Raw genomic sequence first — 135,573 nt, 5'->3', positions numbered from 1 at the left:
CCTCCCAGCAGCACCCCTCCCCCACAAGGAACAGGAAATGCACACAGTGTGGGGGCCCGGGGGCGTGGGTCCTCGCCTGCAGAGCCTCGCTTGGGCAGGGCCCAGCATGAGGGCAGGTGACCGGGTGTTTCCTGCACACACCCCCCCCCCCCCCCGCCAGGGACAGGCTCCCCCCCAACACACCCTGCCCAGGTGGGTGGCCTCCCCACAGCCCCAGCGAGAATGCAGACCTACTTTTGCAGAAGTGCTGCCAAACCCAGATTTGTCTGTACAAGTGTCTCTATTTAAATATTGGCAGCAAACTTAAGCTTTTGAGAATATTGTACAGGACAAAGTGAGACCCACAGCGAGAGGCAACTTTACTGACAGAATGGGATCATCTCAGCCTTCTACTCCCGCTGCGTGGTGTCCCGGCAGGGATGGGACGTCCCGGGGCGGACGTGGGGTCTTCCTGGGTCTCCGCCGTCCCAGCGCTGCATGCCCTTAAGTGCTTCTGGGACCCTTTCTATAGAACGGATTCTTGGAGAGAAACGGCTAGGTTGAAATTAAATGTTGCCCGTTGACCCGGTGGTTTGACTTCCTGTGATTTCTGGGGTTCCACACAAGGGTCTCTGTGGCCTGGAAGCAGGCGGGGGGGGGGGTTTCACCCACCGTCAGTGGCAGAGACCCACGGTGGGCCTGGACACAGAGGGCGAAGCGAAGCCTCTGCCCAATGCCCCTCATGAGTCTAGGGTCATGGCCACCGAGCGGGCAGCACAGCAACGGGGAGGGGTCTGAGGCTGGACCTCTGCAGCGTCTGCATCGCTCTTGCTAAGAGTCTGTGATGTCTTACATTCGGTCCCTCTGGACAACCCTGTCTCCGGGGAGATGCCCGGCCTCCTCTCAGGGACTTCGGCTCTTGCGCGTGCGGGCCACGAGGCACGCTGGCACACGCACCTCACCAGAGGCTTCTGCGAGCCCGTGCTCTTCTCGAAGCCGCTGCGGGCGCCTCCTCCTAGCGAACCGCGACAGCCGGTATGGGACGCTCGGCTCGGGGTGTGGTGTGTTGGCAGAATTCTGCGAGTGTTAATGTTTCTACTCCTTGCTGGCACATTTTACATTCGAAAGTGTGTGAGAGACAGACCGAGGGGGCCAGCCTGTGGCCGTGCATCCCTGAGAACGGCCTGGATTGCTCCGCCAAGGAGGAGGGTGTCTAAGGGGCTACACTCCCACCTGGGCCCAGAGCTGCAGAATGGCTTGGCAAACATTGGTGTTTGGTTCTGTGTGTTTTGTCACGGACTCTGTCAGCCCCGTCCCTTTGTGACCTTCCCTGGGTTCAAACTTTAAGTGTAGGGACATGATCCCTAAGGAAGGACCTGTATGCCTTAGGAATGCTGTCGGCTGCTGGGAGCCAAAAACCTGGCTTAATTATGGCTTCCAGTGATTCGTGTTTGCTCCCACAAGCAGCACATGGAGGTGGGAGGATCCAGAGCTGGCCAGCACATCGGGACCGGGCTGCTCCGCCTCTCTTCCCGCCTTCCCTCCCCGCCAACAGCCTTGTCTCCTCATTGTCACAGGACAGCTGCTGCAGTGCCGGCCATCACACTCTTACACCACTGTGTTCACAGTTATGCTGGCACTGACCTTCCCAGGAAGGGAAGGTCCTGCTAACATCAGACTTCTCTTTCCCTGTCATTGGCCAGAACTGGGCCACATGCCCGGCACAAAACCGATTACCAGCAAAATGGCACAGGATAGCGGTGCTTGGCTTGGCCCACTCATGGGCTGTACTCTGGGCTGGGGAGGGGCTGCCGTTCTAGCTTTTCAGCTGGTCTTAACAGGGAATTTGAACTGAGGGGTCATCTCGGACCCAGGGCCAGAGGGCCAGGGAGACCCCTGGTGTGTGCAGGACGCCCGTGAGTTGGGCCATCCAGGCCCCCACCCCACGCAGCTGCTCCCCCCGACTCCTGCACAGGCAGAGCAGATCCTGGCCGACTTCCAGCTGCAGGAGGCTGACCTGAAGAAGGTGATGCGGCGGATGCAGAAGGAGATGGCGCGGGGCCTGCGGCTGGAGACCCACGAGGAGGCCAGCGTGAAGATGCTGCCCACCTACGTGCGCTCCACCCCGGAGGGCTCAGGTATGCTGTCCCGGGCGGGCAGGGAGGGGCCCCACACGGCAGCCAGAAGCTGCTCAGCTGGGGACAGCCAGCCCCAGGCCCCAGCAGGGAGAGGCCCCCCCAGGTCCTTGCTTATGGCTAGGACTATCCCCAGAGACCCCAGACAGGTCCTCCCCACGTCGGCCCCAACACAGGCTGGTTCTCACCCCGAGCTCCGCCAGCCCAGCCCTGGGGTCTTCACCCCGGCCTCAAGAAAATGGGCCGTTTGCATCTCACAATAAGAAACTCGTTCTTCAGGGTGGTGGGGGGATCCCCCCAGCCCAATCCTGAGTCTGGGCCATTTCACTAGGTCTTCACTTGGGACCTGGGCTTGGGATGGCTTCGGTCCAAGGCAGGGAATTCCCATGGAGTTCCCCAGTTCACCTCTGACCATTTCCCCAGTAGACCTGGGGCTCCCCAGATGCCAGCGTCAGCAGCCCCCTTGTCCAGCTCCTCATCTCCCCCACTCCCTCCTCTCCTTCTCTCCCCGGTCTTGGGGTCCTGCCGGGCAGGGCCCCAAGGCTGATGCACTTCTCCCTGTGCCTGCAGAAGTCGGGGACTTCCTCTCCCTGGACCTGGGCGGTACCAACTTCAGGGTGATGTTGGTGAAGGTGGGGGAGGGCGAGGAGGGGCAGTGGAGTGTGACGACCAAACACCAGATGTACTCCATCCCCGAGGACGCCATGACCGGCACTGCTGAGATGGTGAGCCGCTGCGCCGGGGGCCGTGGGGCCGGATCAAGTCTGCCCAGGATCTCCGGGCTCGCTCGTCCTGGCGGGAGGGCCCACCTGTCTGCCAGGGCTGGGGCACCTGTGGGCAGGAGAGCCAGCCAGCCTCAGAGGGCCCAGGGAGGCCGGTGAGAGGCCTACCTGGACGGGCACCAGGCATGGCCCCAGCAGGTCACCTCCTGCCCAGTTTCCCAGAAGGATCACAGGTGTGACAGGGCAGCTGAGAGCACACACTGGTCCAAGCAGCACACAGCCCATGCATTCTGCCTTCTCCCTGTGTGTCCCTCCCTCACCTGCCACCAGCAGAGACACCGCGTGGGGTGACTGTAGTCATGATGTCTGCCCAGGCGGGAATGCTACCCTGCCCGTGGGGCGGGCTCAGGATAGGGTACAGAAGTACAAGGAGCCCTCAGAGGAGGTGGGGGGAGGCAGAGCCCATCCCCTGGGGGCCGGGGTTTCAAGGCAGGAGTCCCGTGGCAGCCTGGTCCTCGCCACCCCCTGCATGCCGCTGGACTGGCCAGGAATCAAGGCAGCAGGGATGGTGTGAATGCCTCACAGGGCCCCCGCACCCAGCAGGGAGCTCGGCCGACGAGCGGGGCACTCAGCAACAGCCAGTTCTGTGGCCAGGCCCACACGAGCAGGGTAGGGGCTGGTCCCCGGCAGCGCCGGGCGAGCGGCAGCCAGGACACCTGGAGGCAGCGAAGGACACTCTGGGTGGCAGAGGCAGAAATCCGAGTGCTGGCCACGGCTGTGCCTCTATCCGAAGCGTGTGGCTGGACGCCATGGGGTCCAGTGGGAGGCACGGGCTGACAGCGCCCAGCTGGGCTGGGGACCAGGCCTGTCCTGGTGTCACGCTGTCCCCGCGGCAGCAGCATTTGGGACAGAGGACACAGGAGCCAAGGGAAGGCTCGGAGGCCGTGCTCTCCTGCGGCCCGCGGCGGGGCGCTGCGGCTGACGGCCAGCTTGCCGTGTGTCTTCCAGCTCTTCGACTACATCTCCGAGTGCATCTCCGACTTCCTGGACAAGCATCAGATGAAGCACAAGAAACTGCCCTTGGGCTTCACCTTCTCCTTCCCCGTGAGGCATGAAGACATCGACAAGGTGGGGCCGGTCGGGGGGTAGACGCGTTCCCCAGGGAGACGCCCCGGGAACTGCCTGTGCCTTCAAACGCAGCCCCGTGTTGGGAAAGAGCCTTGGGTGCAACCCGTGGCTCTGTCACTCGCCTTTTGTGAGACTCTGGGAAATGGAGATACGGCTGATTCTGTTTGCCCGAAGCCCTCAGAGCCCCGTGAGGCCGGCAGGATTATCGCCCCGTCGCAGATCAGGGACAGGCTAGTGAGCGGGAGGAGACTGCTGGCTGGCAGCCAGATGCCAGCACAGACATGTGACGCAGGCCACTAGTGGAGGCAGGACTGTGCGGGGGCCGCGGCTGCACCTGCCACAGTCACACACACACACGCACACCCTAGACATATACACACGTGCATCATCCGTGCACACGGACACACAGAAGTCAGCCACACACGCACCCGTATGCACACACGGGTCAGTCACATATACACTTCTACACATGTCTGTTCTACACGTGAGGATACATGCATGCACGGTGTGCATTATACACGTATGTGCACACGGCAATTCTACACGTAAGGATACATGCATGCATGTGTGTGCATTATACATGCGTGTGCACATGGCAATTCTACATGTGTGAGGATACATGCGTGCACGTGTGTGCATTATACACACGTGTGCACACGGCAATTCTACATGTGTGTGCATTATACACGTATGTGCACACGGCAACTCTACGTGTGTGAGGATACATGCATGCACGTGTGTGCATTATACACGCATGTGCACACGGCAATTCTACATGTGTGAGGATACATGCATGCACGTGTGCATTATACACGCGTGTGCACATGGCAATTCTACACGTGTGTAAGGATACATGCATGCACGTGTGCATTATACACATGTGCACATGGCAATTCTACACGTGTGTACATTATACACGTATGTGCACATGGCAATTCTATGTGTGTGAGGATACATGCACGTGTGTGCATTATACACGCGTGTGCACACGGCAATTCTACACGTGTGAGGATACATGCATGCACGTGTGCCTTATACACGTGCATGCACACGGCAATTCTACACGCGTGTGCACACGGCAATTCTACACGTGTGTGAGGATACATGCATGCACGTGTGTGCCTTATACACGTGCGTGCACACGGCAATTCTACACGTGTGTGAGGACACATGCACGCACGTGTGTGCATTATACATGCATGTGCACACGGCAATTCTACACGTGTGTGCACACGGCAATTCTACACGTGTGTGAGGATACATGCACGCACGTGTGTGCATTATACATGCATGTGCACACGGCAATTTTACACATCTGTACAGGATACGTGCATATATGTGTGTGCCTTATACACATGTATGTGTACACACATCAATTCTGTGTGTGTGTGTAAGGATACATTCATACATACGTGTGTGCATTATACACATGTACACACATCGCTTCTACACACATACAGAGTATAAATTACACACACATCTGTACACATCAGTCATAAATACACACAAAACACCTACGACCTCTCAGAGAGAGAGCCAGTGCAGTGCTCCTTGGTTCTCCAAGCCCGGGCCCCCCAGCGCACGAAGGGCAGGGACAGGACGGCCGCTCTGGGGCCCGGGGAGACCGTCCAGGAAGGGGTGAGGCCACTGTTGCTTACCCTCTTCCAGCTGGGTGTACTGCAGGGGAGGAGGCCCAACGTGAAACAGGTTGCTTTCCTCCGGACCCCATCCTTGCTCTGGGTGGTGCCGCCGGGCTTTCCATTAGAAACACTCTCACTTGGGCTGGAGGCCGGCCCTGCAGAATTAGAAGTAGTCATAGAGAGTCGTCCCCAAGCCATGGTCTGCTGAGTGGGATGCCTTCACCCTGCCCCCAGCATTCGTCAGCAGCCACAGGCCCGCCCTCCTCTTCCCTCAGGGCATCCTCCTCAACTGGACCAAGGGCTTCAAGGCCTCCGGAGCAGAAGGGAACAACATCGTGGGGCTCCTCCGTGACGCCATCAAACGGAGAGGGGTGAGGCACCCCCTGACTGCCCAGGGAGCCCCCCTCCTCTCTGGACACGAAGCCAGGGACGGCCTCCTGGGCGTCCCTCCCCGGGCGGCACGAAGCGCAGAGCGGCCCGAGCCGAGACCCCAGCCCCATCCCTGTTGCCTCTGTGCCTCTTGGCAGGACTTTGAAATGGACGTGGTAGCGATGGTGAACGACACGGTGGCCACAATGATCTCCTGCTACTATGAAGACCGCCGGTGTGAGGTTGGCATGATTGTGGGTAAGGATTCACACCCTGCTCTATCCGGGGGCCTCGGCAGCACAGAGCCTCTGCCTGCCTTTGTCTCTGGCCCTGAGACGTGAGGGCCAAAAGTCCTGGGCCACGGGTGATGGCCAGAGCAGGGCCCCTGTGCCAGGCGACAGGGTGTGGGGCAGTCTTGGGGAGATGCAGGGGCGTCCTGAATGCAGCTAGCATATCCCAACACTCACAAGTCCCTGCATCAGACGGCGCACGGGCTACAGATCTGCCTGGCCCATCGGGATTTAATTACATCCCCTTATCTGGTAAATTGACCAAACTGGACAGACTTGTCCCCGTGGAAGAGCATAAGCACAGGTGGCACGATCCTCTCCTGCACGGTCCTCCTGTCCCTGCACGAAGGCCAGGAAGGGAGCGACACTGGCCCAGCGGACCTCGAGCCTTTCTAGAAGCTCCTGAGGGTCAGGAGTGTGTACTGAGCATGGGTCCTGTCTGGGCAGTCACCTCCTGGGCATGCAAGCATGGTGTCTGGGCTCTGGCTCCCCAGAAAGTCAGTGGCAAAGTTGTTGGCTTCGCGGGGCCCCTCAGAGCCAGCCCTGAGGGGTTGTCTGCACTCACAAACCTGTCTCCAACAGCATGTCCACATCCTCAGCTGCCGCCTGACCTCGCTCCATCCTCCTCTCATTGCTCACATCTCCTCCTTCCATGTTCGACTTTCAGATGGAAAGCCGGCCCTGAGTCCCCCGCCTAAACAGGAGGGGCAGGACCCTGCTCTCCCGGCTGTCCCCTTCAGAGCTGCGTAGGGCAGATGAGTCAGGGCACGGCTCTCCAAGATGCCCTGTCTTGGTGTCTGAGCTCTGCAGCCCCTGCCTCGGGCATATCCCTGCTGGAGCAGAGATGGCCGAGGGTGGCCTGGTCCCACACCTGTCCTGCAAACACTCTGCTCAGTGCTTAAAAACATCTTTATGATAATGACCAAGATCCAGAAATTGAGAGGATGCACATCAAAATCTGGATTTCTGGGGGTTTTTTTTCCACACACACACACCAAAAAAATGGGAAGGCCCCATTCCTGCTGGGCAGGTCCACTGGCCAGCATTAGAGTTGACGTCCCCAGTGGTGTTAAGGGCATGCTACCCATGCCGTCACGCTCAGAAACCATTTTGAAACTTCATCATTTCTCAGCAAAGGACACCACGTTTTCACTTTGCAAGGGACTCTGCTAATTACAAATTCCATAGCAGTCCCAGGGACCCAGGCTGTGCCTTACTCACCTCTGGCTGCCCCCAAACCAGGGCCCAGGACAGAGACGCTCAAGCACATGTACGTAAAGTGCTAAAAAACAAGGATGGTGGGTAACCAAGATAAAACCACACACATCTCTAATTGGCAAAGCACTTTGACACGTTTCACTCCGTCCTCCCAAGTATCCAGGGAATAAGGTGTTACCAGCCCCTACTGGGGACGAGAAACAGCCCAGAGAGATGGGCTCATGGATGCGAGGTCACACAGCAAACCCAGGTCTTTTAGCCCCTGGGAGAGTCGCCTTGCCCACGTCGCCAGGCCAGGCAGTGGTGGCTGTGGCAGCAGGAAGCTGGGAAGCTAGGGCCATGGGGGGCCTCCTGCCTGGAGAGGCGGGTTCCCGGGACTGCAGCCCCTGCCCCACCCCACCCCCGCCCCAGCGGGGCCTGACCCGTGGCCCCCACAGGCACAGGCTGCAATGCTTGCTACATGGAAGAGATGCAGAACGTGGAGCTCGTGGACGGGGACGAGGGCCGCATGTGCGTCAACACTGAGTGGGGCGCCTTCGGGGACTCGGGTGAGCTGGACGAGTTCCTGCTGGAGTACGACCGCGTGGTGGACGAGAACTCCCTGAACCCCGGCCAGCAGCTGTAAGGACCTTGCCCGCTGCCGCCCCCCACCCCCACCCTACTCAGGCAGGCAGATAATGGGCTTGTTTTTAAACAACTCTGGGGAAAAGCAAACTGACAATGCTTTTGCAAGCTCCTCCCTCCTTGCGCTCACTCGCCCCCTGTGAACCCGGAACCGTGAGAGACATGAAGGTTTAGTCCCCAAAAAGAGGGTCTGTGGATACATAAGCCGGGATCACCCCCCCTTCCGGCAGGTGACCACTGCATAGGGAGGCTCGGAGACCCCCGAGCAGCGTTCAGCGGGGTCAGCCCAGAGTTCCCCGGAGGAGACATCTGTCCACGGTCGCAGAACGCACAGTAGTGTTCCTCGCGGAATGCTGCCGTGTGGCTTGAACAGCGTGAGCCCCAGCCCGCACAGAGCTCGTCCCGAGTCACGGCTATCCTAATTCACCGCTAGCTGCCGGGCGCGTGTCATCCCTTCACCAGCTCCTAAACCTCCGCTAGGTCGGGGGGACTCAGTGCACTTGGAGATGAAAACGCACAGGCTCACATACGTGAAACACGCGAGTGCCAGCTCGGCGGAGCCCCGCAGCCCAGGGCCCCAGGCAGGGCCCCAGTCCCTCTGGCCTGCGCTTCCCAACCATCCGGGGCCATGAGAGCAGCTCCCATCACGCGGCTGCGGGAGGACGCAGTGGGCTCAGCGCAGGGCCCTCGTGACGACGGTCGCGCAGCCCGCACCGACGCCCCGCAGCAGGGCAGGGTGCGGTCCTGAGGCCCCAGAGCGCTTCCTCAGCCTAAAATCCTGGTTGATAAATGAGGGGACCGGCACGAACCCGAGTGTGCAAGCGGGGTGTCACCGTGCCCCACCTGGCCTCCTCGTGGCCGCGCGTGGGGACCTCCATGACGGGGATGACCCGGCCGCCCTCTGCGCAGGTACGAGAAGCTCATCGGCGGCAAGTACATGGGCGAGCTGGTGCGGCTCGTGCTGCTGAAACTCGTGGACGAAAACCTGCTTTTCCGCGGGGAGGCGTCGGAACAGCTGCGCACGCGCGGCGCCTTCGAGACGCGCTTCGTGTCGCAGGTGGAGAGGTGCGCTGGGCGCGCCGGGCGAGGGGCGGTGTCTAGGGGGCCGGCGCGGGGGGCGGGGGGCGCGCTCAGGGGAGGAGCCGTGTGCACGGGGAGGGGTCTGCGGCGCGGACGCAGGGGCGTGGGCGGGGCGTGGGCGGGGCGTGGGCGGGGCGTGGGCGGGGCGTGGGCGGGGCCCCGGGCGGGGGTCCGGAGCGAGGGTCCGGGGCGGCGCGTGGCCCGCCGGGGAGCCCGCAGCCTGGCAGTTGACGCAGCCCACGCGTCCCCTCCGTGGCTCCCCACCGCCGTGGACATCGCCTCACTTCACGCGACAGCCCCGAGGCGCGCCGGTGTCGCCCACATTAGAGCGGAGAGCCTGGGCTTAGAGAGAGGCGCGATGACCAGCTAACTGCTGGTCCCTGGCGGAATCGGACCCGCTCCCCTCCGGAGCCCGAGCCCCAAGCGCTTTGTCTGGGTGAGGTGGGCAGGGGGAGGGGAAGAGGCCGCCGCCGTCGGGGTCGGGCTTGCGCGGGGGCCGAGCGACCCTCCAACGACGTCCTCCCTCCCCCGGCCGCCCCCGCCCCGCAGCGACTCGGGCGACCGCAAGCAGATCTACAACATCCTGAGCACCCTGGGGCTGAGGCCCTCGGCCACCGACTGCGACATCGTGCGCCGCGCCTGCGAGAGCGTGTCCACGCGCGCCGCGCACATGTGCGCCGCGGGGCTGGCGGGCGTCATTAACCGCATGCGCGAGAGCCGCAGCGAGGACGTGATGCGCATCACCGTGGGCGTGGACGGCTCCGTGTACAAGCTGCACCCCAGGTGAGCCCACGTGGTCGGCCGCCCTCCCCGTCGGGCCCGGGGGCCCGTCGTGGGTGCGCGTCCGAGGTCCCCAAGGGTTAGCCCCTCGTCCCCTCTGGGCCCCCAGACGAGGAGGAGGAGGGAGGGCCCCCCGGGCTTCCTCCTCTCGCTGCGGGGCGGGGGTGAGGCGGTCTGGGAGTGCAGGGAGGACGGACGGCAGCCCGCTTCCCCTGCGCAGCTTCAAGGAGAGGTTCCACGCCAGCGTGCGCAGGCTCACGCCCAGCTGCGAGATCACCTTCATCGAGTCGGAGGAGGGCAGCGGCCGGGGCGCGGCCCTGATCTCGGCGGTGGCCTGCAAGAAGGCCTGCATGCTGGGCCAGTGACAGCGGAGGACACCAGGCAAGGAGGCGGCAGTGGCTCGCTGGACCTGGGCCCCAGGGGACTCGCTCCCCACAGGTGCCCCCAGCCTCACCCAGGAAAGAGGTCTCTCTTTGTAAGGACCCTGGATGTCTCCCATCCCCACTGCCACCCCGAAAGATGGGGAAAGGCCCGCGGGGGATTTGGGGCCCCCTCGGCAGACCTCTTCTCTCAGAGGTTGGTGGGACAGCCCAGGGCCCTGACTGGGTTGGGGGCTGAGGTGAGCAGGCATGGAGACCCCCAAAGCCCCTCACCTGTCGGACTGCAGTCAAGGACCCAGAAGGGAGCTGCTCACTCAGGACTCGGCTGCGTTTCGCACCGTCTCCTCTTGGAGCTTTCAGCTTGACTCACCCTCTCCGGGCCCTGCTCTGGGAGGGGGCTGTGCTCTGGAACCTGCTCCTGCCTGGGAACTCAACCCACTGGGGAGGCAGCCCCGCTGACCTGGCCAGCCCTACATCGGGGTTGCACAGGGGGCCAGAGGCTGCCAGTCACCCAGGCCTGGCTGTTTTCTTGCCTGGTGGGGACTGGGAGATGCCACAGCGGAGACTGCTTGTACCCTGAGGCCTGGAGTTGGTAGCCTTTCTGCTCTCCTGCCACCATCCATGAGTGGTTTGTGGTTCTGGGGTGGACCCTCCCAGGTGGTGCAAGACACAGAGCCCCCAGAGCCCCTGCCTGCCCAGAGGGACCCAGGATGGGGAGGACCTCCCCCTCCCACCCCCAGGCAGACCTGGGAGCACCTCCGTGGGGGAGGCCTCAGCTCCCACAGGGCTGGCCTAGAAAGAGACGTCAGCACTCAGCACCCAAGGGACCACCCAGGCCTCTCTCTTCTCACCAGATCTCTGTGTGCCACACCAACCTCTCATGCCCAACCTGGGACTGGGTGGTTTTTTAAGTAAACATTTTAAAAGTTTAGAACACGGCGTTGACGAGTGTTCTTTGATCTCTGTGCATAAGGGCCGTGGGACGATATGGCGACATGGTCACAGGCACACACATGCTTTGCAAGCCTGGGTGTCTCGGAATTCGCCATCCCCTCCGGCCACCTGTGCCAGGGAGTGTGAAGGGACACTCAGGCTGTAGGAATAGAGGTGGCATCGGCGGGAGGGTGGTCAACGCACCGGCTCGCCCCGGCCCCCGGCTGGCCGAATGTGGGATGTGCGTGTGGACCCGCGGGCTCTGATTGCCCCCGGGAGTGCCTGGGAAGGAGTTGGGGGCCGGGGTGCTGCTCTGGGAAGTGCAACAGGCGCCCTGGAGCCACTTGGGTTGTGACAGTGACGGGCGGGGGAGAGGGATACACGAAGTCACGTGATTGCTGAGGTCCTTCCAGATGCTTCTGGGTGACGAGCCTACTCTGAGTTAGCCAAGCCGAGGGCCTGGCGCCATCTCTCAGCTGCGCCCCGTTACACGTCCACACGTCTGTAGAGTTAGAACGTATGCTTGCTCTTCAGTGAGAGGAACTACCCAACAAATTCGGACTGACTGTTATCTCATTCAGAACTTAACCCAGAGCCACGGGTCTGAGATGTTCCCTCGTTTTTCCGGGTGTCTCCTGTGGGATGGGGTCAGATCTTTTTAGTTCTCTTGAATCTAAATTATGCATTAGAACGTTGTGCGAGCATCCGGTTACTTCATCCGCAGTACTCGTGTTTCGGCGCTCGTGTTGGATCCCGTTTTGACGTAAACTAATTCCTAGTCTTTCTTTTCCTTGCAGTTCAGAGGATCCTATTGATTTTTTAAGTTCTCTCTGTGGGTGGGTTATACATTTCATGAATTTCATTTCAGGAGAGTAAAGGAGGTATTGTTCTTGTTACACGAGGGACATTGGGTCTCATGCACCACGCAAACTCCGGCTCTACCAGCTGGCCTCTGCATTTGTTCCCCACCCCCCCAGGGGCAGGGGGCAGCTGTGCAGAGCCAGGTTCTGGGGGAGGGAGGGTGGGCAGCCAGTGGGTCCTCTTCTCTGCTCCGGGTTCCAAGAGGGCAGGCAGTGGGCCCACGACGTTAGTTCTAGAAGGCCCCCAGCCCTTCTCCGGGCCCTAAAGGAGCAGGCAAGCCTGCAGCCCGGGCAGAACCGAGAGTGTCTGGCCCCTGGCTGCACAGCAGCCTCACACGGAGGGCTCGTGACCACTTCCATGGGGGTCCAGGGGTTCCTTGGGGTCCAGGTTGGGCACTGTGCTCCAAAAGCCTCACACACAGGTTCTGTTTGGGGCCACGACTAGCTCAGGGCTGCCTTCTGCTCCTCTGTCAGAGGCCAGGGCCACCGTCCACCCAAACCTCTGGGAATCCCTGGGGGTCTCAGGCCAGAGACCATCTTCAGAACCACCCACTGCCCTTCCCAAGCCCAGCAGAGGCCCCAGGCCAGCCCTCCGAACGCCGTCCTCTTGGACTGGGCGGGTTCTGGGCTGGACCTGCAGGAGGGACGGTCAGATGGGGGTCATAGGGGAGACTTCTCATTCGGGGGGCTACCTCATTCAGCACCCAGAGTGGCGAGAGCTGTGAGGCTGTGAGCTCTGCCCTTGGGAGCCGTGGCTGCTGGATGGGTGGACGCCCGGATGTTAGACATCAGGGGGCCTGAAGGTCACCAGGAACGTGGCTGGAATCTGCCTGGGGCCCTGTCCTCCCCCAGCCCAGGCAGGGCTGCCAAGTTTGGGCCTGTCCTCTCTTCCTGTCCTTATTTGGCATGCAGGTGATAAGGCTGAAACATAAAAGGGGCTGGGGGCCCCTTGCAGCAACCCGGCCGCCATAGAGAGAGGATGGTGAGTGCCCGGTGGGGAAGCCAGAGGCCAGCAGGGTCCCAGGTGCTGTCCCGTGGGCTGGGGGAAGAGAGCCAGGGACTTCTGTGCTTGCATTGGGCCTGGAGAGCTAGTCTCCAGAGGTAGGAAGAGGACCCTGACCTAGGCTCTCCTGGGAATGCTCAGGGGGTGTGCATGGGAAGGGGGGAGTCTTTGGGGAGCCGGGCAGAGGACCTCTCCCCACCGACAATGTTGCAGGCCAGCAGGAAGGCGGGGACCCGGGGCAAGGCCGCGGCCACCAAGCAGGCCCAGCGAGGCTCTTCCAATGTGTTCTCCATGTTCGAGCAAGCCCAGATCCAGGAGTTCAAGGAAGTGAGTGCCCCACCCCCAGTGGCCTGGGACCGGTCCCGGCATCCCACCCCGCATACACCCCCTCTGCTCTGTAGTCAGTGGTCCTGGCCCCTGTCCTTGCTCTGCCGTCTGCCCTCCAGGACCCCTCCCCACCTCCGGCCTTCCCTGGGGTGGGGGCTGTTCCCACTTGGAGGCTGTGCTCCCCACTTCGCAGGCCTTCAGCTGCATCGACCAAAACCGGGATGGCATTATCTGCAAGTCAGACCTTCGGGAGACCTACTCCCAGCTCGGTGAGTGCTTCTGCCTTCCCCCTGCTCATGGGGCCTGCTCACACCAGGGGAGCCGCTGTGGCTCAGCTAGCTGGTGGGAGGCCCACTGAGAATGCACAGCCCCCCCCCACCAGGCAGCGCCCGCCTTCCCCCTTCCCGACTCACACCTCCCTCCCCATCGGTCCCCGTGCACACACACCCCTCCCCCACTGGTCACAGCTCCCCATCACTTCACACTTCTCCACCCCCTACGGCCCAGAAGGAGGGGAGGCCGGCCTGGGCCCCCCAGGCCCCATGTCCATGGCGTGCCCCACCCCCAACCAGGGAAGGTGAGCGTCCCAGAAGAGGAGCTGGATGCCATGCTGCAGGAGGGAAAGGGTCCCATCAACTTCACCGTCTTTCTCACGCTCTTTGGGGAGAAGCTGAACGGTCAGCCTGGGCTGGATTGGGTCCCCCCAGCCTGGAATCTGACTGAGCCCCACCCAGACCTCAACTGGACACTCCCTGGCACTAGTCCACCCAGAGCCTGTGGGGTTCTCCCCTCCCTCCCAGACCCATGGGCACCGGTCACCCCGACTTCCGACTCAGCCTCCCTCCCAAATCCCAAATCCCAAATCCCAGTCTCCTGGCCAGGCCTGCCCACAAGGACAGCTGGTCTTGGCCTCCCTGAGCCCCAAGGGACGCTTTGTATCAGGAAACACCCTCCCACCTCTTCTGGGACGTGGCGGGCCCCCTGCACCCTCGGGTCCTCCTGGGTGGGCACGGCTGCTCACCTGGCTCCCCCGGGTTCCCAGGGACAGACCCGGAGGAAGCCATCCTGAGCGCCTTCCGCATGTTCGACCCCAGCGGCAAGGGTGTGGTGAACAAGGATGAGTACGTGTGAGCAGCGGGAAGGGGCACCACGCAGAAACCGCGGGGGGCCCTTGGTGAGGGCGGCCGCCTGGGCCAGGGGAGCCTTCACCGCCCCCCGCATCGGGCCACCCCTCGGCTCTCCCCAGGTTCAAGCAGCTTCTCCTGACCCAGGCAGACAAGTTCTCTCTGGCTGAGGTGAGGACTCCCGACTCCTTCGACACCCTCCCCACCCTTCACAGGGCCCTTGCCCCGCAGGGCACTGGGCAGGCCTTGGTGACCCACCACCCTCGTGGGCTCGGAGCACGGCTGTGTGGGACCACCTCCGTCGAGCCCCAGAGGGTGAAGGGCATGGAGTCAGAAGGGAGGAGGGTGTGCCAGGCTGCGAGCTGTGTGTGCAAAGGCCCAGGGATGAGAGAGTGCACCTCCCGCATTTGGAAGAGGCTCTGTGCGTGCAGGGTCAGGGCAGCGCAGAGAGGAGATGGAGGCACCCCGTGGCTGAGGTGGGCCCTCCGACCCACAGCCCCCTTCAGACCCCCACCCTCCACCCCCGTTTCCCTCGCCTGCCCAGAGGCAGACAACAGAAACACGGTAACTCTGAGTTTGGGGTTTGGGGCTGGGAGTCAGGGGACAGGGTGAGGGGTCACAGGTCTCCCTCAGGCACGGCCACTGGCCACCCCAGGCCTCCCTGGCCGGCTGCCTGTTACCATGCCCCCCCCACCCAGGTGGAGCAGATGTTCGCCCTGACGCCCATGGACCTGGCAGGGGACATCGACTACAAGTCTCTGTGCTACATCATCACCCACGGGGACGAGAAGGAGGAGTGAGCTTGGTGCGGCTGCGACTCGGGGCCGGCCTGTGCCGACACAGCAATAAATGTTTCCCAGTCACACCTGCGTGGTGGCCTGTCTGTGACAGATGGGGTGGGGCCAGCAGGGGGATCAGAGGGACCCAGCCCCTCGCCGGCTCAGCTCAGTCCACCCCAGACTGCTGCACGACGATGGGCCGGCGTGTGCCCGGTTCACGGATGAGGACACATCTCTAGGAGAGGGACTGGTGGGCCCTGTGCCCTGCATCCGCTCTGCACTGGTGGGCCTCCCTGCACCTGTGTGTGTGCGCGTGTGTGTGGAACCCACCTGAAAACACACACTTCACTTCACTTCGGAAATGCAAACAAGGTGCATCCACACCAGAGCGCATGCAGACTTCCAAAGGAAATAGGAACAGGCCTCCTGTGGGTGGGGGGGCAGTAAAAGGCTGGAGAGAGGGGGTGTCCTTCTCCGGAAAGGACTGTTGGTGTCCCATCCCCCACCTCATCTGCAGAAAGCAGTGGCTGGAGGGGGGACACGGCTTCATCTTGGGAACTGGAGGGTAGTAGGGGGATATCCTATCTGGAGGAGGAGGGGGAGGAGGGAGAGAGAGAGGCAGCCCCTTGCACGAAGTCAGACCTCCCCTCCCGCAAGCCTGGCTGCAGCTCCCCCAGCTGGGAGGTTGGAAGAGATGAGGAGCTGAGCACATTCCTTCCTCGAAGGCAAGCAAGACGAAAGGCATTTTCGCCTGGAGAGGTGTTCGGTGTTCGTTTTTATCTGGGACTTGGCAATTTTAATTACCACGTTGAGACTTGAGATTTAAAGTTCTAGCACTTTCTTGTACTTATTCGTGATCACGACGATCCTGGAGCTGCCTGAGCAGGGATGGGGGTGGGGGGCGGGAATCACAACCAGGCCGGCCTACGGCCTACGGTCCTTGATATGCGCACGAGTTCTGCTTGCTCAACAAACTGATTTCAAGAAGTAAGGGCTGGGGCGCCTGGGTGGCTCAGTCGGTTGGGCGTCTGCCTTCGGCTCAGGTCATGGTCTCGGGGTCCTGGGATCGAGCCCTGCGTTGGGCTCTCCGCTCGGCAGGGAGTCTGCTTCTCCCTCTCCCTCTGCCTCTATGCTCTCTCTCTCTCTCTTTCTCTCTCTCTCTCGCGTGCGCGCGCACTCACTCTCTCAAATAAATAAATAAAATCTTAAACAAAAAAAGTAAGGGGTAATACCGTAATTTAAGCCTCTGCAGAGAAGCGTTGTGAAAGACGCAGTGGACCACAAAGATCGCAGGTGTCTTCCAAACGGTGCGCAGCAGAGCCCCCGGCTGGTTCTGCGGGGCCTCTAGGTGACCAACAGCAAGGCCACGGGCTCCTGTCCCTAAACATGTGACCACACGTGGTCCCCCCTCCTCTGCAGAGGAAGCCAGCTTTGTACCCGTTAGGAGAGCAAGTTCCTTCCAGCATTCCGGAACTGTTCCCTCGACCCTGAACACACGGGTTTGAACTACAGAGGGCCACTTACCTGCGGATTTCTTCCCGATAAATATAAGACAGCATGACATTTCCTCCTCTTTACGATGTTCTTGACATTTTATTTTCTCGGGCTTACTTTACTGCAAGAACACTGCACACAATGCACACAACACACAGAATATGTGTTACCTGATCACTCATGTTATCGGCAAGGCTTCCAGTCACCAGCAGGCTGTTAGTACTAAGCTTTTTGGGGGGAGGGTCAAAAGTTGTAAGTGGATTTTCAACTGTGGGGGGTGGGCTGGTGCCCCTCACCCCTGCGTTGTTCAAGGGTGAGCTGTCTATGCATCTGCTCTTTGAATCCTCCTCGGAACCAGCTGTGACATGTTATTGGTCCCCTCGTGAACTAATGAGTACATAAAATCTGTTTTGTTTTGTTTTTTACGATTTTATTATTTGGAAGAGATAGCAAGAGCAGAGGGAGAAGCAGACTCCCCGCCAAGCAGGGAGCCTGCTCAAGCCAGCCCAAAGGAAGCCCATTCTGTTTGTGCAGGCTTGCATCTACATGTTCTGCTGAAACGAGGGAAGGTTTTGTTTCCAGAGAGCAGAGACCATACAAACGTGCTCACAGAGGGCCAGGCCTCAAAGTGCTACCTTACTGGACACAACACCCGAGGTGCTGGACACACCCCTGAGCTGGGAGACTCGGGGTCTGTAGCCACCTGTGCTTCCCCGAGGGGCATCCAAATCCCCGACTTCCTGTTTTCCTAGGAGCCCTGGAAGCCTCGCTGCTGTGAGGACCCCCCCCCACCCAGGCAAGGCAGTGGGGCTCCTGGTCCTGCGGTGCCCTCGCCTCACTTCGCCCACAGCCCACTCAGGGGAGGTGTCCCAGCCTCTTGCCTTCACTGGGACCATGTCCAGAATCTCCCAGGGCTCTCTGGGAGAACTTCCAACAGCTCCGGCCCCTTCCTCCTCCTTTGCCAGGGGCTCACATTCGAGGGGCTGCAAGAGAAACACCGTCCCATCTCCCCCAACACTCTGCAGGGCCTAGATGCAAAGGCTGACGTCCCCAGCAGCAGCTCAGACCTCACGGGGGGGCTGGCTGGAAATGCAGGCTCTCGAGCGACGCCCCCCTCCCCAAACGCTTTTGTTCAGGAAGGCCCTGGAGCCCCCTCACCTGGGCTCTGAGTCGTGGCAGGCAGGGATGCCCGCACAGGCAAATGCACATGAGAAATAAGACAAAGTTAATACTCCCAGGTGCAGAAAAAGGAAACAGATTTTCTCCTCCCTTTTCTTAGCACATTCTCTTTAGAAAACATGTAAGTTCTTTCCCTACCTCTTTTTGCGTCCATCTCTTTGACAGCTAAAGAAGCCTCTGGCCAGTTGTACAACCCAGTTAGATCCCTCTCCCTGCCTCCTCCCCCTGCCTCCCTGGAACATGGCTGGCACGTGATCCCCACGGCCGTGGGGACCCCCGCCGACCCGGGACAGCTGGGGGCACTGCGCCACACCTGGATCTCCCGTTCATCTCTAACATAAAGAGAAACTCGCTTCTGTATGACCGGAGCCCTGTGATTGGGGGTTTCTTGTACTTACAGCAGAGCCTGGTCCCAACCAATGCGGTCTGACCACCACCCCCCCACCTCACAGATAAACCGAGGCACCACATGGTTGAGTGACTTATCCACGGCCACACAGAGCCAGGTGGGTGTGGGTGCCCCTCTCGCGGAGCCTCAACCAGCCTACCGACGCACTGGGTCCCCAGGGGTTGAAAACGAAGACATCCGAATGACTCAGCTCTTGACAGCACCCAGCATGCCCTCCCAGCCTCCTCGCAGGCCAGAGTAGGTCCCTGTGACACCAGTTCTAGTTCAGGACCACGGGGCATGGCCACGGGGCAGGGGCCACCGCCACCCTGGATTTCATGTTTCTGACCAGATGCACAGATGGAGGGACGTGCAGATGTACCAGGGGATGGGCTGGCGGCCCAGACTGTCTTGGGGTGCTGTCTGCTCAGCGGACCCGACCATTTCCTAGCACAAAGGGGCGGAGAGGCAAGGCCAGAGACAAAGGTGCTGGTCTCAAGAGCCTCCAGGTGGCAGGTCCCCTGGAAGCCACAGGCAGCGTCCACACGCCACCCGAGGGAAGTCACACGGTAGTTACAGGGTCCGGCGAGTCAAGTTTCTGTGGATCTGCTCCAATCGGAAGGCCCAGCCTGTGTCTGCCCAGGAACCCAGGCTGGCTGGGGGCTTGTCGGCCTCGAGCAGCCTGGTGGTTCCACCCTCACATCTGGGAAGCCAGAGGCCACCACACTGAGACCAAACCCAGGATAAAAGCTCACGTGAGGGACAGGCATGGCCCTCAACCCTCCCAGCTGAGGCTGGACACTTGGGACAGGGACCCCAGTCCCATGGCCACGTGCACGCTCGGGCAAGAAGAGACGGGGGCTGCCTGCACGCCGTGAGAAATGAGAAACTGTCATAGTCAGGAAGACATGGGGTGGCTTGTTACACGCAAAAGATGAGCGACACACCAGTTTATGCTATATCCTGAAGACAGACAGACATCACCCAACCTTGTGAAGTAGTAACCCCAAACTGAGTTTCTTCTATTCATTTTGACCTTCCATTGTAGGAATTGAGGCCAGCTCCAACCGGGTCACCACTCACGGACACCCCAGACCCCTGTGGGTTTTGATCAGAGACTTACTGGGACCAGGGCCTCTGAGGGAGGGCCCAGGCTAGAGGGGGCTAGGCCAGAAGGTGCTAGAACAGTCCCGATGGCAGCCAGGGCCATGGCGCCTGAGCCTCCCTCCAGCCTCTGGCCTCCCTGGCTTCAGGCCCCAATACAGGCATCTCCTCCCCAGGAAGCCATCTCCCGAGTCAGGTCTGGGCCGCTCGGCACCCAGGGCATGCCCGGCCCAGCCTGACGCAGGTCAGCCTGGCTTCCCAAGAGCGACGTGGGGACAGGGATGTGTCCACCTCTAGCACCACACCTGGCACGCGGCAGGTGCTCGGGGGGGATATGTAGTGAATGAACAGGGTGGCATTATGAATCTCTAGACTTCTGGAAGCTGAGACCAGGAGCCTTTGTAGACTCTGTGGGTCCACAGAGCCTGCTGCCCGAGGCGGTCTGCGCCCTGTTTCCCTGGGCCCTGCCCCTTAGGGGGTGGCTGCAGGGAGGAGAGACGCCCTGCCAACTCCTCTCCCCTCCGCCCCCATCCCACTGCGCCGTTCCTGCCTGTCACCCCGCCCCAGGGGTCTGGAACAGCCTCTGAGCTCCCGCCTGCTGCCGCCCTCCTCACCATCTGGGGACCAGCCCCACAGAGCTGTGCTGCTGACACAGCCACACTGCCCCAAAATAGAACTTTGTCACCCCGGCCTGCCCTGCTTTGCGTCAGCAACACCTCCACCATCCCTCTCCCCGGGGCCCCTCCTCACTCCCCTGCTTCCTCCTCCTCCCTTCCTGCGCCCCTCTCCCCAGTGCAGCCCAGCTGCTGCCCTGTCCCGCTGGCCCCTGCCAGGGCTTACTGGTCTGGACCACCTCGAGTTCCTGCACCCACAGCCCCCTTTGCTGGGGCCCGCTCAGGAGATGGGGACCCTGCGCTGGGCCACAGGTGACTGGACGGTGGTGGCCATTGCTCCCAGAGGGACACAGAGACCTCCTCCCAATCCTGACTTTTAACTTGCTCGGAGAAACCACTCTCCAAATTGGGAGTGAATCTCTCTCTGTCCTTGGTGACACAGGACTTATGCTCTCAGGGCCCAGCCCCACGGCTGTAAAGCAGCCCCTCAGAGCACCAAACCGGTCCAAGTAGTGGGGGTCTCCAACCAATCTCAACAGGTTCCCGCCTCTGAACCTATTCCTTTTGAGAGGTACTCACTCTTTTCTCCTCAATCCCTCTGCCCCTACTCGTTTACGGGGTTGAGATTCCCTAGAGAAGTATCGTGCCAGAATTTCTTTCTCCCCGAAGGGGAAGATAATTCTAGAATCTGACAGCAGCGATCAAAATAGCCAACCAGCGGAATTAAATGACCCTCTGATGTCTTTTGTTTGCTCTGTCTCTGGCGGGACCACAGCTGAGTCTGGTGACACCAATCATTTATTCCTGTTGGATCAGCTACCACCCTCTTTCTGGGCAAAATCCTCAACTGCTATTGATAAAATGCACAGTGCACCTCCCAACAAGATTTAGATAGATCCCTCAAAACCTCTCCTTAGAATTAATCAATGCCATATAAATAAAGAAGCCCTTTGGGGCATCCAGCCCAGGATACAGAATTTTGAGGCTCAGGGCCTCACAATCCCCTGTACTAGTCACAGCCCTACTTTACCTGGGAGGGAACCCAATGGCCAGGACCTCTGAGCAGTAAGTAAAGTCATTACCCCTCAGGACCGTGTTGTTCCTAACTCCCACGCGTTCCCACTGAAAGCAAAGTTTCCACATAATTGACCTAGGGGGTGCATGGTTTAGTACTCCAGGCAACAAGTTTCCATGGCGATTGACCTATGGGGTGCATGGTTAGTACTCCACTCGGTAAGGACAGCCAGTGTCTTTCTGCCTTCACTTGGGAAGAACAGCAGGATAGCTGGGCAGTCATGCCCCAGGGTGACACGGAGGGTCCTTCAAAGGCTGATTCGGATGACGCACAGTTTCCCGCAGCCTCGACTTGGTTACAATGTGTAGATGACTTGCTCTTCTGCTCCCTGCTTGGACCTCTTCACAGGAAGGCAGCCTCCCCCCGTCAAAACTTTTGGCCTGAAAGGGACCTACAGTCTCCAAAGAAAAAGTGTAGTTTGTTCAAACTCGGTTTTGATGCCTAGAGCATCTGATCCTGAAACAAGGACATCTGGATCCAGATGAAACCCTTCACAGCTGCTTAATGTTGAATCCCTGTGACAACTGACAGAAAACTCCTCCAACCAAGGCGGGTGCTTAAGGATTTGCTGGTGGTTCTTATTTAAAGGATGAAAACGGTCAGGATCGTGCTCGTGTGCTACTGCAACCTCTTCCCGAAGTCACGGAGAAGAACCGTTGGCTACTCCAGCCCGGCATTCTCACCTGAGCTTGCGCCTTGGCCAAGCGCGAGGCTGCAGACATTTATACTGATGGCTGGCATGCCTCTGGGATGGCTCAGGACTTTGGAACGTTACGGAAGCTTCAAGGCGTCCTTACCTCCAATGGGATAAGATTAAAAATGGTTCCTCTGGGGGAGCCTGGTGGCTCAGTCGGTTGAGGGTCTGACTCTTGATCTCAGCTCAGGTTTTGATCTCAGGGTTGTGAGTTCAAGCCCTGCGTCGGGGGGCTTGGGGGGGAGAAAAAAGGCTCCTGTGTCCAAAGCTTATTAGCTACCACACTTCTGCTGCTCTGGCTGACATTAAGGTTCCCGGGCGTCCCAGACTCGACTCCCTGGAGGCTGGAGTAAACCACCCCACTGATATTTCTGCCAAAAACACTGCTCTCAAGCCAAATCTCTGTTGCGGTCCAAAGAGACATCCTCCCAAATGATAATTTGGAAAAACTGACAAGAGAGGCCCAACAACTGGTCCCAAGAAAGGAAAAACAATATTGGAAATCTAATAATTTTGGGATCCATAAAGAGAGAACTCTGGTTTAGGCCAAATAACAATCTGGCCCTACCAGAAACTCTACAATTCCCACTACTTACCACTGTACATGCATTAAACCATTGGCCTACTGACAAAATGGTAGCATTCATGAACCGACATCGGTGTGCAAATATGAATAAGGCCACAAGTGCCTTCCTCGTTTGTCCCAGCTGCCCGAAGTATAAATCCAGAGAAACCAGTTCATACGAATGAGCCTCATACAGCTTTCCCATCCCATGGATATCAATATGTTTTAGTCACGTTTCCTTTGCTTTCTCGCTGGACCAAAGCTTCCTCTTCTAGATAGGCCAACACCTCTTCTGTGGTTAAAATTCTGTTAGAGGGGCACCTGGGTGGCTCAGTCGTTAAGCGTCTGCCTTCGGCTCAGGTCATAATCCCGGAGTGCCGGGATCGAGCCCCACATCGGGCTCCCTGCTCAGCCAGGAGCCTGCTTCTCCCTCTCCCTCTGCCCTGCTTGTGTTCCCTCTCTAGCTGTCTCTCTCTGTGTGTCAAATAAATAAAATCTTTAAAAAATAAAATAAAATAAATAAAATTCTGTTAGAAAAGATTATCCCCAACCTAGGGAGCCCCTGTCACACTTTCTGGTTATCTGGGAACCACGGGCAAGCCCGAGCAGTCTGACTGGCTCTACACTACTTCCCCTGCGCATACTGGGCTCAGTCCTCAGGGTTAATCAAATGCGCTAACAGCACTGTTAGGTCTCAAGTGGCAAAACTCGTAAAGACCTTCCAAATACCTTGGCCTCATAAAGCATGGCTGTGGGTCTCTACATCTCGGGTCCACCCCCTTGGGAGCTCACAGATTCTCACACTTCGAGGCAGTCACGGGGCGTCCAGTACACACTTACACACCTCCTCTGACCCACAGTTGATAAAAAAGGAGATATGTTTAATATGGTAAAGGCCTAACTACTCCGATTAAAATAGTCCTGCTTTGGGGGAGCACTGTTCACAGTGCGTCCCTGGGACACAGTGACCTGGAGCATCACACCTTGCAACCTGGAGATTTTGTTTGTTGGAAGAGACACCTCTAGAAAGACTCTTCAACCTCCCTGGAAAGACCCTTATCAGGATCTGCTACCCAACCTTGTGTGGACACACTCCAGGGGACAGACCCTTGGATTCAGGGGATGTATCGAAAGAAAGCACCCTGCACGCCATCTGGTGCAGAAACCTTGGAGGCCAGAAGGCGGTGGGCTGATACATTCATGTGCTAAAAGAAAAAAAAAAACTGTCAGTTGAGAATCTTACCTCTGGAAAACTGTCCTTCAAAAATGAGGGGAAAATGAAGACATTCCTAGATAAACAAAAGCTGAGAGTTCATCACTAGGTCTTCCCTGCAAGAGATGCTCAAGGAAGTCCTTTGGGTAGAAAATGAAAGGACACTGGACAGTAACTCAAAGCCAAAGGAAGAAATAAATTTCCAGTAAAGGTAAAAATACATGGACAATTATAAAAGCTAGTGTGAAATAACAGAGAATATATATGTTGGTTTCTGCCCCTGACTGCTGACACAGAGCTCCTAAAACCCTTGTAATTTCCTGGGTGAAAGGAATGTCTTTTGTTCTAATAAGGGGATTCTGAGTGGGCTCCTAGATGGCTTTAGGGGGAGGGCTGGTCACCAGAAAGATCAAGCCGTGATTAGGAGCATGGAGTGTTCAGCCCTGCCCACTCCCACCCTCTGAGAAGGGGAGTGGGGCTAGAGAGTGAGCTAATGATTGATCATGACTACGGGATAAAGTCACCATAAAAATCCCTAACATATGGGGTTGGGAGAGCTTTGAGGTCAATGAGTATATTCACGTACCAGGAGGGGGACACAGGCCCACTTCACAACTTCTAGCTCCTGAGGCTCATGATCTTTCCTGACTTCATTCTATATATCTCTTCATTTGGCTGTTCATCTGTCTCCTTTGCCATATTCTTTTGGATGATAAAATGGTAAACTTAAGTGTTTCCCTGAGTTCTATGAGCCATTCTAGCAAATTATGAAACCCAAGGTTCAGGGTTGCGGGAACTCTGATTTATAGCTCTTTGGTCAGAAGTAAAGGTTATAGCTGGAACTTGAGATTGGCAGCTGAGGTGGGGGCGGTCTTGTGGGTCTGAGCCCTTCCTTGTGAGATCTGACAGTAACCCCAGGTAGATGATGTCAGAATTGAAGTGCCTTATGGGACACTCAGCTGGTGTCACAGAGAATTGCTTAATGTGTGGAAAAGCCACACATCTTATGTCAGAAGTATTGTGAATGTGGGATAAAGGAGAAACACAGAGGAGTGTGTCCTTCCAGCTCAGCTAGTCTTACTATAACCTTGGTTTGTAATTCCACCAAATGGTTCAGAAATCCATCAAGTGGGATTTATTTCTGAAATGCAAGAATAGTTGGATATATGAAAATCAATCACTGTAATACACCACATTAACAGAAAAAAAAAAAAGACCACAATTGATGCAGAAAAAGTATTTGACAAAATTCAACATCCTTTCATGTGAAGAAAAAAAAACCACAGTCAACAAACTAAGAGTAGAAGAAAAGTACCTTGGATACTAAAATACAGATATGGAAAACCCATAGCCAACATCAAATTCAATGGTAAAAGACTTAAAGCTTTTCCTCTAAAATCAAGAAGATGAAGATGCCTGCTTTCACCAACATAGTACTGGAAATCCTAGCCAGAGCAAGTAGGCAAGAAAAGGAAATAAAAGGCTTCCAAATTGGAAAGGAAGAAATAAAATGCTCTTCTTGCATATTACATGATCTTATATGTAGAAAACCCTAATAATTCCACTAAACACACACACACACACACGAGAATTAATAAATGAATTCAGCATAGTAGGTTGCAAGATACACAAAAAATCAACATACAAAAATCAGGTGCATTTCTATACACTAACAATAAACAATCTGAAAATGAAAATTTAAAAATCCATTTACATAGCATCAAAAAGAATAAAATACTTAGGAATTAGCATAACCAAGGATGCAAAACACTTGTGCACTGAAAACGAAAATGCATTGCTGAACACAATAGAGGCTCTCTCAGCCTCAGCACCATCTTCTTGAAAACCTCCACGCCATGCCAGCCAAGTGGAGGAAGAGGCAAACGCTCAGTATGAGAAGAAAAAGAAGAAAGAGGAGGCCGAGGTCCAAGTAAACTGCTAGCTTGTGCACCCATGGAAGCCACAGGAGTGGAAACAAGGAAAGCCAGAGGCCAGGGACGCTGGTACCAATCAGTGGACCGCACGCCTACTTTCTAGAGCTTGAGTCAATGAATCTAGAACATCCATCACCATCTGACTGCAATGACCACCTTTCAGAGGCCCACCTTGTTCATACCAAAACAGTCCCTTTTGGTCCTTTGCCCTGGACCTGTGACTTTCAGGACTAAATCTGTTTTCATTTGGGGCCGAATGTAACACGTGTACAATAAATCATCTCTTCTGCTGTCGCAGCTGAAGGAAAAAAGCAACAACTAAAGACATTCCTGGAAAGACATTCCATGTTCATGGACTGGAAGATTTAATATTGTTAAGGTGTCAGTACTACTCAAAGTGATCTACAGATTAAATGCAATCCCTATCAAAACCCTAATGATATTTTTTTGCAGAAATGGAAAAAAATCCTTCCTAAGATTTACATGGAATCTCAAGGGACCCCGAATCCTAAAAAAGAACAAAGTGGGAAGACTGGACTCACACTTTCTGATTTCAAAATCTACAACAAAGCTGCAATCATCAAAACAGTGTGGTACTGGCATAAAGACAGACAAACAGGCCAGTGTAACAGACAGCCCTTATATAAATACACTTTTGCACGTGTGGTCAAATGATTTTTTGACAAGGATGTCAAGACTATTCAATGAGAAAAGGACAGTCTTTCCAAAACATGGCATTGGGAAAACTGGATATCTACATGCAAAAAAAATGAGGTTAAACCCTTACACCTAAGGCCATATACAAAAATTAATCCTACAGGGATCAAAGACCTACACCTAAGAGCTACAACTATAAAACTCTGAGAAGAAGAAACCACAAGGGGCAAACTTTACGACATTGGATTTGGCAGTGACTTTTTGGATATGACACCAAAGGCACAGGAGGCCAAAAAAGAACAGAGTATGATTGGATTTCATCAAAATGAAAACTGTGTGCATGACAGGACAGGGTCAACAGAGTAAAATGCAACCCATGGAATGGAAGAAAACATCTGCAAATTACGTATCTGACAAGGGATTGATACCTGGAATATATAAAGCACTCCTAGAATTAAAAAAACAAAAACATAACCCAATTAAAACATGGGCACAGAACTTGAATGAGAATTTCTTCAAAGATACACAGATGGCCAACAAGCACATGAAAAGATGTCCAACATCACTAATTACCAGGGAAATGAAAATAAAAACCAACTGAGGCGGCACCTCACACCCATTAGGACGGCTACTATCAAAAAACCAGAGGAGACCAAGTGTTGGAGAGGATGTGGAGAAACTGAAAGCCTTCTGCACTGTTGGTGGGAATGTTACACGGTGCAGCTGCTGTGGGCAAGTGTGGCCGCTCCTCAGAAAATTAACCACGGACTTACCATTTGCCCCACAATTCCACTTCTAGGTATATACCCCAAAGATCTGAAACCGAGGCCTCGACACCCACATTCAAAGCAGCATTATTCATGATAGCTTCAAGATGGAAACAAGCTAAACCTCCATTGATGGACTGAAGAGATGAACAGATGTGGTACGTATGAACAATGAGGTATTATTGGCTCCTAAAAAAGAAGTAAGTTCTGACACATGGTCCAATATGGATGTACCTTGAAGATATTAAGTGAAATAAACCAGATACAAAGAAACAAATACTGTATGATTCCACTTCTGCGAGGTACCTGAACAGACAAATGCATAGAGACAGAAGGAAGACTGGAACTGACAGGGGCTGGGAGAGGAGCGGGGGGAGGCAGGGTAACAGGTGCAGAGCTTCAGCGTGGAAAGATGGAAGAGACGGTGGGGAGGGCTGCACAACACCCCGTGCACTGAGTGCCACCAAGCTGTACACTTCATGATGGTTCAAATGGTACGTCTTATGTCATACAGATTTTACCACGATAAAGAAAAACACATCAGTGAGCATCACGAAAGGCCTTCTCGCTGCGACTCGGGGCCACCCCGCCCTGGCTCTCCGTGGAAGCGCCCTTATTCTAAGGAGCCCAACCCCGTAAAGCCTAAGGCCTGCCGGGAGCCCTGGGCCCTTCCGTCATCCACACATTTAAGAGCATCTTCGGTTTCACGTGGAGAGAACCAATCGGGGCTCGTCTCCTGCCGTGCGGAGTCAGCACCTGCGGGTGGCGGGCAGCAGGACCGCAGGACGGGAAGGGCTGCAGGCCGGCCCTGCATGGTCGCAACAGCACGTTCCCCGGAACGCTGCGCGGACGCCCCACACGCCTGTCCTCCGTCCAGGGCGCAGCGGCGGCGGCGGGTGGCGAGCGGGGGACCCCGGCACACACGCACCCCGGACAGACGGCGAGGTCCCTGCGCTCCGCCCGGCCCCGGGGCCCCCCGCCGCCTGCCCCGTCCTCATGGGGCTGCGGGAGCCTGAGGCGCCCCCGGCCGCCAAGCTCTCGGCTGCCACCGACGTCACGACCCCCGTCGTCGTGGAGACGAGGCCCAGCACCGGAAGCGGCGCGCGCGAAATGACGCGCCGCGCGTGCGACAGGCCCCCGGCTGCGAGGGCGAGCGAGCTCCACGGCTAGGGCGCCCGGGCTCGGCTCGGGGCTCGGGGCCTCAGAGCCTGTGCGGGAGAGGGCACTCCGCAGCGGGGGCGGCGCGGGACGGAGGATGAGGGAGGCCCCGGCGGAGGCTGGGCCACACCCCGTCCGCTTCCCTAACACTAACCCTACTCCTAGGCGCCGCTCCGCCGTCCGGGACCCCAGTCCCGGGCCCTGCCCTCCGCGGGCTGACCTCAGGCACGCGCCTCGACACATGCAAGCCCGCGAGTCCGGGAAACCCGGGGCGCGTCCAGAGGCGGGGCGCTCGCGGATTGGCTGGAGGCGGAGGTGGGCGGGGTGTGTCGCGCGGGAGGCGGGGCGCGGAGGTGGGCGGGGCGGGGCGCGCAGATTGGCGGGATTCAGTGAGAGGAGGTGGGCGGGGCGATGCGCGCGGATTGGCGGGAGGAGGGGCGCGTCGGCGGGCGGGCCCCGCGGTGATGGACGGAACGGGCAGCTCGTCGATTGGTCGAAGGCGGTGATGGGCGGGCACGGGCGAGAGGCGGAGCGCGGGGGTGGGCGGGGCGGCGCGCGTGGATTGGCGGGAGGCGGAGGGAGACCGGCGGCGCGCAGCTCGGTGGCTGAGGTCCTGCGTCCCGGGACCCGCGTGGCGGCGGCGGCGCCAGGGCTGGGGCTCCGGTGTCCGCGCGTGGCGGCGGGCTGGGCGGCGTCTCGCAGGCTCCCTGCTGCACGCGCCGAGCCGAAGCCAGAGCGCGGGCCGGGGTCGGCGGGGCTCCTTCCGGGGCCGCGGCCCGGCTCCGCACGTTCGGGCCGGAAGTTAGTTCAGGTTCCGCCGTGGCCCAGAGCCGTGCGGCGGAACCAGGGTACAAGCGCCTGGCAGCCGCGCTGAAAAGGTACACGGAAGAGGAGAGACTGTGAGCCGTGCACTGTCGACCGTCCGGTGGCGGCCCGGGCCGCTGCAGTCCGGGAGCTCGTGTCCCAGTCACCGGGGGCGGACCGTAAACTCACAATAGGTTCCTAGTGAATGCCACGAAAATCAGAATGGGAGACGTAGGAGCGCCAGGGGAGGGCTGACAGTGAGGTGTGAGCAAAGAGCGGGGAATGGGGAGCCAGCGAGTCTGCAGCGTGCGGGCAGGAGCCCGGGAGAAGAGCTGGGGCAGATCTCAGGCCGTTGTAGGGACTCGGGGTTTCCGTCACGGAAATGGGGAGCCTTTTCAGCAGAGGGGTGACTGGGGTAGATTTTGTTTCATTTTTATTTAAAATAAGCGTATTATTTTCTGGTAGCTTATGTAAGGCTGGCCTCGTACCTGAGATGGGGCAGGTGCTGGGGGCAGATGGCATGTGGGATTTGAGAGCCAGGTAGTTGTCCAGGTAGAGGTGTGAGGCAGGCAACGGATGCATGGTTCGGAGAGGGTTTAGGCGAGCCTCAGGTGAGAGCAGCGTTTCCCAGCTTTCCTTGCCTCCGTCTTTGGAGGAGCATGACACGGTGACCCGTTGGGATCCAGCAGCGGTGATGTGCTGTCTGAACCATGTCTGGGGTGGGCTGCAGCTGTGCCGTCCTCCTCCCACGCCGGTAGGTGCAGGGGAGACACGGCGGGAAAGCCGTGGGCTGGGCAGGGGCTGCAGGGCTACATCTGTGTTTTCACAGTGACCGCCTCCTCCTGGCCCGAGCGCAGGGGTCTGCACACGTGTAGCACAGCCATGTTTTCGGAGCAGGCTGCCCAGAGGGCCCACACTCTCCTCTCCCCACCATCAGCCAGCAATGCCACCTTTGCCCGTGTGCCCGTGTCCACCTACACCAACTCCTCCCAGCCCTTCAGGCTCGGGGAGCGCAGCTTCAGCCGGCAGTACGCCCACATTTATGCTACCCGCCTCCTCCAAATGAGGCCCTTCCTGGTGAGCCGGGCCAAGCAGCACTGGGGTAAGTGATGTGTTCCGGGAAGTGCTTCCTCCCCACCAGCCCAGAAGGGACTGGGGGGGGGGGGGGCGTTAGAAATGTCATATGAGCGACCAGGCACAGCTGGAACCTTCTTTGGTTTACCCCATTTCCCGGTTATCTTGGGAAAGTCAACCTCTGTGCCTCAGCTTCTTCAGGTAGTTACGAGGGTTAAATTAAGGAACAGGTGGCTTTAAGGGGAGGTTTAGTTCAGAGGCTGGGTTGGGGTGGGGCTTCGTTCTGGTGGGAGCAGTGATCATCTCTCTGGTGTAGGGATGTTCCCTGCCTGGAGTGCAGGTTACGTGCTTGTTTGCCCACGTGTGGCCATCCTGTGTCTCAGTGCGGCAGGCCAGGTACCCGGCACTGGGAGCCCAGGTCCGTGAAGACGTGCCTCCCCCCTCAGGGGGGCTCCCTGTGTGTCTGCTGCCCCTCTGCGCCCACCGTGCTGATTGGGCGTGAATCTCCTGTCCCGTGGGCTCTTCTGTCTTTCCTAACCCAGGGGCCTGGGCAGGGCGCATCTTCTTTCTTCCCCACTTGGTCCGCGACCTGTCCTGCAGTGACATTATTCCTAGTGGCGAACAGCTTCAGCTTTCGGGCGGGGCCGCATTCCTCAGTCTTACCGTGGATCAGAGTGGCTTTCCAGGCGGCTTTCAGTTCATCTGAAATGTTTACGGGTGGGACTGTGTCCTAGCCATCCATCCCTGGCCTTCGTGGTCCCAGCTCCGGTCTCTGCTGCGGGGAGCAGTGGCGCTCAGGCCCGTCCCACCGAGCCGACGGGATCGACTCTGGTTTCGTTACGAGCAACAAGGAGAACTAGACCATCAGATCTGTTAGGGATGTCTCGGGTCCCTAGTGCTGTTCGTGTGTCCTCCGCCATGTAATGGGGTCTCCTTCCTGTGGCTCCCAGTGGCCTTGCCTCGCTTTCCTGGAGGCCCTTGGGGACCCCTCCTCGGGCCCCGTGTTACTGCCTCCGTTTCGGTCCTTTACGCAGCACCCGCTCTGGTGCGGGTTTCTCCTGCTGACTGACGTCTGCGCAGTGACAGAAACACAGCCCTCGGTCTGCGCGCAGACGGCTCAGGAGGTCAGAAGGTGGCCCCGAATGAATGCAGCCTCGGCTGGGCGGCGGGCGGCGGATGCTGGCCTCTCCCGGAACGCCTGCGAGGGGATGCCCCGCGTGGCCGGGCTTTCCGACCAGAGTTCAGCCTTGGGACCGTGTGTCTCTCTCTTGAGCTTCCTGAACACGCGAAGCCCTTTCTTGCTGGCATTCCCTTCGCCTGGCACGCTCTTTCCCCGTCTTCCCTCATGACCGCAGCTTCAATGTCACGCGCTTCGAGAGGCCACGTCAGCCACCGGGGCTTCCTCCTACCTTCTGCCTCGGCTCCCACGTGTCTGTGGCACTTGTCACAGTGGCTGACCCCTTGTTGACTGCTGTCGTCTCTCTCCCTCTGGGTCGTAAGCTTGGTGAGGGGGAGGATGGGCCGTGCTGCTTACTCGATGCTGGTGCCTGGCCCGATGTCCGCTCGCCGTCCAGCTGGACAGATGTCCTGCCCTCGACACAGGGACGTTTGGTTCTGCCTGGTGCTTGGGTGCGCACGGTAGATCCCAGCTGTGCAACCTTGGGCGTGCCGCTTAACCTCTCTGCGCCTCTGCTGCCCCAGCATGTGGGGGGGCAGTAGCGTCTACCCTGCGTGTGGGCAGGCGCGGATGAGTCTCACGGCCAGTGCTCGGCACAGACCCCAGGGGTTGAGAGGGGCTCAGCAGACAGGCTCTGGAGTCTGCTGTTTCCCTGGGTGTCTGGCATTTCTCCCTGCTGCTGGCGCCCTCCTTATCTCGTTTTGAACTACTAGCCTCCACTTCCCAGGGTGTGTATCTGTGGAATGTTCTCGGTTATTCCAGGGCAGAAGGGGCAGCTGGGCTCTGGAAGGGGCTGGTCCTGCGGCCCCATCATCCCATCAGGTCCTGGCAGCATTTTTCCCAGGCTCCGGCTCTTTACTGACAAACCCACAGGCCTTCTGGGACTTGTGCTCGTTCCTCCGGCCTGCCTGGGTGAGCCCTGCACCCCGCGCCACTCTCCGGTTTTCAGGGCAGGTGCTTCTTTCTAAGAGTGAGTGTTGCGATTTAGGTGTAAGTGACATAATACTCCGTATCGGTCTCCCGGTTGTTCTTTGTTGTCAGAGACGATAAAGTCACAAACCGAGCAGCTTAATGCGCCGGAACCGTGTTCTCTGTCCGTTCTGGAGACCAGAGGTCTGAATGCAGGTGTCGGCCGGCCGGGAGCACGTTTTCCTCGGCTCTCCCAGGTTCTGGCGGCTGCCCGCGCCCCTGTCTCTGCGTGTCTGCCTTTCTTACAAGGACCTGGGATGCAAGGGCCCGGCCACATCCCTCTATCCTCCTGGGGCTGAGTCTGCTCGAGTCGGGGGGGGGTCCCTGTACTTGATGTTCTCCTTCCCCCCCGGAGGCCCGGCCCGTGGGCTGCGGTGCGCGGGGAGGCCTGTGCCCTGTCCCAGGGTGGGAGGGGAGGCCGCTGGGTCCCTGAGCTCGTGCCCGTTATGCCCAGGTGATGGAGTCCAGGTAAAGAAGCTGTGTGAGCTGCAGCCTGGGGAGAAGTGCTGTGTGGTGGGGACCCTCTTCAAGGCCATGCCGCTCCAGCCCTCCATCCTCCGGGAGATCAGCGAAGAGGTGAGGCCGGCACGCTGCCTTGGGGGCACCGATGGGACCACCAGCCGTATGCCCAGGGAATCAGAGCTGGGCCTCTGTCCCCGGGGGGCTGGGGGCTGCAGTGCCATCTTGCTGATGGGGCCTGGGAGCCTTAGGACCCAGCCTCCGGCCCCAAGACTCCCCCCAGTCTCTGTCTCCCAGCACAACCTGGTCCCCCAGCCTCCTCGGAGCAAGTACATCCACCCCGAGGACGAGCTGATCTTGGAAGACGAATTGCAGCGCATCAAACTGGAAGGCAGCCTTGACGCATCCAAGCTGGTCACAGGTGGGGGGGCGGCCCGCGCCTGGAGATGCTGCTGCTTCCCTACATCCCCAGAGCGTGGGTGCAGGGTCGGGCAGCATGTGAGGCCCAGGGAGGCAGGAAGCAAACCCCCGGCCCCGAGTCCTAAGTGAGGCAGAAGAGAACTGGCTGGTTGTGCTTTGGGGGTGCCTGAAAGGAGGTGGCCTCCCTCCTGCAGCCTGACACTGTCGCTCCCCAGGGACAGTGCTGGCCGTGCTCGGCTCCGTGAGAGACAGCGGGAAGTTCCTGGTGGAGGCCCACTGCTTTGCAGGGCTGGCTGCTCAGAAGCCCGCGCCCCCTCTTGACACGGACAGGTGAGGAGCAGGCGCTCGGGGGCCTGGCCAGCGGCCCGGGGGAGTCACAGTGGCTGGGCTCCATGCCCCTGCTCACCTGTGACCAGGGCAGAGCTCCGCCAGTGGCCGGGTGGGGCGGCGGGGAGACACCTGCTTGCTCGGCACCCAGGAGGACCCCGACTTCTCCTGCAGGTTTGTGCTGCTGGTGTCTGGTCTGGGCCTGGGTGGAGGCGGGGGCGAGAGCCTGCTGGGCACCCAGCTGCTGGTGGACGTGGTGACAGGGCAGCTGGGGGACGAGGGGGAGCAGTGCAGCGCCGCCCACGTGTCCCGGGTCATCCTCGCCGGGAACCTCCTGAGCTACAACACCCAGAGCAGAGATTCCATCAACAAGGTACGGCCCCCACCCGCCCGCGCGCCCTCTTTCAAGCCCGTCCTTCCCCAGGGAGAGGCGGGGTCTCGAGTGTCTGGTGGCCGGTGCCCCGCAGTGCTGCTGGGGTCTCGGCTCCGGCCCTGCTTTCTGAGGGCGGCGGGGGCCTGTGGCACAGAACTCCTACCATCCCCGAGCAGTGGGGCTCCGCTCTCTGCCGTCCGGCCGGGGCTCAAAGTGTCCCTTTGCTCTGAGCCTGTCTTGGGGCCTGACAGCCTACGGACTTCTATCCCCAGGCCAAGTACTTAACCAAGAAAACCCAGGCAGCCAGCGTGGAGGCGGTCAAAATGCTGGATGAGATCCTCCTGCAGCTGAGCGTGAGCGAGCTGGGGGCTGGCCGACGATGAGCTTGGAGTCTGCCAAGCGGCAGCGGGCACCGGAAGGCGGGCCAGGGAACGGGAGGAAGGGGGATCTGGAGGGCACCGGGCCCTGCAAGCTCCCCTGCCCCTGTGCCCTCCAGGCGTCGGTACCCGTGGACGTGATGCCAGGCGAATTTGACCCAAGCAACTACACGCTCCCCCAGCAACCCCTGCACCCTTGCATGTTCCCACTGGCCGCCGCCTACTCCACCCTCCAGCTGGTCACCAATCCCTACCAAGCCACCATCGATGGAGTCAGGTAGCCAGCTGCAGCCACAGCCCCGTCTGATCCCTGGCCTGGTGCTCAGGGGCACTGAGAGGGGAGGGTTGGGTCCAGGGCCGCAGAGGGCCCACTGGATCTGGGCTCCTCCTCAGAGTCGGCTTGGAACACCCGCCATGAGAGTGCCTGGTGAGCTCTGGGCTGGCTCCGTGGGAGGACCGGCAGTGGCCCCCCCAGGGTGAGGATCAGCTGAGCCTTGCCTTGCAGATTCCTGGGGACATCAGGACAAAATGTGAGTGACATTTTCCGGTACAGTAGCATGGAGGACCACTTGGAGATCCTGGAGTGGACCCTGCGCGTCCGTCACATCAGCCCCACAGCCCCTGACACGCTAGGTAACGGGACTCAGCCACGTGGGGTGGCGCCAGAGGGCCAAGGGAGTCCTAATCGGGGGCCTTGATGCCCAGAGGGTTTGCAGCCTGGATTGGCACTCACCAGGCCTGCCGTGACCTAAGGGAAAACCCAAAAGCCTGACACTAGTTCTGGAACCTCCTCTGGAGTCTTAGCTCTGTCTGCAGCCAAGGCCCTGTGTGGGGCCACAGGCCACGGGGAGCATATTGGGAGCTCCGGCTGGGCAGAGCCCGGCGCCCTGCCACAGTGCCCACCCAGCAGGGCACACTGACCGGACCCCAGGGCCGTGGGGCCGTGTCACAGCGGGCAGGGCTGCTACCAGCGTAGCCGGAGCATGTGTGAGGGGCAGGGGTAGGGCGCCGCACCCTGACCGTGTGCCTTGCGGAACTGAGAAGCCTCAGCCGCTGTGGGCTTTCTCCAGGTTGCTACCCTTTCTATAAGACCGACCCATTCATCTTCCCGGAGTGCCCTCACGTCTACTTTTGCGGGAACACCCCCAAGTTTGGCTCTAAAATCTTCCAAGGTGAGTCTTGTGTTCTGGGGGCCCCGGGTCTGGGCTGTCACAAGGGACTCTGTCCTGGGGACGGGGCTCACAGAGGAGACCTCACTGGAGTCCCCAAGCCCCATGGGGTAGGTGGCCGGCCTAGTGGCCAGCTGAGTGAGCATGTCTGGGCAGGGGGCTGATCGGTCCACACCTGTGCATAGGCTCAGCACCCACCTCTGGTCAGCAGGGCTTTAGACTTTGACCTTTATGCTGCCCTCGGCCCTTCCGGAGCTTCTGTGGCCACCACTCCCACGGGGCTGATGGGGAAATCCTGTTTGCTTCTGGTGACTTCCCTTGGAGCCAGGGTCCACCCACAACCCAAGTGGGGGGGCTGTGCCTGTGTGGCTTCTTTACAGGCCCAGAGGACCAGAGGGTGCTGTTGGTGGCCGTCCCCGACTTCAGCACCACACAGACCGCCTGCCTTGTGAATCTGCGTAGCCTGGCCTGCCAGCCCATCAGCTTCTCGGGCTTTGGGGCAGAGGACGAGGACCTGGGGGGCTTGGGTCTGGGCCCCTGATTCACAGAAACCCCAGCTAGCCGTTCTGTGCAACACTGACCGTGCAGCGGCATTTGCTTTATAATAAAAGCCTGATCGGGGCGCCTCGGTGGCTCAGTCCGTTGAGCATCTGACTCTTGATTTCGGCTCAGGTCGTGGTCTCAGGGTCGTGAGATTGAGCCCCATGTTGGGCTCTGTGCTGGGCGTGGAGTCTGCTTGAGATTCTCTCTCCCTCTGCCCCTCCCCCTGCTCTCTCTCTCTCTCTCTCTCTAAAATAAGGAAATAAAATCTTTTTTAAAAAAGCCTGACCGGTGTGCTGGTATTGAGCTCCCAGGCAGAGCTGACGCTGGCCGGGGCCGCGCGCGGCATGCGCTCTCCCTCCTCCCCGTCCCCAAGGGCTCAGCCACACGTCTGCCGTGAGCTTGCTTTATTGGTGCGGCTGACGGGGCAGATGGCTGAGGAGTCCGTGCGCGCCGGGCCGTCGGCCGCGGGCAGGAGCTTCCTGCACAGCCGGGCTCCTCGGTGTCGGTCTGGGCGCCGCCCCTCCCGGCCGGGCTACCCCGAGGGCAGGCGGCTCCCGCTGCTGGTGGCCGCTGAGCTGGCTCGGGGCTCAGAAGTCGCCAAAGTTCACTGTGTAGGTCTCGGCTGTGGTGACAGGGAAATCTGGGGCCCTGACCACCACCACCTCCTCCTCCTGGTCCCCCTCCTGCTCCTCGTCCTCCTCGGGCCCCAGCTGTGTCCCAAACTCCGTCCCAAACTCCGTCACCACCTCCGTGTAGGTCTCCGTCTCCGTCTCCGACTCCTCCCAGCCCGCCGCGGTGGCCTCGGGCGCCAAGTGCCAGGGCCCCCGGCTGGCGCTGGGGGCGGGGGCCGGGGGGAGGGCGGGGGCGGCGGGCGGCGTGGCGGGGGTGCCGGGGCCCGGGGTGGCCGTGGCGTTGAGGCGCCGCAGCCGCATCTGCTCGCGCATGCGCAGCCGGTACTGCAGGCGACGCCGCTGCATGCGCCGCTGCTGGGGGGTCATGGGGCGCGAGGGGTCGATGTGCGGGATGGGCCGGTTCCCGTTCAGGGCCATGATCTCGCGGATGCGCTTCCAGTTGGAGCGGGCCAGGATGAAGTTGCACTGGGTGGCCCCGATGTCGTAATCCACGTTGCAGGTCTTGGCACTCGGGGTGTAGCCGTCGGCGTGGGCCGTCACGCGGTACTCACCCGGATTCAGGATGCGCCAGTAGTCACCCCCGCTCGCTGCAGAGGGAGGCCGGGTGCTGCCGCCCAAGACGCCCCCTCCCGGCCCCCAGCCCTCCCTCCGCCTCGGCTGGACCCTCTGGGGGTGCGTCTGGCCAAGACCTCGCACGGATCTGGCGCCCCACCTCGGGAAGGGGGGGCGGCCGGCGCACACAAGGTACCTGTCTTCACACCGTGGTTAATGCCGCTCACGGAGATGGTGGCATTGGCGATAGGGACGCCCTGCTCGTCCGTCACGACCCCCTTGATGCCACGGTGAACCTGCAGAGGGAGGCAAGGCCGGGTGTCCCCAGGCAGGCCCCACCGCGTGGCGCAGCTCCCGTGAGTCCCCCGGGGGCCCCAGCCCCGCGCCCCCGCCCCCACCTGCTCCATGAAAGTGAGCAGAGCCTCCTTGTTGTTCTCCCACTCTCGGGGCAGCTCGCTCTCGTGGGGGAACTTGTCGCAGCCCAGGTAGACGGAGAGCTCCAGGCAGTTGGTGTGCAGGTAACTGAAGTCGTTGATGGCTGTGCGGGGCAGACAGGGCCGCAGTCACCCGGGCCCCCAGACACGCCCCCCGGCCCCTCCCAGGCGGACTTACTCCCAGACCGGGGGTTCCACTTGGCCCCGTTGACGATGCCCACGCCGCTAGTGTAGTCCTGGGCTTGGCACCCGCCCCGGTACGGCTCCGTCATGGTGAGGTGGGCAGAGGCGAAGGAGATGGCCAGCCAGCGGAAGATGGCGTGGTCCGGGGTCTCCTGGGCCTCAGACACCTCGTCCTCGTCTTCTCCCCGGGCCGCCGCCATGGCCGCGGCCAGCAGCTGCTCCTGGGTGGGCGTTCGGGCCATGTCGTAGGGGTAGGACACGAGCCGCTCACCGCCGTTCAGGTTGGCCCCCAGCACGAAGGGGTTCTTCTCCATCCAGGCAATGATGGCCCGGACCTCCGTGGACACCTGGGGACGGCCACTGCGTGAGCTCTGAGCCACAGCCTCCACCATCGCCCTCCTTGTAGACCGCCCCCCCGGGTACTCATGCCCCCTCTGTGCCCCCAAGCCTCACCAGGCTCAGCGCCTAGCCTCAGTCACCCGCCCGCCCACCCCCAAGTCCGGACAGGACCCCAGGGTCCAGGCCGCTCCCCCAGGCCTGCTAGCCAGGCTGCCGCCTCACCGTGGCATCTGGGGAGAGATAGCGTTCAGGAATCGGCAGGTTATTGTTGGGGACCCGGTAGGGGACCCATTTCCTCTCCTCTGCTCCCCAGAGCACAGAGTTGAGATCTGGGAAGTCTTCGTAGATGTCAAAACCCTCCTCAGTCCACAGCCCCATCGCCCAGTTCCCAAACTCGGAGCCCTGGAGGAACCAGTGGGGTTGGCGTCAACCTGCCCCCCCACCCCTGGCCCGGCCCGGCCCCGCTCCCCCCCTCCCACCCGCCAGCCCAGCGTCCACCCTCCCACCCCTCCACTCCCCCCACCCACCATCTGCGCTGCCACCTCGTAGCCGTCGGGGTTCAGCGAGGGCACCAGGTGGATGCGCGTGTCCTGCACCAGGCTGCGCACGCGCGGGTTCCCGTCCCGGTACTCGCGACACAGGTACTGCATAAAAAGCAGTAGCAGCTCTCTGCCCAGCACCTCGTTGCCGTGGATCCCAGCCGTGTATCGGAACTCGGGTTCCCCTGCAAGGGCAGGAGCCTCAGCAACCACCCAGGCCCTGGAGGAAGGACCCACGCTGGCTCACACCCAGGGGAATGGGGGCCGCTGAGGCTTGTGGGGCCCAACAAGGCAGACTGGGACCCCCAGAGAGGCTCCTGAGACAGGCACAGGGACCAGCTGCAACGCCAGGGCCTTGCTCAAACCCATGCCAGGGAGGGCAGGCTTCCAGGGGGCTATGGGGCCCTCACCCAGCTCGTGATCCCCAGGGTTGTCCGAGATCTCCATGGCATAGATCTTGAGCCCGCGTGAGCTCTTTCCCAAGCTGTATGTGCGGGTGATGGTGGGGCACTCCTCGTTCACCACCTTCATCAGCTGGGCGCGGGAGAGGACACTGGATTACACAACCCGCCGCCCACGGAGGCAGCCCTGGATGCAGGGAGCGCCAGGCCTCTCCCAGGCCTCTCCCAGCACCCTGGTCTGCTCCATGGGGAAGGCGTCTGTGGTACGAGAGGCCCGGCAGGCGACCCCAGCCCCTCTCGGGTACCAGCACCAGAGAGAGAGGTTTCCCTTCCCTGAGGCGACGGCCAGCCAACCTCCCTCTCAGGCAGGCCGGGTCTGGGATGGGAGCCCTGAACACAAGCTTCCCCGTGAGCCCTGACCCCAGCCTCCGGACAGGCCTCCACGGCCCCGGGACAAGCGCCCTACCTGGCGCATGTCCTTGTAGCTGTGGTGCCGGAAGTCCAGGTTGTCAGTGGTCACCACCTCGTTCTGTGCGTAGTAACTGTGGACAGCTGCCGGAGGCGGGCGGGGCCCTGAGCTGTCCACCTGCCAGCCACGCCCCCACCCCGGCCAGCCCCTCCCCTTCCCGGCCAGCGCCCCCCCGCCAGGTCCTCCCCCCGCCCCCCGGCCAGCCCCGCCCCCCCGCCAGCCACCCCTCCGGCCAGCCCCCTCCCGCCAGCCCCTCCCCCCAGGCCAGCCCCTCCCCTTCCCGGCCAGCCCCCCCGCCCCCGAGGCCAGCCCCTCCCCCCAGCCAGCTCCCCCCTTCCCGGCCAGCCCCTCCCCTTCCCGGCCAGCCCCCCCCCCGCCAGCTCCTCCCCCCGGCCAGCCCCCCCCCGCCAGCCCCTCCCCCCGGCCAGCCCCTCCCCCAGCCAGCTCCCCCCTTCCGGGCCAGGCCCCCTCCCCGGCCAGCCACCCCTCTGGCCAGCCCCCCTCCCCTGCCAGGCCCCCTCCCCGGCCAGCCACCCCTCCGCCCCTCCGGCCAGCCCCTCCCCGGCCACCCCCTCCCCCCGGTCAGCCCCCCTCTCCGGCCAGCCCTCCCCCGGCCAGCTCCTCCCCACCCCGGCCAGCCCCCCCTTCCCGGGCAGCCCCCCTCCCCGGCCAGGCGCCCCCCCCGCCAGCTCCTCCCCCCCCCCGGCCAGCCCCCCCGCCAGCCCCTCCCCCCAGGCCAGCCCCTCCCCTTCCCGGCCAGCCCCTACCCCCGGCCAGCCCCTCCCCCAGCCAGCTCCCCCCTTCCCGGTCAGGCCCCCTCCCCGGCCAGCCACCCCTCCGGCCAGACACCCCTTCAGCCAGCCCCACCCCCGGCCAGCCCCTCCCCGTGGCCAGCCTCCCCCATCCCGGCCAGCCACCCCTCCCTCCAGCCACCCCACCCCCCCAGCCAGCCCCTGTCCCCCGCCGGCTGCCCAGCAGCCCCCTGCACTCACGAGACACGGGACACCCGAGCACCTCCAGGCGCATGCACAGGCTGCCATTCCAGGTGAGTGGGTAGACGCGGATGAAGCGGGCCACCACTGGCTCCGGGAGCTCGCTCAGCACGGGCGTGTCCTTGTCCACGTTCCCATGGAAGGTCTGGGGAGAGGCCGGCCTCAGAACAGCCCCCCACCCCTGCCTCAAGAGCCCACCCCCAGCCCCGACGCCGGGGCAGAGCCGCGAGCTCAGGGGCCCCCACCATTTCCTCGTAGCCGTTGGTGAACATCGTCCACGTCTGGCTGTCGTTGCTGAAGCCCACGAAGAAGGAGGTCACGAAGTCATCACTGGGGAGCAAATGGCGGTCAGGGCAAGGCTGCTCTCCCTGCCCAGGTCCCGGGCACTCAGGAGTTGGCAGGGGTGTGTGGGGCTCGTCCCCGGCAGCAGGAGCGGCTCCCACGCCTGCTACGTGCCATGGGTGGGTGATCTGCTCATCCACGAGGATTGGGGGTGGCACGTCCTCCATGGGACGCAGTCCTGTGCCCGGAGCCCTCCACCCCTCGCTAGGTGCCTGAGTCTGGCCGACGTACTGGATGCTGGAGTCACGGCCCTGGGTGATGATGCCTGTGAACTTGGTGGTCCTTCTGGTGTCTACCTCGATCCACTGTCTCTGAGCGTCATCCTCAGCGCACCATGCCCCGTCATAGTAGTCATCCTCGGTGGCCCCGGCCTGTTGGGGGCGTGCGGAGGATGAGCAGGAGCCAGAGCCCCCTGCCCAGTTGCAAGATGGGCACATCCCAACACCCACCTGCATGTTGAGCCTGCCTCGCTGTGCCCCCAGGCCATGCCGCAGCATGGACGAGGCCCGGATCTGGTTGTCCTCGATACGGTGGGACTCCATCCCGATGGGGGGACACTCTAGAGACACGGCACCCAAGGCTGGTGGCCCACTGGCTCTGGCATTCCCTCCATGAAATCCAGAACGAGGAGCCCAGAGCCCACTCGAGCCCACATCGGGGGCGTGAGTCAGAGCACCTGTGCCCCCAGCCTGTCTTCCCCTCCCTGGGACTTAGCTTCCTCATCTGGAGAATGGGCGGATGACGCCAGCTGCAAAGGGCCACGGGGCTCACGTGAAACTACAGGGCACAGCCGCCCCAGACTCAGCCCCTTACGGGCACCATCTGCACACCCGCCTTGTGCTGTGGGTTCTGTTCCCTGGGGTTAATCCCAGGGCAGAGACACCCCAGGACCTGTCCCTTCTGGGTCCCAAGAATTTAAGGGGGAGAAAGGGTTCTGGAGGCCTGGAGCATCATCAGGATTTCCAGGTTTGGGACCCACATGTGGCTCTAGATTATTTGCCTGGCACCCTTACCCTGCTGCCACTGCATGGACCCCAGCCCCCACATACACCCCAGCTCCCACAAATACCCCAGCCCCCATACACCACAGCCCCCCACCTCATCCCCCACCATACCCCATCCCCCCACATACCCCAGCCCCCCCACCCCAGCCCCCACATACCCCAGCCCCCCACACCCACTCCCCAGCCCCCTCAACCCCCAGCCTCCACACACCCCAGCCCCCCACATACCCCAACCCCCCCCACATACCCCATCCCCCCACATACACCAGCCCCCACACATACCCCAGCCCCCACATACCCCAGCCCCCCCACCCCAGCCCCCACATACCCCAGCCCCCCACACCCACTCCCCAGCCCCCTCAACCCCCAGCCTCCACACACCCCAGCCCCCCACATACCCCAACCCCCCCCACATACCCCATCCCCCCACATACACCAGCCCCCACACATACCCCAGCCCCCCACACATACCCCATCCCCCCACATACACCAGCCCCCACATACCCCATCCCCCCACATACCCCAACCCCCCACACATACCCCAGCTCCCCACACACCCCAGCCCCCACACGTACCCCAGCCCCACACACCCCAGCCCCCCACACCCACTCCCCAGTCCCCTCAAACCCCAGCCTCCACATAGACCAGCCCCCCACATACCCCAGCCCCCACAACCCCCAGGCCCCTTACTCACTGACTTTCTCTGTCGGAGCCCACTCCTCCTCCAGCTCCTCACCCTTCCGGGGCCCTGGAGGCAACAACAGGAGGAAGTGGTGCAGAGGGTCCTGGAGCCTCAGGAACGCACTTGCTCTCACACAGGGACCCCGGCCGTGTGGGTCCAGCCCCCAGACACACACCTTTGTGGTCCTTGGTCTTCTCCACAGTCCACTTGTCATCTGTCTCCTCCTCCTTGGGGCTGCCCTCCTTTTTGGGTTTCTCTGAACAGTGGAAAGTAGAAGAAGCCTGTCATCCTAGCCCTGGGCTTCAGGGGGCAGGGGGGTCAGGGGTCAGGCCTGCACTGGGGGTCAGGCCGGGGGGTGGGGTGGGAACAGCTTGGTTCCACTCACTCAGCTCCTCCTTCTCTTCATCTGTCTCCAGCTCAGTGTGGGGTTTCCTGGGTCTGGGAGGCCCGAAGTAATAGTCCACTGTGGGGAGGCAGAGCCCTGCTGAGGTGGCCCAGATGCTGCCCCCAGGGCCCCCTCTGTGAGCCAGAGCTCCTGGATCCACAGGAGCCTGGCCGGCAGGACTGGGCAGGAGGAAGTGCAGGAGGAGGACGTGGGGTCAGGGCAGGGCTTAAGAATCCAGGTAGGCAGGGATGAGGAGGGAGGGGCTCCTGGAGGGGAGGCCACCTAGGCACAGGCAGGATGAGCCCGGGCCCGGGAAGTCACCAGCCTGACCTGGGAGGCCGTGGCCTCGGGAAAGGTGGGCCATGGAGTCTGGGCAGGGAATGGGGCACACACAGGACACACCTTGAGTGACACCTGACGCCTGTGGCCGGGAGGGGGTGGTCTTGAGTGAGGGCTGAGCTGGGGCCAAGGGTCAGTGGGAAGGATTGGTGGGGACCTGGGGGCAGGGAAAGGGCAGGAACCTGCTCGGGCCCCCGTGGACACAGGCACAAGAGGGAGAGGACAGTGGCTGCCCAGAAGGAGCTGGGGTCCTGCGCGGGTGAAGGCAGATAGAACGGGAGCAGGGGACGGAGACTGCAGCCCACTAGCGTTCGGGAGGGAACAGCCCGAGGGAGGAGATCAGACCAGGGCTGCGAGCCCACGTGGGCACGGAGGGGTGCTGGCAAGGCAACTTCCCCCAAAGCAGCGGAAGCAGGGGTGTGGCGGGCCGGGCCCCGGGCGCTCACTGTCGTCATAGTGGGGGATCACGTAGCCATCTCCATAGTCGGGAGGCAGGGGGGGCGGCAGCGGCTTCGGAGGAGGCTCTGTGGAAGTGGGAGGCAGGGGTGGGCCCAGAGCCCCCGTGCCTGGCACCCCTCCCTCCCCCAGCGGTCCCCATCCTACCGATCCTCTCCTCGGGGGCCTCCAGCCCAGGCCCGGACGGCTCGGCCTTCTCCTCTGGGGGCTTCGGCCAGGGCCGCTCGGGCCTCCTCCTGCTGGGGGGTGGCCGGGGCTGCTTCTGACGTCGGATGTACTCAACTGAGGGGGATGGCGGGCTCTGAGCCAGTCCAAGGCCCCCCCTCAAGGGGAGAGGGGCTGGGAGGGCAGGGCCTCTGAGTGGGCCAACCATCAGTGGGCCCCGGGGCCAGGGGTCCGGGTCTAGACAAGGGCAGGGGGGGGCCTACTCACAATCCTCATAGTCCTCCCTCTCTATCTGGTCATTGTAGTCCAGGGTGGGTGGTTCGGTCTCCTCTTCTGGCTCTGGGGGAAATGCTCATGGCTGGCTTGTTGAAGACACTCACTGATGCCCCTACCCCGGCTCAGCCAGCCAAGGCAGCGGGTCCCCCAAGGCCGGGTGGATATCGCCCACTCACCAGACTGGCGCTCCGAATCAGTTTCTCCTCCTGGCCCCAGCGAAGGACTTGGGAGGGCCCCGCCTGCAACACAAAGCCCACAAGCCGGTGGATGGGAAGCCCGCCCTGACCGCTGGTTGTATCGGGAGCCCCCACAAGACCTAGGCCCTGCCGACAGCTCCCAAAGCCTGAGCTCACTCCCAGGAGGCCTGGACTGCTCTGGCCTTCAGCACCCTGCTGCTATCTCCTGGGGCCTGAGAGCTGGAGGGCTTTCTGGGGAGCCTAGGCCCCAGCAGGAGGGCAGCCCAAAGGCTCAGGGCCCAACAATACACAGGAGGAGGGATCCGGGTGGGGGCCAGGGGACAGAGCCAGGACACTGGAGAGCAAACCCTATCCACGAGGCTGCCAAGCACCCCCCTGCCCAGGCGAGGCAGCCGCCCCAAGGGAGCTCCAACCAAATGGCTACGTTCCCGACGAGGCTCCAGAGCCCACCCTGTCGGAGTGGCCCTCAGGATCTCTCTGTAGGAAGCAGAGGCCTAGGGACCCCCTCTCCCTCCCAGTAGCCTAGCAGGTCAGAGCCCCACAACCCCAGGAGAGCCCGCACACACCTCCCCCGCGAGGCAGCTCCTCGGGGCCGGGGCTGGGAGGCAGGGGCCGTGGCCACCACGGGGCTTCGGTGGGGGGCCTCTTCCCAGCCGAGGGCCTCTTGGTGGCCTTGGGTGGTTTCTCCTTGGGCTTCTTGGTGGCCTTGGGTGGTTTCTCCTTGGGCTTCTTGGTGGCTTTGGGTGGCTTCTCCTTGGGTTTCTTGGTGGTCTTAGGTGGCTTCTCCTTGGGTTTCTTGGGTGGCCTGAGGGACCCCTCCAGGGGCTGCTTGGTTGCCTTGGGACCTTTGTCCTTCTTCCCTTTCTTCCCTTTGTCTTTGGCCTTTTCCAGAGGTGCTGTCACAAATGCAGATTGAAGTCAAATCAATGGGGATGTCACTCTATATCTCACGCAGCCACCCCAAGGTGCCCACAACCCGGGAATAGTGGCTCCCACTGGTTCTTGCTGGCCCTGTGTTTCTTGGATTGGGAAACCGAGAGGTGAAGTCACTTGCTCTCTTGGAGGAGCTGGGATTGGAACCCAGGCTTTCTGTTGGCAGCTCTCTGCCGCCAACACCACAGCTTGGCCCAGGGAGCAGGCCCTCACCCTCCCACCCGCCAAAACTCAACAGAGGCCCCTCATCATCCTCTTCCCCACGTGTCCGCTCAGCTGATCAGGGAGCGTTATGCTGTGCAGGGCACCGAAGGGGCAGAGAGGTGACTGAGCCATCCAGGCCTGGGGGAGTGCCCGGTCTAAAGGGGAAGGAGGTCTCATCCCCGCCAACTGCCACCCAAAGTCAAGGGCCTGGGCCCGGGGCCTCCCTGAAGCTCCCTGCAGAGCAAGAAAAAGGTCACTCATGTCCGTTTCGGGAAGTAAGGGGTCTGGGGTGGGTTGGCAGCTCTAACCAAGAGGGGGTCCTGGGGCCACATGGGGGGTGGGGGGACAGACAGCCACCACAACTGCTCAGCCCTCTCAGAGTCTGAGGGAGGAAGCGGGAGCAGGGCACGGGGCAGTCTGTGGGAGTCCTCCAGGCCCCTGAGCAAGTGCGAGGGAGAATGTGATGGCGGTGGTGGCCGGAGGCCTAAACACAGAAAAATTTACAGAATGCACGCAGCCAGGAGAAACAGGGCTGCCACAAAGGCATCCAGGAGGCCAGGACAGTAAGCCTGGAATGGGGAGTAGAGGTTGGTGGGGGGAGGCCATGTTGGGTCCTAGGATCCGCCTCCCAAGGGGTGGGGAAGGAGCCAGGAAAGATCTAGAAGAGGACACAGGGGAGGGGCTGCTGACCTCAGGAATGATGGATGGTGCTTTGGAGTCTCCTGGGAGAGAGAGCTCAACAGGACCCTTGCCCCCCTCCAGAAAGTCACCATAAACAGCTGAGGTTTATTGACAACATTATGTAAGAAGCCCTGGGCCCCGAGCCCTGTGATGCACCACCACAGTGAATCCACGGCCACGGAAAGGGCACTGCTCACTGCTCCCGGCGGCAGCCCCCTCACCTGCCTCTGTGCTCTTGGAACCAGAGGCCAGGCACGAGGGTGCTGGGGAGCCCTCCCAAGGAAGGGCTGAGGCTGGGACTCTGGGGGTGGCGTGGGCACAGCCACGGTGTGCCACACACAGGCCCCGTGAGGACATGAGGGCAGCTCACAGGACAGACCTGGGGAGAGGCAGCCAAGTCCCCAGGTGGCTCAAGGCTCGTCCTTCTGGGGGGCGGGGGGTGAGGGACCGGGAGGGCCCAAACCGCGGATGTGCCTCGGTGCGCAGAGGGCCGCCAGCCCGCACCGACCTCTGCGTGGCGCAGGGTCCTGCCAGACATCTGGGCTCTCCTGTGCCTCACAGAGCAGACTGGACAGCAGCCAAACCCTGCCATTGTCACCTGAGAGGTGGGGCGCCCCGAGGGCCCCCATCGCACGGCGGGCCACCCCCCCAGGCACGCCCCTGGGGATCTTACCCTCTTTGGCCACCCCCGGGCGCGCCCCCGGCTTGCCCCCCGTCTGGGCTTTGCGGGCGCGCAGGGTGGGCTCGGGGGCCGGCGGCGCCTCCAGGTCGTCCTCCCGGGTCTCAGGCTCCAGCTCCGACAGGAAGCCCTCGAGGAACTCCTCGATCTCGTCGTCGGTCAGCACCGTCTGCGGGCGCCCCCCGGGGCACAGCGCCAGGAGCACCAGGAGGCAGCCGAGCAGGGGCGCCCCGCGCACGGCCGCCATGGCCGGGGCTCGCGCGGGGGGCAGGGGCGCGGGGGGGCCCCCGGGGTGGCGAGGGGCGGGGACTCTGGGGAGGGGCGGCAGAGGGGTCCCGCGTGGGCGGGGGCGCCGGGGTCGGCGGAGGGCTCCGGGTGGGAGCGGGCGGGAGGATCCGGGGTGGGGCGAGAGGGCTCCGGGCGGGGCAAGGGCTCAGGGGAGAGTGGGGGCTCAGGGGTGGCCGGGGGGCCTCTGCGGCGCTGGTGGCGGCTGGGAGCTCCGGCCCCGCGTGGCACGCTCCCGCGCGCACCGCCTCTCCCAAGCTCCGGTGGAGGCCGGGGCGGGGGCGCCAGGGCTTCCGGAGCCGGCTGCCCCCACCCCTGGGGAAGGAGGAGGAGGAGGAGGAGCCGGGCGTGGACGGAGGGGCTGCGGGGGCGGGGGGGGGGCGGCGATCTGTCCCGGCGCCGCGCGCTTGGCACTTTCCGAAGCGGTAACTGGGGCCGGCCGGCGTCCACGGCCTGAGGCCTGCGCCTAGGACGGAGGACCTGCGTGGGGGGGAGGGGGGTCTTGAGGGCGCAGGTCCGAGGGGTCCAATGCCGCCCCCCCCCCACAATGGGTCTGCAGCAGCGCGCTCGAGTCGGCTGGGACCGGGAGGCGAGATGCCACCCAGCCCAATGGAGGGGGTTGCGAGCCCTGACGGCAGAGCCCAGCTGCGGCCTCTGGCCTCCGAGACCCTCCCCATCTCAGGGCTCCCGCCAGGCGGTGAACGCCCCTGGCCAACCCATCCTTGCCTCTCTCTGGAGGCTTGGGCTGGCGACTCTGTGAACTGTCACTAGCTTTCCTGCAGACGTCCAACTGATTCCCCGGTCCGTGGGCCCTGTGCTGGCTCCCGGTGAGGGACAGCTCTTCGGGAACTCACTCTCTAGTGGCAGGCAGGGGTAAACCTGCCCTCAGGGCAGGCCAGCTGCTCTGTTGGCGCTGGGAATCCCTATGTAACGCCCCCCTCCCCCAGGTCCGGGCAGACAAGGGCAAGTTCGGAAGGGGGCAGAGACGGAGCAGGGAGGGAGGAGATTCCTTTCCCATGGTATTAAATCTGTGTATAATTCACAGGAACGGGACTCAGCACTCACACAGTGATTTCCGTACAAGTTGAAGGGTTTCTTGCCTGCCCCTACACCTGGATCGGCGAAGCCCACTTCTCTGGCCTCTCCGGCAGATGGTACAGCCTCAGGTCAAGCCAGGTCTGCTCAAGGGAAGATTTAGGGGCAGTGCTTGTGAGCCCAGCTCCACGTGGAAGATATGGGGCCACAAAGGCAAAGTAGACCAGACACTGCCCCGAGGACCCAGCTGGGGAGAGACTGTGTGTGCCTTTAACCCAACTGAGCTGTGTGCTGGGATGTGCCCTGGGGACAGTCACTGGACACTGAGGCAGGAGGTGCTATTATCTGGGGCTCGTCCCCTCCCCTAGAGTTTCTTCTGTCTCCTGCAGTGGACACTGTCTCACCTCTGCAGACGCACGGCTTTCCCACCAGCTTAGATCCCAACACGGACAGCCACTCCTCTCGTCCCTCTTACCAGAACCTGGTTTTTTAAAGACTGTTTACAGTAGCTCCAGCCACTGCATGCCCCTGGGGGCACATATATCGGGTAGTCAGAGGATCTCAGGATCAATGAGTAATATCTGTACGGGTGCCAGCATAGATCAGAGAATCCAGAATAGATTAGTAATGTCTGCCACGGGTGCTGGCACGGAGAGCTAGGATACGTGTGTTTCCATAGGCTCCTTGAAGGGTAAATGTCAGCTGGTCCCAAATGGGCCTCGCACCTGAGGCTGGAGCTCCCAGAGCAGAAGGAATGAGGAAGCGAGAAAGAGCACAGCTGGATTCCATGGGTCAAGTTTAGCAGCAGTCAGCCCTGAGCCAAGGTTGTCTGTGAGGGTTTGGCCCCGTGAAGTAGCTGGGAAAACCCAGGAGCCCCTGGGAAGGTCCACAGGCAGTTTGGACCTTGGACTAAAGGGAAAGAGAAGGAGCAGGTCAGGAAGCCCCTGGGCCTCTTCACGAAGCCACGGCCAGCCCGAGGGACACTGTGGGGGCTGCTGGCTCAGCCCCCGGACCGGGAACAGGACCCAGGGAGGCTCTGTACCCCTTCTGTTCAAGGCCCTTCCTTCGTTTCTCACCGGCTCACCCTTGTCCATGCTTAAAAAGGCAGTGGGACTGTGTTGGGAGCTGGTCCTGAGGGTCCCACCCCAGCTCTGGCCTCCTGGCCATCTGAGGGCAGCAAGTGACCCCCCTGCTCCCCAGCCTCAGGTGCAGATAGAGCACGTGCTGTGCCCGGCACGATGTCAGCAGTGAGAACATGCCAGCGCCCAGCCCTTGCCGTCTCCCCCCCAGAGACCACGGCTGCCCACCTGAGCTCTCAGAGCACCACCCACCCCCTGCCCCCAGCCAGGCCTCCTGGTCCCTGCACTGTACTCGCCCTGTCATGTGTCCCCAGGCTGGTCCTGGCCATAGAGATGAAGCAAGCTCTTACCCATAAATGTCCTCTGTGAGCCTCTGAATCATCATTCTTGAAACTCGGTCTGGGAATTTGCTCTGTGGCCCCCAGTTGAGTGTGTCAAGCAGGGAGGCTCAAGGCTGGGGCGGGGGTGCGGGGGCTGCTGTGGAACGTCACTTCCCTGGGAACGCTCCTGAGTTCAGCTGGCTCACACATGGATCAGATTTGGGCCCAACATCCTCTGCCAGGGAAAATAGAAACCGTAAAAAAAAATTAGAAAGGAATAGAAAGAAACTTTTCCTTAGCCACAGTGAGTCACCAACGGGAACATGAGCAAAAGCCTCGTAGGGAGCTGGGCAGGGGGTGGGGGCGGGGAGTTGGGGGCTCTCTGCCCCCAAGTGTCCGAGCAGGTGGAGAGCAGGGTGACTGCTGTCCAGGCCGGGCCAGGACCCCCTGCTCCGTGGCTGGGGCTGGGACCCCACTTCACTTTCAGACGTGCACCCTGGAGAGCCCTAGAGCTGGGCCCAGGTTCTGCCTGGGGGCAGGGAGGCAGCCACAGGGCCTGTTAGGGGATCCCTGTCTGCTGAGGAGCACGGCAACTAACCAGACTCCCCAAGGGCAGCCCAAGGCAGGTCCAGGGGAGTGGGAGGCTCGCGGCCTCCTGTGGCTGCCATTCACCCTTTCAGGGCCCAGTGCCTCCTGCTGGGCGGGAGGGGGGCGTCGGTGTGCATGTCCAAGGGCTCTTGGGAGCTAGTGGGGGTCTGCTGGACCCCCTGGCCTCTGCACCCCCACCTCCAACTTCCTGAGAGAAGCCAGGGCCTTCCCCTCGCTCCCCGGAAGGGTCTGCCCAACGGGCCACAGCAGGACTGGGCTTGCCAGGGAGAGGGAGACTGATCTCTCAGCCTGGTAGGCCCACTCTAGGTGCCTCCAGAGAGAGGAAAGAGAGTTCCCAGGAGAACCTGTGGGCCGATGGTCAGTCCTCGGGAGAGAGAGCTGGAGGGGCTCTCCCCACCCACGGTCAGGAGCGGGGACCCTCAGAGGTTAGCAGCAGCCCCATCCTGGAGGAATGGGCCAGTGCAGAGGCCCTGCAGGCCGCCGTGGAGGGCCAGGGGACATGTAGGCAAAGCTCCCAGGTGGGGGGCACCAAGGCCACGTTGCCCATTTCAGTAATGCCCCCTGCCCCCAGCAGGGGGCAGTGGGGGAGCCAGGAGCTCCCACATCGGAAGGGGCGAGGAGGTGGAGAAGAATGGGAAGGAATGGAACCCACCCTCTTTCCAGTCCCTGGGGCCCGTCCCACAGGGACGGGGAGGGAAGATGCTGCGTGTAGGGCAAGCAACGGAGGCTTTGTTTCAGCTCGGGCTGGCCTTCAGAGGAGGCAGCTCTACTCCTCGCGGTGAGGAGACCCCAGGATGGGCCTGGGGCAGGAGGGAGAGGAGATTTACCCCCTCCTCCCACCATCCCAGAAGTCAGTCTTAGAACTGTGACCTCGAATAATTCCGTCGACTTAGTCTGTAAGAGGAGGGTGGCTCAGGACCCCCGGGGCCCCTGCCCCAAGGGAAACAGCCTGAGGAGCAGGGTTAGTATCTGCAGCCTGGCTTGGGCCTTGGGAAGTGTGAGGGTCACTCCCCCACCCCCCCACCTTGGCCCTGTTCCCTCCACCCACCAGACCTCAGGGTTCCTGCTTTCCAAATGTGGTCACCGGAAGCACTAGAGAATGCTGGTGGGGGGCCATGGGGTGGGGGTTGGGAGGCCTGGGGGGCAGGGAGGAGGCCCTCTACTGGCCCTTCTGGGGAAGAGCTGAGCTCTGGGCCAAAAGATGTCCCCAGGCCCTTCAGGCAGCCACCCCAGCAGGAGACCGCATCCCCCCATGTGGCTGCGGCTGCAACGTCCACAGCCTCATTGCCCTCCGCCTCCTGGTCTCCAGCCCACAGCGCCCCCACCCTGGTGCCCGGCCCCGCACCTTTGGGCCCCCAGGCAATTTGTGCATGCCTCTGTGGCCGTGGCTCCCGGACTGGCTCACTGGCTCCCGGAGCTGTCAACAAGCTGCCAGCCTAAGCATGGCCCGGAGAGCCGGCAGGCCTGGAGGCAGCCTTCCTCTGGAGACCGTCAGGCTGGAGGGCACCGGAAGTCAGTGACTGGACCGTCCACGGACAGAGGGCAAGGGGAGGGCAACGACCCGCGGGGAGACAGAGTCCTGGCCTGTGGGAGAAAAGGCAGGGGGGGTCTCAGTGGGGGAGACTCGACCCGCCCCAGGCCGGGACTCCCCCCGGTCAGGCCCCAAGTCTCTGGACCTGGGCGTGGATGGCAGACGGGGAAGTGATTCATACTTGTCCAGCAGGCCACCATCTCTCTCCATTCTTAAGCGAGAAAGCAGCCGCTCCGGGAGAAGTGATGTGTTCAGGTCACAGCGTGTCACTGACGGGGAAGGGCCAGGCGGGGACTCCGGAGCCAGACTGAATGTTCTTTCCATCTGGGCTCCACAGCCTCCGGCCCCGGGCCAGGGGGCCGCGGTGGCACTAGCCCCTCCTGCTGAGGCCCGAGTGTCACCACGGGACACCCTGCTCTCGGCCTGGGCAGAGGGGGGACATTGACCCACCAACAGCACCACATACCCACGGTCTGGCTGGGGTAGCCACCGGGCACAGGAACAGGGACAGGCAGGAATGGCAGAGCCTGGGAGGCCCCGAGGACACCCTCCTAGGCTCCTGGGGCCTCAGGGGAGGCAGCTCACATACCAAGGCTGGGCCGTGAGGGGAGCGAAGCCTCAGTACTGAGATGGCCCAGTGGGGCCTTCGGAAGGGCCTTCCTCCACGGCCTGGCCAGCCAGCCCACGTGTGGGGATGCTCTCACTGGAAGGCCTGGAAAGCCCGGGCTCTGGACGGCAGGCCTGGGATCATGTCCCAGCTCCTCTCCGTCTCCTGGAGTCCTGGGTCTGTCTCCAGGGAGCAAGGGAGAGAAGACCCTGGGCCCATCCCACCCTTCTGCTCCTCCCTCTTGGGATCGGCCCCTAGAAATGCCCCCTTGCCCGCAGTCTGGATGTTAACAGGGGGGTCAGGCTGCTCGGGGGCCTCGGGTCTCCCAGACGGTGTCTAGTCGTCCACACAACTGGCAGAACAATTTCCTTGGGTTTCTGACATGTGATTTTCCACAGTCCGGTGTCCCCGCCCAGCTCACCAGGCCTGCTCTGCTGAGCGAGCAGAGTTCCACCGGATTCCTTCCACTCACCGCAGGGCCCAGCCCCTCGGGGAGACGGGGGTCACCGCAGCCACAGGGGCGCTGCCGGCTGGCGGGGGGCAGGCTTCCAGGTCCCTGGGAGAGTCTGTGTCGGTGGACGGACAACGGCCAGCCAGTGCCGCGTCCCAGGGGGAGGGTTCCAGACAGCGTCTGCTGGGAAACAATGCGGATCCTGGTGCCCATCCTCGCCCAGATGAGCTCCCAATGGGTTGAAGATACAGCTATGAAAAGAGAAGCCATCCCAGTCTTCAAGGGAAACGGGTCTGGGTTTGGGTTCCTCTTGGGAGAAGGTTCTCAGCAGGAACTGCAGAAGTATCGAGAACTGTGGCTGGATAAAAGTTTTAGCTTTCTTTTCAAAACATACTGAAGTTTAAACGAAAGGGCAAATGAAACGCTGGGGAAGGACCTACACCCCCAAACAGAGAGAGCATTTTAGGGGTGCACCGTGACCCCAGAGCGGCTCTCTGAGCCTCTGTTTCTCCCCTCCAACAAGGGGTCCCAAGGGCACAAGGACTGCCTCCGAAAAATCTAGAAAGGTGTGCCTAAAAAACAGTGTCTCTGATAAAAGGAAGCTGTTCGATAAAATCCTATACATTTTTTTTTAAGATTTTATTTATTCATTCATGAGAGACAGAGAGAGGGAGAGGCAGAGGCAGAGGGAGAAGCAGGCTCCCCGTGGAGCAGGGAGCCCGATGCGGGACTCGATCCCAGGACCCCGGGATCATGACCTGAGCCGAAGGCAGACGCTTAACCGACTGAGCCACCCAGGCGTCCCAAATTCTTTACATTTTTAAACCAATCTTTGTTTCCGTTTTTTAAAGCGAGTGATGACACAGAATCCGGCAAGTCACAAAAGTACAAGCCTAAGTGGCCAGTAAATACTTACAAACTGTTGACCTCATTAAAACTCAGGAAAATGCCAATTAAAATACGCTCGGTCCTACTTTTCCTGTGTAAGATGCTCCAGGATTGAACGTCCCCTGGCCCAGGCGGGGCTGGGAGCGACTGACCACCGTCACTCAGGTCACTTGGCTGCAAAGAACAGGACCTCGCTGTGCTTGCTCACTGTGTGTGTCCGACTGGGCTGGGGACGCCCCGGTGCTGCTAAACCGTTACTTGTGGGTGTGTCCGTGCGGCGTTTCCAGAACAGGTTTGCTGAGCCGCACCCGTGTGCTGGGAAGAGCTGACAGTCCTCCCCAGCGAGCCAAACTTGCATGAGAGAGAGATCAATCTCTGTCTCCCTTCCCCCCTTCCCCACTCTCTACATCTCGGTATCTGCATGTATATTATATACATACACGTCTGTTTATAGTGATACACGTACATACACCCCGTGGGTTCCGTTTCTCTGGAGAACCCTGGTCCTCCTCCTCCACAGCAGCCGAGCCTGGACGGGCCATCCCACGGACGCCTGGTGGGACAGGGCCTCTGCTCTCCTCTGCAGCCCAGCCTTCCCTGTCCCCCCCAGGCCCCGCCACACCCCGGAACTTCAGCTCACTACGTGTCCCAGGGAAGGCTGGGACCGGGTGACTGGACGCCAGCCTACCCCTCGTTCCCGTCCGCCTCAGCCAGAGGGCTGGCTGCATGCACACCACACGGGCTGCACCGGGCCACCTCCCCGGGGGCCACGAGAGGACCTGAGGGCTGAGCAGGCCCCAGCTCGTCTTCTCAGGAAACTGGATGCCAGCCTTACAAAGAGCATGTGCCCCGGCACCCCCACCTATGACACTCTCCCGCCCTGAGGTGGGCTGTGGCCACATGGAGGTGCCCTGTGGCCCTGGGGGTGACAAGCCTGCTTGCACAGCCCATCCACAGGGAATTTGGGGAGCAAGATACTGCGTTAGTCACTGAGAAATCCCCCCCGGGCCCACCCAGACTAATACGTGTCCTGTCTTGGGGACACATTTGCTGTTCCTTCTGCTGACATCACTACTTTCTGTCTCTCACTGAGGCTCCCCACACTGCCCTGCGTAGAACTTCAGCCCTCCCCCGTGTGCCCCGAAACAGCCCACCCCACGCCCCCAGTTGATAGCTGACATATTGACCCATGGGGCCATCCTGAGGGCATTAAGTGGCCTGCCTGTGCTGATGCCCTTCGCCCTCACCCTGTGACTTTGTAGGCCCCTCCCCCCTTGACTATAGGCTTGGCCACGTGGCTGCTCTGGCCAGTGGGACAGGAACAGACCTGGCTCAAGGAGAGGCTTGAAGAAGCGCTCGCAGCATCCTGCTCCCTGTCCCCCCAACCTTCCAGAACTGTGAGGGCAAACCTGGGCTGGCCCGCTGGAGAAGAGACCACAGGGGCAGGCTGAGGCCCTGGGGGGACCGGCATCCTGCCAGGGGGACCATGAGGGCAACCAGGGAGGCCAGCCAAGCCGGGCTCAGACAGGCAGAACAGCCTGGAGAGTTGGCAGGCATGTGAGCTAATAAATGTGATTGCTTCCATCTGCTGAGCTAGGTGGTTGGTCACTCAGCAGGGTCTGACACTTACTCGTGCATTTACTACCTTTCTCCACCGCCGTGATGTTTACTACTGCATCCTGCCTGTTTAGAGGACAGCCCGGCACACAAGGCCCTGAGTAAACATCTGTTAAGTGTCTGAACACGGGACAGGTACCTTCATAGGGTCCTGTGAGCCGGAGAGCAGCGTCAGCTGGAACCGTGTGACGACAGGAGTGTGGTCAGTGCTGGAGCTCACGAGCAGCGTGGCGGACCTCGAGCACCCAGGCCTCTAGACAATTGATGCAGGTCGCCTGTGAGTTTCACAATAAAGATTAGCCAGGAGTCCCCTTCCTCTTCTGGAAGTTAATACCTTTGCCTTGTAACAAACCCTGACGAAGGCTAATAAGTAACACCCACATGAAAATGCTTATAGCTTAGACCTACATCATTGAGAGGACAGTGCATCAGGCCCTGCTGTCCCTGCAAGACTTAAAGACTACATCATCTCTGGAAAAGACACAGAATCTTCAAAATCTAAAATCTACCCAAAAGATACAATTTAAGAGCTCCATAACATAGCAAGAAAAACTGTAATTAAAAATAAAATTCAGTCTAATACTTAAGTTTGAATAGTTTCAGATAGCACAGACGGTCCTGTTGTCCCAATTGATTGACAACTCGTAACCTGCCACTTCTGCTTGCCCGAAATGGCTTTTCAGTTAAGACAGGGTCAGCTGTGAGTGATGGAAAGCCCAGTGTAACAATGGTTTACATAAGGTAGAAATTTAGTCCTTCACATAAACAATAGTCAGAGGCAAGCAGTCCGGAGCTGGCCTGGCAGCCTAACAACTACCATCTTGTTGCTCCCTGCATCCTCAACTTATGGCTTCCGTTTCTTGGTGCAAAATAGCTGCTTCAGCTCCAGCCATCACACCAGCATCCCAGCCAGCAGAAAGGAGGAAAGGAATAGCAGAGCACAATTTCTTCCTTTAAGAACACTTTCTAGAAGTTCACACACAGCTCCAAGTTGATTCCAGTGGCCTTGGCCAGAGCTCAGTCACCAGTCATCCCCAGCTAAGGGAAGCTGAGAAGTGCAGCCTTTTTCCGGTGGCCCCGTGCCGGCTAAATCTCAGGAGTTCTGTTACTGAACAAGGAGTCGATAATAGATACTGAGGAATAATTAGTCTGTGGCAGACAATATTCTCTCCTGAGTCTGGCGAGATTACTAAACTCTTAGGAAGGTATAAAAAATACCCAGTATGCGGTGGAGGAGGGTGTCAAAGCTGCAATCCCAGGAAAGTGTAGGAATAAGCAAGGAACCACGGCATTAAGAATGTTATGATCCGTGTGTGGGGTAGGTATTCACCTTCCCGCGTGTTCATCTGCAGACCTGAGTCAGAAGCCCACCCGACAGAAACAAGAAGCAGCAACCAGCTCCAATGGAGAAGGGGGGCCCCCGGCAGGCGTGCAGCCCAGCTCCAGAGCTCCTGCCACCAGAGGGGGTTCCGGAACGCCCCCAGGGCTGCTCGGAGTGCCCGGGGTCCTCAGGACTAAAACCTGCAGTGGCTCTCTCTCTCTTTCTCTCCCCTCCTCCTAACAGCTGAGCTTCTCGAAGCCGTGGTCCACGCTCCTCTCTCTGCTTCCTCAGTTTCAGGCAGCTGGGCCTGCCCCTGGCACTCTAACCCGCCCCCTGGACTGCCGAGGGCCACCACGGCTCCTTTCATGACCTCCTCCTCCTGGACAGGATTAGGGTCACTCAGACTTCTGGGCTGGCTGCCCCCCCCTCCCCTGCTTCTGGGGTGGGGGCCTCTGCAACACATGTCCCCTCCCAGTCCACACCATGTCGGCGCTCTTTACCCGCTATAGGCCCAGACCCTCCCCCTCCTAAATCACCCGCTCATAGTCCTGTGTACAAACACTGTCCCCAAAGAAGGGGAGTCAGACTCAGCGTCTAGAACCCCAAAGACTTGGAAGTCTGGGGGGACCATCACCCCATGTGTGTCCAAGGCCAGCCCTCAGGGACTCCTGTGGGATTGTGTAAGCCAAGCCAGGCCAGCCCCAGGCTGCACGGGCTCACCATGGGCACAGGGGCATCTCCTGGTAAGAAGTGCTTGCCAAGGGCGGCCCAAGTCAGGTTGTATGCATTTTGTGCCAGGATGACTTGCTCAGTCAAAAAGCATTCATAGACTGGCTCTATGGGCGGGCACGGTCACCCTGAGCCCACGCAGGAGGGACCCCCACCGCCGGGAGCCTTCCCTCCAGCAGAGGAGACAGCAGGCTGAGGGACGAGCAGGAGGACCAGCCAGGGCTTTGTTGCCAGCACAGGGCTCCTGGAGGGAGGAGTGAGTGGGCTGGGCCAGGCCAGTCCCTGCAGGGAAGGGATGGTGTCCTGGAGAGGGGCATGCACGTGCCAAGGTCCAGAAAACCCTGCTGGAGGGGAGCAGCTGAAAGGATTGTGGAAGGACGGGGAGAGTGTGGACAGCGGTTAGGGGCACTGTGAGGCCTGTGTGGGTCTGCAGGAAGCCGACTCGAACTGGGGTTCTATCCCGTGGGCAGAGGGACTTCCCGCAGCTGAGTGGAGTCACAGAGACCAGAAGGACTGCGGGGTGCAAGGATGCCAGGCTGGGCAGGATACTGGGGCAGCGCCCACAAAACCTGGGCTCAGCAGATGGTGGGGGAGGGGCCAGCGAGGCCACTGGTTGTAACGGGTGGGTGGGGGCCTGAGGGGGGCCCACAGGAGGAGAATTTCTGGAGGAGGGGACGGGTAAAACAGGGTGGGGCATGCCCTGCAGACAGCTGGTCACACACTCCTGAACCCAGGGGCATGAACCGGGCAGTGTCGATTTGGGGGTGACTGGTGGGTGAGGGGAAGGTCAGACTCCCCCAGGGGCGTGTGGGGAGAAGTGCCTCTACCCCATTCAGGTATGATATAAGGGTCAGATGTGAGGCAGCGATGGCCACTTGGCCCTATCCCCCGCCCTGAGATGCCACTTCCCCAAATGAGTGTTCGTGGGGCTGGCAGGGCCCCCAGTGCCTGTGCCGGGCTGGACGTCAGGGGTCCCGCCAACCATGCGCTGGGTCTGCAATCCTGCCAGCTGGGGGTCATCAGAAACAGGGGTGGTGCCCCCGCCTGCCCACTCCCACCTTACCCCTGCACCCCAGCGGGCTCAGTGCCCCCACCTGCCAAACCCCTCGGGGCTGCTGTCTGTGGGTCTGTTGAACACTCTGTTTATTGTGCAAGCTCATTGTAGAAAAATCAGAAAATAGGCAAAATAACAATGTGATTATGGTTAAGTTGTATCGAATGTATCCCACCTCCCAGAGAGAACAAGTAACAGTTTTTACATCATCATCCCCTGCTTGTAGGAAGCACATAGGCTGGGAGGTCTGTGATGGAGCCAGGCTCCCTGGGTCCCATCCCTGAAATAATAGAAAATACATACATCAGTCTCCGTCCCCATTCCTGACACGGAGCTCCTGAAACCCTTGGAATTTCCCAAGCAACAAGAGCACTGGGAGCATCTCTTGTTCTAACATACAGTCTGATCCCATCCCAGAACAGAGTTCCTAAATCTCTTGGAATTTCCTGGGTGAAGGGAGTGTCTTTCGCTCTAACGAGGTGACTCTGGGTGGGCTCCAGGATGGTTTCAGGAGGGGCGGTGGTCACCAGAAAGATCAAGCCATGATTAGGAGCCTGGAGCATTCCACCTCACCCCCATCCTCCTGGGAAGGGAGAGGGGCTGGAGATTGGCTTGATGATGGATGCTGCCTCCCATGAGGAAGCCTCTGTAAAATCCCTACAGTACAGGGTTTGAAGAGCTTCCCGCGGTGGTCTCCAGCTCCGTGGGGCCAGAATCGACTGGGTCAGTACCCTTCTGGACCCTGCCCTGTGTGTCTCTTCATCTAGCCTTCATTCCTATCCCTTACCGTCCTCTGTGACAAGTAATCTAGTAGGTAAACTGTTCTCCTGAGTCCTGTGAGCCAGGCTAATACATGATCAGAGGGGATCCCCAATCTCCAGCTAGCCAGTCAGAGCACAGAAGCTCCTAGACTTGAGGTTGCCATCTGCAGTGGGGTGATGGCTGAGCCCTTAACCTGTCGGAACTGTAGGACAGCCAGCCAGTGTTGGAGAATTGTCCAGGGTGGGTGTCAGAAGTCGCGTGAGAGTCAAGGAGACCCAGGAGTGTTTTTCCAGGACAAGACCCCAACACTGCAGTTCACTAGCCATGCAAACGGCAGGCAACTTATTTGAGCTCTCTGTGTCTCCGTCTCCTCCCCGGCAACAGGGGAGGGAGCATGGAGGTCATCCAGTGACGGGAATGTGCTGGGCATCGATGAGCTGACACACGTGAAGAGCTTAGGACAGCACCCGGCAGAGAGCGCTGATCTCATTATGTGTGCGTGCACATGCTTAAAAAATGTTTTATTATTAAAGCCTCAAACATATGCACCAGTGAAGACTTCCTGCCCATCACCAGCACCTAAGTTATCAGTTCATGGCCTGTCTTGTTTCTTCTTTGTCCCACCCTTCCCTCTACTCGGCATCATTGGAAGCAAATCCCAGACATCGTATGACTTCACCAGGAGACAGTTTGTTGTACATTTCTAAAAGAAAGGACTGCCTCCGCCTCTCTCTCCTTAACATAACCTACGATCAGTCTTGACCACAGTTCCCGTAGCATTCAGAGCTACCATCAATCGGCATGCACACATCTCCAGCTGCCCCATGCGTTCTACTTTCTGCAGCTGGTTTGTTTGAACTGGGATCCAAACGAGGCCGCTGTGCTGTGATCGATCGCTCTGATCCTTGTATGTCAGTGGCCCTGAGTCTACACATCACCCGATGCGGGAAGGCATCTGGTCACTCCCCGTTACGAATCAGGACACAGGCGGGTTATGCACTCTGAAGAGGGTGGGGGAGGAAGGGCGTCTGCAGGAGGTGAGGGCAGGCCCAACCCCACTCCCCACCAGAGGGGCCGTGGGGTCCGGCGCCCAGCCCCCCTCACACCCTCAATCCTCACCCCAGGTTTCTAGGACACCACCTTGCCAGTTCTCCCCAGGCCCTGGGACAGTCTCCCTCCTCCATTGTGGAGGAGCCCTGTGTCTGCACATGGCCTGCATGTGTCCTCCCTCTGGGGGGACCTCCTAGCTCCCTTACCGTAGCCGCAGATGCGCCCAGGCCCCCCAGGCCGAGGTGCTGGCCCAATTCTGTCCTCCTCCTTCGGTTTCCGCGGGGCCCCAAGGACCAGTCTGAAGCCCCACTCCCGAGCTCCTTAGGACCCAGCCTTTCTGCACTCTGACAGCCAGACCCAACCCGCCGAGGGCTCTTGTCAGCTCTACTCACACACCTCGCCCCCGTCCGGCGCCTTCCAGCTGGCCTCTCAGAAGGGTCTCCTGGCCTTCACCCTTGCCCCGAGCTGCTCTCTGGACAGCATCAGGGGCTTGTGGAAGCTAAGCAGGGTCATGTCCGGCCCCCCGCTCAAAGCCTCTCCTCTGACTCTAGGTAAGTCAAAGACCTTCCTGCGGCCAGAGGGCCTCACTTTCTGACCCTCCCCTGCTCACTCTGTGCTGGCCACACAGGTCCTGGCTTTTCCCGGCCCCGCGAGACCCCTCACCTGGAGCTCCGCGAGGTCACTGCTCAGACATCCTCCGTTCAGTGAGCCGTCGTGGGCCCTCCTCACCTAGGATTGCAGCCCCCTCCCCTACTCTGGCCACACACACACACACACACACACACACACACACACACACAGCCTCCCTCCGCCTCTCTACCTCGGGTTCGGTCTGCGGCACTCGGTGCTCCTCACCATTGTTCCAGCTACCTGATGCTGTGTAACGAGCGGCCCTGGAGCTGAGCGGCTTATAGCAGCAGTGATAATTCTCCATGTCGCATCAGCTAGAGTCCCGTGTGCGATGGTGGTCAGCAGCAAGCTGGAAGCACACTCCGTCCTCCGGTCCCCTGGCCTCTCGTCGCTCCAGGGCCAGCCCGCCAGCCCACGCTCCTTTCCATGGCAGCTGTCTTCCAAGCAGGAAGACACGGAAGCCGCAAGCCGTCTTCAGACGAAACCCAGAGGTCCCACAGTGTCACTCCTGCTGCGTTCTGTTGGTCAGAGCAAGTCCCAGGGCCAGCCCCGATTCAGAGGGGACTAGACCCTGCCTCCTGCCAGGGAGAGAGCATCCAGGTCACGCTGGGAAAGGGCGAGCAGGTGGGAGGGCTCCATGCAGCCATGCTGCCGACCCCCACACCATCTGGCATCTGGCCAGTACCTGCCGTCACTTCATCATTGTCCCTCTTGCTTCCACTAAAATGCAATGAAGGCAGAGACTTCTGTGTGTCTAGTACCCTGCGCCCTCCGTGCTCAGACCAGAGCGTGGCGCACAGCATGATTTTGCTGAGACGGTGCCTCAGAAGTCAAAGGCCAGTGCTCAGTCATAGCTGTGCCTCTGTGACCTTGGAAACAGCACCTCAGCTCCAAGCCTCAGTTTCTCCATCTGCAAGACGGGAACATGACAGCAGGACCAATTCCACACCACTGAGAACAGAAATACAATGTAACAAGTAAGTAGCACAGCACTCGGCCTCCAGGAGCCTTCCGTAAATGGCAGCAGTGCACTGATGAGGACACCGGGGCTGTGGCACTGAGACTCCACTCCTTTCTAACCGCACGGGGCCCTGACCTGGACGCCCCCCTGAGCTGCAGCTCCACTGCCAGTCTTCTTCTGGGGAAGGATGGACTCTGACCTTGACCTGCCCCACACCCTGGGGCAACCTGCTGCCTCCCTGTCTGACTTCTCAAGACCCTCCACCCTGTGGGCCGCAATCCAGGGCAACCCTGGCCATTCTGCCAAACTTACCAGCCCAGGGCTGTCCCTGAAGCCAATGAACTGGAACTCCCCGTCATCATATCTGTGTTTTGTTTCAAGGATAACAGTAGTAAATGGGAAAATACCTAAATAAAGGAAGCTGGGGGGCGGGGTGGAGGCTTCTCGGCGGTGGGCGGAGCTGTGGCCCCAGACGAGGGAAGCGCCTGTCCCTCCTGCGGGGGTCACAGCCTCGGACAAGGTCCCGTCCAGGTGAGGGCAGGGTGGGCTCTTCCTATCGGGTCAGCGATGGACCCCTGGGAGGGCTGCGAGCGCCCCCTGCCGGAGCTTCCAACCCCAGTACTGATGTGCAGTCACGTTCGTTCAAGAACATAGTGGGGATTCTGTCATGATACAAATGGGATAAACTGTGGTGGGAAGAGTAGACAATTTTGCCAATTCGGGATGGAGTTTGGGTCAGCGAACATCCCTCTTCTCATAGGCCTTGGGACCCCTTAGGTCCCCCCTACTGGCAACCACACAGGGGTTGGCCAAATGGACCCAAAGAGCTCAGGTGAATGACATGCCTCTATCCTTCGCTCTCAGGCCAAGCTCCATGGCGAGGGGGGTCAGGGGCTGTCCTTCACCCCCTGGCCCTGACTCCCCACTCCAGATCCTGACACACACACACACACACACACACCCGGGGCCTCTTTTTTATACAGAGCCTGTTTGTATAAACACCCAGGGTGCTGGATTTAGGAAGTGGGCTTTGAGATGTAATTGGGTCATGAGGGTGGAGCCCTCCCGGAGGGGAGGAGGGCCCTTGTGAAAGAGGTGCCATGTCTCACCCTTGCACCCCCTGGGGACACAGCGAGCCATGTGCAACTCTCCCCAACACGGAATCTGCAGTTCTAGCCTCCTGAACTGTGAGAAGTAAATCTCTGCGGTTTGGCCGCCAGCACCGGTATTTATTGTAGCTGCCCAAATGGGCCAAGACACCATCCAATCAGCAGCCCACCTCCTCCTCAAAAGGCAGTATGGTTTCCCAATAGTAAAGCATGTCTGTGTTATATCACCTTCCAGGCCCTTGGCAAGCTGCAGCCCCTAACACTAGCACATCTATTCTTGTCAGAAGCTAAGTCCTGTGGGTCTGATAGATCTTTGCAGATCAGGGAAGGCTGGCCACAGAGCCCATCAGCAGAGTCCAGAGCTGAGCCCAGGTCAGAGCTGCACACTAGGGTGGCAGGGTGAACGGTGGTGCCCCCAATTCATGTCCACCTGGAACCTCAGAATGTGACCTTATTTGGAATAAGGGTCTTTGCAGATGTCATCAAGATAGGAAATTTCAAGGGGCGCTTGGGTGGCTCAGTGGGTTAAGCGTCTGCCTTTCTCTCAGGTCCTGATCTCAGGGTCCTGGGATCGAGTCCTGCATTGGGCTCCCTGCCCTGCGCAGTCTGCTTCTCCCTCTGCCTCTGCTGCTCCCCCTGCTCATGGTCTCTTGCTCATTCTCTCCTTCTCTCTCTCAAATAAACAAATAAAATCTTAAAAAAAAAAAAAGATAAGAAATTTCAAGATGAGGTCATCCTGGATTAGGGTGGCCCTTAAACCCAATGAATCGGGCCTTCGTAAGAAAAGAGGAAGGGACAGGGCGAGGCAGCCACCAGCCTAGGCCTGCCAGGAGCCCCCCCTGGAAGCTGGAAGAAGCAGGAAGAGTCCTCCCTGGAGCCTCCAGAGGAACCATGGCCTTGCTCACCCCTTGATCTTAGAACTCTGGCCTCCAGAACCGGGAGAGAATAAATTCCTGTCGTGTTAAGCCGCTCGGTTTGTTGGGGACCTGAAAATGCCAGGTGCTACGGGCTGAATTGTGTCTCCTGCCATCCCTCAAATTCATACGTTGCAACCCTAACCCCCAATGTGACTGTATTTGGAGATAGGGCTTTTAAGAAGTAATACGGTTAAATGGGGTCATAAGGGTAGGGTCCTGATTCAATGGGATTAGCGGCAGGTGGTGAAGCAGAGATCTCTCTCTCGCTGTCTCTCTCCACAGATCACCAACCGGCCCCGGGAGCCAGGAGAGGAGGCCTCGGAACGAAGTCTACCTGCCTGCACCTTGATGATGGCCTTCTGGCCTCCAGACTGTGAGAAGTGTCTGTCACTCAAGCTCCCAGTGTGGTATTTTGTGATGGCCTGAGCTGACTGACGCAGCAGGTACCCCACACCCACAGTGGCCTGGAGGGAAAGCTCAGGGAGCCCAGGGCCAGCGGCCAGAGCCACGGGGCCAGCAGCATCAGCAGGCTGACCACGTGCCCTCCGGAATGTTGTTGGCAAGCAGCCCGAAAAGACAGAAACCCAGAGCAGGGGTAGACCCCAGAGCCAGGGCAGAGTCCTGGCCCCACAGGCCAAGGGCAGGTGCAAACAGCACCAAAGGGAACTTTTGAGAAGGTGGTCCGCAGGGAGGTTTTGTGCAGGTCACGAGGACTGAAAGATCACCCCCAAGGACCTCTCTGAGCTGGAAATGGAAACAGGAAATAGCTAGATGGGGTTCATCTTGGAAAAATGCAAACTCACATATCTGGGCAAGGCTAATCCACACCACAGTGTGAGAAAGCTCCACCACAGAGCAGGGGGGAGGCATGCAGCCCCCAGAGCAGCTGCAAGGGCCCAGGCAAGAGGCCATTGGTGTAGCCTCTCTGACTCTTTGCGGGGTGGTCTCAGCACGGGGACTGAGGTGTCTGGGAACCCCAAAGCAGGTTTAGTGGAAGAAGAGGCCTAAGGCTTCTACTTCCCAGCGGGCCAGACGGTGACCTAATGGTCTAGGGAGTGGCGGAGAGAGCACCCCGCCCAGCAGTGCTGTGGCCTTGCCCACTGGTGCCCAGGCCTCCACTCAGTGGGCACGGGGCTCCTCCTCCCCCTCACAACCTCCCTGGGCCTGCAGAAAGCCCCACGTTCCTCAGTTTCGCAAGCTGCCCAGCATTCGAAGCATGCCGATGTGATGGGTCATTAGAAGTTGCCTCCGCCTCTGGGAGAGTACCCAGCTGCCCTGGCCAGAGACAGAGGACATTAAGAGGGAAGGAAACGAGGCCTGGCTGAGGCACCTGCCTCCCTCAGCCCTGCGCCCACCAGCTGTGACAGGAGGCCTCCAGGAAGAGAAGATCAAGGACAGGGGTGGGAACAGGGTTACACCTGGCCTGTCGCACCTGTTCATCTGAGCATGGGCTAAACCAGCTGCAGCAGAAGGAATGCAACACGTAGTGCCTGAAAAGGAGAGGAATACTCCATACTGTCAAGATGTCCACTTTCCCAAACTGATCTAGACAATCAAAACAATCCCAGTGTTGGAAAGGAATGGCTGGGTGTGATTTTTGTTTCCATTTTGTTGGATATGGTTACCAAATCGGCTTCCAAAAAGTCCTTCCTACAGATTGCTGCCTCCCTCACACCTGACAGGTGCGCAGGTCAGGCAATCTGGTTCAAGTTTACAGTAGGATTCTTCTGTGAAATTCCTACCAGTGTTCTTGCCAATTTTTCATTAGATCATTGACTTTTTCTTATTTATCTGTGGACAGTTTCACAATTACAGGAATTAGACAATTTCAAAATACATCACACACACTTCCCCCCCCCCCGTCTGCCTTTTAATTCTTGTCACATTTTCAATTTGAATACGGATCAAGTTTACTATTCTTTTTCTTCCCCTTCTCCAGGTTTATCGTGATAGACATTCGTCGACTTTCCAGGACCTTTTTTGTTTGCTTTTTAGATTTGGAGGTTTTATGCATCTGGATTTCATTTTGGCGTTAAGGAGTGACAGTGAAAGCCAGTTTCTATTTTTCCACATGGCCGGCCAGTGGTACCAACGCCGCTGGACGGAAACACCTTCCGGGCTTTGAAGCCCCTCGACCAGCACGTTCCAACCTCATGCGTCCGCCCCCTCCCCACCCCCGGCACGTCCCGCCCCCGCCCCTCCCCCGCGCCGCCGGTCCCCCCAGCCCCCCCGCGTCCTGCCCCAGCCGCGCTCTCCACACCGCCCCCCACGCCCCGGACCCCCGCCCCGCTCTCCCCACCCCCAGGGCCCCTGCCCCGGCTCCCCTGCTGGTCCCCCGCACAAGGCGGGTCCCGCGCGCGCCGCGCTCCCCGGCCCCGCCCCGCCGTGCCCCCCACACCCCATTCGCACCGGACCCTCCCGCCGGGCCCCCGCCCCGCGCCGCGCCGCCCCGCCCCCAGCGCTCTCCCGCCCCGCCCCCATCAGTCCGCCCCGCCCCCGCGCTCCCCCGCCCCGTCCCCATCACTCCGCCCCGCCTCCGCGCTCACTTGGTCCCACCCCCGCCCCGCCCTCGTTCTCCCCGGCCTCGCCCCCCACGCCGGCGCCGTTCCAGTTCGCTCTGCGAGTTATTTACATAAAGGGCGTGTCCTCTGGTGCTATTTGCATGGAGAAGGGGCCTGAGGCGCAAACTCAATCCGGTGGGAGCCCCGGACGGCTCCGAGCGGTCTAATTTGCATGGGGCGGGGCCTGCTCGCACTTACCGCCAGGTGCCGCTTCCCCTTCCGGCCTGCTTCCGCCGCCTTTCTTCCGATTTCCTCTCGCCTTTTTCGGCGCCGGCCAGAGAGGGGATGCTCCCGAAGCAGCGACGGGCGCGGGTCCGGTCCCCCGACGGCCCTGCCTCCTCCTCCCCGCCGCGCTTCCCGGGCGTCGCCATCTACTTGGCGGAGCCGCGCATGGGCCGCAGCCGCCGGGCCTTCCTCACGCGCCTGGCGCTCTCCAAGGGCTTCAGGGTCCTGGACGCCTACAGGTGCGCGGTCGTGGGGAAGCTTGCGGCCCGGGGTGGGGCCCTTGCCCGCGGCGCTTTGGGGGGGTGGCACCTGTCCGGGGCTCCTGTTCGGGGCGCCTTGGCGGGGGGGGCACCTGTGTGGGGGCTCCTGCCGGGGGTGACTTCAGGGGGGTCACCTGCCCTGGGGTTTCTGCGTGGGACGCCTTCAGGGAGTCCCCTGCCGGGGGCTCCTGCCCGGGCCGCCTTCATGGTTGGGGGGGCGCCCGCACGAGGGGCGCGGGGCGGGTGTTGCGCCCACAGGGGACCGAGGGACGCCTGTGTGGGATCGCCATGCCGTCACGCCCCGACGACACTGCTGCGTGGCGTGAGCGCCTAAGCACAAAATGCCCGTGCTCAGAACTCTGCAAGTGACCAGCCACACTCACAAGCAGTATTTCTTTTCAGCTGAGGTTATTGAGATCTAAAACGATTCACCTGGCAGTGGAGGGGCACCTGAGGTTTTGGATTCCAGGTTAACCCTGGCATTTCATGCTCCTGTGGCTTTTCTCTCAATATCCTCTTGTATAAAAGGGTGCTAGCAGTTAGGGCCAGGAGCGTTCTGTAGGACAAGGAGAGAACGTGTGCCAGAGGCTCTGTAAGGAGCTATAGGGCGCTGTGGGGTGGTTAAGGATCGCACTGGCTGAGGGCCTTGTGCCCTCGGTGAGTTCATCTTGCCCTATTAGCCAAAGTGACGCCTCCCCTCTGGGCTGAGACAGTGACTTGAGTGAGACTCCCAGATCAGCAAAAATTATGGGCTACAGAAACACTGCTGAGATTAAGGAAATGGGTTCCAGCAGGTTTAAGGTTGGAAGAGCAAGCAAACCAGGGGCCAGTCCCCAGCAGCTTTTTTGTTTGTTTGTTTCAGTGATTGAACCATTCCCAGTGGTTAGACCCGCGCAGAGAGGAGTTCAGTGTGCTGGGTGCTGTCTAAGCCTCTAAGCCCTTTGCTTATGAGTTTGTTTAATCTGTGTGACAGCCCGACACAGTAGATAGGTTGTTACCTGCTTTGAAGAGGAAGAAATCAGGGGACAGGGACGTTAAGTGAGATGCCCAAGGCCACCAGGAGGTGTGTGCCAGAGCTGGGGTTCACAGCCGAGCAGTCTGGGTGCAGCAGACGAAGAGCCTCTGGTTCTGCCCCCTAAGGACCTCCGTCCTCAGAGGCCGGGGGAGAGGAGGGCAGACGAGTGGACAGAGACGTGGGCTGGGCTGCAGCTCGGCGGGTGCTGGGGTGACAGACGTGTTCCTCTTCGAGAAGGGGCTTTCTGAGGAGGTGGCATGGAAGGATGAATGGGTGCTCACCAGGCAGAGGGGACAGGAAGCGAAGGCCTGGAGGCACCGAGCAAGGCAGGAGGGACCTGTGGACGGGAGCTCTGCGCCCTCTCTCTGCCCAGCTCTGAGGTGACGCATGTGGTGATGGAACAGACCTCAGCGGAGGAGGCCGGCTGCTGGCACGGGCGCAGGGTGGCGGCGGCCTCGCCCCGAGGATGCCCCCGCCCAGCGCTGCTGGACATAAGCTGGTTCACAGAAAGCATGGCAGCTGGGCAGCCCGTGCCCGTGGAGCGCCGGCACCGCCTGGAGGTGAGCGGGGTGGCCTGGCGTGGGGCCCGCGGAGAACGCCCTGGTGCGGGCTCTGGCTGGGAGGGCACAGGTGGCCTGTCAGGAGCACCGCGGTGCCTCCAGAGGCGGGGGGGCAGTGGGGCTCAGCGCAGACCACCGGGCGCCCTTGGAGGCCGGGCCATCCTGGCTTCTGCTCTCGTTGGTGTGAGCTCTTGAGGTCCACTTATTTCTAGCACCTTCAGGCCTGTCGTGCTCAAGTAGTGAGACAGTGACTCCTGGTGAGATGACCCAAGGACCAGCAGGAAGCTGTCCTCACGGTGCTGTGGGTCTGTGGCTTCTGCCCCCGTTCAGTGCTTCCGGGGGGGAGCAGATGTGGGCTCAGGGTCGGGCTTCCCGAGCTCAGCCCTGCCTGTGGGCCACGAGCCGGTGTCCCTGTCTGCGAGGCGGGCATGGCGGGCGCTGTAGCCCACGCAGTAGAGATGGTTGCGGGAGGGAGAGCGCGCGCATCATGTGCAGTGACAGGGACGGTCCTCCCTGAGGGTCCGCGGGTGCTGGGCCTGCTGACGCTGTGGGTGAGGAGCCCCTCCTCGGCCTGCTCCGCCCCGCTCTTCTTGTCAGGGGCAGGGCTCTGGGGGCTGCCGGGCCCTGCCAGCCCTCGGCCTCCAGGTGGCCTCTGTATTGCCCGCCCCCAGGTGGCTGTGCCCAGGAAGGAGCTGCCCAGCCCGGTGAGGATGCCGCCCTATGCCTGCCAGCGCCCCACGCCGCTCACACACCACAACACCGGCCTCTCGGTGAGCCTTGGGTTCCAGCCTCCCTGGGGTGGGGCCGGGCCTGTTGCCGGCAGCCCTGCCACTCTGCCCGGTCCCAGCCTGGGGACAGGTGGGTGGGAGCCGGAGGGTGCGGAGTCAGGGACCGTCCCCCTCACCAAGGGCCTGTCCTTGCAGGAGGCTCTAGAGGTGCTGGCGGAGGCCGCAGGCTTTGAGGGCAGCGAGGGCCGCTTCCTCTCCTTCCGTAGAGCGGCCGCGGTGCTCAAGGCCCTTCCGAGCCGGGTCACGGCCCTGAGCCAGCTGCAGGGGCTGCCCCACTTTGGAGAACACTCCTGCAGGGTCGTCCAGGTAGGTGCTCCCGGGTGGAGTGGTGAGTGCAGGCAGGTGCGTGAGGCGGCCTGGGGATCGTGAGCGCGGGGGGCTCAGGGGCTCAGTGCAGCCCTGGAGGCCGGCTTCAGGGCCAGGGCGAGCCAGCCTCTGCTCGGATTCCTCGTCTGTAAATGGGGGCCACACCGTGTGGCTGGGAGGGCCCGGGCAGGACTAGTAGCTGGATCGTTGGCATCGGCCCCGCTGTCTGGGATGGTGGACGGGAACCCCGGACTTGGAGCACCTCTTTTTAAAATACAAAGTACGTAAGGACCCAGGATGTTAGGTGCTTCACATACCATGTTAAGTGTGCCATCTAAGGGGTTCACTTGCCACTGGGAGACTATGTGGGGACCAAACATACTTTTGAACTCAATTAAGCTTTTAAGCGAAGTCCCGTTGAATACGTCACCCGTGTTTGGAAAAGCCACAGTTTCCACATTCTGGGACTTGTCATTGTCTGAGAGGTGGCCCGTGTTCCCTGGGCTGAGGGCCGTGAGGCCAGAAGTGTTGGTGCCTCCCCGGGCGTGGTCTCTATTTCCAAGCGCCCCTGCGTGCTGATCGGACGAAGCTGCCCTGCTGAGTGTTGGGGTTCCGCCTGGTCCTCGGGCCCCAGACCTTGTGTCCAGTCAGGCTGAGCCTTCTGCTTGGTCCCCTAGGAGCTGCTGGAACATGGGGTGTGTGAGGAGGTGGAGAGGGTCCGGCTGTCAGAGCGCTACCTCACCATGAAGGTACGTGCGGGGCGGACCCCAGCAGGGGCTCGGAGCCCTCCCCTGGATGGCAGCCCGGTGCCAGCCACGGACGGGAGGCGAGCGGGGGCGCCCAGGGATCAGAGAGGGTCTTGCTGAGGAGGTGGCCGCGAGCTGACACCGGAGATGCGTGAGGCAGCCAAACAGAGTGGGGCGAGGAGAAGTAGCGTGTAGCACGGGGGTTTGTAGATCCACTCAGCACCATCAGTGGAATGTTCTCCACTGTGGTGTGTCCCCGGCATCTTAAACAGAGCGTACTGGACAAAACGTAACTTCCTCCCTCTTTATGATCTCGAGCCCTGCTTGTCGCCCTGCCTGTGTCCACAGCGCACCTTCCCCTGTTCCTACCGCCCCCGATCTGACGCGCCAGAGCTCTGGTGGCTGCCTCCGTCCTGCGGCTCAGACGCCTGTCCCATCAGCGACCTGTTGGGGGCGGGGGGCTTCCCTGGCAGGGTGGGCCGTCGGTGGTGAGGGCCAAGGGGGGGCTTCAGAGAGGGAGAGGAGCCACGGGTGAAGGACGGAGGGTCCCAGGTAGGTGCCCAGGCCAGCAGAGAGGTGGGTCAACGATTAGAAGTTCATTGTTGAAGCCACATGGTTGGGCTGTTCTGAGCATTTTTTCTGTCAGGACCCAGGCTCTTGGTTCCGGGGCCCGGGGGAAGGACGGCCAGCATCGCCCAAGATGGGCAGGGCTGTAGCCAGAGGAGGCAGGGCTCGGGGACCCGAGTGCCACCAGGGTCCTCCTTTCTGCGCACTGGCCCCCTCGCCAGCTGAGACCCGGCCACGGAAGGCTCCCCGTCCGTGGGTTACGGCCTCCACCACCGCACACGCCTGACGTTCTGTTTTGCTTCCAAAAATGGCTGGAGCGGGTGCCTACCTCGGACCAACAAGCTTGGTCGGGGAGGAAAGAGTGACTTGCTGGGGCTGGGGGCTGGCCCCCCCCGCCCCGTGTGGGAGACCCGTGTGGGAGACCCGTGTGGCGCCGGCCGCCCCCGACAGGAGGTTGGCTCCCACGCTGCAGCTCCTCTAGAACAACCCTCTGGTTTGCTAAGGAGAAGCACCCCAGTGCGAAACCCCAGCTGCTATTAGGTGGGAGTGGCGTGGTTCCCGGTGGGCAGGAGGCTGTGGGGGTGACTGGTGTGCGGTGCTGGGCTCACAGGCTCTGGGGAGAGACTTTCCCGGAGCAGGGGGTCGAGGCCCTCAGAGGGAGGTACACCGGGGTCTGTCCGGGCCGTCCCCCGCACGGGCCAGCCTTGGGGTTTGAATCCTGCCTGTGCGCACCGTGTGGCCTCGGGCGGCCTGCTTGAACTGGACAGCTGTGAGCGGCCACGGGGCGGCCCGGGACAGCAGCGCCCTCACGGACGGTGGTGGCCATCTGCGTCTTCTGTCGGGACTTCGCTCCTGACCGTGCTGTGCTCGTCCCCCAAACAGCTTTTCACTGGGATCTTCGGGGTTGGGGTCAAGACTGCTGACCGGTGGTACCGGGACGGGCTGCGGACCCTGGACAGCCTCCACAAGCAGCCCCAGAGGCTGACCCAGCAGCAGAGAGCAGGTGAGCCTCTGAGAAGGACGGGGCCCCGGGCCCCCCACACCACGGAGCCCTCAGCACTGACCAGACGCGGCACGTGCCGGGGGGCTGCCTGGACGGCAGGGCGCGGGGTCAGTGCACAGAGGTCCCGGGGGCAGGCAGGCCTCTGTCTGGATCTGCTGAGCCCTTCCGCAGCGAACAGTGACGGGGTGACGTTCACGCCTCCCGGTTGGACCGGGAAGGGGAGGCCCGTGCCCTGCGCACAGCTTGGCAGCGTGGGGCTGGTGTCCTGGCGCACTGGCAGATGGCATGGGGACCTGTGTGGCAGGAGAGGCTCAGGACAGGGCCTGCTCATGGCAGGGGGCCCCGTGCAGTGGAACGAACGGGAGCTTGAGAGTGTGTCGGGCCTGGGCTGGGTCCTGTCTCGGCCACGTACTAGGGAGGTGACCACGGCCCTGAGACTTCGACTTCTCTGAGCCTCCGTTCCGTTGTCTGAGCTGCTCCGTGAGGCCGGTGGGTAGCAGGTGCTAGACTGGCCTCCCCGCGTGGCCGCGGTTGGGGGCCCCGCCAGGGCGGTTCCGCAGCCTGGCACCCACCGCACCTTTGAACCTCCTCCCCCGGACTGGGGGAGGGGAGGCCCTGCGGGGGTCCGCGGCTGAGGGAACGTGAGGTGCGATCCGCCACGGGTCCCCGTGACGCGGTCAGGAACCGCCTACCGAGAGCCCGCGCCCCCAGCGCCGCCGCTCCCCCTCTGAAACCTCCTGACTGTGCGGGCGGCAGCGGGCCCCCCGCAGGTGCGGAGCCGGGCCGGGGCTCCGGTGAAGGGCTTCCTGAGCGGCAGAGCCACCTCCTTCACGTCCTTACCCGCTTCCGGCCCATTTATGGAGGGAGAACCGAGGCCTTCGCAGGGGTGGTCTGTCGTGACTGCGCCCACAGCAGCCTGACGGCACAGACAGGAGTCCTGCTCGCCCCTCCGTGCCGCCCGCGGGTCTGCGGTTTCCTCTGCTTCGAGGGGAGGAGGGACAGTGGCGAGCACGGGCCGGGGGGGCTGGGAAGGTCAGCAGACCGTGCTTCCGCAGGGCTCCAGCACTACCGCGACCTGAGCGCCCCGGTCCAGCGGCCGGAGGCGGAGGCCCTGCAGCAGGTGGTGGAGGCTGCTGCGGCGCGCGTCCTGCCCGGGGCCACCGTGACGCTGGTGGGCGGCTTCCGGAGGTGAGGGGGTCTGCGGGCCCTCCCGGGAAGGCCCCTGGGGTGGGCCCTCCCTCCCTGGCGGGACCTGGGAGCAGCCACAGCCCCGTGTGGCCCCCAGAATCAGACGGCGCCCCCTCAGGGGGAAGTTGCAGGGCCACGACGTGGACTTGCTGGTCAGCCACCCCCAGGAGGGCCGGGAGGCCGGGCTGCTGCCCAGCGTGATGGGCCGCCTGGAGAAGCAGGTGAGGGGCTCGGGCTGCCTGCCTGGGCTGGGGGACGGCGGGGAGGACTGCGGGGACCCTGGCTCCTGCCCCTGGCCGCGCCCTGCGGTGGCCCGCCACGCCTGCTCTGCCCGCAGGGGCTTGTCCTTTACCACCAACACCACCGCGGCCGCCCTGAGGACGCCGCCCACCCGACCCGGGGGAGCCACACCATGGATGCGTTCGAGATTACTTTCTGCATTTTCTGCCTACCACAACCCCCAGGGGCCGCGGTGGGGGGTGCCCAGAGGAGGGCCGTGCGGGTGGACCTGGTGGCTGTCCCCATCAGCCAGCTCCCCTTCGCCCTGCTAGGCTGGACTGGCTCTAAGGTAGGCGCCGGCTGTGGGGGCCGGGCCTGGGGCTGTGGGGGGGGATAAGTGGCCCTGCCACGACCTCGCTCTCCCCAGCATTTCCAGCGGGAGCTGCGCCGCTTCAGCCGGAAGGAGAGAGGGCTGTGGCTGAACAGCCACGGGCTGTTTGACCCAGAGCAGGTGTGTTGCTGGGGGTAGGGGGGTTGCCTGGGGGAGGAACCTGCTGCCCCTCCCGACCCCTCCCCACGCCCTTCTCCAGGAAGCCAGCGCCATTGGGGGCAGTCCCCAGGCCTTAACACCCCCACTCCTGTTGCAGAAGATGCTTTTCCACGTGGCCTCCGAGGAAGACATATTCAGGCACCTGGGCCTTGAGTACCTTCCCCCAGAGCAGAGAAATGCCTGAGCCTGCCTGCCGGCCCCACCCCACTCTGGCGAGCCAGCCCTGCGGGCTCCAGGGAGAGTATGCACTGTGGCCCCAGGTCCTCGCCCCCCCCGACCCCCGACCCGGAGCCCTACCCACCCTCCAGTCCAGGATCTAATGAAATGAGACCGTGCACCAAACCAAGCTCCGTGTTCTGAATGCGCTACTGTGATGGGGAGTGCGGGCACCTGGCCCCCATCAGCTATGGGGTGATGGTTGGGGGCACCATGGCGGGGTGCCACTGGGCCAGTGCGGATGTGAACAGCCCCGTCTCCGTGGTGGGGTGCTTGCACAGCCTGAGGTGGTGGATGGCGGTGTCCCAGGGCTCCGAGATGGGAGGTGGAGGCCTGGAGCTCCTTCCCACCAGGAGTGCGCTGCCGGGCGCTAAAGGGTGGCCAGCATCTGGAGAGGGACGGTGCAGAGGCAGGAGCTGGGGTGGGGGGAGAACTTCCGGTGCTGGCCCCCACCTTCCAAACAGGCGTCCAGTCTCCGGTCTCTGCCTTGGTTCTTCCAAGCTCTGTTCTCAGAAGGCCTTTAACAGTCACCTAGCGTCCCCGCCCTCGCTCCCTGCGCCCCGCAGCTCCCCACCCTGTTCAGTAATTCCAGAGTCCTCACCGTGGCCCGCAGGGGCCTGGCATTCCTGCGTCCCCCTGACCGCTGGCCTCCTCTCCACTCCCACCGCTCTGACCGAGCCGCAGACGCCCACGGGGCCGGTGGGGGTCCCTGCGTCTCACGGAGGGGCACTGGCCATGCGGTGTCCTCTGCTCCGGCTCCAGTGCCTTCGCTGCTGGACCGTCCACCTGGAACACTGTCCAGACTCACAGGTCTCTGTCAGGTGAGGACGCCCCTGACCGCTCTCTGCAATAAAAAAATACTTTCCAAAGGAACTTGCAGTAACGTTGACTCGTTTTGGCGTAGGGTTTTACGAATTGTAACGTGTGTAGACGCGTCCACCTCCACCAGGCCAACCTTGCAAATAAAGCAGCCAGTTATTGTACCAGCAAAATGGGTTCATTTGGGAATGGCGGAGGGACTGCGGTCTGGACGGGACCAGGAGGAGGGGGCTGGGCGGGGCTGCTCTGCGGGTCCGATGGAGGAGGCCGGGGGCTCGGGTGGTGCTCGGCGGCAGGGCAGGCTTCTGTCCGAGCCCCTCTCCGGCCTCCGGACTCTTCTCAGGGAGGTTGTGTCCGCCCGGTGTGCCTGTTCCGCCGCAGGACGCCCCCGCGCTGGCCCGTCGCGCTTCCCCGTCGTCCCCCACCCCCGCTCGCCCGTCGCGCCCACGTGCTCTCCTGGCGCTTCCCGGTCCCTGCGGTTCTTCTGCGGAACGTCCCGTGCGTGCAGGCCGACTCCATGTAAGCTTCCGAGACTGGCCCTCCGCGTGGGGCCTCCGACAGTCCTCCGGGTGCCCGCCGTTCCTCCTTCCACCGCGGGGCATCATCCGGCGTCGACGCGTCCACCTGTCGAGAACTTGTGTCCAGGCTCCGGTGACCACCAAGAGAACCGCTGCAGACTTGGACGACAGGTGTCCGTGTGAACACAGGTTCTCCTTTCTCGGGGCACGCGGTGAGACCCGGGGTCTCCAGGGCTTACGGGGTGAGGGTGTGCCACTTTCCAAGGACCGCCGCATGGACAAGCGTCCCGGGAGCCCGGCGCGCGGTCTGCGGGCACCCTCGCTGTGGGTCTCCCGAGGGCGCGCCCCCGCCGTCTGCAGGGCCGAGCACGGTCTCACCGCGGTACCATCGCTCTCCGCTCTGCGTGTGGGTCCCCTGCTCTCTGTAACCGTCGGTGTGTAGGGTGTGTGTGCATTTCCTACAAGGGCGCTTCTCAGAGCAGAGTCTGACCTTTTAGGAAGTCTGGTTTGCCAGTCTATCAGTGCACCTTTTTTTTTTCCTCTCACGCTTCTGGGTCATGTCTCTGACTCCGAATTACAATAAACATTGTCTCTGTTTTCTTGCAGAGCGTACAGTTTACATGGAGATGTAGGATTCATTCTGAGTGAATTTTAAGTATGAGGTTTAGGCTGAGGATTCGGTATCTGCGGGAGGAGGCCCGTGGTTCCAGCACCATCTGTCGACAAGACCGTCTTTTCGCTCCCGGATTGTCCTTGAAGCTTCCTGAGACATCCGTTGGCCATTTTTGTGCAGGGCTGTTTCTGGGTTCTCTTCTGTTCCATCTCTCTCTGTGCCCATCGCTTCAAAAACACCCTCCTAACTCGACTAACCTGAATTGGAGAGGAATGCCTAGTATCAGCTGGTGTGACTCCTCTAATTTTATTCTTTCCAGATTGTTTTGCCTGCTCTTCTTTTGACTTTCCGTATAGATTTTAGAATCAGCTTGTCTGTCTACGAAGGAATACTTTGGGATTCGTGAACACAGGATGTCTCTGCACGAAGTTGCTTGTCTTTGATTCCTTCCATCAATGTTTTCTGGTTTTTCAACATAGAGACCCAGCCCCTGCTCTGTTAGGTTTATGCCTAATTCTCTCTTTCCCTTGGAGCTGTTACAGATTGTTTCAGTTTCCATTTGTTCATTGTGAGCACTCAAACCCACCGATTCTCATGCATAGATGTATCCTGAAACCTGGCAGAACTCACTATTAGTTTAGATTCCTGGTGGTTCTGTCTGTCCGTCCACATAAACAGCCCTCCTGTTTGTGACTGGGAACAATTTCAGGTCCCCTGTTATTCGCTTGTGTGGCCTCACTGGTCTGGCCAGAGCCTCTGGGGCTCCGTGGGTGGACGTGGGCCTCTTTGCTCGCGCCCAGTCTTGGGTTCAGCGTTTCCCCATTAAGATGATGTTAGGGGTCCGGCGTCTGTAGGTGCCCTTTATCAGATGAAGGAAGTTCAGTTTTATTCCTAGTTTTCTGAGTGTTTTTATCAGGAAGGGGTGTTGGATTTTGTCAAATGCTTTTTTTTTTCATTCATTGAGATGATCATGTGTCATTTTTGTCAAAAAACAAAACATTCTACTGATAGGGTGTATTAATTGGCTTTCAGATTTAAACCTCCCGACATAAATTTCGTGGTGTAGAATCCATTTTATTTGTTGCTAGATTCTGTGCTGAAGTTTGTATGTAACAGATCCTCTCTGCAGCTGTCTCTGCTGTCTTTGATGAGTGATGGTATCAGGGTGATTGATACCACGGAACACGAGGTTACTGTTCACTTTAACCAATGTGCATTATTATATTCAGGGCGAGTTCCTCGAAGCCAGCATGGAATTGGGTGACTTTTAAAAGTCCAAACTATAAGTTGTCTTTAATTCAATGTGTTTGGCTGTGATATTGTGATACAATAAGAAATGCATAAGGGCATCTGGGAGGCTCAGTCAGTTAGGCGTCCAACTCTTGATTTTGGCTCAGGGTCCTGGGACTGAGCCCTGTGTTGGGCTCCCTGCTCACTGGGGAGCCTGCTTCTCCTTCTCCTCCCTGCTCATGCTCTCTCTCTCAAATAAATAAATAAAATCTTTTTTAAAAATACAGAAATCCATATTTTGGTCTTCCTGTCCACCTCCTGGCTAGAGCTCCTAAATCCCATGAAATGTCTTGGGTGAAAGCAGTGTCTTTTTCCCAGTGAGGCACTCACTCGGTGGGCTCTGGGACGGCTTTGGGATGGGGCTGGGCACCAGAAAGATCAGGCCATGATTAGAAGCCCAGCCCCATCCTCGAGGGAGGGGAGAGGCACTGGAGATGGTTCATAATCAGTCATGCCATGAAAATCCGTAAAGTACAGGTTCGGGGAGCTTCTGGGTTGGTGAACACGTCCTGCATCGCAGGGTGATGCACCCCAGCTCCACAAGGTTGAGGAGCAGAAGCTGCTACACTCAGGAGCCTTCAAGACCTCACCCTATGCACCTTGTCATCTGTTTGTACGTATCTTTTATCATATTCTTTATTGTATAATAAACTGGTAATGAAAGAGTTTCCCTGCATTCTGGGGGGGAGTTGTTCTAGAAAATTATCAAACCCAAAGAGGGGCTTGTGGGAAGCCCAATCGATAGCCGACCTGTCGGAAGTACAGGTGAGCACCTGGGGCTTGCGATTGGCTTCTGAAGCGGGGGCAGTTTTGGGGGACTGAGCCCTTCCCCCATGGGGTCGATGCAGTCTCCAGGGAGATGGTGTTAGAGCTGAGTTAGACGGTAGGACCCCCAGTTCTCCTTCTTGGTGGAGAAGTGCTTGGTGGGGAAAATTCACAGCGTGAGTGTTAGCGGTGGTGCGAGGAGTAGAGTCCAAGAGTAGAAACAGCCTCATTTCCTTTAGTTGCTGTGCAGAGAGTGCCCATGTCCGAGGCCAGGCCCTTCCCGTTTAATGAGACTATTGCATGGTCTGGGGTTAGGCAAACAGTTGTTCTCTGTTTCTTCTTTCCTGCCCTGCTGCTCTCTTCCTGACTATATTTCTTTGTATATATAATATTGATGGGGGCGCCTGGGTGACTCAGTCGGTGAAGCATCTGCCTTCAGCTCAGGTCATGGTCCCAGGGTCCTGGGATCGAGCCCCACATCAGGCTCCCTGCTCAGTGAGGAGCCTGCTTCTCCCTCTGCCCCGACCCCCTGCTTGTGCGCGCTTTCTCCCTCTCTCAAATAAAATCTTTAAAGAAAAATATTTAGTGGTTCTAGAAATTATATACACACTTTTCATAGCCTACTTAGAATTAATATTTTGCCACTTCGTGTGGAATGGAGAACCCTACCAGCCTACAGGTCCCTTTACCCTTCATGTTGTAGTTTGATTCCCTCTGCATACATTGGAACCCCTAGCAGACAGTGTTAGAAGACAAATTATAAATTTATAATGTATATGTAGCTATATATATTAAGTTTATATTTTATGTGTGTGTGTATATATATATATATCTTAAGGGTAGCTATACATACATATGTATATAGCTAAACTTAATAATAAAAACTGCCAGTTATTTCACCATGAACAGATGGGTTTATTCAGGAATAAAAGAGAATTTCAGTCCTGGACAAACAAGCTGGGCAAAACCCTAGGCAAGTCTGGGGAACGAGGGAGAAAAGGGGTGAATTGGGAGGAGCTGTTATGAACTCAAAGTGCGTTGGAGGAAGCTGGGGAGGGGGGTGCGGCGGCTTCTTGGCGGCAGAGCTGTGGCCCCGGACGAGGGAAGCGTCTGTCCCTCCTGCGGGGGTCACAGCCTGGGGCAAGGTCCCGTCCAGGTGAGGGCAGGGCGGGCTCTTCCTGTCGGGTCAGCAATGGACCCCGTGGGAGGGCGGCGAGCGCCCCCTGCCGGAGCTTCCAACCCCGTCTCTGGGAGGTTTCCCAGTACTGATTTTCACTACATATGGGGTATTTTTTCCCCCATTTTAAAAAAGATTATTTATTTATTTTTAAAGATTTTATTTATTTGAGAGAGAGAATGAGAGAGAGAGAGAGAGCACAAGAGGGGGGAGGGTCAGAGGGAGAAGCAGACTCTCTGCTAAGCAGGGAGCCCGATGTGGGACTCCATCCCAGGACCCTGGGATGATGACTTGAGCCGAAGGCAGACGCTTAACGACTGAGCCACCCAGGCGCCCCAGTTCTTGCCTTTCAACAGTTTAAAAATATTGTTCTGCTTCCTTCTGGCCTGCTTGGTCTCTGGTGAGAAACCCAGAGCCTTGCAAAGAATTGCTCCCTACATGAAGTGAATCATTTTACTCTGGCTGATTTTAGAATTTTTTTTCTTGGTCTTTAGTTTTCCTACATCTCATTATGATGTGTCTGCACTAATTTCAATTCTACAATACAGGGTAATCAGCTGTAATCACCATGCTTTACATTAGATCCTTAGGCTTTATTCATTTTACAGACCTCTCCCTATTTCCCCCACCCCCAGCTCCTGACAATCACTTTTCTACTGTTTTTTATGGATTGGACCTTTTTCTTTTTCTTTTTTTTAAAGATCCCCATATAGAACCCTCCTACACTGTTGGTGGGGATGCAAGCTGGTGCAGCCACTCTGGAAAACAGTATGAAGATTCCCCAAAAAAGTTGAAAATAGAGCTACCATACGACCCAGCAATTGCACTACTGGGTATTTACCCCAAAGATACAGATGTAGTGATCTGAAGGGGCACCTGCACCCCAATGTTTATAGCAGCAATGTCCACAATAGCCAAACCATGGAAGGAGCCTAGATATCCATTGACAGATGAATGGATAAAGAAGATGTGGTCCATGTATACAATGGAATATTATGCAGCCATTGAAAAAATGAAATCTTGCCATTTGCAACAACGTGGATGGAACTAGAGGGTATTTTGCTGAGCGAAATATGTCATTCAGAGAAGGACAAGTATCATATGATGTCACTGATATGAGGAATTTGAGAAACAAGACAGAGGATGATACAGGAAGGGAGGGGAAAATGAAACAAGATGTAACTGGAGACAGAGACAAACCATAAGAGACTCTTAATCTCAGGAAACAAACTGAGGGTTGCTGGAGTGGTGGGGGGTGGGAGGGATGGGGTGGCTGGGTGATAGACACTGGGGAGGGTATGTGCTATGGTGAGCGCTGTGAATTGTGTAAGACTGATGAATCACAGACCTGTACACCTGAAACAAATAATACATTATATGTTAATTAAAAAAAGAAAAATTCTTGAATTAACAACAACAAAAAAAGATCCCCATATAAGTCATACCATGCAGTATTTGTCTTTATCTGGCTAGGTTCACCTAGCATAATGCCCTCAAAGTCCATCCATGTTGTGGCAAATGGCAGGATTTTCCTTCTCATGACTGAATAATATTTCATTGCGTGTGTGTATTCGACATATAATATATGTGTATATATATGATGATATGTGTGTATCACATCTTTATCCATTCATCCATCGATGGACACTCAGCTTAGATTTCTACATGTTGGCTGTCAAGAATGCTACAGGGAACATGGGGGTGCTGATATCTCTTTGAGATTCTGTTCCCATTTCCTTCAGCTACATGCTCAGAAGTAAGATTGCTGGATCATATGGTAGTTCTATATTTTTAGTTTTTTTGAGGAAACTCCATACTGTTTTCCAGAGTGACTGCACCCGTTGGCATTCTCACCACAGTGCACAGGGGTTGTGGATAATCTCAGCAACACTGGTCATCTTTTGTCTTTTTGATGATGGCCATTTTAACAGGTATGAAGGGATATCTCATTATGGTTTTGATTTTCAGTTCCCTGATGGTGACTGATGTGGAGCGTCTTTTCCGCACCTACCAGGACTTCCTTCCCTACAGTCAGGACTGAGTGTTGGCTTCCAGAGACACGTGGCTGCAGCACCTGGCAACTTCTAGGCCCTTCTGTGATACGCTTGGCATTTCCCAGGCCCAAGTTCAGGCCTAAACTAGTGATATGGGAGGCTCCCGAACTCACTTCCTTCTCCTGGATACACCAAATCCACAGGTACAGAGAAGCAGTTCCCTCTAAAAAGAAATCCAGAAACTAGTTGAACAATTCCTACATATCGGGCAAACATGAAAATACCCACAGCAAACCGGGTCACCGGTGTCTCCCTGGAAGGAGCTTGTGCGCCTGTTGCTGCCCTGGCTTTGGCAGCTGCCATCCAGAGCCATGCCCCTTGATCACCTATTTCTGGTGGCCAGTGGGGCTTGCATTTGCAGGGCCCCCCAGGACTGTTCAAAGAAAGACACCGTTCTTAAACAGCTATCTGCCCAGGGCTCAGCACAGAGTATGCACACTGAAATCCTATCTCCCGGGCTTTCCATGAACGAAGACTTTGCTTACTTTGAAAGCTGCTGCCTGAGGGTCAGGCTTCTAATTTAGCACACATCTATGGCTGAGCCTCCCCTTTGGGACACTAATGGGCCTTGGCACACTTTCAACCACTGGGAGCCACTAAGAAGAAAGAAGGTGGCTTGGGCAATCACAAAGGTTTGAGCGAACCAAGAGTGTGGGCTGGGCTGAATGATAAGGTTCATCCCCTTCATGAGACCACTCCATCAAGATTCAGAGAGGTGGCTGTTTTATCAAAGACACAGAAACCAACACAGAGAGTCTAGGAAAATGAACAGAGGAATATGTTCCAAACAAAAGAACAAAACTCCAGAAACAGACCTTCATGAAATGGAGGTTAGTGACTTACCTGATAAAAAGTTCGAAATAATGGCCATAAAGATGCCCACTGAGCTCAGGAGAATTATGCATGAACAAATGAGAATTTCAACAAAGACGTGGAAACTAAAAGAAAATACCAAACATAAACCACAGAGATGAAGAATACAGAAATTGAACTGAGATTCAACAGAAGGGTTCGGCTACAGACTACATAAAGCGGACTTGAAGACAGTACAGTGGAACTTATCAGAGGAGCAAAAAGAAAAAAGTGAGAAAGAAGATACCTTAAGCGGCTTATGGGACACTATCCAAGGAGGCCAAAATGTGCATTATAGGATCCCAAAAAGAGGAAAGAGAATGAAACTTATTCAAAGAAATATTGGCTGAAAACTCCCCTAACCTGGGGAAAGAACTGGCTATCTGAACCAGGAAGCCCATAGAGTTCCAAATAAGATGAATTCAAAGAAACCCAGACCAAGACACATTTTAATTAAGTTGTCAAAAGTTAAAGACAAGGAGAGACTATTAAAAGCAGTAAGAGAAAAACACCTTTTTACATGGGAACCCCCACCCCCATAAGACTATCAGCAGATTTTTTCAGCAGACACTTTGCAGGCCACATGGGAATGTCATGATATTTTCAAAGTGCTGAAAGAAAAAAAAAAAAAAAAACCTGCCAGCCAAGAATATGGTACCTGGCAAAGCTGTCCTTCAGGATTGAAGGAGAGATAAAGAATTTTCCAGAAAAGTAAAAGATGATGGAGTTCATCACTAGACCAGCCTTATAAGAAATATTAAAGGGGGGGTGTGTGTCTGGGTGGCTCAGTCAGTTAAGCACCTGCCTTTGGCTCAGGTCATGGTCTCAGGGTCCTGGGATCGAGTCCTGCATCGGGCTCCCTGTTCAGCAGGAAGCCTGCTTCTCCCTCTCCCACTCCCCCTGTTTGTGTTCCCTCTCTCTCTGTGTCTCTGTCAAATAAATAAATAAAATCTTAAAAAAAAGATTTTATTAGAGAGAACGAGCAGGGGGAGGGGCAGGCAGAGGGAGAAGTAGACTCCCCCTGAGTAGGGAGCTTGATTCAGGGCTTGATCCCAGGACCCTGAGACCATGACCTGAGCTGAAGACAGACGCTTAACTGACGGAGCCACCCAGGCGCCCCTAAGAGCTGTTTTTTTTTTTTTTAAGATAAACAAAATAGACATACCTTTAGCTACTTTTACTAATAAAGAAGGGGATTATTTTAAATGAAAGAAAAGACATTACAACTAATACCACACAAAGGATCATAAGGGACGACAAATGCCAGCAAATTGGATAATCTAGAAGAAACGGGTAAATTCTTAGAAATACACAACCTACCAAGACTGAGTCATGAAGGAACAGAAAATCTGAACTGCTCTGTAACTAATAAGGAGATTGAATAAATAATCAAAAACCTCCCAACAAAGAAAAGTACAGGACCAGATGGCTTCACTGGTGATCCTACCGAACATTTAAAGAAAAATTAGCACCAGTTCTTCTCCAGCTCTTCCAAAACAGAAGAGGAGGGAACACTTCAAAACTTATAAAGTCAGCTTTACCCTGATACCAAAACCAGACAAAAACACCACAACGAAAGAAAAATTACAGGTCACTATCCTTGATGAACACATATGCAAAAATCCTCAACAAAATACTAGCAAACTGAATTTAGCAATGCACTAAAAGGATCAATTGAGTGGGATTTATTCTAGGAATGCAAGGATGACTCAACATCCACAAATCAATATGATATACCACATTAACAAAATGAAGGATAAAAGTCATATGATCATCTCAATAAAGGCAGAAAAAGGATCTGCCAAAATTCAACATCCATTTAGGATTAAAAACCCCTCAAAGTGGGTACAGAACGAACATACCTCAACACAGGAAAGGCCTTGTATGATAAGCCTACCTCTAATCATACTCAGCAGTGAAAGGCTTTCCCTTTAAGGTCAGGAACAAGACAAGAATGCCCACTCTCACCGCTTCTATCTGACGTAGTACTAGAAGTCTTAGCCAGCAATGGGACAAGAAAAGGAAATAAAAGGCATCCAAATTGGAAAGGAAGAAGTAAAACTGTCTCTATTTGGAGATGACATGATCTTATACATGGAAAACATTAAAGGGTCCACAAAAAGCCTGTTAGAACTGATAAATGAATTCAATAAAGCTGCAGGAGGCAAAATCCATATAAAAAAATCAGTTGTGTTGCTACGTGCTGACAATGACCTTTCAGAGAAATTAAGAAAACAATCCCATGAATGATGTCACCAAAAAATAATAGAATACCTAGGAATAAACTTAACCAAGGGGTTGAAAGATCTGTACACTGAAAACTAAGCTATTGATGAAAGAAACTGAAGACACACATAGGTGGAAAGATCTTCCATGCTCATGGCTTGGAAGAATTAATAGTGTTAGAATGTCTACATCATCAGGGGCACCTGGTGGCTCAGTCAGTTAAGCGTCTGCCTTCAGCTCAGGTCATGATCTCAGGGTCCTCAGGATCGAGCCCCACGTCGGCCTCCTTGCTCAGTGGGGAGCCTGTTTCTCCTTCTCCCTCTGCCCTGCTCATGCTCTCTCACTCTCTCTGTCAAATAAATGAAATCTTAAAAAAAAAAGATAAAATTCTTGAAGCCATGCTTCAAGCTCTCCAGTGATCTGCATCAGGACGCAGAGCCCAGCCCCTCGTGCCCTCTGCCACCCACACGTCTGCTCTCCTGTGGGGACTGGTTCTTTGCTGCCCCTCTGGCTGGAGTGCTCTCCCCCAGAACTCGTCCTGGCAAGTCCTTTGCTTTCCGCTGCACCTCCAAGGGGCCGTCTCTGCCCCCTTCTGCTCTCCCATCTCTCCCTATCCCCTTTTACTCGTTCCTGCTAGCTGGGATGAAGGAGAAGAGCTTGTTGAGTTGCTTGTATCATCCTTGTCCCCCACTGAGCAGGAGCTTCCTGCCTGGCTGTCTGCTGGGCCCCCAGGGCCTGATTAGTGGCCAAGGGAACAAAAAGTAGACCTTATTAGGAGGTGTGGCTCTAACAAGGGCAGAGCTGGAGCAGCAAGGTCTGCGTGTGGCGCTGCTAGGAGGGTGGCCTTGGGGTGTGGAGCCCCCATCTTAGGGGCCCAGAGCTGGGAGGCTGTCCCCTGGGTGGACAGCAAGGCTGGAGGGAGAGAGGTCAGGGCTTCGCACACTCAGGTCCAGGTCTCGGTGTAGCAGCTGACCCCTCTGCTGGCCTCCCGCCCACCCTGTTCCATTTCCAGGAGCGTGAGAGGGTAAGGGTGTGGTCGCTAGGGCAGTGGGGTGGGAGGAGGTGTAGGGGACCCTGGGCAGGCTCCCTCATGAGAGCGCAGCTTCTGCCCCAGTGGCCTTCATCCCCCAAAATCTGAATGCAGAGGCTGGTCCCCCAGCATCAACCTCGGCCCCTTGGGGTGCTCCTGCTGAGCTGGGCATGAACCCAACAACCAGTACCTCTGGGGGCATGACTCCGGATTTCTCTGTCTTTGAAAGGTGGTTTCAGTGGGGAGGGGCAAGCCTGGCTTGGGTGAGGGCGGGTTGGGTGGGACAGTGTGGCAGCACCCCTGCTCCCCTCTGGCCCCACCCCTCCATCTCCCCCGGTGGTCCTGGAAACAGCTCTGCCCGGCTCAGCCCAGGCCCCTGCCCACCCTACTGCCTCGTGCCCTCTCCCGCAGGCCCGGACCGCCCGCCCCAGGGCTACGGCCCCCACCCTCTCCCCTGACCCTGCCCACAGCGACCTGACCTTTCACTCCCTTCTGTCCCTTGAGGGGACTAGCAGAGGTGACGTCACGGTCCCTCCCAGCCTGGCCATGTGCCACAGGCTCCCTTAGGACTCACCCTGCGGGCAGGGCAGAGGGAGCTGGGGAGGGAAGCCCCCACGCAGCCCTCACGCCCCGCTGAGCAGAGCAGAGCCCCTGGGGAACCTCCTGGCAGCTCACAGGCATGCGCATTTGCACACGCAACAAGTGACAGACACGGACACGCGTGTATACACGGAACACACCGCTCCTGCGTGTGCCCGCACACGGGTGCACACATACATGTGTACGTGGGCAGACAGGCGCTGCGCACACACCCCCGGGCTCCCCTTCACACAGGCCGGCTCCCTTCGGGGAACGCAGGCTCGCCCCCAGTCGCGTGGACGAGGACCAGCAGAAAGGCCCTGGGAACGCGCCTCTGCCTGAGGCCGCAGCGTCAGCCCTCCTGCCCGGACAGAGGAGCCGTGCTCGGAGATCCGCGCTGCTCCTGGCAGCCCCCCTCGGGCATGTCTCAGACGCCTGCCCTTCGTGCCCGGTCCTGCGCGCAGCCCCTCCCGGCCCAGGCGCTGGTGGCTGCTGGGCTATTTTAAGGCCGGCTCCGGGCCTGCCCTCCCCCCAGCTTTGCTACTGGCCACCTGCCGCCGCCCGTCCCGCCTGGAATGCTGACTGGCAGTTGGCCAGGGTGGGGGCTGGGGACAGACTGTTATAAAACTGGGTGCACCTGGGAGGCCGCTGTCCCCGTCCGCAGCCCGCCGCGGTCCCCAGCACCACCATGTCCACCCACCGCCTCGTGATGGTCCGGCATGGCGAGAGCACCTGGAACCAGGAGAACCGCTTCTGTGGCTGGTTCGACGCAGAGCTGAGCGAGAAGGGGGCCCAGGAGGCCAAGAGGGGCGCCCAGGCCATCAAGGATGCCAAGATGGAGTTCGACATCTGCTACACGTCGGTGCTGAAGCGAGCCATCCACACCCTCTGGACCATCCTGGATGGCACGGACCAGATGTGGCTGCCCGTGGTGCGTACCTGGCGCCTCAACGAGAGGCACTACGGGGGCCTCACGGGCCTCAACAAGGCCGAGACGGCCGCCAAGCACGGGGAGGAGCAGGTGAAGATCTGGAGGCGCTCCTTCGACATCCCGCCGCCCCCCATGGATGAGAAGCACCCCTACTACAACTCCATCAGCAAGGTGGGCTGCTTGGGGCATCAGGGGAGGGTCTAGGGGCAGGGCCTTGGGGATGGCAGCCCGGGCGGGGGGGGGGCTGGCTTCCTGGGGAGGGAACAGCATTGTGGACGCCCCCAGGAGCGGCGGTACGCAGGCCTGAAGCCCGGAGAACTGCCCACCTGCGAGAGCCTCAAGGACACCATCGCCCGGGCCCTGCCCTTCTGGAACGAGGACATCGCCCCCCAGATCAAGGCTGGCAAGAGAGTGCTCATTGCGGCCCACGGGAACAGCCTGCGGGGCATTGTCAAGCACCTGGAAGGTGAGGCCCATCCTTGCAGGGGGTGTGGGCGGAAGCAGGTTGGGGGGGCGGACGGGGCACATGCCCTTGAACCAGTTGGCCCCCAAATGCTCATCTCAGCTACAAGCCCCCTGCCTAGGCAGCTCTGCACACATGAGCACTCAGGGTCAGAGTTCAAACTGAACTGGGAGAACTGAGAAACCACTTAAAAAACCCACTTTGTAAAATTTTTGTTTCACTTGTTTATGTACTGGGACATTACATACGAGCTTCCTTCTGGAGGTTGTGGGTGGAAACATCTGCTGCTCCGACCCGGGGTCCAGAGGCCTGGGGCTGGCCTGGCTTCCTGGCCACAAACCTGGGAAAGATGGGAAGGCCGTGCCCAAGGCCGCCCGGGGTCAAGGCAGGGCCGTCTGGCTCCAGATCCATTTGCTGTGTGGCCCCGGTCAAGTCACACCACTCGCTGGGTCTCAACCACCCTCTCTGGGGTCAGGCGGGGGGCGCTCATGAGGCCCAGGGCAGGGGACCCCAGCTCACACCCACGCACGGAAAAGGTAAGACCAGTTAAGAGAGTGCTGGGGTGGAGCAGTCCTCGACCGGCCTGTAGCTGGGTTCCCACTAAGGAGCTCGGGGCATGCATCTCCACTGGGCTCCCTTAGACATACAGATCCTCGGGAGCCTGAGCCTCGGAACGGCCTTCAAGCTTCTCGGGACTGTGGAAAGGGGAAGAAGGCCGGTAGGTGGGGAGCCCCAAGCCCCCCGCTCTGGGGGTCAGTGGGTAGCTGGCCAGAACACAGACAGGCGGGCCCCCGAGGCCTGCCCAGCCCCAGTCCACCCTCCCCAAGACCACCTCGTGCCCCTCCCTTCCAGGGGCCGGGTCTGGGAGAGAAGCGTGGAGGCCAGCGTCACTGCAGTCTCCCACTGCCTGGAGAACTGGCTGGGGTGGGGGGTGGGGGGTGTCGGAGCTGCAAAGGTCGAGCTGCTATTCCAGGCCAGGGGCTGCGAAGGCCGGCAGGGTCAGGTTTCCCTGGGAAACCTTGCCCTTTCCACCCACAGAGCCTCCCCTCCACCCTGGTCACAGGAAGCCCTTCTCGCTGTCCCTCCACCCCCAATGGTCAGGAGCACCCCTGCTCCTGATGGCTAGAATTTAGAACGCTCTAGAAACCAAACAGAAAAGACCCAATGGCGTGGCCCCAGGTCCCAGTGGTTCCTGGTTGGGGGCACGAGGTCCCGGTTTGCCACGGCTATTTCTGCAGGCCACTCGGTCTCTCACTACCGGCTCGACCTTCTCCAGGGGCATCTGTGCGGGGCGCTCACTGGGGGGGGGGGGGGGGGCTGCTGCCTGGCTGGCCCGGCTCTGTGGCCCATAAAGGTCACGGGGCCTGCTGAATGTGAGGGCGGGAAGCTGCCTGGCGGACTGGCCGAGGGGACTAAGGACCCTGTTCCCCCGGTCCAGGGATGTCGGACCAGGCCATCATGGAGCTGAACCTGCCCACGGGGATCCCCATCGTGTACGAGCTGGACCAGGCGCTGAAGCCCACCAAGCCCATGCGGTTCCTGGGTGATGAGGAAACCGTGAGGAAGGCCATGGAGGCTGTGGCCGCCCAGGGCAAGGCCAAGTGAAGGGTGGGCTTCTGGCAATAAAGGCACCTCCACCTACCACCTCGAGTCTGGTATGGCCCCGGCATGCCCGGCTCCAAGTCCTTGAGCTAGGGGTTCCACAAACCTTGCCCCAGGGCATGCGGCCCCTGCTGCCCACCCCTATTAGGTGAGAGGGCCCCAGGAACCAAGGGCAGGAGTCTGGTCCCCAAGCCGGGCTATCAGGTAACTTCTAACAGGCCCCCTATGGTGACGCCAAGAACCGAACCACCACCTGGTAACCTCGCTCTAGAATCGGGGTGCCTGGGGTGACCCAGCTCTCCCCAGTGAGCGGGGACTGCAGCGAGGACACCACTTCACGGCCGCTTCCCTCAGATGGGCTGTCCTCTGCCGTCCCTGCAGCCCCAGGGTGGGCAGGGTGAGGTGGTACCGAGCCCCACACCCCGGGCGTCCCCGCATCTGAGGACAAGCCCACCGCTGGCCTCAGAGTCTGCAACAGGGGACTCCTGGATCCTCCGCAGCTCGGGGGCAGAGAATCAGGGCTGGCGAGGCCTGCCTTTGCAGCCTAGGGGACAAGAGGGGCCATCTGCCACCACCCGGGGCCAGTGGTCTCCTTGGTGCAGCCGCCATGCCAGGCTGCTGCTACCTGGCACCTGCCAGAACACAAGAGGAACCGTAGGTCCCGGCACGCGGTGGGCTCCGGGCACCTCACTCCACAGACGCACGCACCCCCGCGCGGGCCGGGCGGGCGGCCCTCAGCCCCTCCCAGAACGCGGACACGCAACAGGCCGACTCGAGTCACATCTTTATGTTTATGCCTCTCCCAGGGCCCACGGCCGGCCCGAGGTCTGAGGGTGCGCGCGTGCGCACACGCACCTGCACACACGCCCCACGCACACCCGGGAAGGGGCCGGTTTCCACACGGGGGCGTTCAGGCCACAACAGGGCAAGTTCTCTCTCTGGAAGCAGACACGGGTGGGCCGGGATGAACAGGGTGAGAGAGCAGGGAGCGGCCGCTCCGGTGCCTCTTCCGGAACCAGAATCCGGTGCGAGCACACACCAGGGCCGGCGGAACAGGGCGCACCACTCGGGAGGACACGGGTTTGCTGATCATACGCTCAGACGGGGGCTCGGTCATCCCCGTGCCCACTGCCCACAGTCCGCAGCCCAGGCAGAGGGACAGGGAACTGGGAGCACAGGGCGGGATCCAGAAAGGTGACCTACTGCTGCCCAAACCGTCACGACCCACTCAGATTTTGGTCCTAAACGCCAAGGTCACTGTTCCCGAGGACCACTACCAGCTGGAGCCACCACCCTTTAGAGCCAAGAGGAAAGGGAAAAAAAGGCAAAGGCCGCGGCTCAGACCGCCCGGCGGGGCAGCGCCACCCTCCTCAGGCAGAGGCCACGGAGAGGCCGGCCAAGCAGGGCTTGGCTCCATGTCCCCTGTGGGGGCCAAAGGCCAGGCTGGCTGGGAGGGCCTGCAGCTGCCGGAGCACGTTTGGGAATCACGGGGTATTGCTGCATCTAGGGTGACAGGCTGAGCACCCCAGTCTGAGGGAGCCCAAGGGCTTGTCTTCTTTGGGGGGGTCCCATTCCCGGAGGAGTGCCGTGGGGCTCTCGCGCCCCGCACGCCACGTCCCCGGCAGTGAGGAAAGCACGTGTGGGCGGGGAGGGGAAGGACGGCCTCGGCGCAGCCAGCACGGAGGGTCCTCACTCAATGAGCTCCACGTAGTTGGCAGGAAACATGCCGAAGTGGCCGTCTGGCCCGTAGCCACGCCACCAGCCCTCGTCGATCACCTCGATGCCCGTGATGAGATTCTCGGGGTCGAAGGAGATCTCCGTGTCGTCAGCTGCGGGAGGCAGCACTGGGGCTGGGGGCCTTTCCCGACGCCACTGCAGCGGCCAACGCCCGCCCCCCGCCCCCGACACACTTCCCAGCACAACCTGACCCTGGGCCCCCCTCCTCCGCACAGCAGCCTGCTCCCTGAGCCTCCAGCCAGGCCACCGGGGGCCCGGCGTGCAGGTCCGCCCACCCCTCTGGTCACACTTTCGGGCTCTAGCACAACGCTGGCAACCGGGGTTCCTGCCCATAGACGCTGCCCGGAGTGCACGGGAAGGCCTGGGCTGTGCAGGGCGTCCACCCCATCGTCCCCTCACCCTTCCGTCCCCCCACCAAGGGAGCCCTGAAGCCCGCCTCCTGACGTGGGGCCCTGCAGCCTGAGTGGCCGGGCCACCGCACATTACCTGCCTGGTAGTCGTACAGGGCCCGGGCACAGAGCCCTTTACCGCTCAGCCCCGGGTAGTGGTCCACGGGCTCAGAGCCGGCATCCTGCTGCTGCACCTGACCCACGTGGGAAGAAGAGAAATCCGGGGTCCTCGTTATGGGCTCACACCAGGCTTGGGGGGAGGGGCACAGCACACGGAGGGCAAGGGCTGCGGCCATGCCACTGCCCCCACGATGTCCCCCCCCACCCCCGGACCTCCGGCGGGGCAGAGGAGTGCCAGACCACGTATTCCACGGGCCTGCTCCAACGGTAAACGAGACTCCGCATGCAGCGAGCCGTCGGGAGTCAGGCATCCCACGACTGGCACGAGGAGGGTGTCTCTGGGCACGTGGCCCCTTCACAGCCGCAGGGGACCCACCGTCGGGGGCTCCTCGTACACAGCCTCCTCTTCTGCCTGCGCTGGACACAGCGGAGCGCCGGCCACTGGCTCCTCACGGGTATCTGCACGGGACGGCGCAGCCCGCCCTGAGCCCCGGTAAGGGGAGCGGACACCCTCCTTCTCCCTCCCACTCTCCCACCCCCAGCACCGCCTCCCCCCGCGGGGTGGCCAAGCGCCTTGCCTGCCCTGGGCCTCGAGGAGGCCTGGGTGGGCTCTGTGCTGCGCTGGGTCTCTGGTTGGGTGAGCTGGTTCTGCAGGAAGGGGCTCCTCAGCTTGCCTGCAAACAAAGGTAAACACACAAGTGTTGGACGAGGGGAAGACGAGCCGTGTCTACTGTTTCTGGACCCTGCACTGCCTGGACGGTGGACCTGCCCCGGGACAGGGGCCGTCACATAGACGGAGGGAGTAGGGGGACGGGGGACACAGGCACTGCAGAAACACATCACACAGAGAACGCCTCGAGCAGCCCCCCAGCATGGGAGAGCGGACGGTGCTGCCGTCCTGCGTCCTTGGGGGCCAGAGAGCTGAGTGACAGAGGCTCCGGGGCCCAGCCACCACGTGCAAGCTGCACCACGGGTTAATGGGGCCGGGTGGGAGGGTCTCCCTTCTGAAGCCACACATGGCCCTTCTCTTCCAGGTCTCTGCAGGCTGAGGCCACGGGCAGGAAAGGGACACCTGCGGCCCAGGCTCCCCTCCCAGAAGCCACTCTTAAGAGCACAGGCTCTCCTTGCTCACTCACCTGTCACCTTCTGACGCATCTGTCGCTCCCTCTGGGGACCCCACACTGGGACCCCGGGCTCCCCCTCAGCCTGCCCCTGCCTCGTGGCTAGACCCAGCGGGAAGACTCACCCGGCTGGGGGCTAGAGATGGATGTGGTGGACACGGCCCTCTCCTTCTGCTTGAAAATCTCGCGCGGATGTGCTGTCTGCCTGATGGGCTCCTGGAGGGGTGCGCGTGGACCCGGCAGTGAGGAGGGGCTCACGGGCCTCGTCCAGGACCGGGCTGAGGTCCATGCCAGCCACTTCTGACGTTCACTGTCCTCTCCCCTGCCACCTCCAGCTGGCTGCAGGACCCTCCCCCTGGCACAGCAGGAACACCCCCCTGGCATTACTGCAACAGACCCTCACGGGGGGGTGAGGTGGGGGGAGTACCCCAGTCTTACCTGCTCCTCTCTGCTCCTTGAAAGTACTTCCTGCTGCTCACTCTTCCTGCCGGGAGGGCAGAGGGAGGAGGGAGCTGCAGCCCAGCCGCGGCCCACTTGGCACCCTCCCTCCACCTTAACTCTGGGGCCTCACCTCTGGGGTCCGGCCTCACCGCCCGGCTCCTCCCGATAGCGCTGCTCCCGGCGGGCGGCCTCCCGCAGCTCCCGCTCCCGGCGCTCCTCCTCCAGCCGCTGCCGCTCCTCCTCCGCCCGCCGCTTCTCCTCCAGCCTGCGGTTCTCCTCCTCCTTCTGCAGGGACAGCCGGGCCCGTCTGCCCCACTCAGCACCTGCAGGGCGGGCCAGCTGGGCCTGCCCTCCCGCCCCCGAGCCCCCCGGGGCATCCGTGCAGCGCCGCCGGGAGGGGCCGCCCACCAGCCTTGCGGCCCAACCCCACTCGGCCTCCACTCAAGCACAGGCGCGTACGAGAACACACACACCCCCGTGAATTTATGGGGAGAAAAACCGAGCAACGGCGCGCAAGGCACCGTGGCACCTGGCCCACCCCATCTCTGTGAGGGGCAGCTGTGCTCGATGCGCCCGGCAGCACTCACCTCTGCTTTGGCCCAGAAGCTGTCTTTGCCAACCCTTTTGATCTCAGATATGGCGTTGGTCTTCTGGTACACAGAGCCCTGCGGAGAACAGAGGATCCGCTACGGGGCCGCCCTGGGAAGCGCAGGACACCAGCAACAACCGTGGGGACAGCGCCCGGCAAGCAGCAAGACGGCCCGAAGGCCCTGGAAACCACCGGGCAATGCCGAGGGGGTCTCTGGCTGCACCAGGCCCCTGCGGATGGAAGCCCGTCCACCAGCCTCAGACAGCTGACCACCGTGGCAGTGCCCAGAGAAATCTCCACAGACCCCAGGCGTGCCTCGGGGAACTGGGCTCCCCATAACTCGGGGAACGGGGCTCCCCATAACTCGGGGAATGGGGTGTCTCGTGTCTGCCCCTGACTGGGAGGGGCCTGCCCATCCACCACAAGTTCCTCCATGGAGCCCACCATCCGGGACTGTGCAGGACACGCTGGTGCCGTGGCCTCGTGACTGGACTGTCCCTGGGGTGTAAGAGGCTCCAGAACGGCCAGTGGAACCCCCAGGCAGGGTAGAGAGCTGCTCCGCAGGCCCACTAGCACCTGCCCCACCAGGGGGCAGCTCCGGCTTCCGTCCGGCCCGGGGTCACCATCTGCACCGTGATCTGGCTCAGGGACCGGGAGCCAGGCAGGCAGGAGCCCAGCCCCACGAGGGAGAAACCAGCCCGTCTGCTGGCTCCTGGCCTGCCACCCTCGGGCCCAGGCAGCACTCACCACTGGGGCCTGGGGGCCCGTGTCCTGGAAACGGCTGCTCTCCTTGTGGAAGGCATAGTTGGCACCCGAGGCTCTGGCCACCTTCTGCATGATGCACTCGGGCTCCACGTCCTCCTCGGCCCGCGCGTTGATGGTCACGTGGGCCCCCTGCGGCAGGACAGCACTTAGGTGTTGAACTCCAGGAGAGGACAGGACGCACACGTCAGGGTGCACAATGTGGACAACTGCTGCCCAGGGCTGAGGTCAGGACACCCCGCTGGGAACCAGGTACACTCTCCTCAAGGCCAACAAACCGCCTTGAGGCAAACACGCTGCACTTGTGCCAGCACGGGCACGCGGCCTCTGCGCTCCGTGGCCCTGCCTACGGCCTGTTCCAAGGTGCCGGACACCCGCTCCTGCAGGCCCAGGCGCCGGAGAGCCCCTTTCTGATTCATGAAAGCGAACTTTACAAAGGATCTGGAAACATATTTTCTACAAAAAGCAAGCTACCGATTTCTTCTTCCTCTTCCTTTAAAATTTCTTAAGTCTTATTTATTCAAGTATCTCTACACCCAACCTGGGGCTTGAACTCACAACCCTGAGATCGAGAGTCGGTGCTCCTCCCACTGAGCCAGCCAGGTGCCCCAGCCACCAATTTCTTCTTCAGAAGTCAGACCCGTGACCTCACTGTCAGTTAACACCCAGTGAGCTCGGGATCCTCCTTCAGCTCTCACATGGAGAAACTGAGGCTTATCTGCAGAAGTGTTGGCACACTAGAAATCAAAGTCCCGAGTCTCTTTGCCAGTAACCAAAGACATGCAAAGTGACCTGACAAGCAAACAGCAAATGCTTTTGGACCTAAACGAGGTTCCACCCCGAGGACTGATGTTAATACACGCAAAGGGGGGCTGGAAAGGAACGCGTAAGGGACCGGGCACGCTGAGGTGGCTGGGCATACGCAACTCTCCCTGTCCTCCAGATCCTGACAACACGGCCGAATAAACCCTCACAAAACCAACGGAAACCCGGGGCCTAGCCTTGTCCCAGGACTAGCTGCAGATGATCCTCCCTGGGCTCGAAACGGACACAGTCATCCATCCTTCCTCCCGCTGAGGCCAGCCTGCTGGTGGCTCTGGCCGCAGCGTGGCCTCCCGGGCAGCAGCCTCTGGTCACGCCCTCGAGTCCAGGGACAGCATCGGGGTGTGGGCACACTTCTGCTCACGCACACCCAGGCCCCTTGGGAGGCCCTCAGGGGGCAGCCTCACCTTCAGGAAGCTGGCCATGGTGCTGACGTGGTTGGCGCACGCTCCCTTCCGCACATCGTTCACACCCTCGCCCGTCTGCAACACAACACACCCAGCGTGACCCTCCAACACCCGCACAGCCGCTGCCCTCCCTGGGGGCCCAGCAGAGGGAAAACTGCGACCCCAAAGCAGAGGATAAAGCGAGGCCCCGCACCTCCAAGTCAAGGAGGTCCTTGAGGCAGCATGACCACCAGCTTCCGCTGGGAGCCGGGGGAGGGCTCGGAACTTCCCAGTCCTACCCAGGGGTCCTATGCTCTCTGAGCCTTCTCCAGGCCCTCTGCTCCCTCAGGACGACTACTCTGAAGGGGACCAAAGCAAGGGTGTCCTGCGACTGTCCTCTATCCTCGATTCTGTAGGAACAATTCTGGGCTTGGGGGGAGGAGGGTGGGATTCTGTGCTGGCAAGGCCCCCACTGTCCTTGGGGCCACAAGGACTTCTCCCACTCTTCGAGCCACCCTGAAGGCAAATCCTCCTCCGCTCCAATCACAGAAGGCAAAGAAGGAAAGAAGGAAAGGGAGTTTTCCTGGGTCACACCCAGATGAGAACTCAGGGCCCCCCAGTTCCACGTACCCAGTTGATGAGGACAAACTTGGGCAGGCCGGAGTTGGGGTCCTTTACCCTGCAGAAGGCGTACATCACCTTCCCGCTGTTGAGCTCCTCCACCATCTCCTCCAGGCCCCCCTCTGCAGCAGGCACGGGGTGGGGGGTCAGCGGGCCCGGCACCTGTGGCCGGCCCCGCACAGCGCCCACAAGCAAGGGAAACCCAACCTGCCTCTGAGCCAGGCTTGTCAGGGCTGCCTGCATTAGAATCACACTCCTGGTTCTGCTCCCATTAAGCGGACTTACAGGAGCTGGGGGGCGGGCGGAGCCCCAGGATTTGCATCTGTGACACGGACCTCAGGTGATGGTTTACACACCCCAGTTTAAAAACCATTCCTATGAAATCCACGGGGAGTTCCGGAAATAAAAAATGTCATTTCTGCTACAAATTAGGCACGAGGCTTCCAAATGGACCGTGTCTGCAACAGCCTGCCCGGACCCCACAAAGGGCCCTGAACAGATGGGAATGTCCCGCAGCCACGCTTGGGCTCAGCTCTCAGACCCTCCCCATAAAGACGGGGGAGTGACGGGGGCACGGGAGCGGGCCCTCCTCAGCCATTGTCCCGACACGGAGGTTGTGCTTCTTATCAGCACCCCCAAACCCTCCCAGGCTGCGAGGAGTGTGGGGCAGGCCCGAGCCCCCACTTTGGGCACTCACAGCAGAGCCCTGTGAGCGGCGCTGGGGGTGGTGCCTGAGGCACCGCAGGGCGCAGGACACCACGGCCACCTGCGGTCCTCCTAGAAAGATGAGGGAGCGGCTTCTAGAACAGGCTGCCAGAACCACTCTATGGCAAGCGGAGAATGCACTGCTGAGCGTTCGCTGAGTAACAAGGCGGTGTGTGGCTCCCCAACACCGACGCGATTGTGGGGAGGGTCACGGCAGGCTCGCTACACGCAGGGGACACCTTCCGTTCGCTGTGATGGCTGAGATGCCGGCCGCCAGGGAGCAGTGACGGCTGCAACGCTCTCCCCTCCCCCACACCTGCCTCCTGATGCCCCCCAACCCCCGGCCAGCCCACTCACGGCCTCACCGGCTCGTACTCACCCCCAGTGCCGGCCACACGGATGTCATTGCTGTTACCCTCATAGGTAAAGAGAGCCCTGAAACAAAACACAAACATGTTAGCTCTGTGACCAGCGTTCTGGGGGTCGGCTGCCCCGCCGCACTAACCACGAGCGGAGCGTGGGCCCCACTCTGACCCGCGAGGCAGGAGCTCTGCCGGGCCCTTCTCAGTTCTTACGCACAGCGGCTTCTCCTGAGGGACAAACCTATGAAGGGGAGCCTCCGCCTACTTTGAGAAAACTAAGCTGTGAAGTTTGTTTGATTTTAAGTAGGCTCCACGTCCAACGTGGGGCTGGAACCCACCACCCTGAGATCAAGAGTTGCACGCTCTACTCACTGAGCCCGCCAGGCGCCCCAGAGCTGGAAGGTTTCATAAAGGCAATTTTCTGCACCTTCCTGAACCCAAAGCACCCCAGGAGGAGCAGGAAGCTGAGTGTGCACGTTAGGCAGCTGGGAAGGCCGCCCAACGCCCTCGTGCAGGTCGGCTCTGGCTTCTGAAAGCCTGAGGAGTTGGTGGAGCAGGTCTCTCTGGGCTTGGGACTCTTCTGGAAAACCCAGAAGCCACACGGGCCATGACTCAGCATGAAGTCAGGCTTCTCACAGGACAGACTCCGTGGTCGGGCAAAGCTCTCTTTCTGGAGGAGCCGTAACTCTCCATAGGTGACCCTGGGCTGCCCCTTTCTTTTCCTGTGAGACTAATTATTCCTAAGAACTCTGGGAAAGATTCACGCTTGTGAACTGGAGCCCCAGAGGAGTTGAGGAAATATGGCAAATTTTATCACACCTGGGGCATGGGAAGTCCCTTGACCAGAACAGAGGTTAAGCCTCTGTTCTCCAGAATGGAGAACATTCTGGAAGATAAGGCTTATCCACAGTCCACATGGAGCCCAACCATCAACACCAACTCTGCCGCAGTTCAGCTCCGGGCAGTGCTGGCAGACCACAGGGTAGGGGTGCTGACCCAGCAGACAGCAAGTCAAAGGCAGAACCCGAACTAGCGGGCCATCCCCCATGCTCTGAGCACAGGTCTGCCGAGGAGCGCCAGCTAAGGGCTGCGGGGTAGGAGTGGGACAGGACCCAGGACGCCTGGCTGGCTCACTCGGTGGAGCGTGCAACTCTTGATCTCGGGGTTGTGGGTTCGAGCCCCACACTGGGCGTAGAGATCACTTAAAAATAAAATTTGAAAAAAACAAAAAAACAAAAAAACCCCGAATCTGACAGGAACCAAATCAGCCTCCACTCAGCTTCCCCACAGCCTTGCTAAAGCCACCGGGCTGAGCTGCCTAGCCTGAGAAAGTCTGAAGAAAGGAGACCCAGGCCCCGAGGGTCTGGTTGGCACGGGGGGACAGGCCTCTGAGGAGGAGAGACACTAGAAGGAACATGCAGACAAACAGGGATAAGACGTGGGAGTTGGTGGACGTCCAGATTCTGGTGGCCAGGGTCCTGGCCAGCCCTCTTCCCAGGGGAAAGAAGCCCTTACATCTCGAAGCCACCAAGCCCTGGCTGCAGAAGACGGGGACACTAGACAAGCAGCAGGGAGCAGAGACTGCTTCCAAGAAGGGACCCGGCAGCTCGTAAAAGCCAAGCTCCATGCCGCCTGCCCTCCAACTCCACTCCCCTCCACCCAGGGCTCCAGCCTAAGCCACCTTCGTGAATGTTCCCAGCTCAGAGGCTCATTCCCACTTTCAACGGACTCCCATCCTTCTTTCAAATCACCGTGGAAGAGAGGCGTGCTGGCCTGGGCACAGCTCATGGAGTGTGGCGCATGAGCGCCCTGTAACTCATTCATCTCTTCCAAACACACCTACTGAGAAGCTGCTCCTTGCTGCTCACAGCCATGAAGCTTCCAATAAATCCCCAGAGGCCCTGACCATGGAACTTACTTTCTAATGGGAAACAAAAAAAGAAACACAGCGACACCAACGTCCTGTCAGGTACTGAAGTGGGTGCTGGAGGTAAACAAACGTGCCTCAATCTAGAACAATCCGGGAACCGGGACAAAGACCCGTGGTGGCGAGCTGATACACCTGCTCCCGCCCCACCTGGCTTCAGGGCCCAGCCCGACGCCACCCACTCTGCCTGGGAAAGCTTTCATGACCCACCAGAGCGGAGACCACCTCCTCTTGCTGGTACCCTCTACCACAGCTTCTGTACCCTGCTCAGGTCACTGTGCATCCGGGCGCCGACTGCTGACTGTTCTGGGGACAGAGACAGGGCCCGGCCCCCTGGTGCAGAGAACGGTGCCAGGAAAACCAGTGAAGGTGTCTGGCACGTGTCTGGGGAAAGTCACACAAGGAGCCAGGAGTCGAGGGAGGCTTCTCCAAGAATGCAGTGTCCGAGCTGAGAAGTTTGGGGAGCCCCCCGGGACGACGTGGAAGGTGCTCTAGAATGGGGAAGCAGCAAGACGAGGGCTCTGAGGAGGAAGCAGCTCGCAAGTTTGAGGAAGAGAAAGAAGGCCACCGTGGTGGCAAACAGGTGTGGCCCCAGTGTGGTAAGTGGGGGGGTGGCGGGAGGGGGTCCGGAGCCAGCCACACAGGGCCTTGCAGCAGAGGTGAGATGTCCGGGCTTCATTTAATGTGAAACAGGAAGCCGCTGAAGTGTAAGCACAGGAGTAACATGGTCTAGATACCTGTTCAGCTAAGGAGTGGGGACCGCCACACATTATCTGTTGAGATGCTTAATGGCTGTGACAGTGAGGGCAGAAACCGGGGGTCGTGCCACTGAGCGGTACGACCTGGAGTGCTGCCAGACGGGTGGGCTCGGACGCAGGGAGGGCAACGAGGCTCAGCACCCTCACGAGGGACAGAGGGAAGCTGGGCGGGGTAAGCTTCAGACCAGGCTGGTAGCAGACAGCTCCGAGAAGAAGCCCGAGGCAAAGCGAGAAACGCGGGAGGCCTGAGCTGCCAGCTGGGCTGTGGGACATGACGCCCAAACCAGCGGTGGTCCCTGAGAATGAAGAGACCTGAAGGCAGGCAGGAGGGGCTTCTTTCCCCTGGGAAGAGGGCTGGCCAGGACCCTGACGCAGGTGCGTCAGAAGGGCTACAGCAGATACTCGAGAGCGCATACAGTAGCAACGCCCTAACTGAGCAGGACTGGAGAGGGGCAGGGATGCTGCCAGCTCAGAGGCAGGCGGCCGCGGGTGGGTGACATGGGGCGCTCAGCGGCGATCCGGTCAGCAGGATGTGGACTAACAGCAGAGCTGTCACGCCCTCTGGGAACAGGAGAGAGGTGGGCTGGGAGCCGACAGCTGGAAACTCAGAAAAGTAAGTGCCTGAAGTGTGAGGGAACTTCCTAGAGCACTGTGAGGAAGGGAGGTAGGGAAATTCCACGGTCACCAGACACCCTCCCAACCGCTTGGCTGCTTGGTTGCCCCGCAACGAGGCCCATCAGGGTCAACGGCGTCCCAGGCGCGAGAGGAGTCTGCGCACCAGGCAGCAGGCGCCCCGAAGCTCTCCCCCAAAGGCCCAGGGCACATCCTCAGTGCACGCCGACACGGCGCGGAGCCGCAGGGAACTCGGGAGCAGCGACCACCAGCGCGCGGAGGCCGGCCGGTGTCAGCAGCCACCCGGAGGGGCCTGCCCCGCCACGGGAGGAGGCTGCTCACAGCCGTCACCTTGGTTCACCTCTCAGCACACTCCTCAGGGCCGACGTGCTCACACCGCTCGGAGCAAACCGACGCGAGCGGGAAGTGAGCGTGCCCAGCAAGCAGAGGGCTAGCCTGCGCGTGGGCGGCCCAGGGCCATCCCAGAGGCCTCCGACGGGGCTGCCAGAGCCAGGGAGCCCCACCGGGGCACGAAGGCCACTCCGCACCGACGGCCCGGGGGGTGTCGGGGGGAGGCGGAGGGACGAGGGGTCCTTCTCCAAGCGGGCAGCCAGCATCGCTCTCACCCGCCGCACACAGGAAGGGGTATCCGGAGAGGGAGACTCTGGGATCCACGTTCCCAGGCTCCCGGAGACCCAGAGCCCCGACCTGACTGCTCGCCGCCTGTGGGGCAGGGCTCCCGTTCCCAGGCGGGGTCCGGGCGCTCAGAGGCCCCTCCCCGAACGCGGCGCTGGGAAGACCCCGGGCACGGCTTCCGCTCGGTCCGGGACGGCTGCGGGGAGCCCCCCGGTGCAGGGAAGTCCCCGGGCCGGGAACGAGAACCTGGCGGAGCCACCCGGCCCAGCCAGCCGCACAGCCCAACATGGAGGCCGGCGGAGGGGCGGAGCCGGGGAGGCGCGGGCCCCTCGCGCTCGGCGGGACGGCTGGGGACGGCGACGGGGACAGCGGCTCGCGAGGCGCGCGCGGCGCAGCTGAAGGGTGAGCGGGGAGCCCCCGGGACCCCCCTCCCGCGCCGGCCCGCCCCCCGGCCTGCCCGTCCCGGCGCCCACCAGTCAGTCGGGGACTTCTCGGTGACCACCCGCACGTAGGCTTCCTGCAGCGCCGGCCCGTTCCGGCTCAGGTTCGCAGCCATGACCGGCCCCTCAGACCCCTCGCCGCCGCCGCCGCCGCCGCCGCCGCCGCCGCTTCCGGGCCCCGCCCACCCCCGCGGCCGGAAGCCCCGCCCCCGCGGCCGGAAGCGGAAGCGGGGGCGGGCGGGCCCGAGGGGAGGGCGGGCGGGCGCGGCCGGCGGCTGGAGGGGCGTACGCGCTTCGCTGGGCCCCTGGTAGCTGCGTGCATTTCTGTCCTCTCTTGTCGCAGTCAGCGCGCTGGTCTGAGAATCTTGGGCTCGTGACAGCCTCCGTGTGGACCTCCGCCATGCGCCTGCTGTGTGACTGAGGCGTGCACGAGCGAAAAGGAGCGCCCAGCCCGCCTGGAGCTGCTGCCGAGCCTCCTCGGCCTCACCTGCGTTCCCCCTCCGTTCGTGGAGGACCTGCACACACGGCCCCAGCACAGGTGCGCGAGTCCCTGGGGTTTCAGAAAAGCGGCCCCGTGCTGGTCCTGTGCGCTCCGGGGCGCCCTCCCGCAGGGTCCCATCCCGCAATCGCTCACATTTCTGCAGCGACGTCAGTGAAAAGTCCCCGAAGCGGGTTGTGGAAAGACTACATGGCCTCGTGGCAGTTCGGTCAGGACTTGCTGCCAGATGAGCCACCGCAATCTGAGGCTGTTGGGGTCTGATTGTGCAGATAAAGGCTTGTCAACTCCATTTGGGCACAAACATTGTTCACAGGTTATGTCCGCTTGTACTGTACGCCATTGATGTCGGTCTCAGGCAGAAGCCCGACATCCTCTGACGGCAGAGCAGCTACCTCCTCCCCCCCCGGGGAGGTCTTAGGGCCTGAACACTCCCTCCCTTCAGCAGCTTCTGCCTGCACGCAGCCCCTCCCCGTCCTTCCTGGGTCTCCCCTTACGCAAGGTGCAGGTTTCCCGTTCTCCACTCTGACTTCGCTGCTGTGTTTGCGTCAGAAAAGTGAGGTCCAGCAACTGCAGGCCCCCCAGCTCTCCCAATTTCTTATCTTTTTTTTCTTTTTTCTTTTTGATTTAAATTCAATTAGCCGACATAGTACATCACCAGTTTCAGATGTGGCGTTCAATGATTCATCAGTCGCGTATAACACTCAGGGCTCATCACATCAGGTGCCCTCCTTCATGCCCATCATGTCTTTTCTTTCTTCAGTCACTTCTCTGTCCTTTTTTCTCCCTCAGACCCCCTCAGGCGACTTTCTTCTCCATATTCAGGGAGGTTCAGCCCTCAGTCTTACTGTTGTTCAGCCTTCTTGTCACAGGGCATCTTTGTTTCTTCTTCTTTCTGTGGGAATGTTTTCTATTTAAACACCTCCTGGTTACCAGTGTCTTCGTTCACCTGGCTGCCAGGCCCCAGCCTCGGGTCCCTGGACCCCTAGGAGGTCTGGGAGCACTTTTCAACATTTCAGTCAACTTGGGGAGAACCCACCTTGCCTGAATCAGGCTGTGCCAAAGAGGCAGGTCTCTTTGTTCTGGGAATAGATCAGCTCAGTGTGGTAACCAGGTGCATCCACATGGATGAGGGGAAAGCAGGGAGACCCGGGCTCCATTTAGAGAAGGCTCTTAAGTAGGGGTCCCTGGTGTGGGAAGGTGGGGGTGGCAGGATTCTGCTTTCTGCTCTAGGGTGTGGGAGTCTATTTCCACTTGACAGGCCAGGAAAGGCCTCTCTGGAGAGGTGACACTGGAGCAGAGACTGGATATGGGGTGGGGAGCACAGCTGTGGAAGATATCTGGGAAGACATGCTCTGGGCAGAGGGAACAAGATGTGTTGGGGCTCTGGAGTGGGAGGCAGCCTAATGATGGGCTGATGATGGAGCACAGGGAAAAGGGGAGGGAGGGAAGCTGGGTCCTGGAGGACCCTGTGGGTCAGGGAAGGACTTTGCACTTTGTTCTAGGTGTAACAAAATCTGAGGCAAAAAACAGAGCAGTGTGATCTGGTGATATTTTAAAGAGGTCCCTCTGGTTGCTGTCTAGACGCTTCCATGCCTGTCCCTCCAACTGCGGCTTGTCTGCGTTCCTGTTTCCTCAAAGCCATCACCCTTTTTGGTCAGCTGCTCCTCAGTCTGAGAGCGTGAGATGTCCTCAGAGGTGACCCTAGGACTCTGCTGTCTTACCCTTAACTGACTTCCCTCTGTGGTCTTCTTGCACAAGGGTAAACACAGAGCTGCTTGACTCCTGGTGGGTTCAGATGATAGATCTAGGGTGCAAAACCAGACCCAGAGCCAGTGTCTTCCACGTTCTGAGGGTGGTTGACCATGTGCTAAAGGCATCCGGCCCCAAGTATGGAGGGAGGATCTTGTCAGCTGACTCCCTCAGGCACTACCACGTAGGAAGAACTAACAGCATTGAGAAAAAGACCACTACTACTCTGTCGTAAAAAAGAAGGAAATCCTGCCATTTGCAACCAGACGGATAGACCTAGAGGGTGCAGTGAGTCAAACAAAGAAAAATACTGTGTGATTTTGCTCATATGTGGAATCTAGAATACAGTACGAATCAACCAACAAAACAAAACAGAGAACAAACTGGTGGTTGCCGGAGGGAAGGGGGTGGAGGGGTGGGCGAAATAGGTGAAGGGGATTACTGGGCACAAATTTCCAGTCATAAAATAAGTCACAGGGATGAAAAGTACAGCAGAGGGAATATAGCCAATAGTATTGTATGTAGTCACCTTGCGCGGTGACGGGGGGTCACTGCACTTAGTGCGGTGAGCATTGAGTCATGCATTGTCCAATCCCTCTGTTGTGCGCCTAAAAAGAGTATCACACTGTAGGTCACTTCAGTTCAAAAATACACATTATCTCCTTGTAAGACATATAGTAACACTGTGTAGACACACTTTTAAGAGAAACAATATATTGAATTAAAAACAAAGAAAAGGAGGGACCTGACAAGCCCAGCAAGACAGTGTTTCTTTTTTCTTTTTTCTTTTTTTTTAAAGATTTTATTTATTTGACAGAGAGAGACACAGCGAGAGAGGGAACACAAGCAGGGGGAGTGAGAGAGGGAGAAGCAGGCTTCCCACAGAGCAGGGAGCCCGATGCGGGGCTCGATCCCAGGACCCTGGGATCATGACCTGAACCGAAGGCAGACGCTTAACGACTGAGCCACCCAGGCGCCCCAAGACAGTGTTTCTGTCCATGTGCACTTCTCGAACAGACCACCACAGACTGGGGGGCTGATAAACAATGGAAATGTATTTTTCAGGGTTCTGGAGGCTGGAAGTCCAGGATGAAGGGGCCAGTAGATTCGGTGTCTGGGGAGAGTCTGCTCTCAAGCTGATAGATGCCTGTCTTTTGCTGTGTCCTCACCTGGAGAAAGGGGTGATGGAGCTTGTGGGGTCTCGTTCATAAGGGCACTAATCCCCTTCTGAGGGTTTCTCCACCCTGTGGGTGGTCTCCCTGGTGGGCTATCAGAAGACAGCCACTTCATGCTTTCTGTTTCTAATTCCCTTTCCCTCCCTTCCACAATCTGCACACTGTAAGTGTTCACTCAATGCTTGGATAAAGCCTCCCGATATCGTTAGAAAGTGATCAGGATGGCTAGCCAGCAGTAACGACCTTCCCCCGTGAGCAGCCCCAGGTGCTGTTGTGATGGGGTGGGGGGAGGCAGGGGAGTGCAGCAGGGGTGAGAGGCAGGTTCTGAGGGGGCATCCCTATCATCACCTCCCAGAGCGGAGCCCGGCCCAGCCCCCGAGTCTGGAAGCAGCTCTGTGGCGGGTAGCCGGTGGGCCTCTCTGAAGGGTGTTGAGTGGGGGTCTGGGAGAAGTGTGGAGGGCGGGGAAGGAAGGAGACATTTTTCAGGGAACTCGAGAAGTTGCTCTCTGGTCTAATAGGGTTTTTACAGATTCTCTATAGCTGTTTGATTTTTTTTTTTTTTTAAAGATTTTATTTATTTGACAGAGAGACACAACAGAGAGGGAACACAAGCAGAGGGAGTGGGAGAGGGAGAAGCAGGCTCCCCGCTGAGCAGGGAGCCCGATGCGGGGCTCGATTCCAGGACCCCGGGATCATGACCTGAGCCGAAGGTAGACGCTTAACAACTGAGCCACCCAGGCGCCCCAGCTGTTTGATTTTTGTTACTAATAAAATCTGTCAGCAGGGAGAAACTGGTGTGATGGGCATGATGAGGCCAGCAGGGCAGCCAGGGAGAGCATTAGCTACTTCCTCCCCTTACCAGCAGACAGCAATGACAGGGCACCAGACTGCTGTCGTGGGGAATGGCAGCCACAGCCTCCATGGCTCAGAGGACCAGCACTGCTGGGGGAGGAAGCGTGTGTCACAGTGAGAAGGGCCAGCGAGGAAGCAGAGGCACAGGAAGGGGTGGGGGTGAGGGCCCATGGTGACCTTGAGGCTCTTTCTCAGCACCACTTCCCTCTGGGTACCAGGGACAGACCTCAGGCTGAGAGATCTGCAGACAAGTCCCCCAAGCAGCTCCCTGGCCCTTAAAGAGGCTTGCTCTTGAATTGCAGAGACAGAAACCTGCCCGTCCTTGCGCATTTGCAGTGAGGTGGTGTGGAATCCCACAGCAGGGACATAACGCTCGGCAGTGAGCTGATCGGACGGCTGGACATCTGTGTCCCAGCATTTTAATCCCTTGTCAGAAGATTTTGATCCTGTGCCATATTCTTGGAACTCCTGGGTCTTCCCAGAGCCTGAAAAAGGACCAAGATCTCAGCACCATCCAGCAAACCCAGCCACCTCTGGCCAGAGTTAATAGTCATCTGTCCGTGGTGGATCAGTTGCTTAAGATCATGCATCTTCCCGAGCTCTCCGGTCCACAGAGAAGAATAACACATCACCCCTCGCAGTTAGGTTTTTGGATCTGCTCTCCCCTTGCTGACCTGGGACTTGTCTTGGAAACATGGCATCTGAACATGAGTGATACAGGAGTGGATGGCACCACGGTGTTCTTGGGGCTGACCTGAGCCCTGGAAGGCACAGCCAGCGGGTGAGTTCCTGGGGGAGAGAGTCCAGGGGGACGTGCAGAGACAGGCCTGCGGAGCAGCACCACGGGGACCTGTCCGAGGGGTCTGGCAGGTACAGAGCAGGCCTCGGGCTTGCACAGGGTGAGTGATGATGCACAGTGTGGGCCCTAAGGGCTGGCTTCACTCTCTGCTCCATCTCTCCAGCACAGAGCACAGGCTTGCAGAAATTCTCCCTGGACTCAGAAAGGGGGTCATAAGCTGTAATGCTTAAAAGGCTCGGCGTGGCACCCACGGTCTCAATACCAACTTGGGCCTAGATCTTACCTTTCTGAGCCTCTGATTTGTCTCTGAAATATGAATCTGCCCCACCTTCCTGGGCTTTGTGATGCTTGGCTGCAAGGTCCGAGGTGGCCACCATCAGGAGGGGCAGAGCCGCCTGCTAATGAACTTCCCAGGGGATCTGGTGACGATGGCATTCTCCCCATCTGTTAAGATGTATCATCTTGTTTAGGCAAAGACCAAAGGGATAGCAAAAAGACAGAAATGCCAACGGCAGTCCTCACCACGGTGAGGCAGGGAATGGGGCCCCTGGAATCCAAACAGTAGCCTTATGGTAACGGAGGGTCCTCAGTGGGGACCCCCACGAAGGGATCAGACCAGGCGCAGACTGCTGCCTGTTTTGCTAAGGAAGTGGTGGCATGACTGACCCCAGTAATCTCACCGGAAACTTCAGCAATGAACTTGTGCTATAATTTGGGAGTTTCTGGAGCAAACCAACCTCCTGTGGTCATTTTTTTGCTGATCCCCAGGTCCAAGGTCTGCAGGCTTCCTTCCAACCTCTGCAGGCCTGTAAAGGCCCCATCTGGCCTTTGGTTGCAGACTTTTACTGTTCCCAATTCCCAGGGGGCTCACAGGCTGAGCTGAGCCTTCTCAGGACAAGGTTTGCAGCAGATGGGCTGGGAGGCGAGCCTGCCTAGTCTGCCCTGGACACCCAGATAGCGCTGAGTTCTAAAAGTCGGTGAAGTGTGTGCCTTCGGCTCAGGTCACGACCCCGGGGTCCTGGGATCGAGTCCTGCATCGGGCTCCCAGCTCAGCGGGGAGCCTGCTTCTCCCTCTGCCTCTGCCCTCCACCCCCACTCGTGTTCTCACACACTCTGCTCTCAAATAAATAAATAAATAATCTTTAAAAAAGGGGGGGCTAGGCTGATGCTCCTGTGTGGCACAGTGGCAAGGGATGCCACCCTGAGCGAGGCTGGAAAGGGGACACACAAGGCACTGTCCCCGCCCAGGAGATGGGTGGGGGGTCGGGTGGAGGAACTGATTCCTGCGAAGCCAGGAAGGCTGCAGATCATACTGCGTCTGCTGGTTTGGCATCAGGAAGCGATACTGTCCAAGGCAAAGTGGCTGAGAGTGGCTCAGCATCACACGGCATGGCCTCTGATGGCCAGCGTCTCTGTCTCTCTTTTTAAACAGGCTTCATGCCCAACGTGGGGCTTGAACTCACGACCCTGAGATCAAGAGTCACATGCTCTACTGACTGAGCCAGCCAGGCACCCCGGTGGCCAGCTCCTCTTGAACAACATCCTGGTAAAAGCTCGGAGGCAAGTACATAGCGTGTACCCGTGCTCCCACTAGTCCATTGTACCCAAAAGGAAAAGGCAGAGGGGGTGACACCCTCACTTAAAATGTTCACGTCCTTCCCGTGCAGAGTGGAGAATGTACCCAATGCAGGGGAGATGCTGCTGCTTCTTGTCGAACACCTGGGGCAGAGGAGCAAGGGAAATAAAGGACAGCGGGTCACAGTTCAGGTGACTCCAGGACCGGGGATTCCTGGTCATTCCCTGTGACTCGCTGCCCTGGGAGGTGATTCTGTGACTGACCTTCTCCCTTCCCTTCTCCTGCTTTCAGCATGGGTGCATGGGGTCGGGGAGAGAGGCCGAGACCACTCGGCCAGGTCCAGGCTGTCCGGCGTGCAGATTCCAGGGCACAGGCTTTGGAGCCTGGTGGATGGAGTGTCCACGCCACCCAGGGCAGGGCCAGCGAGCGTGGACATTTACCCTCCTGATTGGAACAAGATCTGGTGCCACGAGGGTGTAAGTAAGAGATATGTGTAGTCAGAGGAGGCAGTGAAGAAAATCATTTTTGGTAGGTCTAAAATCTCATAATCAGCGTTGAATAAATACGTACAGTTTAAGATCTAGTCCATTAAAATCACTGTCATTCAGGAAAGCTCAGTGAGGGAAATAATCAGATCTATAAAGTTTTCAAGAAAAACGTAAGCTGGAAAAACCACATTTCATTTTAAGCTCTCCAGACAGAAGAGAAGTTATAAACCAAGAGACTCCCTGGAGATGTTCTTTGAAAGACCCAGTGATCCCCCCTGGTCCTAGGCCCCATCCGCTGAGATGCCGCTTGGCTCCCAGGGCCCCTGCCCCTGGTGCCTGCGCCTTTCTTGCTGTGCTGTCCACGCTAGAAGTGACCACACGGTGGAGGTGGGTCCCTCCCTGCACCTGCGTCACCAACCACAGACGCGCCCCCATGCTGCAGCGCACGGTGTTGTCTCTGGCCAGAGGGCTGTAATTCTTCAATCCTGGGTCTGGTGATTGGTGTCTAAACAGAGTGTTGGCAGGAAGGGTCTGTCGGCAAAGCAACAGCACAAAGCTGAGTTCTGAGCCTCCGTCCACAAACTGACCACAGCGGTGTTTCCTGCCTCGACTGGCCTTGGCCTCACCCTTGTGCATCTGAGCAAACACTGCCTTGTCTTTTGCTATAAACCTGAGAATTTCATCCAGGATTGTCTTGCTGTCATTCTCCTGAGTTCATTCTTGGTTGACCATTGACTGCTGGCCTCCAGGCACGCTGGGCAGTCATAGTTTTGGGTTTAGTTGCCGCGGCTGATGAGCTGCCCAGGAGGGTGACTGCTTCTACCACCTTCTCCCTCCTCAGAGTCAGAGGATACATTGTTGAGAGGGACGGGAGTCCATGCCGAGAGGGCACGCTCTGTGGGAACCTGGTTCATCCGGAGGCAGCAGCTGGGGGTGGGGTCCCAGGGGCAACCCAGACAGGACAGCCGCTTCTCTCTGCTGGCTGTCTCTGGCAGGAGAGGACCGTTGGGGCTGAGGTCACAGAGCAGGCAGCTGAGGATACGTGTGCTGGGGAGAAAAGACTAGGTGGGTCGGCTGCAGCCGGGAGACCGCCAGGTTGGCCTGGGTCTGGGGAGCCCCCCACTGACAGAGCCAGTCTCCCCTTCAACACCCATCTGAATTGTCCTGCTTGATGTCCCAGTGCCAGACAGGTGGCTCTAGGGCCTCGTTCTCTGCTCTGCTGAAAGCCACTGTCCTCCCCCACATTCCAGCACCGCTGCTGCCCGGTTCCAGGGGACCCCCCTTTTGCTAAGAAGGACAGTAACTTGTCCAAGGTCACAGAGTGCTCGCCTAAGGACAGGGCTGCCGTGTGTCGGTCTCTTCCTCCCCTGATGCCCTCCCCACCGTGCGGTGTGCGGCACGTCCCGGGGCTCGGAGGGGGAGACTGAGGACATCTGAGTCCGTCTTCTGGGGGGACGGTAGACCCCAGGGTGTGGGCCTCATGCACGAGCCTGGCTGATTCCATTCTTCCTTACCTGAATTCAGCCTGAAACTGAGCTCACCCACAAAGACCCTCCTGATCCTGCCTCATGTCTCTGGGCGTGCTGACCATGCGAGTAACCCCAGCCTTTCTGGCCGTCCTGGGCTTCTCCCACGCCTCCCCCCCAGGTATAGTTGGCCGTGGTGAATATTCGCACCGCAGAAGCCAGCAAGCACGAGAGTCAGGGCCACGCCTCACCCCAGAGGCTGGTTCAAGCACCCACCACGACTCCACTGGTCAGTTCTCAGTGTCCCGTGGGTCTAGATGGCTTACTCGTGGCCAGCACTCAGGAAGTGGCACAGTCGTCACGGTCGTGGTGAACTTGGGGAACTAAGGTCATGTGAGGGCACCGGAGGACACACTCAGAGGGGCAGTGCGGCTCCAGACACTTCCGCAGGGCAGTTTCTTTCCTTCTCACTCGGGCTCCCAGGGGCTTGCTTGCGTCCTCTGCAATGCTGCGTGAACGAGTGAGCTCCTTGATGCGAGGTCCGTTAGGACAAGTCCTGGAGAGGCCGTGGCAGCCATGGGGGCGGGACAAGCTGGCTGTACCCGCTGAGTCCCTGACGCCCCCGGCCCACTAGTTTTCTCCACAGCACCGGCTGTTCCCTGCCCCGAGAACACACGTCCCTCTTCAGTGGGGTGGTGAATGGACACTAAGACGGAACATTCCCCGAAAGGCCAGAAGTGGTCTCCGCTGGGACACTCCAACCATCACCAAGGAGTTTTGAAGGCATTTCAAGGAAACTAGTCTGCTCCCGTATCGCATTTCTGAGCTTATCGAAGGCGGTTGGAAGACCCAGGTCTGAGCCCCAGCTCTACGACTGGGAACATCACCATGACGGCTCTGGGCCTCCGCATAATTATCTGGTGCGTCGTTAAGGACAACACTTGCCTGCCACCTGGCCAGCACTGTCGTGTGGCTGTGCATTCTGGGCTTTGGATGACGTACACAAGTGTGGAACCAAGGATGCTGTCATCAGGGCTGTAAAGGGAGGGCTGGGGAGTGTGGAGAAGGTATGCAGGACTGGCGGAGGACGCCGCTAATGCGGGTCGCCCGCCGCATGGGGCACAGGCGTGGATGCGACTCTCCCTGGAGACCCCTTGGTACTTTCTGAATTTTGAACCCGTGGGAATGTATTACCTACTCAATATACATATACATACAAACACATACATATACATATATATATATATAGACTATTTGATTAATTGTAAAGGACCATACAGGGTGAAATTGTGTCGTAATTATTGTTATACATAACAAAGATAAAAACAAGCCCCCAAACAGGGAAGGGCTAAAGCACAGAGTATTACCCAAGGAAAACAGTGAAGCAAACCATCCGACACACTCAATCCTTGAGTGTGTGTTTCATTGGGTCCAAGATGCCATCCCACGTAACGTACAATTTTATCTTATGTGCAACTAAGAAAGAAGACATACTGGCAATTAAATTAAGACCGAATGCTTTCTTTACACATGAGACTTTTAATTTTATTTTAAAATTATTATTTTTTTTACGGGTGCCTGGGTGGCTCAGTCATTGCGCGTCTGCCTTTGGCTCGGGTCGTGATCTCAGGGTCCTGGGATCGAGCCCCGCATCGGGCTCTCTGCTCTGTGGGAGGCCTGCTTCTCCCTCTCCCTCTCCCTCTGCTTGTGTTCCCTCTCTCGCTGTGTCTCTCTCTGTCAAATAAATAAATAAATAAATAAATAAATAAATAAATAAATCTTTAAAAAAATTATTTTTTGGGGTGCCTGGGTGGCTCAGTCGTTAAGCGTCTGCCTTCGGCTCTGGTCATGATCCCGGGGTCCTGGGATTGAGCCCCGCATTGGGCTCCCTGCTCCGCGGGAAGCCTGCTTCTCCCTCTCCCACTCCCCCTGCTTGTGTTCCCTCTCTCGCTGTGTCTCTCTCTGTCAAATAAATAAATAAAATCTTTAAAAAAATTAAAAAAATTATTCTTTTTTTAGATTCTATTTATTTGAGAGAGAGCGAGAAGAGTGGGGTAGGGGCAGAGACAAGAAGACTCCCCGCTGAGCAGGGAGTTCGATGCAGGACTCGATCCCAGGACTCTGAGATCATGACCTGAGCCGAAGGCAGATGTTTAACCAACTGAGCCACCCAGGCGCTCCTAAAATTATTTATTGAAAGAACACTTTTAAGCTCTTGGGCATAGGCTGTTTATATTATTTTTAAAATCAAGTATTACGCATGCAAAAAAAAAAAAAAAAGGAAAAAAAGGAACAAGATGTGAAATAAATACATTGGTTCTAACTGTTTAGAGTGCAGAGCTCACCCTGGGTCACCGATGTCTTGTCAGTCATGCTCTGTGCCTCCCGGGCAGTGTGATGTGCAGATTCTTAGAGTCCTTCACTATTATTTCCACCATGGATGCCCATTCTGCAAATCCCTGCAATATGCAATCTCTCTGCACAAACCTCAGCAAGTACAGGGGACCCAGCCTCACTGATTTGAGGGGTCGGTGGTACCTTTCTTTCTGGGGTCCATGGAGCGTTTGGTGGCATGGAGACAGGGGATTGCAGTCCTTCCTCCAACAACAAATATTCTCTCCACTAACATTAAATGTATTCCCTGCAGTTCTGTTTCTATGTCTGTGTCCACACAAGCTTTTCTTCTTAGTACTAAACCACAGTATCTTTCTGAAGACTTTTTTAAAGCAATTAAACTCAACGCACCAACTATGAACTTAACTCAATAGTCGCTGTCGTGACTGGCTCGTGCATACAGACGGTGACAACTGAGTCACAACTGTCGCCTGGCTGACGGTGATTTTAAGAAGCATCCCAATTTCAGAGATGTGAAAATGTGAAAAAATGTTCACCTTAGAGTAGATGAAATAGCGTATTATGTATACTTCCCTGGACTTCCAAGTTCTCTAAAGATCGGAAAAAAGTTGACTAAAGATTTTGAAAAGATGAATCAAGTATTATGCAGTCATTGAAAATTATAGTTTCTAGGGGTGCCTGGCTGGCTCTGTGGGAGGAGTGTGTGGCTCTTGATCTTGGGGTCATGAGTTCAAATCCCACGTTGGGGGTAGCGGTTACTTAAATAAATAAAACCTCAAATAAAAAAAGAAAGTATAGTTTCTTTTTTAAAAGATTTACGTATTTGAGAGAGAGAGAGCGAGCGCACACATGCGCGGGGTGAGGAGTAAGGGCAGAGGGGGGAAGGAGAGTCTTAAGATGACTCTGTGCTGAGAGCACAGCCCCACGTGGGGATCAATCCCGAAACCATGAGATCACGACTGGAGCGGAAGCCAAGAGTTAGACACTTAACAGACTGTGCCATCCAGGTGCCCCCCAAAATTATAGTTTCTAAAGACTACAGAATCACAGGAGAAAATGTCATGACATTAAGGAAAAACGAGTGGAAAAGGCAGAATATAAAGTTTGGTGTACCATGTGACTACAACAGTCAGAAACACACATGCATGGCAGAGACCGGAAGAGAGTCTGCTGAAGTGTTAGCCAAGTTACCTTGCGGCGCTATCGATGAGGTTTTTTCAGTTGCATTTTCAGGGGCTCCTGGGTGACTCAGTCAGTGAAGCGTCTGCCTTCGGCTCAGGTCATGATCCCAGGGTCCTGGGATCGAGCTCTGTATCGGGCTCCCTGCTCAGCGGGAAGCCTGCTTCTCCCTCTGCGTGCTGCTCCCCGTGCTGTGCTCGCTCACTCTCTCCATCAAATAAATGAATAAAATTAAAAAAATTAAAATTAAATTGCATTTTCAGGAATTTTCCAAATTTTCTCTCAAGGACATGAATTGCCTAAAAAGAAAAAAAAAAAAAAGAAAAAATTGTCATTCATTATCAATAATTATCGTATAAACATTAACCTAATGCTGCCACATAAATCTCTGTCCCTATTAAAGACATTTAGAAATGTTACATTGACATGTATTCAGATTTTTTAAATGTGCATTCTTGTTTAATGGAAGTAACATTTTATCAATGATGTGAGAGTTCATCTACAAATATTTAACTTTTTGGAAAAAGTTTTTACAAAGTTGGTTGGCAAGGGCTGTGGGTTGGGATGGGAGGGGGCAGCTACTGGAGGTTACTCTCTTGACTCTGGCCTCACGCTGCTGCTGGTACCCACTCCCCTTCCTCCTTCCCGCAGAGCTCCTGTTCAGTTTGGTCCCTCATGAGAGGCAAATTCACCCTCAGCAACAGGTCTAAGAGTAGCCAGACTCCTTGCTATTCACTGGTTCAAGAACGAGCAGGTGACTGAATTCATAACAAGGAGGTGAAGGAAAAAATATATTTGCTGGGCTTTCTGAGAATTTCTGGAAGCCACTGTGTCTCCGGTGGGCCATGGGGCCCAGAGCTGGACAGTCCAGAGAATCTTCCAGAAGCAGAGCAGGAGCCCAGAGTTGCCCGCAAAGTCCTGTGGCCTCCACTTCTGTGAGCAAGGGCAGCGGGGTCTCTGTCACTAGTCATCCCGGCTTCCTGCCTTGTCCCAGAGGTACCTTCTTAACATGCTTTTCAGGTTAGCATTTTCTACAGTTGTGTCGTTTATTCCAGGACTTGCTACATAACTTGCTAAATGAAAATGTAAGGTCTCTTGCCATTATTAAGAATTTCAAGGTAGTGACAGCACACCGTTAAACCAGGGGCAGGACCCTTCATCACGAGGGCCCCTTACCTGTAGTGACTAAACGCATGGGTGTGGGTGTCACAGGGACCTGGGACAGAGCATGTCACTTACAGTGGGACTTCAGGCAAGGCCCTAACCATTCCCAGCCTTCGTGTCCCACACGTTTGTATAGAAAGTTAAATGAGATGATGCATGTTTAGCAAGTACCTGGCGTATACCAAGCACTCAGTATGCGTTAACTGCCGCTGATATTCTAAATTCCTCCTAAAGTAAATAATGCCTTAATGAGTGTCGCATCGTTGTGCAGTGAGCCTAGGTTTGATTACCACAGATGGAATTACAGGGTCTCTAAGGGTATGACTCATGTTTTATAAATAGTTCTCCGAAAAGGAATGCCTTTGGCCAAGTATTCTCTAAAAGGGGTCTTCTGTCATCCTAGGACTTGGAAGCAGGTGAATCACATGCTGCGATCTATTACGAAAAGACACCTGGGGCCACAATGTGGCGGGAGTGGGAGGGGGCATGGATGGTGCTGTGAACATCCAGCAAAGACTTGGCTCAAGTTAGTGACTGTGGGGCAGACACCAAGGCAGGAGCAGGACTTGGAGGACAGGACAGGACGGACAGGACTTGAGGAAGGGCGTGGGGTGAAAGTAAGAGAGGCAGGGGCCCCGGGTGGGCACCTGGGTGGATGGCAGCGTCATTGCCTAAGTGTGGAAACAGAAGTTTGGAGGGCAGGGAACAGGGTCAGGCAGATAAGCAGCGTCCTACAGTTTGGATCATGGAGGCTGATGAGACCTGTAAAGGGGGAACTGGGAGGAACCAATTTGGACTGTGAGGATGAGGCGGGAACCACAGATACAGGGAACTGAAGTCATAGGGCGGGCGGGAACTTGCCTGAAAGGAATCACTAAAGGGAGCCACCCGAGCTGGCCTTGTGGGGATGCGTCGTGATGAAGGCCTCGTTTAGTCACTACAGGTAATGGTCAGGTAAGTCACTGGTCAGGTATTTATGCGATGTTAACATTAAACATTAGTTATGAATACTATTTCACAATATCGAGAATGGCCACGTTTAATGCGGTGAGAAAAAGTAGGATACAAAGTACAGGACAAGTATTATTTTTTAAAGTAGAGGAAGGACTGGTAGCAGATACGCTAGACAACCAGTGGTGAGGCGGCGGAACTGGGAATTCCCCCGCTGCACACCTCCCGATTCTAGTCAATCCGCGGGGACTCCGGTTACCTGCGGGGTAAGACAGCGATCCCACCATGGCCCCGAAGGCCAGTGCTGCCAGCCCACGGCCATCCCGGCCACGGCCACCCGCTAGCCTCACCCCACTCCCGAACTCTCCCCGCCCCACGCCCAGCCACGCGGGCTCCCTGTGGCCGAGAGCGTCCGTGTCCCTTCCTCCACCTGCAGAATTCCCACTTCTTAGCCCCAGCTCCAATCTCGACTCCTCCGCCAGCCCTGCAGACACCCCGACCAGGGCAAGCGCTCCTTGCCCAGGGACTCCCGCCATGTCGCGGTCTGGGGATCCCGGGCAGAAACGCAGGCAGGCTCCGCAAGCCAGCAGCCAGGGCCGCGGGCGAGAGGTCCCGCCCCATTGCCCGTCCGACCCCGCCCACCAGGACCCGCCCCTTCTCTGGGCTCCGCCCCTCCGCTCACAGGACCCGCTCCCGCCGCCTACCAGGACGCGCTCTGAACCTGTCCATCAGGAACCGCCCCACCGCCCATCTGACCCCGCCCCTCCCCGTCTGACCCCGCCCCTCCGCTCATCGGACCCCGCCCACCAGGACAGGCTCCGACCCTGTCCATCAGGACCCGCCCCGCCGCCCATCTGACCCCGCCCAGCCCCATCTGGCCCCGCCCCTCCGCTCATCGGTCCCCGCCCTCAGGCCCCGCCCCGCGCGACGCAAGCCCCACGTAACGCCGGTGCCTCGCGGTGCCCTTTTAAGGCCGCGCGGCCGTTGTTCCACCTGGGTTCCTCGCCGTTGTCAGTCGCCGCTTTCCACGCCGCCTGCGGAGCGGCTTCTGCGCGTGCGCGCCGCGGGGCACTGTGGGGCCGGCGCGGCGAGCGGTGGCTGTGAGGGCGCGGAGCGGCCGTGGCCTGTGTCCGCCCGCCGGGCTCGCTCCCGAGGCGGCCGTGGTTCTGTAAGTACCGCCGCCCGCGCGTGTCCTGTGTGGGCGAAGATGCGCGCCCGCCGGCGGCCGTGGGCCTCGGGGACGTGGCTGTTCCGCCCGGGCTCGGAGCCGCGGCCTGAACCCCAGCGGTCCCAGACTTCGTCCTCCTTCCCGCCCCGAGTCCTGCGGGAGCTGGGGTCGGCGCCAGGAGCCCCGGCGCGGCGGGCGCGGGGTGAGGGCTGCAGCCCACATCTGAGGAGCGCGAGAGCGCAGAGTGTCAGCCCCCGGCGGTGGAGGCGAGAGTGGTGCGCGTCCCAGCGTGTGCGCGGGCAGGGAGCGTGCTTTCCCTCCGCACCTTCGGGCAGTTTGTGTGTGTTCCTGGGATTGGCCTGTTTTAAGTCGTCTCCACACGCAGGGCGGGCTCGAACTCACCACCCCGAGCTGCGCCAGCCAGGCGCCCTAAACTTGGTTTTGAGCGGAGGGACGGGCAGTGTCCTGACCCCTAGTCCAGCAGGACACGGGGTCACCCGTGTGTGCGTCCTCAGAGTACAAAGTGTGTTGCTGGCACTGTCCCGGGCCCCCAGGCATATCCGTGGCCCGCAGGTTCTTCCGTTCCTGAGCTGCCTCCCTAATACCATGTAAGTCTCATCAAGATGCGCCCTTGCCCGGCGCTCTGCAGGGACGCCCCGCGGCCTGCGAGCGGTACGTCATTGTCACCCAAGGTTCTCCATGGTCCAGCCTGGCTTACAGTCGAGGGTTTCCGTCACTGCGCCCGTTACCGCCCCCGTTACCTTCCTGATGCTCCTGGCTGCCCCCATCACCACCCGCATGCCCTTCCGTACTCCAGGCCGCCTTCTGCCCCGAGAGCTCCCTCCCTCCCCTGAAGCGGAGCCATCACTCCACTCCCAAAGCCAGTGAGCAGCCCTGCTTGGGCACGTCTCCTTGCGGTCCCTGCATACAGATTTCTTAGTCCGTAAGTTGTTACATGGCTCTCCTCCTAGGAAACAAATGACCCCAAGTGTTTGTAAATAGTTACATATTTGTGTAAGAATAGAAACCTCCATGACAACGATGGCTCTCTGGATGGTGAGTTTGCTGATGATCTCAATTAATTCCGAAATTTCCATAGAGGACTTGCATCAGTTGTATAATTGGAAAAAAGAAAGACTTGTGTTGAATACCAAATGAAAACAATCCATTTTTACTTCCTGTTGGTAATTTAGTGCATAGTAGTTTAGACTTTTTACATAAAAATATGTACATAGTTTTTTATTTTGATCACTGTCTATTTTGTACATCATCTTTTTATTTTGATCTTTATTTGGTACCCTGTCTTCCGTATAATTTTCGATGTACAGAAGTGTTGCAAATATAGTAAAAGATTTAAAATTTGATAAATTGGACTTCATAAAAATTTAAAACTTTGGGGTTGCAACTAGCACCATCAGGAAGCAAAAAGACAACCCGCAGAATGAGAAAATATTTGCAAATCATATGTTTGAAAAGGGTCTGGTATTCAGAATATATAAGAACTCTTACAACTCAATAAAAAAGGCAGACTAATTAAAAACTGGGCAAAGATTTGAATACACATTTCCTCAAAGAAGATAAAGAAATGGCCAATAAGCACATACAGCAGAAAAGCTCAGTGTCCTTAGCCATGAGAGAAATGCAGAACGGCAGCCACAATGAGATGGCGCCTCACACCCTCTAGGATGGCTCCAATCAGAAGGACAGACAGTAACAGATGTTGGAGAGGATGTGGGGAAGTTGGAACCCTCATATAGTCCTGGCAGGAATGTCAGCCGGTGCTACTGCTTTGGAAGACAGTTTGTCAGTTCCTTAAGAAGTTAAACATAGAATTATATGGCCTAGCAATTCCATTCTTGGGTGTATACCCAGGAGGAATTGAAGGAAATAATGCCCACACAGAAACTTGTACACAAATGTTTATAGTAGCATTATTCATACTAGCCAGAAGGGGTAAACAAAATGTGATATATCCACTCAGTGGAATACTTCGGGCAGTAAAAAGGAATGAAGTACTGATATATGCTACAACGTGGATGTATTAGGTGCTGGGGTTGCTGTGACAAAGCACCACAAACTGGGCAGCTGAACAGAACTTTTTGGCTCACAGTTTTGGAGGCTAGAAGTCTAAAATCAAGGTATCGGGAGGGTTGGTTCCTTCTTAGGGCTGCGAGGGCTGTGCCTCTCATCTAGCTTCTGGGAACCTCAGGCGTTCTTGGCCTGCAGATGGTGTTCTCCCTGTGTCTTGACATTGTCGTACCTCTCTGTGTCTGTGTGCAAATTTCTCCTTTTTATAAGGAGTCCGTGAGTTTGGGGCCCACCCTAATGACCTCATCATACCTTGCCATCTGCAGACACCCAATTTTCAAATAAGTCACATTCAGAGGGACTGGAGGTTAGGACTTCATCTTTTGGGGGGACACAATTCAAGACACAACAATGGATGAAGCTTGGAAATATGGTAAATGAGAGACCATTCACAAGAGGCTGCATACTGTATGATGCCACATATCAATTGTCCAGAATAGGCAGCTCTGTAGAGACAGAAAGTGGATTAGTGGTTGCCTAGGGCTGGGGGGGGGGGAATAGAGAGTGTTTGCTAAAATGTGTGTAAATTATATGTATGTGGGTGATGAATTGTATGCCTGTAAAGCTGTTTAAAATATAATAACAACAACAATACATAGTTCTTGTTTACTCACCCAGCTTACCCTAATGTCAGCTAACGTAACTAATACAATTAGCTAATCCAGAAAATTAACATCTATACAAAACTATTAGCTAATTTACAGACTTCATTCAAATTTCATCAGTTGTCCAATTATTGTATGATAGGATAAAAAAATGCCATGTTGCATTTGTTTATCCTCTTAGCCTTCTGCAGAAATTCTAGTCTCTTTTTGCCTTTGATGACCTTGTCATTTTTGAAAAGTATGGGAAAGTTATTTTGTAGAATGTCCTTCGATTTGGACTTTTTTAAAAAAGATTTTATTTATTTATTTGACAGAGAGAGACACAGTGAGAGAGGGAACACAAGCAGGGGGAGTGGGAGAGGGAGAAGCAGGCTTCCCGCAGAGCAGGGAGCCCGATGCGGGGCTCGATCCCAGGACCCTGGGATCACGACCTGAGCCGAAGGCAGACGCTTAACCAACTGAGCTACCCAGGCGCCCCTCAATTTGGATTTTCTGATTGATGAGATTCAGGTTATGCGTTTTTGGCAAGACTATTACAGAAGTGATGCTGTGTCCTCAGTGCATCATATCAGAGGGTACATGACATTGATAAGTTTTATTACTAATTAAGTCTGATCAGTTTGTTAGGTTGATATTTTAATTGTAAAGTTAATTTTTTTTTCCTTTTTAAATTAACAAATAGCTTGTGGGGAGAAATGCTGAGACTATGTGGAAGTTTATTTACCACACTCTCATCCACTAGTTTTAGGTTACAGTCTTGCCTACAGCAATTATAACCGTGGTATTTACCTATGCTTTTATTTCTAGTTCTCTTTCTACATTTATTTTTATTATATATGTATTTTTAGATTTTATTTATTTGAGAGAGAGTGTGCGCAAGAGAGCACAAGTGGGGTGAGGGGCAGAGGGAGAAGCAGGGAGCCTGATGTGGGGCTTGATCCCAGGACTCCAGGATCATGACCTGAGCCAAAGTCAGATGCTCAACTGACTGAGCCACCCAGGCGCCCCTCTTTCTACATTTATTAAATGGAATTCTGCTGTAAGGAAGAGCTGTCTTTTCTCCCCCATTTTATTATTTATTTGTTTGTTTATTTATTTATTATTTTTATGTTTTACTTTTTTAAGTAATCTCTACACCCAGCATGGGGCTCAAACTCACCACCCTGAGATCCAGAGTCGTATGCCCCACTGACAGCCAACCAGGCACCCCTCCTCTCCCCAGTTTTTAAATTTATTTTTTCAGTTGTTTTGTTTATATCAGTATGGGCTCATGGATTTTTATTCTATTGGTTTTAATCCATTAGTGTCATCATTTATTATGTGGCTCAAATTGTCCCCGATTTGGCCATTGAGAGCTTGTTGTAGGGAGCCTCTAAGATGGCCCCCTTGTGTAATTCCTGCCTCCTGGTATTCAGGCCCCCTTGTGTAATCTTCTCTCCTTGAGTGTGGGCTGGATTTAGTCATGTTTCTAATGAATAGAAAAGGTGATGGGATGTCATTTCTGAGATTAGGGTAAGAAAAAGACTGGCTTCCATCTTGGGCAATCTCTCTTGCTGTCTCCTTCTCTTGCTTCCTTGTTCCCTCACTTCCTTGCTCTGATGGAAGCCAGCTACCATATTGTGAGCTGTCCTATGGACCGGCCCCTGTGCCAAGGAACTGAGAGAGGCCTTTTGGCAACAGCTAGTGAAAAACTAAGGCCCTCAGTCCAGTACTCCCCAAGATCATCTTACAAGCTCACTACTATCCAATGTTGTACTGGATGTTCTAGCCATATCTATAAAGCAAGGAAAAGAAATAAAATGCAGACAGTGGAAAGAAGTAAAAATGTTTTTATTCACAGACGACATGCTTGTCTGTACACAAAATCTGAGGGAGATTACAAAAAGCTTCTGGAACTATTAACACTTCAGCTGTTACAGATGCAAAGTCATCTACAGACATTAATTATATTTCTGTGTGCTAGCAACTATCAGAAATTGAAAAAACATTTTAATGCCATATACGGTACTATGAAAAATATTAAATGCTTCTGAATGAGAAAAGATATGGAACACCTTTACACTGAAAACTACCAAACATTGCTCAGAGAAATTAAAGATCAAAGTAATGGCAAGAGAGGCTGTGTTCATGGATTGGAAGACTCAATGTTGTTAAGATATCTGTTCTTCCTGAATTAGTATTTTCAATGTAATCAAAATCAAAATCCCAGCTGGGGCTCCTGGGTGGCTCAGTCATGATCTCAGGGTCCTGGGATAGAGCCCCACGTCAGGCTCCCTGCTCAGTGGGGAGTCTGCTTCTTCCCCTCCTCCTCCCCCTGCTCGTGCTCTCTCTCAAATAAGTAAATAAAATCTTTAAAAAATCCCAGCAGGCTTTTTTGGTAGAAGTTTGCAAATTGATTCTAACGTTTATGTGGATACACCGAGGACTCCGAATGGGCAGACCAACTTTGAAGAAAAACAAAGTGGGAGGACTCAAGCTATATGATTATAAGCTATATTATGAAGCTATATATTGAAGAAGATATGTTGGCATAAAGATAGCCAAGTTATCTTGAAATGATGAAAGAATAGAAAAAATGAAATATGAAAATGAAAAAAGAAGACAGTACAGAAATAAACCCACATGTTGATTTTCAAAAAGGTGCTGCCATAAACTGAATGTGTCCACCTAAATGTCATATGTTAAATCCTAATCTCTAAGGTGATGGTATTAGGAGGTGGGGTACTTTTCAATTAATTAGGTAATGAGAGCAGAGCCCTAATGAATGGGATTAGTGTCCTTATAAAAAAGAAACCCTAGGGAGTTCCTTTGTCCCTTCTATCATGTGAGGACACAGGAAAAAAAAAAAAAACAGTCATCTGTAAATTAGGAAGTGGGCCTTACCAGATACTAAATCTGCTTGCGCCTTGATCTGGGACTTCCCAGCCTCTTTGTTGTTTGTAAGCTCCCCAGTCTATGGTATTCTGTTATAGCAACCGGAATGGACTAAGATGGACGCCAGAGCAATTCTATGGAGAATGGCTCTGGAACAATTAGATAGATGCAGAAAAAATAACCTCAACATTGCCTCACATAAAAATGGATCATAGACCTAATTGTTAAATTAAATTAGAACTATAAAACTTCTAGGAAAAAAACAAAATCTTTGTAACCTTGGGTTTAACAAAGATATTTTAACTATAACTTAGGCATGAGCTATACAAGAAAAAAATCAATCTATTGGGCTTTATCAAACCATGAGGAAACTCTGAAGTGTGGAGAGAAGATGGGAGACTTGGGAAGGAATCTTGGGATCTGAAAATGACATGACAGTGAGTTCTCTTTTTGCTTAATATATCCTGGATTTGGTGCTGGAGAAGCCAACAACCTGGAAATACCAACGGGAGTTGGGAAGGGGAGGAGCCCCAACAGAAGCCTGTTCTCTTTCACCCAAGGACCAGGAATGGGGCAACTTAGCAAGACAGAAAAATTATAGGCAGTAACTGCTTTACTATATCCAAACACCATGGAACAAAATGGGGCCCCATCCGCATTAGCAAAGGTTAAGTGGGGAGCCTAGACTTTTATGATAGCCGTGTTGTAAAGAGGCAATCCTCCATCCTTGCTGGGGTGATGTCAGAGAAGGCCCAGAGGAGATGGGATTGTCGTGCCCCCCCACAGTGATGATACCTTTTCTCGCTCACAGTGAAGGCCACGTGGAGAGCAGTTACAAGGTATTCCTTACCCTCTGTATTGGTGTTCTCTAGAGAAACTAGGGGTTGGGGTGGGAAAAGGGAGATATATTTATTATAAGATACTGGCTTATGGGATTATGGGGGCTGAGCAATCCCACAATTGGCTCTGTACAAACTGGAGACCCAGGAGAGCTGGTGGTGTGGTTTGAAGGCTGAGTACTGGGGAACTAATGCTGTGGATTCCAGTCTGTGTCTGAAGGCCTGAGAACCAGGAGCGCTGAGTGCGGAAGATTGATGTCTTAGTTCAAGCATTTAGGCAGAGAGCCAATTTAACTTTCCTCCACTTTTTTTGTTCTGTTTAGGCCCTCAACAGATTGGATATTACCATCCACATTGGGGAGGATCATCTGTTTTATTCAGTCCCATCAATTCAGAGGCTAATCTCTTCTGGAAACACCCTTACAGATGCATTCAGAAATAATCTTTAACCAGCTACCTGGGCATTTTGTGGCCCAGTCAAGTTGACATAAAAATTAACCATCACATTCTTGCAGCCAGGGTGATGGACTTTCATCTTCACTTGGCTGTAATAAGGTGGGGTCTTCCTTCTTGTGCTTGTGTGATGTCAGAGGAGGCCAGCAAGCTGGAACTGTGAGAAATAAATCTCTGTTGTTTATAACTGTAACTCAGAATTCTCTATACAGTGAAAATATTCTTCTGGAATAAAGTGGAAATCAAGACATTCTCTGATGAAGGAAAACTAAGAGGATTTGTCACCAGAAGATCTACCCATTCAAAAAAAAAAAGAAAAAGAAAAAGAAAAAAAAGCTAAAGGAGTTTCTTCAGTTTGAAAGGAAATGATAAAAGAAGGAATCTTGAAACATCAGGAAGGGATATAGAACAGTAGAAAGAGTAAATATGTAAGTTAACACGATGGGATTTTTTTTTCTCTCGTTGAGTTTTCTAAATTAAATTTAATGGTTGAGGCAAAAATTGTAACATTGTCTGATATGGATCTCAAAGCATGCAGGGGGAATCTTTAGGACAACTGTATTATAAATGACACAGGATAAAGGAACTTAAAGGATTGTAATGTTTTTACATTTCACTTGAACTGGTAAAATGTTGACACCAGAGTGCTGTGAAAAGTTATGTATGTGTAATAAAAAACCTAGAGAGCATTTGCTAAATGTCTATTCAAAGAGATAAATTCAAAAGCACTATTGATAGAACAAAATGGAATTCTGACAAAAGGTACAAGGAAGGCAGAAAAAGAAAACAGACTGATGAAGAACAGAGGAAAGAAACAGAAAATGAAACAAAACCCCCACTGAAGTCCTAGTATATCAATAATTACATTAAATGTAAATATCAGAATATGCCTATTACAAGAGAGGGACAGATTGGATAAAAATATATAGTCCCCACAAGAAAACTCAGTTCAAAAGTAATGGTATAGGTAGGCTGAAAATAAAAAGATGGAAAAAGATATGCAATGCAGACAGTAATCAAAAGAAAGCAGTAGTATTGTCAGGTAGATTCCAGAGCAAAGAAAATTACAGGGACAGAGAGGAGCATTTCATAATGATAAAAAGGGCCAGGCTATCAAGACATAGCAATCCTAAACTTGTATGCACTGAACAACGGATCTGCAAAATATGTAAAGCAAATATAGAACTGGGAGGAGAAATAGACAAATCCATGATTATATTGGAAACATCACTACCCCTCTTCCAACAATATATTGAAGTACCCAGAAAATCAGCAACGATACATAACAACTCAATGGTACTCTCAATCAACAGGGTCCAACACACACAATACAGCAATAGCAGAATAGGCATTCGTTTCAAGTTGTCATGGACAGTTTACCAAGATAGACCATTTATCACAATAGGACCATAAAACAAGCTTCAACATATTTAAAATAATTGAAATCATACTGTGTGTGTTCTCACCACAATGGAATCAACTAGAAATCAGTAACAGAAAGATAACAGGAAAATCTTGGAACAGTTAGAAAATAAACAACAATTTGCTAAATAATTTATGAGTTAAAGAAGTTTCAAAGGATAATAAAAAAAAGCATATTGGACTGAATGAAAATGAAAGCAAAATATACCAAAATATGTGGGATGTAGTGAATGTAGTACTAACAGGAAATTTTATAGCTCCAAATTCTCACATTAGAAAGAGGGAAAGTCTCAGGAAAATAATCTAACCTTTCAACTTAAGATCCTATAAAAGGAAGAGCAAGATAAACCTGGAGGTGCAGAAGGAAGGAGACAAGAGAATCAATCAATGAAATTGAAAAGATAAAAACAGTGGAGAAAATAAGATAGTTCTTTGAAAAAAATAGATAATATTGACAAACATAAATTGTTGAAAACAAAAGCAGAATCTTGAAAGCAGCAAGAGAGAAGTGACTCATTACATAAAAAGGATGTTCAATAAGACTATCACCAGATTCCTCACCTGAAACTTTGGAGGCCAGAAGTCAATGGGTTAGCATATTCAAAGTGGTGAAAGGAAAAAAAACAAAAAAACAAAAAAAACTTGTAAGTCAAAAATCCTATATCCACCAAAACTGTCCTTCAGAAGTGGAGAAATTAAACCCAAAGCTAGCGGAAGGAGAGAAATAGTAAAGATCAGAGATGAACAAAATATAGAATAGAAAAAACAAGTTTTTGAAATTGTTTCTTGAAAACACCACCACCACCACCAACAAAAGACTAAGGAGGATTCTAGGAAGATGGTGGAGTCAAAAGCATCAGGAATCTGTTTCTCTGCCTGGACAACAATTGTACTGGCAGAATCATCTGATGTAACTATTTTGGAACTCTGGAATCTGTTGAAGGCTTGCAACTTTCAGGGGAAGGTTTGGATAGGAAATTTTACTTGATTTCAGTTCTAGGATGGTAATAGCTACACATTGCCAACCCCGAGCCACTTGGCAGGCAGCCGTTCCTGGACCAACTTGCACACAGCTTATGGGAGCCAAGCAATCAAGAAGGATTCTGCCCTCCAAATATCAGGGATCTTTCATCTGATCACTGATTGCTGCTTCTGAACATAGAGGTGCAAAGAGGCAGAGAGCCATTATTATTGCACCTTCCCCATCTGGCTCAAGTGTCTTACAGGATACTTACTCATTCAAAGGAAAAAAAAATACAACAGAATTTGTTCCTGAAAAAGACTTACTGGCAGATAAATTAGGCAAAGACCTTAAAATAATGTTCTTAAAGATGCTAAAAGAACTAAAGGAAGATGTAGAGAAAGTCAAGGAAACAATGTGAGAACAAAATGCAAGTATCAATTAAGAGATGGAAAATCTAAAAAGAAACCAAAATGAAATTCTGGAGCTGAAACGTACAACTGATAAAAAAAATCACAAGGGGGCGCCTGGGTGGCTCAGTTGTTAAGCGTCTGCCTTTGGCTCAGGTCATGATTCCAGGGTCCTGGGATCGAGTCCCACATCAGGCTCCCTGCTCAGTGGGAAGCCTGCTTCTCCCTCTCCCACTCCCCCTGCTTGTGGTTCCTCTCTCATTGTGTCTCTCTCTGTCAAATAAATAAATAAAATCTTTAAAAAAAATCACAAGGAATCAAAAGCAGATTTGAGCTGGCAGAACATAAAGCAGTACTTTAAGAAAAGACAATGGAAATTATTGAGGTTCAGGAATAGAGAAAGATGAAAAATAGCAAACACAATCTGGATGTCTATGGGAAACCTCCAAAAGCACCAATATTTGCACTGTGGGACTCTCAAAGAAGAAGAAAGAGGTAGAGAGAATATTTAATGAAATGATGGATGAAAGCTTCCCAGATTTGAAGAAAGACATGAATATAAGCATCCAAGAAGCTCAACAAACTCCAACTAAGATGAACTCAAAAAGACCCACTCTAAGACACATTATAATCAGACTTTCAAAAGCCAAAGAAAAAGGGCAAACCTTGGAAGCAGCAAGAGAGAAGACAATTGTCACAAACAAGTGATCATCAGGGATCATCTGCAGATGAGTAATACTTTTCCTGTCTCTTTGCCTTGTGATATTTTGTCAAACACTGGACATTTGAATCTAATAATGTGATAACTCTGAAAATCAGATTCTTTCCCTTCCCCAGGGTTTGCTGTTTTTTGTTATTTTTGTTTATTTTTTATTATACTCATTCTGTGCCCAGGATCAGCCCAATGTGTAGATTTAAATCTTAAATCTTCTTGTCTTTTTTCCTTGGGCATGCACAATCATTTTGTAATTTTCCCTGTATATGCAGGTGTTTTTGAATACCTTAGTCTTTAATGCCTGGTTCCCCACCACACACACACACACACACACACACACACACACACACAGCAAAAAATGAAGGGATGAACGGGGTGGGGAAGGGCAATATAAAACACACTTTTAGGGACGCCTGGGTGGCTCAGTCCATTGAGCGCCTGCCTTCAGCTCAGGTCATGATCCTGGGGTCCTGGGATTGAGTCCCACATCCAGCTCCTTGCCAGTGGGGAGCCTGCTTCTCCCTCTGCCTGCCACTCCCCCTGTTTGTGCTCTCTCGCTTTCTCTCAAATAAAATCTTAAAAACAACAACAAAAAACCCCACACTTTTAAACAACCAACAGATTGAAGAGGAAATCACAAGGGAAATTTGAAAATACTTAGACAAATGAAAACAAAAACAACATACAAAACTCATGGGTTGCATTGAAAGTGGTGCTAAGGGGGAAATTTATAGCTATAAATGTCTACATTAGAAACAAGAAAGATCTCAAAACAGCAACAAAGCTTTACAACTTGAGGAACTAGAAAAAGAATATGCTAAAGCCACAGCTAGCAAAAGGAAAGAATAAAGATTAGAGCAGAGATAATGAACTAGAGTGTAGAAAAATGGCAGAGAAAATCAATGAAACCAAAAGTTAGTTCTTTGAAATAATCAACATAATTGACAAATCTTTAGTTGAATGGACTAAGAGAAAAGGAAGTCTCAAATTACTAAAATCAGAAATGAAAGTGGGGACATTACTATTGATTCTACAGAAAAATGAGAGTACGTGAACAATTGTATGCTGAAAAATTGAATAATCTAGATGAAATGGACAAATTTCTAGAAGCACAAAACCTACCAAGACTAAATCATGAAGAAATAGACAATCTGAATAGACTTCTTATTAGTAAGGAGGTTGAGTCAGCAATAACAAAAATCTCCCGACAAAGAAAAGTGCTGGTCCTGCTGATTTCACTAGTGAATTCTACCAAATATTTAAAGAAGAATACCTTTTCAAACATTTTCAAAAAATTGAAGAGTACACTTTGTAACTCATTCTATGAGTCTGGCTTACGCCAGACAAAAACTACAAGAAAAGAAAACGACAGACCAATGTACGTGAAAAACACAGCAAACAACACTCAATGGTGAAAGACTGAAAACTTTAAGATCGGGAATAAGGCAAGGATGCTCACTTTCACTACTTCTATACAACATAGTAATAGAAGTTCTAGCTAGAGCAGATAGGCAAGAAAAAGAAATAAAAGGCATCCGAAGTGGAAAGGAAAAAGTAAAATCTCTGTTTGCAGTTGATATGATCTTATATGAAGATCCTAAAGATGCTACCAAACTATTTAATAAATGAATTCAGCGAAGTAGCAGGATACCATGTTAATACAGAATACAGTTAATACAGAAACCAGTTGCAATTCCATACACTAACAATGAGCAAACTGAAAAGGAAATTATGAAAGCAATTCTTGGGGTGCCTGGTGGCTCAGTCAGTTGAGCATCCATCTCTTGATTTGGGTTCAGGTCATGATCTCAGGGGTCATGAGATGGAGCCCTGTGCCGGGCTCTGTACTGGGCGTGGAGCCTGCTTGGGATTCTTTCTCTCCCTCTCCCTCTGTCCCTCCACTTGTGCACTGTCTCTCTATAAATAAATAAATAAAAGCAATTCTATTTATAATAGTATAATAAAAGAATGAAATATTTAAGAATTAACCAAGGAGATGAAAGACTTATACAATGAAAATTTCAGAACATTGCTGAAAGATATGAAGACATAAATAAATGAAAACCTATCCCATGTTTGTGGACTGGAGGACAGTATCGTTAAGATGTATTACCCAAAGTGATCTACATATTCAGTGCACTCCCTATCAAAATCCCAGTGACTTTTATTTTTCAGTCCATTCTAAAATTGATATGGAATCTCAAGGGATAGTGAATAGCTGAGGCAATCTTGAAAAAGATCAAACCTGGAGGACTCATAGTTCCTGATTTCAAAACCTGCTACAAAGCTACAGTAGTCAAAATGGTGTGGTGTTGGTATATGATAGATGTATAGACCAATGGAATAGAATAGCTCAGAAATAAACCTGTACATCTTTGATGAAAAGTGATGATGAGCATCATTTCATGTGTCTGTTGGCCATTGGTCTATTTTCTTTGAAGATATGTCTGTTTGTGTCTTCTGCCCATTTTAAAAATTGGATTATTTGTTTTTTGGGTGTTGAGTTGTGTAAGTTCTTTGTATATTTTGGATACTCACCCTTTATTGAAATAAGTCAGTCAGAGAAAGACAAATACCATATGATTTCACTCATATGTGGAATTTAAGAAACAAAAAAGGAAAAAAATAAGAAAGAAATCAAGAAACAGACTTTTTTTATTATTATATTAATCACCATACATTACATCATTAGTTTTTGATGTAGTGTTCCATGATTCATTGTTTGTGTATAACACCCAGTGCTCCATGCAGTGTGCGCCCTCCTCAATACCCATCACCAGCCCAACCCATCCCCCCACCCCCCTCCCCTCTAGAACCCGCGATTTGTTTCTCAGAGTCCATAGTCTCTCATGGTTCGTCTCCCCCTCCGATATCCCCCCCCTTCATTCTTCCCCTCCTGCTGTCTTCTTCTCCTCCTTCTTCTTCTCCTTCTTCTCCTTCTTCTCCTCCTCCTCCTCCTTCTCCTCCTCCTCCTCCTCCTCCTCCTTCTTCTTCTTTTCTTCTTCTTCTTCTTCTTCTTCTTCTTTCTTCTTTCTTCTTTCTTCTTCAACATATAATGTATTATTTGTTTCAGAGGTACAGGTCTGTGATTCAACAGTCTTAAACAATTCACAGTGCTCACCATAGCACACACCCTCCCCAATGTCTATCACCCAGCCACCCCATCCCTCCCACCTCCCACCACTCCAACAACCCTCAGTTTATTTCCTGAGATTAAGAATTCCTCATATCAGTGAGGTCATATGATACATGTCTTTCTCTGATTGACTTATTTTGCTCAGCATAATACCCTCCAGTTCCATCCATGTCGTTGCAGATGGCAAGATTTCATTCCTTTTGATGGCTGCATAATATTCCATTGTGTGTGTGTGTGTGTGTGTGTGTGTGTGTGTGTGTGTGTGTGTATACACCACATCTTCTTTATCCATTCGTCTGTCAGTGGACATCTTGGCTCTTTCCACAGTTTGGCTATTGTGGACATTGCTGCTATAAACATCGGGGTGCACATACCCCTTCAGATCCCTACATTTGTATCTTTGGGGTAAATACCTAGTAGTGCAATTGCTGGATCGTATGGTAGCTCTATTTTCAACTTTTTGAGGAACCTCCATACTGTTTTCCAGAGTGGCTGCACCAGCTTGCGTTCCCACCAACAGTGTAGGAGGGTTCCCCTTTCTCCGCATCCCCGCCAACATCTGTTGTTTCCTGACTTGTTAATTTTAGCCATTCTGACTGGTGTGAGGTGGTATCTCATTGAGGTTTTGATTTGGATTTCCCTGATGCCGAGCGATGTTGAGTACTTTTTCATGTGTCTGTTGGCCATTTGGATGTCTTCTTTGGAAAAATGTCTGTTCATGTCTTCTGCCCATTTCTTGATTGGATCATTTGTTCTTTGGGTGTTGAGTTTAATAAGTTCTTTATAGATTTTGGATACTAGCCCTTTATCTGATATGTCATTTGCAAATATCTTCTCCCATTCTGTCGGTTGTCTTTTGGTTTTGTTGACTGTTTCTTTTGCTGTGCAAAAGCTTTTTATCTTTTTTTTTTTTACTTTGAATTTTTTTTAAATTTTATTATGTTATGTTAGTCACCATACAATACATCATTAGTTTTTGATGTGGTGATCCATGATCCATTGTTTTCGTATAACACCCAGTGCTCCATGCAGTACGTGCCCTCCTTAATACCCATCACCAAGCTAACCAATCCCCCCTCCCCCCTCCCCTCTAAAACCCTGTATGTTTCTCAGAGTCCATAGTCTCTCATGGTTCATCTCTCCCTCCAATTCCCCCCCCCCATTTTTACCTTCCTTCTCCTAGTGTCCTCCATGCTCTTCCTTATGTACCACAAATAAGTGAAACCATATGATAATTGACTTTCTCTGCTTGACTTATTTCACTTAGCATAATCTCCTCCAGTCCCATCCATGTTGATGTAAAAGTTGGGTATTCATCCTTTCTGATGGCTGAGTAATATTCCATTGTATATATGGACCACATCTTCTTTATCCATTCATCTGTTGAAGGGTATCTCGGCTCTTTCCACAGTTTGGCTATTGCGGACATTGCTGCTATGAACATTGGGGTGCATATGGCCCTTCTTTTCACTACATCTGTGTCTTTGGGGTAAATACCCAGGAGTGCAATTGCTGGGTCATAGGGTAGCTCTATTTTTAAATTTTTGAGGCACCTCCACACTGTTTTCCAAAGTGGCTGTACCAACTTGCATTCCCACCAACAGTGTAAGAGGGTTCGCCTTTCTCCACAACCTCTCCAACATTTGTTGTTTCTTTCCCTGTCCATTTTTGCCATTCTAACTGGTGTAAGGTGGTATCTCAATGTGGTTTTGATTTGGATTTCCCTGATGGCTAATGATGATGAACATTTTTTCATGTGTCTGTTAGCCATTTGTATGTCTTCTTCAGAGAAGTGTCTTTTCATATCTTCTGCCCACTTTTTGACTTGATTATTTGTTTTTTGGGTGTTGAGTTTGAGAAGTTCTTTATAGATCTTGGATACCAGCCCTTTATCTATAGTGTCATTTGCAAATATCTTCTCCCATTCTGTGGGTTGCCTCTTTGTTGTGTTGACTGTTTCCTTTGCTGTGCAGAAGCTTTTTATCTTGGTGAAGTCCCAAAAGTTCATTTTTGCTTTTGTTTCACTAGCTTTTGGAGATGTATCTTGAAAGAAGTTGCTGTGGGCGATGTCAAAGAGGTTACTGCCTATGTTCTCCTCTAGGATTTTGATGGATTCCTGTCTCACATTGAGGTCTTTCATCCACTTTGAGTTTATCTTCGTGAATGGTGTTAGAGAATGGTCGAGTTTCATTCTTCTGCATGTGGCTGTCCAATTTTCCCAGCACCATTTAGTGAAGAGACTGTCTTTTTTCCATTGCATATTTTTTCCTGCTTTGTCAAAGATTATTTGACCATAGAGTTGAGGGTCCATATCTGGGTTCTCTATTCTGTTCCATTGGTCTATATGTCTGTTATTGTGCCAGTACCATGCTGTCTTGGTGATCACAGCTTTGTAATATAGCTTGAAATCGGGCAACGTGATGCCCCCAGCTTTGTTTTTCTTTTTCAGCATTTCCTTGGCGATTCGGGGTCTTTTCCGATTCCATACAAATTTTAGGATTGTTTGTTCCAGCACTTTGAAAAATGTCATTGGAATTTTGATTGGGATTGCATTGAAGGTATAGATTGCTCTGGGTAGCAGAGACATTTTAACAATGTTTATTCTTCCAATCCATGAGCATGGAATATTTTTCCATCTTTTTGTGTCTTCTTCAATTTCTTTCATGAGTGTTTTGTAGTTCCTAGAGTATAGATCCTTTACCTCTTTGGTTAGGTTTATTCCGAGGTATCTTATGGTTTTTGGTGCTATTGTAAATGGAATCGTTTCTCTAATTTCTCTTTCTACAGTTGCATTGTTAGTGTATAAGAAAGCAACTGATTTCTGTGCATTGATTTTGTATACTGCCACATTACTGAATTGCTGTATGAGTTCTAGTAATTTGGGGGTGGAGTCTTTTGGGTTTTCCACATAAAGTATCATGTCATCTGTGAAAAGAGAGAGTTTGACTTCTTCTTTGCCAATTTGAATACCTTTTATTTCTTTTTGTTGTCTGTTTGCTGTTGCTAGGACTTCTAGTACTATGTTGAACAATAGTGGTGAGAGTGGGCATCCTTGACGTGTTCCTGATCTTAAGGGAAAGGCTCTCAGCTTTTCCCCATTGAGGATGATATTCGCTGTGGGTTTTTCATAGATGGATTTTAGGAACTTGAGGAATGTTCCCTCTATCCCTGTAGTCTGAAGAGTTTTAATCAGGAAAGGATGTTGTCTTTTGTCAAATGCTTTTTCTGCATCAATTGAGAGGACCATATGGTTCTTCTCCCTCCTCTTATTAATGTGTTCTGTTACATTGATTGATTTGCGAATGTTGAACCACCCTTGCGTCCCGAGGATAAATTCCACTTGGTCATGGTGGATGATCCTTTTAATGTATTGTTGGATCCTATTAGCTAGGATTTTGTTGAGGATTTTGGAATCCATATTCATCAGGGATATCGGTCTGAAATTCTCCTTTTTGATGGGGTCTTTACCTGGTTTGGGGATTAAGGTAATGCTGGCCTCATAGAATGAGTTTGGAAGTTTTCCTTCTGTTTCTATTTTTTGAAACAGCTTCAGTAGAATAGGTATTATTTCTTCCTTGAATGTTTGGGAAAATTCCCCAGGGAATCCATCAGGCCCTGGACTCTTGTTTTTTGGGAGGTTTGTTTTTTTTTTTTTTTTTTTTTAGAGAGAGAGAATGAGAGAGAGCACATGAGAGGGGGGAGGGTCAGAGGGAGAAGCAGACTCCCTGCCGAGCAGGGAGCCCAATGCAGGACTCGATCCAGGGACTCCAGGATCATGACCTGAGCCGAAGGCAGTCGCTTAACCAACTGAGCCACCCAGGCGCCCCTTTGGGAGGTTTTTGATCACTGCTTCAATCTCGTTACTGGTTATTGGCCTATTCAGGTTGTCAATTTCTTCCTGTTTCAGTCTTGGCATATAGGTTTCCAGGAAGGCCTCCATTTCATCCAGATTGCTCAGTTTATTGGCATATAGTTGTTGATAATAATTTCTAATAATTGTTTCTATTTCCTTGGTGTTAGTCGTGATCTCTCCCCTTTCATTCATAATTTTATTAATTTGGGTCCTTTCTCTTTTCTTTTGGATAAGTCTGGCCAGTGGTTTATCGATCTTATTAATTCTTTCAAAGAACCAACTTCTAGTTCCGTTGATCTGACTACTGTGTTTCTGGTTTCTAATTCATTGATTTCTGCTCTAATTTTAATTATTTCTCTTCTAATGTGTGGCTTAGGCATCGTTTGTTGCTTTTTCTCTAGTTCTTTAAGGTGTAGAGTTAGTTGGTGAATTCGGGATTTTTCTATTTCTTTGAGTGAGGCTTGGATGGCTATGTATTTCCCCCTTAGGACCGCCTTTGCAGTATCCCATAGGTTTTGGACCGATGTGTTTTCGTTCTCATTGATTTCCATGAATTGTTTAAGTTCTTCTTTGATTTCCTGGTTGACCCAAACATTCTTGAGCAGAGTGGTCTTTAGCTTCCAAGGGTTTGAATTTCTGCCAAATTTTTTCTTGTGATGGAGTTCCAGTTTTAAAGCATTGTGGTCTGAGAATATGCAGGGAATAATCTCAATCTTTTGGTATCGGTTGAGACCTGATTTGTGACCCAGTATGTGGTCTATTCTGGAGAAAGTTCCATGTGCACTCGAGAAGAATGAGTATTCTGTTGTTTTAAGGTGAAATGTTCTGTAAATATCTATGAGGTCCATCTGGTCCAATGTATCATTCAAAGCTCTTGTTTCCTTGTTGATTTTCTGCTTAGATGATCTGTCCATTGCTGAGAGTGGAGTATTGAGGTCTCCTACAATTAACGTATTGTTATCAATATGACTCTTTATTTTGGTTAACAGTTGGCTTATGTAGATGGCTGCTCCCATGTTGGGGGCATAGGTATTTACAATTGTTAGATCTTCTTGTTGGATAGACCCTTTAAGAATGATATAGTGTCCTTCTGTGTCTCTAATTACAGACTTTAGTTTAAAATCTAATTTGTCTGATATAAGAATTGCTACCCCAGCTTTCTTTTGAGGTCCGCTGGCATGGAAGATGGATCTCCATCCCTTCACTTTCAGTCTGGATGTATCTTTAGGTTCAAAATGAGTCTCTTGTAGGCGGCATATGGATGGGTCCTGTCTTTTTATCCAATCTGCAACCCTGTGCCATTTTATGGGAGCATTTCGGCCATTCACGTTGAGAGTGATTATTGAAAGATATGAATTAATTGCCATCATGTTGCCTGTGAAGACCTTGTTTTTATAGATTGTCCCTGTAAATTTCTGTTGTATATCACTCTTGGAGTCTTTCTCCTTTTATAGAACCCCCCCCTTAATATTTCTTGCAGGTCTGGCTTAGTGGTCACATA

At 56.6% G+C, this 135,573-nt stretch overlaps 8 protein-coding genes and 3 long non-coding RNA genes across 23 annotated transcripts in view; 7 read left to right on the top strand and 4 right to left on the bottom strand.

The window, feature by feature from the left end:
• The window catches only part of LOC118531290 (uncharacterized), a 10,245-nt gene extending 1,163 nt beyond the window's left edge, over nt 1-9,082 (bottom strand). Inside the window, exons 1-3 of one of the 2 annotated variants that reach the window (XR_004915105.2) lie at nt 8,949-9,082; nt 5,623-5,759; nt 2,846-2,945 (exon numbers count right to left, since the gene is read on the bottom strand). This is a non-coding gene — a long non-coding RNA (uncharacterized LOC118531290). Of the gene's footprint in view, nt 1-2,845; nt 2,946-5,622; nt 5,760-8,948 lie in introns of those variants that run through there. The other variant, XR_013443037.1, reaches the window with a different exon arrangement.
• Nucleotides 504-11,279, top strand: GCK (glucokinase). Of its 2 annotated transcripts, XM_036085221.2 has the most exons (9): nt 504-2,117; nt 2,685-2,839; nt 3,845-3,964; nt 5,880-5,975; nt 6,132-6,231; nt 7,919-8,102; nt 9,015-9,170; nt 9,735-9,968; nt 10,186-11,279. In XM_036085221.2, exons 1-9 carry the CDS (start codon nt 2,009-2,011, stop codon nt 10,328-10,330), a joined length of 1,299 nt encoding a protein of 432 aa, XP_035941114.2. In that variant the 5' UTR covers nt 504-2,008; the 3' UTR covers nt 10,331-11,279. The 2 variants fall into 2 exon arrangements, with proteins under 2 accessions (XP_035941114.2, XP_035941115.1); XM_036085222.2 differs by lacking the exons at nt 504-2,117; nt 2,685-2,839; nt 3,845-3,964; ... (2 more) ...; nt 7,919-8,102; nt 9,015-9,170 and adding an exon at nt 9,368-9,621.
• Nucleotides 11,280-12,345: 1,066 nt separating this feature from the next.
• On the top strand, nt 12,346-15,455 carry MYL7 (myosin light chain 7). The gene is made up of 6 exons (XM_078059840.1): nt 12,346-13,468; nt 13,662-13,737; nt 14,041-14,145; nt 14,511-14,589; nt 14,715-14,763; nt 15,291-15,455. The coding sequence occupies exons 1-6, from the start codon at nt 13,292-13,294 to the stop codon at nt 15,390-15,392; spliced, it is 588 nt and encodes a 195-aa protein (XP_077915966.1). The 5' UTR covers nt 12,346-13,291; the 3' UTR covers nt 15,393-15,455.
• A 12,823-nt stretch (nt 15,456-28,278) lies between these two features.
• POLD2 (DNA polymerase delta 2, accessory subunit) lies at nt 28,279-36,147 on the top strand. Of its 4 annotated transcripts, none has more exons than XM_036085273.2 (11): nt 28,279-28,528; nt 29,847-30,119; nt 32,692-32,813; nt 32,994-33,117; nt 33,332-33,446; nt 33,618-33,816; nt 34,089-34,169; nt 34,313-34,470; nt 34,699-34,826; nt 35,264-35,365; nt 35,743-36,147. In XM_036085273.2, the coding sequence occupies exons 2-11, from the start codon at nt 29,900-29,902 to the stop codon at nt 35,901-35,903; spliced, it is 1,410 nt and encodes a 469-aa protein (XP_035941166.1). In that variant the 5' UTR covers nt 28,279-28,528; nt 29,847-29,899; the 3' UTR covers nt 35,904-36,147. The 4 variants fall into 4 exon arrangements, with proteins under 4 accessions (XP_035941166.1, XP_035941164.1, XP_035941167.1 ...); XM_036085271.2 differs by lacking the exon at nt 28,279-28,528 and adding an exon at nt 28,777-29,091; XM_036085274.2 differs by lacking the exon at nt 28,279-28,528 and adding an exon at nt 29,104-29,211.
• A 147-nt stretch (nt 36,148-36,294) lies between these two features.
• AEBP1 (AE binding protein 1) lies at nt 36,295-66,442 on the bottom strand. Its single transcript, XM_036085277.2, has 30 exons — nt 66,377-66,442; nt 61,443-61,667; nt 60,998-61,335; nt 55,351-55,486; nt 54,061-54,147; nt 52,728-52,957; nt 51,463-51,701; nt 49,539-49,743; nt 48,140-49,018; nt 46,784-47,554; nt 44,859-45,188; nt 44,272-44,334; nt 44,087-44,158; nt 43,802-43,936; nt 43,645-43,722; nt 42,860-42,937; nt 42,650-42,730; nt 42,487-42,540; nt 41,238-41,347; nt 41,020-41,159; nt 40,692-40,776; nt 40,447-40,591; nt 39,452-39,537; nt 38,995-39,118; nt 38,573-38,769; nt 38,268-38,447; nt 37,702-38,053; nt 37,488-37,627; nt 37,286-37,385; nt 36,295-37,124 (listed from the first exon to the last, which is right to left on the bottom strand). Exons 10-30 carry the CDS (start codon nt 47,034-47,036, stop codon nt 36,493-36,495), a joined length of 3,435 nt encoding a protein of 1,144 aa, XP_035941170.2. The 5' UTR covers nt 47,037-47,554; nt 48,140-49,018; nt 49,539-49,743; nt 51,463-51,701; nt 52,728-52,957; nt 54,061-54,147; nt 55,351-55,486; nt 60,998-61,335; nt 61,443-61,667; nt 66,377-66,442; the 3' UTR covers nt 36,295-36,492.
• POLM (DNA polymerase mu) lies at nt 66,329-74,078 on the top strand. 4 transcript variants are annotated; one of them, XM_078059881.1, is made up of 11 exons: nt 66,335-66,769; nt 68,179-68,365; nt 69,037-69,135; nt 69,289-69,459; nt 70,137-70,208; nt 71,655-71,775; nt 72,831-72,963; nt 73,082-73,184; nt 73,301-73,531; nt 73,610-73,693; nt 73,830-74,078. In XM_078059881.1, the coding sequence occupies exons 1-11, from the start codon at nt 66,591-66,593 to the stop codon at nt 73,914-73,916; spliced, it is 1,467 nt and encodes a 488-aa protein (XP_077916007.1). In that variant the 5' UTR covers nt 66,335-66,590; the 3' UTR covers nt 73,917-74,078. The 4 variants fall into 4 exon arrangements, with proteins under 4 accessions (XP_077916010.1, XP_077916009.1, XP_077916008.1 ...); XM_078059884.1 differs by lacking the exon at nt 73,082-73,184 and having other exon boundaries at nt 66,329-66,769; nt 72,839-72,963; nt 73,830-74,058; XM_078059883.1 differs by lacking the exon at nt 73,301-73,531 and having other exon boundaries at nt 66,331-66,769.
• A 12,348-nt stretch (nt 74,079-86,426) lies between these two features.
• On the top strand, nt 86,427-88,907 carry PGAM2 (phosphoglycerate mutase 2). Its single transcript, XM_036085279.2, has 3 exons — nt 86,427-86,973; nt 87,088-87,268; nt 88,704-88,907. Exons 1-3 carry the CDS (start codon nt 86,560-86,562, stop codon nt 88,868-88,870), a joined length of 762 nt encoding a protein of 253 aa, XP_035941172.1. The 5' UTR covers nt 86,427-86,559; the 3' UTR covers nt 88,871-88,907.
• A 732-nt stretch (nt 88,908-89,639) lies between these two features.
• On the bottom strand, nt 89,640-101,486 carry DBNL (drebrin like). Its single transcript, XM_036085278.2, has 13 exons — nt 101,329-101,486; nt 96,940-96,995; nt 95,865-95,977; nt 95,256-95,330; nt 94,012-94,158; nt 93,263-93,340; nt 92,806-92,960; nt 92,673-92,718; nt 92,360-92,450; nt 91,692-91,787; nt 91,490-91,572; nt 91,091-91,187; nt 89,640-90,696 (listed from the first exon to the last, which is right to left on the bottom strand). Exons 1-13 carry the CDS (start codon nt 101,409-101,411, stop codon nt 90,557-90,559), a joined length of 1,260 nt encoding a protein of 419 aa, XP_035941171.1. The 5' UTR covers nt 101,412-101,486; the 3' UTR covers nt 89,640-90,556.
• Nucleotides 101,487-101,526: 40 nt separating this feature from the next.
• On the top strand, nt 101,527-109,115 carry LOC118531296 (uncharacterized). Of its 2 annotated transcripts, XR_013443036.1 has the most exons (4): nt 101,530-101,833; nt 105,873-106,351; nt 107,802-107,929; nt 108,037-109,115. It is a non-coding gene; the product is annotated as an uncharacterized LOC118531296 (long non-coding RNA). The 2 variants fall into 2 exon arrangements; XR_004915108.2 differs by having other exon boundaries at nt 101,527-101,833; nt 107,802-109,115.
• Nucleotides 109,116-115,620: 6,505 nt separating this feature from the next.
• Nucleotides 115,621-116,172, bottom strand: LOC118531291 (uncharacterized). Its single transcript, XR_004915106.2, has 2 exons — nt 115,979-116,172; nt 115,621-115,807 (listed from the first exon to the last, which is right to left on the bottom strand). It is a non-coding gene; the product is annotated as an uncharacterized LOC118531291 (long non-coding RNA).
• Nucleotides 116,173-116,511: 339 nt separating this feature from the next.
• The window catches only part of URGCP (upregulator of cell proliferation), a 64,218-nt gene continuing 45,156 nt past the window's right edge, over nt 116,512-135,573 (top strand). The window contains exons 1-2 of one of the 4 annotated variants that reach the window (XM_036085250.2): nt 116,512-116,716; nt 123,446-124,003. In XM_036085250.2, the coding sequence (XP_035941143.1) occupies nt 124,002-124,003 (2 nt within the window). In that variant the 5' untranslated portion in view covers nt 116,512-116,716; nt 123,446-124,001. Of the gene's footprint in view, nt 116,717-120,525; nt 124,004-135,573 lie in introns of those variants that run through there. The other 3 variants (XM_078059879.1, XM_078059880.1, XM_078059878.1) reach the window with 3 other exon arrangements.

Source organism: Halichoerus grypus, chromosome 12, assembly GCF_964656455.1.
Source record: "Halichoerus grypus chromosome 12, mHalGry1.hap1.1, whole genome shotgun sequence".
NCBI classification, from domain to species: Eukaryota; Metazoa; Chordata; class Mammalia; order Carnivora; family Phocidae; genus Halichoerus; species Halichoerus grypus.
The sequence above is the reverse complement of the archived record's forward strand: the minus strand, read 5'-3'. Positions and strand labels throughout refer to the sequence as shown.

Bases quoted from the DNA above. Each gene is read 5' to 3' on its own strand.
- GCK (XM_036085221.2), top strand. From the start codon at position 2,009: ATGCGGCGGATGCAGAAGGAGATGGCGCGGGGCCTGCGGCTGGAGACC. The intron at 2,118-2,684 runs GTATGCTGTCCC...CTGTGCCTGCAG, and splicing joins CTCCACCCCGGAGGGCTCAG to AAGTCGGGGACTTCCTCTCC. The intron at 2,840-3,844 runs GTGAGCCGCTGC...TGTGTCTTCCAG, and splicing joins TGACCGGCACTGCTGAGATG to CTCTTCGACTACATCTCCGA.
- AEBP1 (XM_036085277.2), bottom strand. From the start codon at position 47,036: ATGGCGGCCGTGCGCGGGGCGCCCCTGCTCGGCTGCCTCCTGGTGCTC. The intron at 43,937-44,086 runs GTGAGTAGGCCC...CATCCCCCTCAG, and splicing joins GAGGGAGGACTATGAGGATT to TTGAGTACATCCGACGTCAG. The intron at 38,770-38,994 runs GTGAGGGCCCCA...CTGCCCTTGCAG, and splicing joins CCCTGGGGATCACGAGCTGG to GGGAACCCGAGTTCCGATAC.
- POLM (XM_078059881.1), top strand. From the start codon at position 66,591: ATGCTCCCGAAGCAGCGACGGGCGCGGGTCCGGTCCCCCGACGGCCCT. The intron at 69,136-69,288 runs GTGAGCCTTGGG...CTGTCCTTGCAG, and splicing joins ACCACAACACCGGCCTCTCG to GAGGCTCTAGAGGTGCTGGC. The intron at 73,532-73,609 runs GTAGGCGCCGGC...CGCTCTCCCCAG, and splicing joins TAGGCTGGACTGGCTCTAAG to CATTTCCAGCGGGAGCTGCG.
- DBNL (XM_036085278.2), bottom strand. From the start codon at position 101,411: ATGGCTGCGAACCTGAGCCGGAACGGGCCGGCGCTGCAGGAAGCCTAC. The intron at 95,978-96,939 runs GTGAGTACGAGC...TGCCTGCTGCAG, and splicing joins CCGTGTGGCCGGCACTGGGG to AGGGGGGCCTGGAGGAGATG. The intron at 91,573-91,691 runs GCAAGGCGCTTG...CGTCCCGTGCAG, and splicing joins CTCCTCGAGGCCCAGGGCAG to ATACCCGTGAGGAGCCAGTG.
- MYL7 (XM_078059840.1), top strand. From the start codon at position 13,292: ATGGGAAGGGGGGAGTCTTTGGGGAGCCGGGCAGAGGACCTCTCCCCA. The intron at 13,469-13,661 runs GTGAGTGCCCCA...CCCACTTCGCAG, and splicing joins AGATCCAGGAGTTCAAGGAA to GCCTTCAGCTGCATCGACCA. The intron at 14,146-14,510 runs GTCAGCCTGGGC...CCGGGTTCCCAG, and splicing joins CTTTGGGGAGAAGCTGAACG to GGACAGACCCGGAGGAAGCC.
- POLD2 (XM_036085273.2), top strand. From the start codon at position 29,900: ATGTTTTCGGAGCAGGCTGCCCAGAGGGCCCACACTCTCCTCTCCCCA. The intron at 30,120-32,691 runs GTAAGTGATGTG...CGTTATGCCCAG, and splicing joins CCGGGCCAAGCAGCACTGGG to GTGATGGAGTCCAGGTAAAG. The intron at 34,827-35,263 runs GTAACGGGACTC...GGCTTTCTCCAG, and splicing joins CACAGCCCCTGACACGCTAG to GTTGCTACCCTTTCTATAAG.
- PGAM2 (XM_036085279.2), top strand. From the start codon at position 86,560: ATGTCCACCCACCGCCTCGTGATGGTCCGGCATGGCGAGAGCACCTGG. The intron at 86,974-87,087 runs GTGGGCTGCTTG...GGACGCCCCCAG, and splicing joins ACTACAACTCCATCAGCAAG to GAGCGGCGGTACGCAGGCCT. The intron at 87,269-88,703 runs GTGAGGCCCATC...CCCCCGGTCCAG, and splicing joins CATTGTCAAGCACCTGGAAG to GGATGTCGGACCAGGCCATC.